General features: G+C 34.9%; 5 protein-coding genes and 1 pseudogene across 12 annotated transcripts in view; 4 read left to right on the top strand and 2 right to left on the bottom strand.

Moving 5' to 3' along the window:
• The window catches only part of LOC126972571 (synaptosomal-associated protein 25-like), a 24,988-nt gene extending 15,844 nt beyond the window's left edge, over positions 1-9,144 (top strand). For 2 of the 6 annotated variants that reach the window (XR_007731155.1, XR_007731154.1), the window contains exons 5-9: positions 162-279; positions 544-672; positions 1,999-2,143; positions 4,705-6,243; positions 7,716-9,144. Coding sequence is in view for 4 of the 6 variants with exons in the window: in XM_050819428.1 (XP_050675385.1) it covers positions 162-279; positions 544-672; positions 1,999-2,143; positions 7,716-7,781 (458 nt within the window). In the remaining 2 variants the exon portion in view is untranslated. The other 4 variants (XM_050819428.1, XM_050819427.1, XM_050819431.1 and 1 more) reach the window with 2 other exon arrangements.
• Positions 9,145-19,495: 10,351 nt separating this feature from the next.
• On the bottom strand, positions 19,496-39,068 carry LOC126972559 (zinc transporter ZIP1-like). The gene is made up of 5 exons (XM_050819410.1): positions 38,709-39,068; positions 25,667-26,039; positions 24,055-24,262; positions 21,547-21,682; positions 19,496-19,617 (listed from the first exon to the last, which is right to left on the bottom strand). Exons 1-5 carry the CDS (start codon positions 38,968-38,970, stop codon positions 19,610-19,612), a joined length of 987 nt encoding a protein of 328 aa, XP_050675367.1. The 5' UTR covers positions 38,971-39,068; the 3' UTR covers positions 19,496-19,609.
• Positions 39,069-48,183: 9,115 nt separating this feature from the next.
• On the top strand, positions 48,184-51,385 carry LOC126972556 (beta-1,3-galactosyltransferase 2-like). Of its 3 annotated transcripts, none has more exons than XM_050819406.1 (3): positions 48,184-48,248; positions 48,934-49,081; positions 49,858-51,385. In XM_050819406.1, exons 2-3 carry the CDS (start codon positions 49,008-49,010, stop codon positions 50,606-50,608), a joined length of 825 nt encoding a protein of 274 aa, XP_050675363.1. In that variant the 5' UTR covers positions 48,184-48,248; positions 48,934-49,007; the 3' UTR covers positions 50,609-51,385. The 3 variants fall into 3 exon arrangements, with proteins under 3 accessions (XP_050675363.1, XP_050675362.1, XP_050675360.1); XM_050819405.1 differs by having other exon boundaries at positions 48,210-48,285; XM_050819403.1 differs by lacking the exon at positions 48,184-48,248 and adding an exon at positions 48,301-48,770.
• On the bottom strand, positions 49,673-53,773 carry LOC126972565 (uncharacterized). Its single transcript, XM_050819419.1, has 4 exons — positions 53,647-53,773; positions 53,308-53,584; positions 52,679-52,857; positions 49,673-51,700 (listed from the first exon to the last, which is right to left on the bottom strand). The coding sequence occupies exons 2-4, from the start codon at positions 53,560-53,562 to the stop codon at positions 51,289-51,291; spliced, it is 846 nt and encodes a 281-aa protein (XP_050675376.1). The 5' UTR covers positions 53,563-53,584; positions 53,647-53,773; the 3' UTR covers positions 49,673-51,288.
• Positions 53,774-57,237: 3,464 nt separating this feature from the next.
• LOC126972536 (63 kDa chaperonin, mitochondrial-like) lies at positions 57,238-59,552 on the top strand. Its single transcript, XM_050819368.1, has one exon. It carries the CDS (start codon positions 57,284-57,286, stop codon positions 58,973-58,975), a length of 1,692 nt encoding a protein of 563 aa, XP_050675325.1. The 5' UTR covers positions 57,238-57,283; the 3' UTR covers positions 58,976-59,552.
• A 10,063-nt stretch (positions 59,553-69,615) lies between these two features.
• LOC126972577 (claspin-like) lies at positions 69,616-121,374 on the top strand (annotated as a pseudogene).
• Positions 121,375-133,723: the final 12,349 nt, after the last annotated feature.

Below are 133,723 nucleotides of genomic sequence, written 5' to 3' on the forward strand. Positions count from 1 at the left end.
TTAAGACGCGTCTCATGCTTGTCCTACACTTGATCAGTTTATTGTCGAGAGCGTTGAGAATTTACGAAATTAAGATGAATTTAAATGTGAACGCGATTGTTAGGCGCTTTGAATATTGTAGGACTTAATTGTAGATCTTAATTCAGATTGTGTATGAACAGAGCAATTGGATAGAATTGAAGAGGGGATGGATCAGATAAATGCTGATATGAGAGAGGCTGAGAAGAATCTGTCGGGGATGGAGAAGTGTTGCGGGATCTGTGTGCTGCCGTGCAACAAGTACGAAATGAGATTTATTTATTTTGAATCTGTATTAAAATAGTATTTATTGTCGTGACAACATTTCTCAGAGATTATAATGTAACAAGTCCAAACAAGCGCTAGAAATATATTGATATTTTATTTACATTCACTGTACAAAATCGAATGAAATTTAATTTATTTTCAATAATGGGTACATAGCTACTTGTCAAATAGCTGTGTTTTATTTTTGTTCATATTTTCCGATACTGTGAAGTAACTGGTGCGATGGCGAAATTTCAGAGGAGCGTCGTTCAAGGAAGATGACGGTACATGGAAGGGCAACGACGACGGCAAAGTGGTGAACAACCAGCCCCAGCGAGTGATGGACGAACGCAACGGCATCGGCCCGCAGGCCGGATATATTGGCAGGTCGTTATCACATTGATATAATATTACGGACCTATCAAATACCTGAGAATAAACCAAGAATATGAAAAATCTTGAGTATATCGCTGTAAAACCAGTGTTTTGACATTGACATATTGACAGTTCAATACAATGCTAATTCTGATGTTTTCCGAATGTCAGGCAGCCTTGCAAATAAACGCGGGAAACGTTATGAGCCAATCATAGGCAAAATGTCTATTTGTAAACATTTTGCATATTCTTGGTTTGTTCTCAGGTATCATTTTATACGTAGTTTATTTGTAAGGCCATATGGGTTTGTTTTACAATGCGGCTCACACAGCGACGCGTTTCCCCAACACCGCGACCGTGAGGTATATTTACTCAAGATATATTTTTTTCAATATATCTAATTATATTTGAAGACGGTATTTGTTTTCTGAAAAGGTTTTTTTCTGAGAATATTAATCAATATATACTTAGTCCGTAAATGAGTCTTAATACGTAATAGGTACATGATCAAGCCCCTTTTATGCGCAGTTATGAAGTGACGAGCAATATGCCACGAAAATGGACCGTAGTGTTTTAATTTATCAAAGCAGCCGCTGTTAGTACGGAATGTGAAAGGTATCACTGTGAAATGCTTGAGAAGTACATGTACTCTCCCTTTCTATGGAATTTTGTTCCAAGGTTCTTTCTTCTGGACTCAGAAGAAGGTACCAACCTCACGAACCTCAAGGGACAAAGAAACACCTAAATTCAGTGCATTATGGGCTTAATTTTTAGTCGTTAGTAGAATTATGTGATGCAATGAACCTCTAAAAAAGGTGTACGCACGCAAGAAGTTATTCGTCTTTGGACAAAAACCCTTTAAAAATTATTTCTCGTGCTATTTTACGTTTGTAGAAATATTTTTTCTACGTATGTTGTAATAAAGACGGTATTAAAAAATACAACCAATGAAATTATTATTATGCCACATAATTTAGTTAAATAACGTGTAATAAAATATTATTGAATTATTTTTATACAATTACAGAAAGATTATTTTTTTATTGTAAAACTTGTATATAAATTGAAATTAAATATTGTAATTTATTTAATTCTCGTCCATTCGTTCAGTATACATGTGAGTTACAAGAGGCTTGGTAGCTGAAGTACTAATATTATAGTATACTAATGGTATAGTTGACAAGCTAACGTCAGGGTGTCGGTGTGCGCGCGCATTGTAAAAGTTCACTCTGATAATGTTTCCCTAACGCGCCATAAAAGTGTAACTCAAACAAGATGGCGGCTTGTCACAATGAGCGATGCGCTGTGACACTAATATGATCCCGCGACGTGTTGCAGGATAACAAACGACGCCCGTGAGGACGAGATGGAAGAGAACATGGGCCAGGTGAACACGATGATAGGTAACCTGCGCAACATGGCCATCGACATGGGCTCTGAACTAGAGAACCAGAACCGACAGATCGACCGCATCAACCGCAAGGTAAAAACACCTCATATCCATTCGCTCATTGTTTTGTTTCTAATGTATAGGCAAAGGTTACAAGCGAAACAGCTTAAAATCGTGGCATAATAGAAATTGGCCATTAACACAATAATATTTTGACAGAATTGTTCTGATACCACTTGGACTTTGCCAAAGCATAGAATAATTTAGAAGTTTTTTAAAATGGTACTTTGAATCAACAGATAATGTAATTTAATCTTTATCGGATCGATTTAAAATAAAGAATTTTAAAGTTACAAGTAATTTTTGAAATTGTATTTTTAATAATGTCGAATATTCTATATATAGTGTATTTTTTATACCTGTGTGATATTGTAAATAATGGTTATGTTATACGTTGTTCGATTCAAATTGATTTATTGGCTTTCTTGTGGTTTTTCATTTCACGGAGTTTTACTCATTCAAATGATCATACAGAAATAATAGTTTATTTTAAATTAATTCAAATATATCATAAAGAAAATCTAAGGCAAAAAATATATAAGATTCAAACCTATAAAAGTGAATGCAAATAAATGGATCTATTCGACTTAAGTTCACGCATCGCTTGAATATATTTTGTGTTAAAATTTAAATATGACGAAATGAAAACCTTGAACTCAAGCCACATTCATTGTATAACTAATTGCGTGCACTCAGTTATTAAAAGGGAACCATTTAAGCATTAATTATTCGGCTCCGTGAAATGAAATCTATAAAAAAATATATTTTGTAGTTTGTTTATAAATATATGTGTTGTCTAAAATCAAATAATAGTTGGCGAGCATGTACAATGTGTGTCCATTGCATGTCAGAATTGGTGTTTTGTAGTGTTAGATCGTTCCGCAGTACCGTTACATGAAGGAAGACTATTACAGTAAACATTTTGAAAGACATCCAGTAGATTCAACAGTAAAAACTAACTCATTCAGTTAAACTAACTCTTTATTAACACTATCGTATTTTGTGTAACTAATACTTGTACATGATGTAACACAGGGCCGGCTTTTGAGCGGTAAATATATTTAACCGTCAAAACACATAAATTCTAATTATTCTCCCATTTACTACTTTGACTTATAAGTAAACGTAATAATTATTAAAGAATGTACAAAGTTTTGTCATATTAACGCCAGTGTCGCTAATAATTAAAACTTTTCAAAAGATTTAAACGCGTGCTGCCGTATGCGTTTTGATGAAGTAAAAAAAGGGCTTTATCTAAAGTACGTATAAGCCGCCCTGAGTTACTTTATTAATGAGTTGTTTTATTAACAAAACAAGACAAATACTATTGTGTGTCGTAGGGTGAATCGAATGAAACAAGGATAAAGGTCGCCAACGACCGTGCTCACCAGCTACTCAAGTAGACGACGGCAGCATCACAGACATACACACACAACTATCTCTTGGTTGCACACAAATATAATATATTGTTCATATATTTACAATAATCGAGGAACAAGAATTTAGTCTAACAATCATAAATATTTAATTGAAGATGCAAATACAAGCCTAATATTAAAAAGCAGCATTTTAAAGATGTGATAATGCTTATAAAAGCTTTTTTTAAATTACTAATTTCACTTTTTATGTTAAACAAAATGTGAATATTGTCTACGATGCGAGTTGAGCAATATCAGGTACTATCCGACGTAAAATATTATGAAGTAAGTGGTTGATCTTTTATTTGCACTGACTTACGTAAACCATTATTTATTCACACATTTCTTTAGTTTTTTATTATAAAGGGATAATAATGTTGAATATTTATTTATTACATAAGAGAGGACAAACGAATTAGTTGTTTGTTGAAATACTGTTGATAATATTCAAACATCAACACTAATACTAGTAATTTTCAATATTCATTGTCATTTAAGCTAAAAAAATTCAAACCTTGACATCTTAACACATATGAAAAACAATTTGCGTAGATAATATATTTTATGTTCTCATAAAATGTATTAATTCCTTAGCTGGCTTCATTAACAACAATAGTTTTGTAGTTGTCTGTAAATGATGTGTACGTGCTATCTGGATTTATTATTGTTTCTGAGCTTGCCCGGTGTCATTTATTTTAATCGCATGAAGTAATTGGTGTCGCTGTTGTGTAGTTTGTTTCGCAGTAACTTTTATTATGAAAGTATACCATTACAGTAAACATAATGAAAGACATCCAGTAGATCCAACAGTAACCTACCGCCTTCATACAGTTAAAACAACTCATTATTTACACTTTCATACTTTTGTCATACTTGTACATGAATTTACACAGGGCCGGCTTTAGCTGTGAGTTGTAATGCTATCCTCATTATTTTATTGTTTATATTATTTGTATGTTTTTAGTAGTATTAATTACTTTGTCTTATTAATTTATTTTTGTGTATATTTTTTTAATGATGACGATTTTATAAGAACGAGTAATTTGTATGATATAAATCAGTTATATATTTTTGGTGACCAATTGTTTTTTCGAGTTAATTTTTTCGCTGGAAGCCGGCCCTGTAGTCTATTGTTTTGTATTGACAATACCAGACAAACACTGTTCTGTATCATAGGGTGAATCGAACGAAACGAGGATAAAGGTTGCCAACGAGCGTGCACACGAGCTCCTCAAGTAAACGTCGGCGGCTCCACACAACAACACACAACCACACACAACTGTTATTTCTCCGTTTTAATATTTTTTTACGCAGCAGATAGAAAATATCGGACATTGACCTTATGCTACCTGTCCTTGTCGCTCGGATAAGTCTTTGTAATTGTGTCTAAAGTACCTACGTAATATATATAATATGTAATCGTATCTAGTGGCTTATCTAGTAACGTTATATAATCAATGAATTCTAATGTTTGCAACCAGTACATTGCTTAAACAGTATTTTAGTTAACTTTGCTCATAACATTTATTCGCATATAATATAATAAATATATAAAATTCAACTTATTATAACGAGGAGATTACGAAGTTTAATATAAAGTTGTTTACTTGGTATTTAAAAAAATCTAAAATTATATTATCATAATAATATTTATAGTACTAGTATAGTTAGTTAGTGTAAACTATTTTGAAAATAAACCCTTTTTGTGTTTTGTCTTACAATTTAACACGAAATCGCAAATTTTCTTATTTTGGGAGTATTATGTTAATGTACTGATTTTTTCATATATTTTTATATCAAATGAGATTATATTTGATCAGAATAGTGTTATTTTTGAATTTAAGGGTAAGTTATTTCATGAAAATATGACGTAAGGATCGTTTGATATGTGATAGTAGATCGAGAGCTAGTTGTAAGAGCAGCATAACAAGTGTTTCTAGGTTTATACACTTCAACGAATTTCATAGAAGCACTTATGTTTAAATAGTCTGCTTTCAATAAATTATATAAAAGGTTTCTGGGAAAAAAATCGCATCACATTCACCATTTTTAATCAATAAGTATTAATGGAAAATGTGACTTCTTAGAAATTACATATCGCATAAACATATCTGCTTCTATGGAATTGTAAGATTTTCTACTTAAAAGTAAAGAGCATTTCATTACTTTTTTCTTGTGTGAAATTGCTTGCGTTCAAGAAATTTCATTTGTAAAACACTGTTGTGGACGGTAAAGTAGTTTATGAACATACTTTGAGTAATAAACTTACAAATTTTTCTTAAGTTAGGTGACGAATTTAAACATAAATATTGTTTGTTTTTGCAAATAGTAACTAAAAAGTTAAATATAAAATAAATGTTATTTCAGTTGTTGAAAGGTTATTCGTCGAGATTTTGTTAAAAGTATAACAAAATAACCGATTTGCATCCCTATTATCGAAGTAATCGGCGGGCGTGCTGCGCTTGACAACAGCTGAATCCCCCATACCATAAAACTCAGTGGTCATTTTGTTAAGGGATGTCCATTAAAGATTGCGATAGCAAATCGACAGTTGCTATACGTGTAAAATTTATCAAGTCTTGACGAACAATCTAAAGTTTATAATCACCGCTAATTTTAAACTTATAGCGATCAATGTACACAAAATATGTTCACAAGACACTACAGACACTAAACACACACACACAAACATCACGAGGACAGCACACAGACATTGTAAGTATTATTTTTATTATTATTTTTACTGTGAAATAAACGCTTGTGCATCGCACATTCAAATATTACAGACGACGTAAGTACCCGACTCCAAGAATGGCTAACAAGCTTACTTTAAGATATATTTTTTGATAATATTATTACCACAATTCTGCTTTTGTTAACAATGTGTTCTAGCATGAGAAAGTCCATGCCAGTGGACTTTTTTTTAGATTCAATCATTTTATTTAACCGTGAACTAGGGGGATGCTGACGTATTTGAGGTTAGAAATAGCACAATAGACATTTTAACTCACAAGTGTTTGCACCTTGCACCAAAATATTGACATAGACTTATATTTCCATGTGTTTTTTATTAGTTCCTATAAATTTTTGGCAAAACAGTATTGCAAATTGGTCAATCTGAAATTTTATGTCCGTCTGTCTTCTGGCTGTATCCAAAACACCGCAGAAGTTAGAATACTTAAATTTTAGCAGATATATATTGCCGCTATAAATACAAATAATAAAAAACAAAATGGCATATTCCAAAAAGCAAATATCTTTTGGGATGCTACGGTACTGTTCTTGTGCGAGTTACACTCGCGCCTGACTGCACATGACTCGTTTTTTTTATAGAAGGTGCAAAAATGATCGTGCAGAGAACATGATGGTAAGCGATCAGCGCTTTATTTGTTGTAGAAGCTTCCTTTAACCCTTAAAACGACCGACTCATACTGAGTTATTAAGGAACACAAAGTGCAGCCTTGTGATAAGATCTACAATACTCCTTACATATACAATACAAGCCGTCAAAATTGACCATATAATGATGCAATTTTATAGTGAAGTAAAGGCTCATATAAACTTCTATTTGCAAAAATACCACCTATTTATAGCCCATTATTTGGAAAACTGGTAATCCCTTCCGTTGTCGCCACCAAAACTCTTTATGCTAAGTATAATTTTGTTAAGTTCAATCTGTCGTTACAGTTTGAAGTTGTTATAAGTGGATTTTACTGTACCTATTATTTACCATATTAGGCCCTGGCACTAATCTTGAGGGGGAGTGCCATTGAACCGTGCATATACAATCGCGCCACGAGCATTTTTTATACACGCTAAATGCAGAGGCGGACCGCAAGTGGGGCCTTGGGCGTAGTAAAATATGGCAATAACCACTTTTTGTTAATGTGTGCTGGGTATTTAGGTAAAGAAAAAAGAAAACAATAATTATTTGATTTATTTACTGGCATGGCACGCAAACAGCAATTCTTAGATATTATTGCAAAAAGTTATTCATTAAGATTCATTGGGTGCTAAGGGCTCAATATATCCACGGAGTTCTGGGCTTTTGCTCAATAACCCTTTATAGATCCGTCCCTGGATCTATAAAGCAATGTGCCGTCAATGATACTCAAGATTCGTAATATGGCCTTAAACCGATCTAGTTTTTTTAAATGTTGAATAACATTTTGAATTGAAATTTTTAGGGTGAGAGCAACGAGACGCGCATAGCAGTCGCGAACCAGCGTGCGAATAAGCTGTTAAAATCCTAAACACCTATATATATATGTAATACCCACTCGTATAAATTTACAAATCACATGTCAATCCTTAACGGGGCAAAAATAACAGTAGTAGAGCATTTTAAATTTTTATTTGCACATCAGTACGGCCCTGGATTTGTACAGAAAAAGTGATGTATAATTATTGTGTCAAAAATTCTGTTCATATATCATGTAAATATGTGGCAACCAAATGGCAATATTTTAATATGAAAAAGTTTGTATTAGTACACAGTCTGTATATTTTGTAATGTTTTTAATTTTACGGACCAATATAATATGAAAGTGGTGTTTCATCAATGCGGAAGTTTCTTAACATTTATGACATATCAATGTGAATTCCTAATTATGTATTAATGGCAATATTGAAATGATTGAGTTGAAAACAAATTTAATATTTTTGCCATAATATAATTAATTTATAACGATATTATAAATTAAATGGCCATGTAAATTGACAACTTTAAAAGCTATTGATGTAGGTATGATAAATTGAATTGAAAATTTATAGTTATGGCAAAATAAAAAGCTATTGATATTAGGTATGCTAAGTTGAATTTAAAATATAAAGTAATGGTAGTAGCGCCATCTTTGAATCAAATCGTTAACATCTCGACCAGAGATTTAACGAGGCCAGTAATAGATAGTATTGTAAGGTGGGCACGCCGATTAAATAGTTTAATATGAAAACAATAATAAAAGGAATTAAATTAGCTTTAATCTATTTCAAATTCTATAGTTATGCAGTTACAGTTGATATTGTGATTTCGTACCAAATTGTAATGCACGTTCGCTATAACCTCACGTCATAGGTACGAGTAGTTTCAAGAAAATACTGGCAGGTCTAATAACTAAAAAGGTACGGAGCTGGGAAGCTGGTATTACATTTTGTAACCACAGACATGCACGGACTATAAATGCATGGAGAGCGCGTCGGCTGATTTTTGTATTTGCACAAACTTACCAATCAGCGGCGGCGGAACTGCGTTGTTCGCTTCGGGGTTAGCTTCGCTGGCTGCAATTGGCCGACGCGTGGCTGACGCAGTGACAAATGATTCACTATTGGCGCGTTGGCGTGTAATCTGTGACCTAATCTTGTTCTTGCATGTTTGGTGAGATAATTTAAAGTGTAATTTTTTTTTTTTTTTCTTTGATTAATTGGCTAATATAACAGTAGATGACTTGTTACTCGGTCACAGATATAACAATTTACATCTCCTGCAATAAGTTTAAAAACATTATTAATTTGGTATTTATATTCTTTATTTTTGTGTGTATCAAAGTGCTCTATAAATTAGGATAGGATTAGTCCCATCCTAATATGATTAGGTATCAATGAGTGATTGATGTTCCAAATAAATAAATTATAGACCTGAGCTGTCAATAAACGTGTATTACTTAGAAGTTTTGTTGTATTCGACTGTGTAAATACCGAACATAGACTTGTTACTTAGTTTAAATTGATTACTACTACACTATCTTGCGGATTACTTGCAGCAAGACTGGTTCGGGTACGCCGTATTAGGCGTAGTATTGTTACCGCGTTTACCTGACCTATCAGTAAACTAATTTCCCAAAGTAGTCTGGAATTGTTTTTGCAGTCGTATAGATGAGCGCACTTCTTATAATGTGCCAAAACTGTTAGACCATGTACATACTTTGGTGATTATGTTTCCGAAAGTTTCTAAACATTAGTGACCCAAATTGTTATACAGCGTGTCACTACAGTGGCGACATTAAATAAACACACGGGGAAAATTACTTAACTGTAATTATAAAAACTATTCAAAATTCATAGTTTAAATAAATTTTCCATAACATCATTTGGAAACAACGTGTAAGAAATCTAGTAGCCGCGCGCTAGCATTGTCACTGACACCTACTTCGTGCTGTCTTATGGGAACACATGAGGATTGTTAAAATTTTGTTTCCTAAAAATATTATTTAGCCATGGGGCTGTGACATGGACACTAAAGACGGCCGACAGAGATCGGATTGATGCCTTTGAGATGTGGTGCTGGAGGAAGATGCTTCAATTCCCTTGGACAGCATTCCGCACCAACCAATCCATCCTTCACACTCTAGGTGTAAAAACCAGACTCTCATCCATCTGCCTCCGTAGAATCTTAGGGTTCTTTGGACATATCGCCAGAAAAGTTGGCTAAAACCTCGAACAACTGATGGTTACTGGGAAAAGGTAGACGGACGTCGCCGCAGAGGTCGCTGCCCTATAAGATGGTCTGAACAAATCCGCACATCTCTGGATACCGGACTATTGTTAAAAAGATGAATCCTCAGAGAAATCACGACGCTCAGCAATGAGGAATACGACGCGAGGAGGGGGAGGAAATATATATAATTTAAGTGTTTGAAAATTTAAAAACTTTAATTATTTTCTTAAAATTTTAGAATATTTTTTTACGATTAAAGTTAGATATCTCTCTCTACCCGTGTGTTAATTTAATATTAAGCTAGCCAGCTGTATAATTACCTTATTTTTGACATAATAAAATAAATTAATAATTGTTAGGTTAAGCGGTTGGTGCGTCGCCCAGTCTTGAGAATAATCTTTCATCTTCTTCCTGTCTTAGCATATTGTAGAATAATTTCCATGTTATTTTCTTAAGTTATGCTAAAAGCGGTCTGAGCATACGGACTGAATTAATTTAAATAGTTATTATTAAAACGTGATTACTTATCAATGCAATAGTCTATCGAATAGTTGAGCATTTAGAACTTTATTACTTAAAGTATAAAGTATGTTATTGTATGTGCCGGCCTTAGAGTAAAGTAGGTAAACGGAAGATAACTAAGCCGAGAGTGTAATGATGAATTTTAAATCTTATGTTATTTCTATTGCAGTTCAATTCACATTGCAAAATATACTTAGTGATTCCTCAACGCTAGTTGTAAGTGATTTTTCGAAATTTTCTCTATATTTCTCAATCTTATTAGTTTAAGAGTTACATTTATCTATTTAAATTGTTATCTTTCCTAGAAATGTGTTTTTGAAATCAATAGATGTGTATATTATCAGCCTGCGCAAAATATATTCGTTAAAATAATTATAATCAGCCTAATATAGTATATATGACATAGATAATTTATTTTCATTAAGAGTTATAGAAAATTATCGTTAGTGTAAAATGTTAATTTCTAATAATTAAATTATTTATTTGTTAATATTACCTCTAACCTTCGTATTATTTCATTACCCTCACAATTATAATCTAATTCCTACCCCAGCTCACAGATATTGATATTTTTATCACTCCAAACTACTTATTGTACCAGGATACCAGGATGTGTCGCAATGTATTCATTGACGTTTAAATTATTATAATATTAGAAGTAGTACAACACGAGACAATAACATTTTGTTTTAGCAATTGAAATGTTATTATTTAACAAAGTGATTAAAAACATCAAGTTTATTACACAATTTTGGTAAATTAAAGGGGCACTTACCTGAAATATGACACTTCATCCTTTTTAAGTTTGGATATGATATATAAATAATAATTTATAAAGTTTTTCATTGAACACTATGTCATTGCGTGGCATTGTAATCAAAGCGCGGTCGAAACAGCTGAACGAAAACTCTGCCTATAGACGCGTAGGCAATGTTTTGCTTCAGATAATTTTTGAGCATGATTTTGGGTCTAGGTGTTTATTGTACCTGAATTAAATACTAACATTATAGAAAAAGGTATTATGTTGTCAATTCTTGCAAGAATTTTAAGTTAAAAAGACACATAATTTTAAGTATTCTTGCACTTGATCTCTTTTCAAAGCCACGCCTGTATTGTCTCAACTTGTTCTGAACGTATGTTTCATGTGTAGACTCGGGTCGCGATACAATCGTACTAATAATTTTGACTAGCAGGTTTGATTAGCAGACTTTACAATATACAAGCGTATATAAAAAACAAAGCGTGCGACAGAGAAGTACATCTCTAACGGAGATACAGTGAGATAGAAAAGGTAAGCGAACCTATTGTTACTGTACTCGTTGTTTATTAGGTAGTCGTTAACAGTCAGCCACTCTTGGCATTAACGCTTTAATTGACAAATTGGTCACATTTGCTTGATATCTCTGTCGGAAGGATTGAGGACGGAGACGTCAGAGAAGCTATAAATATATCTTGTTAACACCTACAGGGGTCCGCCCGCAACCTTAGCATCAGCCAAAAGTACGACAACAGGGATGCATTCTAAATTTGAATGATAGCGGAAGTGTAAACTTCAAAATGGTGGCCCAAATGTTGACGTTCCATGACTCCGAGGCGGTGCGGCACCACAGAAAATTGACACGCGACCTCTCGCGTTTCGCAAGGTACTATGTCGTAACAATTCAGTGAAGTTTCAGCGCTAAAATATGTTTAATTAAATGGCTAAAAGTTTCTTTTCATTGATGAAGTTCTCTCCAATTGAATGATTTGATCAGATGATGGATACCACATATCATGTAGTGACTATATATTAGAGGAAAACCACTTTGTGCTTGAGTTATTTACACATAGAAAAATTAAGATTAGGTATATAAAAAGTTAATGAAATCCTAGTATTTATACTATATTAGACTAATGATGAACATTAATTATAATATGATTGATGGTGAGACAATTGAACAAGTTGAAGAGTTTGTATAGTTGGGAAGTTTGTTAACGAGAAGTGGTATATTCGCAATGAAAACGTTGCGGTAAGGAAACGCAGGGAAACTAATGCATTACTCATTACTTGTTATGGTGATAACATCGTTATTAATCGATACTAGCTATTGAGGATCTCTGTCAGAGCCATGGCGAATAGAGACCTACCCTTCCGCAATATCTGTATAGGATCAACAATAGTTATTAGGTAATTACAAAAAAAACGGGATATCTAAAAGTATAGACATAATATTGATAAATATATAATCAGAACCTTACCAAACTATCTTTGAAGTATATCCTTTCCATAAAAAAAGAATCATCGAAATCGGTTGGCGCGATATTGAGTTATTCGTAAATTTATCATCCACTTTCCTATACGTGTGTATAGCAAATTTAAGACTTTTATGGTTTTCTCATGGATGCTATTGTCAGATGTGGACTAAATTCACCCAGAGACCCAGTCGAAAGTTTTAAGGTAACAAAACATACCGATGAATTGAGAACCTCCTCCTTTTGAAGTCGATTAAAAAGACTACTCTTTTATGTCAATAAGGGACGAGACAAGCAGGACTTTTAGCATGGTAATTGAAACGCCCTGCCCATTACAATGCAGTGCCGTCCAGGATTCTTGAAAAACCCAAATATTCTAAGCGGCACTATATTTGCGTTCGTCACCTCAAGAATAATATATCTATACTTTGAGACATAAGATGTTAAGTCTCATTTGCCCAGTAATTTCACTAGCTACGGCGCGCTTCTGGCCGAAACACGATAATGCTAACACATAACTGCTTCACGGCAAAAAAAGGCGCCATTGTGGTACCCAAAATCTAGGCAGCTTCCAGTGCAACGGATCTTCCACTGGTAAATTTTGTAATTGGGTCTTCCCTATTCTTTTTATACCCCGGGGAAGCACAAGGCAAACTGACTACGTGCTGTTTTACTAAAGCAAGATGACTTGTCACTATTACGAATTTGTTCAGTGTTGGTAACTGATACCTAAATTAGTAGTATTAATTATTTTTGGTTAATTTATTGTAACGGTTTATGTATGGAGTCTTTATAAGAAATGTTGAAAAAATTAAACAAAAAGTCGCAGAACCCGCCGCTGACATTAAATAAATATGCGGATGATAGGGAGCCGTTGAATGAAACATTATCTGTGTCCGATAAACGTTACTTGCACATCAGCACGTTCGTGTTTGAATTACACATCAAGATAACACCAAGTATTGAGTGCTATTTATTAGATAAATTTCATCAAAGAAAAACTGGAGTCTTAGAGCGGCCAACCCGACACAGTTTTCATACAAACACTCGTGGTTAGGGCTTTTAACACTAATAGGTAAGTACGTACTGTAGCGCGTGAGTCCTCCCTCACACGTGATGGTTGGATGGTTGCAGAATGAAACAATCTAATGCTTGGTACTTGATAACTCTGGTACTTGATATTCTTATACTTTCACTTTCTATGAAACATTTTTATGAATATTAAATATTAGACTGAAGGCCGACCGTTCTTACTTTACTTCATTCTCTAATCTCTTATTCGATTATATTCTTCTTCGCGTCACTTGAATCTCTTTTAAATTATATTTTTAATGTTTATGGTCAACCACATAACATTGAGTTATTATGTGCGGATAAGAACTCCTTGTTACAGTACCTTTCTATAGAATTGCATATATTTAGAGAAACTTAATATATTTAGAGAAACAAATGCAGTATAAGCCTCCAAAAATGTGCTATACTGCACAAATTGTACCTGAACTTAAACCGTCTGAACTCTGAAAGATTCAAAATGATAAATATTTAGTTCACATACTTGTGTACGCAAAACACTATTTTTTGATAAAATTCCCGCACACTATGTTTTGTTATTCCCAGTGAGCGGTGGAAGTTACCAAATGCAACCGAACGTTCACGCATTACTTCTCTCTACTAGTGTTTTCCCTCTTGTCTCTTTTTCAGACATTGCGCTGGACGATCGAAGATGATCGCGTTGATGATTGTCGGTCTGTGCAGGGCCAATTTACGACTAACAAGTTTCCATGACAATTTCATTTCCTTTTATTTTCTGGTGGTGTGGCGGTCCTCCACGGTGCGTTTTTCAGGAGCTTTCTTCCACGTAAAGTAAAGCTGTTGAATGAGCTTCCTTGTGCGGTCTTTCCGGGACGATACGACAGGGGTGTAATCCTGTAGGTAACAGGAAGGGATGAGCACGGGGCTTGGGAACGGGCCGGGGGTGCGAGGTCAAGTTAGCACCGCGACTTATGAATAAGACGAGCGCACACATTATCAATCATGGAAGTTTGTCTTTGATTTGATATTTTCGTGGAGTTTCTTTGACATCGTTTTTGAAGTGAAAACTTATTTAGCCGCGTTGGGGAATTTGTGTTAGGGGAAAGACGCTCATGACTGGCTCACGCGATAAACAAATGATAAAAAAATATATATAATTATATGTAAGTTAGACACTTTTTGGATGGGTGAAATTTCGTAAGTTCGCATCACCGAAGTGCTTATATAGAAGTATATATATATATATATCTGTAGCTATACAGCTGACGTATTGTGCACCATTAGTGCTGTGTATATCTTATAAGTGAAATTGAATAGATTAGATAAGTGAAAAGTACAATATATATATATATATATATATATATTCTGTGAATTTTCGAAATAGTGTTTTTGTTTGATTAATATATTATTGAAAATAAGTTTTAGTAACTAATATATTGAAATAAATAAAATATTGTAAATTATTTACCTAAGCATTATGAAATTTCAAATTTTAATTCTAACAGAAAATCACTTCAGATGTGATATATTAAGTTTTGTGTTGTGGACAGCATGCAGAATCTTAAAGGCTCCACGCTCCTGTGGTTGATCTGGTGTTGCAAGAGAATGTGGGCGGCGGTGATCACATCAATAAATAGTGGAATCAAATAATAGTAGAACGATCTTCCTTGTGCTGTGTTAACAGGACGATAGAACATGGCTGCACCTTCAAAAAAAGCGCGTATCTACACCTTTTTAAAAGGCCGGCAACGCATTTATGATTCCTCCGGTTTTGCAAGAGGGTATGGGCGCTGACCATCAGGTGATAAAAATGTAAGTATGTACGTAGTTACAAATATATCTAAAGCCCCAGAAGAAGGACAATAAACAGAAGGAATAAAATTATTACACCAGGCTCTCCTTATAACAAAATAAAACACAATCTTCATTTTTAAGATTTAGAAGATTCGCGATTACTAATTTAATCCGGAGTTAGGCTGAGATCTATTCAGCGTACTTAGACTTTGCTCAAACTTTACGTGAAACTTTACTGAGTATGATAAAATTTAAATGACCAATAAACACGCAATATAGCTGTGTAGATTTAGAGTACGTTCCCAAAATAAGGCAATAAATTGAAAGTCAAGAGCAACAGAGATTTTGACTGATCACAGTACAGTCGATAGTGTTTTCATGCCTCGAATTTATCTAATTCCTAATTTCCTAATAAAATAATTACAAGGACAAATCTCATTTCATTGAAGTCGTTTTGAGTGTAAGTTGCTTTTCGTGCTGTTATACATTTCGCAAATAACTTTTATGCGCACATTTCTGAAAATTAGACTTTTACTTTGAAATAGGTACTCAGAATTGTTATTGGAAATTATAGAGGAACACTCTTGTTTGCGGCTTCATACAAGCATGGATCCAATATCTACAACATGATCAATAAACACAGAGAATGAATTATATTAAAGCTTCTTTGACAAACAAGGCTTATTGTACAGTAGATTACATTATAGGGAATAACAATGCATGGTTCTTGTCTGGTTCTGAGCAGGCCACCTAACATTGTATGTATAAAATTGGTACAACACATGTTGTACCAATTTTATTATTATGATTTAAAAGATGGGTTGGAAGGCTGGGAGTTTCTTATGTCATAGCCCTTTTACGAACTGATGTAGTTTCATGACGTTTACCAAATGTTGTTGCGATATGTTGTTATTATCACTCCATAAGGTCAATAAATATCAATATATCTACTCTATTCTAGCAACACGTTAACAATGGTGTAAATTGTCATACGTACTAACAAACAAAGGCATGTTTTGCTTTATCTTATATTAACTCGCAGTGATAGGAAGACTTATATTGTTTAATTCATCTTTTATACCTACCTGTAATGTAAATAACGATCTGTTTATTAGAAAACGTGACGAGATAAGAATGTCATTTACCTGATCGTAAGTGGAAGGGTAGCTACACCCTACCCATTACTATGCAGTACCGCTCACTCACTCAGTATTCTTGATTGAACCTGAATATTTTAAGTCTTATTTGCCCAATAACTTCACTAGCTACGGCTAGCCCTTCAAACTGAAACACAATAATGTTTGCGCAATACGGCTTCATCCTATGCACCTAGCCGGCAGTGCAAAGGAGCCTCCCGTTGTTGAAAAAACAATTAAATAAAATAAGAAAAAAACGATGCAAATTAATGTTCTGTCCAAGCGGAAGAAACTATTATATGCGATGAACCTAGTGACCATATCGTGCAAGCAGTATATTGTTGATATTATAAGATTATCTCATTCACCTGAACTTAACTGATTTCAAAAATAGGCCACTTAACGATCACTTCAAAGAAAGTATGATAAAGTGTAGAGATTGTGTGTACGTGCTGATAACAACAGCATCATTACACTATGATATGTTCACGGCTTTGTGTTAGGTAGTTGTTACTACTGGATGATAACAATTTGAGTATGTATTATTTAGGGCCATTGCGCCATTTTTCATATGCTTTCCATTGATTGCCTTGTATGTGTAAAGGCTATCTCCAGTACTAGCAGCATAACAATACCCAATCTTGAATTCTACTTCAAGCGACGTCACCATGTGAATCTGGTGCGATTCCGGTTGAGTCTGAGTCGTAGGGCAATCAAATCATGGCAGTTTAAACCTCTAACTCTTGAAGGATCTACACCAACATAAACCAGCTGTTCTCAAGAGAAGTAGCTTTAAGTATTAAACAATCAAAAAAGATGAAAATTCCATACAGTCTAAACTCCAAACGAATTGCGATCCATAATGGAAGATTGCATTGCCAGGTTAATAAGGTGCTGCTAATATACCTAATTGTAATTTAAATGCTAAATAATAGCTCTATATTGCTTATTGGATTGGCTTTGAATTGCACATTCTTATTATTAGAGTTAGGTAAAAGACTTCGTTCTGGTGACATCAGCAAACCGCAAACAAAATGCTACTACATTGGCAAGTGTAGTGAGTGGCGTGAACGATGGCATGGCTGGTCCACACGTCAAACTGTGAACGGGTCCTGCCTGTGGTGCCAGGCAACCTGTCATAGTTTATAAATCATTGTATTTGTTGGATGCTATTACTAATTATGACAGTAATCACGACCATCATGTTCACGAAGCATCCTTACACAAACAATGAATTCAAGCTCTAAAGGTTGATGTATCCAATATACGGTCTACGATAATTTATAGATATTTATATAGTTTATTCTTTATTACTTTTTATTTTTATTTATATTTTAACTTTGAACCTGATTCATATATTGGATGCAGCATTTTTCAAACTATTAAGTTTTTAACCGACTTCAAAAAAGGAGGAGGTTCTCAATTTGTCGGCATGTTCTTTTTTTTATATTTGTTATCTCAAAACTTACGACTGGGTGGACCGAATTTGATAATTCGTTTTTTTATTGAAAGCTGGGCTGCCCGTGTGGTCCCATTGTAATTTGGTCCTGATCTGACAATAGCATCCATGAGAAAACCATAAAAGTCTTAAATTTGCTATACCTACATATAGCAAAGTGGATGATAAATTTACTAATACGAGTAACTCAATATCGTGCCACCCGATTTCGATGATTCTTTTTTTATTGGAGTTTGGTTAGGTTCTGATTACGGAATCCATGACAAAGTAACGGAACTCTTCAATTGTTAGGAGCAAATTAACGATACTCGGCCGAATCTTTTTTATGGTATCCGGATATTTAAGTCATTAACTATAATATAGTTATGGCTAAGTTATTGTTGTAGTCGAATATGATGATCAATTATCCTCCTTAACGAATTACAGTAAGGGTGCGATCTGTGGAAGAATTTCTTACTCTCTGTAATCTTACGTTCATTACTGCATCACAGTGGTCTGTAAACGGCTGGATCAATTGGCGTTGCGTAGAGATGTCGCTTCATTGTGTTTCTTCTACCGCATTTATCACGGGGAGTGTTCCGAAGAGCTGTTTAACCTGATTCCTGCCGCCGAATTCCTCCTTCGCACGACACGCAACATCATCCCCACCATCTGGATGTATGGCGGTCCTCCACAGTGCGGTTTTCAAGGAGCTTTCTTCCACGTACTACAAAGCTGTGGAATGAACTTCCTTGTGCGGTGTTTCCGGGACGATACTACATGGAAACTTTCAAAAAAAGCGCGTACACCTTCTTTTAAGGCCGGCTCTTTAGTAAATAATTTTGGAGTAAAGAAATTCTAAGAAAATATTTTCCAAGTACTTACACCATATGTACTTACAAGTGACCCCAGGCAATAGCAAGAACTGCTATGGACAAATTGAAAAATATATGGAAGAACAGAAACATAACAAAAGTTACCAAAATCCGGCTCGTCCAAACATTTGTTTTGCCCATTTTTGTATGCAGAGACGTGGACCCGGCGCGAGAATGAATCCATTGAGCGCCTTGTCGTGCAGGGCAAAGGAGAGGGCACCAGAGGGCGAAGAAGGTCGCCCATGCGATGGATCGACCAAATTAAGTTTGCTTAATTGCTTAATTAAGGGAAAAATGGTGAATGCTCGTAAGGCGAATCACATCTGCCCCAAAAAATGTCACTTCGTGATGACCACGACCGCTCTGCCAAAAGAGTGTAACGAAGAAGACATATTCTGTATGTGACAATCGGTCATATGAATAATATTTTCATTTTGCCTTTAAATCGGTAACTTTAAAGTTGCTAGCCAATGATAAGAGTTTAGGTTATGAAAATAAAAACATATTTAATAAATTAAACTTTATTTACAAATATTTATCACACCACTTAATTAATAAACATAGTACCTATTTACAAATCACAATAACTGCTTTTCAAACTCCTCGCACGCTGATGACGTCAAACAACTGAAAATACAAACAAAGAGTAAGGATTATATATTATCACACACAATATAAATTTAACAGTTAACTTATCAAAAAACAATACTACTTTCAATCATAAAGATATTTTCACATAACTTGATTTTTATGAGGAAAAGGAGGAAAAACATGCGTACGTGACACTGCCTGATGTTAAGTGATCACCGCCGCCCACATCCTCTTGCAATACCAGAGGAATCACAGGAGCATTGCCGGCCTTTAAGGAGGGTGTACGAGCTTTTTTTGAAGGTACCCATGTCCCACAAACACAGCGCAAGGAAGCTCATTCCACAGCTTAGTTGTACGTGGAAGAAAGTTTCTAGATATCTTTATTATTTTAACGAGCTGGTAGGTACAGTTTCTTATGCTTATCAAATTATAATCGATCAATAGAGTGTTATCTTGGATCATCATTGGAATATTATCTGCAGCGGTTGTTTCACGCATCCAATTTTTTACTTTGGATTGACGGAAGTCTTCGGTCATAATATGAGGCTGAAAATAAAAGTAGGGGCAGGATTATATCTAGTTACAAAACACGGCCCCATATTTAACTTTTATTGTGGCGGTGACATGCATGCGCTTGACTACAGCTAGCACCTCCTAGTAGAAAACGATGTTCGCGCTACGATCAACGATGGCGAAACGTTGCTATTATAATCTACTTGATAACTTCTGTATATATAACAGAATATAATTCATACAGTTTATTATGCATAAACATCATCTCTATTCTTACAATATTAATTGTTTACAGTAAGCATAAACTCACAATAAATTAGCTTATTATTTTGTTGGGGAAAAAGACTTACTCTCATGCCTCAAGTTTTAATAAATCGTAGTCAAATCAATTATATGAAATAAATATGTATAATGGTGTATCTAGGATAGTTACATATCGGTGTTAGCTACATCGTAATAATCAAATAAAAATTTATAAATATTTCCATAGCTTCCAGATCGTTCGGGCAATAAGTAGGTACCAAGTAGGGTTGCTAGTTTATCTATAAGATGTAAATAATGTCCGATTTCAGAGAGGGTACCTATATAGATTTTTAAACTGAAACTTTTATTACATCGTCTCAAACTTTTTCGTCTGTGTGTTGCATGTCGCGTGACGGTTTGGCGGCGCCTATAGTTCGCAGCAGCTGACCGTGTAGTTTATAGACTATTGAATGAAACCCTTATAAAATATTGTTTTCGGATTTTTAAAATGTGTATATAATCTAAATAATTGTTAAGTAATATGTATGTCGTACTCTCCCTGATTAAAAATATTGATTGAAAAGTATTGGGAATCAGTCACCCCATGTAAACTGTATATCTATATATACATGAAAAAGAATTGAAAGTATTCAATTTCATCAATTTTCCAAGTATAAAACTAAGATTGATAAAGCGATTTTGATACCCTTAATGGAATATTATTCCAAATTTTTTTGGTGAAATGTGAAAAATGAATGAAAAAAAATGTGAAAAAAAGTTTCACTTTTACCGTGGTTTCATAAAACCACACAACCCTTTTTTTCATTATTAAATCATTAAATAGAGAGAGAGGGTATAACGAGAACAGATTAATAAAGAGTAGGATTATTTATTTACATTTTCTAAACATCTTTAGTTACCTCCAACGTCTTGTACACATTGACATTATATTTATATGCGACTGATTGTGAAGGCATTCAGAAACGCTCTAATTTTATGTCTTTACGTGCCCAACAGTATATCTAGTTTAATAAATTGGGTATTGTTCGTGTTATTTTAATGTGCAATTTTTGGTTTTCACTCGCCATAAGTCAGCTTTATGTAAAAATAATACCTAACTCTGTTTTAGAGAAGGTACGGTTAGCAACCCTACCTTCAACGGATACTCCGCTGTGGAATATTTGCAATGATTTGTGAGTCAATACATACACGATTGGGCTACAGCTTCTAATGCAACCATTAGTGAAAACCCGAAGATCGAGCAGACGAACTGCGACAGTCCAGTACGGTCTTGTCTCCATACCTCGAAGAATACCACGTACACGAGAGTGCCGCACGCCAAACCCTGACAATTTAAATTACACACATCAAAAAAGACTAAGCAACACCTTTTGAACTTTAAATATACTTAGGCTAGGTTGCAACAACTAACTTTAACAATGACAAACATGTAAAAGTACCGGTTAAGCAGAAGTGTGTTGTACCATAGCGTACTATTATTTTTGATAGATATCATTCCGCAGTGTGTTATGTTAAAGTGAGCGTTACCGTTAACCTTCACTTAAATATTAACTATAACATCTAATATGTTGTAACCCAGCCTTTTGTAGATTTTTCTGTTAGTTCTATCAGTCATTTTATATTTTAATAAAATCATTATTCTGTATTGTTTTTAGTTAAAGTTATAAAAACGGTTTTTCGGTTTTTCTCTATTCCAGCCTTTACAGTCGAGCCGCTGTATACCTACCTGGACTTCCTGGATACATCTCAAACGTTCCGTTTCGTGAGTACATACAGCCTCACTATTCTTGTATCACGCTTGAAACTGAATCGACATTCTTCGATCGATAAGGTCGATTAAACATGCAGTCTGTTTCACATAGTTCGGGAATTTGTTCCCAACAGCAAGACAATCGGCATTGTGTAGTCTTAATACGGTCTCTTGGGCAGCTTTGGTTCAGGTCTTTCACTACTTACTTGATGACCAGTTCTACGTGATCTACCTGGGCCACAATACAAGTAATACAACTGTACCCTAACTCAGCAGTATCCTTGAAATTTATACCTATGTGTGGGCGGAGCGCTAGGGTTGGTACATACAAAAGATTGACAACGCGCTGGGCACGGCGCAGATAATTTAACTCGAACAGCGAGTAGTCTCGACGGCCGGCGTACGGCGTAGCACTAAACAGTTTTGTCTCCCCAAGATTGGTTAGCGGCCGTGTAAATAGTGTGTATGTGTGCATGCGTCAATTCGGGCGCTCTAGTATGAAGTTAAAGTACTGTTCTATTACTGAACTGTGCCCGGGTGCTGTTTAAACCTGCATCAAAATACTGCTTCTAGAGTCGACAAATTACCCTTTTATGGGCGCCGACATGCCGGGCGATTATTGGCTGTTAGTGGATTATTACTGGCTTTATTAGTGTTTTCCAATTCGAGCATTCCTATAGCTTTTTGCGTCTCTTCAATGATATGAAAACGATGTTCTAATACTACAGTAAAAACTTGTGGGGTTTTTCACAGAACATAACTCGTGATTACTGCGGTTTGCAAAAATCATTGGTGACGCAATAGGCAGAACCGTTGACTCACTCGATGGTCCCCCCAGTTTGATCCTCGATCACCACGTGTCAATGTGCTTGCGATTGCCAAATTCATATTATATACATTTGTTTATTCAACGCTCTTGAGATTCCTCTGGTGTTACAAGATATATGGGCCGCAGTTATCACTTCCCATCAGGTGACCCAATTAGGTTCTCAAACTCGTTTGTCATCGTCCTCCATAAAAACAGTTTTAATCAAAAAATAAGATTATCACAATATGTAGACAATGATGTTGAATTCGAACATAAATTCAAGCTAGCGAAACTCTCTAAGAAAAAAACGATTCCCTCGATTGTATGAAACGTGCATTCATTGATAGATTGATTATATCTGCAAATGCAATATTTTATTAAGGAGATAATTGATGATAACGCCAATTTATTTGCCAATAGAATAATACAAGGGATTATAGATAATCTCAACAATAAAACGAAAATTTATCAAGTTACTGCGCAGACAATTCATTTAGACGCTGGCAAATATCTTGGAAGCGAAACTTATATTTTTTTACGACAACAAGACGAGCAGCACGTTCAGCTGATGGTAATTGAAACGCTCTGCCTATTACAATGCAGTGCCGCTCAGGATTCTTGAAAAACCCAAAAATTCTGAGTGACACTACAATTGTGCTCGTCACCTTGAGACATGTTGACTTGTTAAGTCTCATTTGCCTGTTAATTTTACTGGCTACGGCTCACGGCAGAAAAAGGTGCCGTTGTGGTACCCTTAATCTAGCCGACATCCTGTACAAAAAAGCCTCCCACTCGTAAATGCCCTTAATCGTCTCTTACGACACTATTGGGCCTGAAACTTCTCTATTATTTTTATGCCCCGGGGAAGCACAGGGCAATTAGTGGCTCTGAGCACAAGGCTGATAGAAGTTGGAAGAGGCCTTCGCAGATTTCCCCAGTATATATTTGTACAATTTTGTCTTTTAGAATGTAGTTTTTGGATGTAACGTCTGAGACAACGAAATAAATAACGTTAAAAAATATTATAAATGAGTGGGTAGTAAATGATTTGCAACGGAACCCATTGAATGGTTTCAACATTAAATCGTCGTAGAACCCTGAAAGGCAACAATACGTATGGTCACAGAACAATTCATACCTGCAACACAACAGAGTATAGACCAGCTGCGGCCGCGCCCGATCCTCCTACAAGCAGGATCCCAACTCCAATCCCGAGAGCAGATACAAAGGAGAAAGTGAATATGTAGACCACAGAAAGCCAGCGCTTTGTGCCAGCCGCCAGAAGCTCCACGCCGATACAAAATGCGATTATGTATTTGTGAGCAGACACGGCACCGAACATATACCTGAAACATTGGGATTTTGAGAGCAGGCTGTCTTTCTTAGTAATACTAGGTATACATATAAAAAAAAATTATTTTTACAGTCATAATCAAATTAATAAAATTAACCCAAACCTGCAACCGCTCTTGTTCCATCCGAGCGCTCTTCCAACTGAGTCAACCGTTTGAGTTATGTATGGTTCGTAAATCTTTGGCATGTCTTGTTCAACTCGCAGGTTGTAGCTCCATCTACAGGATCTACTTAACAGTCGCTCAACCCCAATAATTACATATAAGACATACCAAGATTGACGAACCATACGTCACTCAAATGGTTAGCTCAGTTGGAACAGCGCTCGGACGGAACCCAGAGAGGTCGTGTGTTCAGGTCCCCCATCTTTCATAAATTGTGGTTACTAATTTAATATTATATAAGTCAATTAAAACGGTAAGTTTAAAGGCTTAACGTAACGTAACGTAAAATTAACATATTTTTATTAAATAGGTAAGATATAACTTTTCAGTGATATGTTTAATAGTCCATACGTACCTAAGTACCTACGACCAAGATGTTTCCGCTACACAAATGTTAAATAGATTTATATTCATTCAAGTGGCAGGCTACCCACGTAATACATTATATCATTGACTTTATTTAGAGGCCCCTATCACGGTCAATGTTCATGAAGATAATAATATTAACGATGCAAAATATGTCGTAGCCCGTCAATAAAATTTTATACGACGATGAAGGTACCTAAGCAAAAGTGCTATTGAAATTGTTTTGGAGGCTCTTACCCGTTGCCCCCTCACATATATAAAAAAAAAATAGAAACTAAAAATTATTTGTGTTAGTTCGTAGGTAGGTACCGATCACCACTGTGACTCTTATAATGCGCCTTAGGGTAGTTTCATTCATAGTAATTTAATATTTTGTGAAATTATTGGTTAGTTAATTTGGTTTATCAGTGGTAATTAAATTGTAATTTTAATTTTAATTGTATTTTCTATGGGTCATGCCTGAAATAAATGATTATTATTATTATTATAGTATGGGAGCTGATGATGATGTGTGATTGCGAAACTGAAGTGGCAGTGGGCAGGGCTATAGTTCGACGGACAGATGGCCGTTGGAGCAGTAAAGTCTCGAATGGCGACCAAGTACCGGAAGACGCAGTGTTGGTAAACCCCCCGCAATATGGACCGACGAGCTGGTCAAGATCGCCGGAATACATTGGATGAGGGCAGCGCAGGACCGAACGTCGTGGAAATCTTTGGAGGAGGCTTTTGTCCAACAGTGGACGTCTTCCGGCTGATGATGATGATGATGATGAGAGTGATATCCATCCCTACTCTGCACTAATAATATGTGTATAATAAATTTATAATAATAAATAATCTACAGATTAGTAAATCAAAAAAAGTTACCAAACACTTCTGGATGAAGATTCCAAGCCTACAGCCAAGCCTTCGAATAGTTCATGTATTGATAACGCCAATACAATAAGTAGTCCTCTTAACGCCGCTACTATTGTATCATCCGGTTGCACTGCAAGATGACTGTGTCCATGATTAGGTGGAACCACCACTTCTTTGATAACTTGGACCTCAGAACCACCTTCAGCGTCGGTATTATTTCTTCGTATACTGAGAACTCTTGTGAAGCTTGTATTTGCGGTCTTGTTTTCTCTGCTGTTGATATACACATGGACTAATTCCTCTACGAGATACATCATAAAAAATCCGCTGCACATGATTAGTGCTGCTAGGTAAATGGGCAATTCAGGCAACAGACCTTGTTCTGAAATTTTGAAACTAAATATAAAAATCAATAAATTAAAAATAAGCAAACTTTGACATACACTAAAATAGACACACAAATCACGCTCGAAAATTGTCTAAAGCAAAACTCTTAACTAAGGCAGAGTTTTCGCTCAGTTGTGTTTCGACCGCGCTTTGAATACAACGCCACGGAACGCAACGTTGTATTTTGTTCATCATTCTCTATGTGTAGTGTGCTCCATGACGAACTGTCCAAATAACAGCATATTCAAACTTAAGAAGGATGGATTGGAGAGGATCTCACTACAGATAACGCACTCCTTTTAATTAAAATAGTGTCATTAGCTTGACTAATTTGATTAAATAATTATAATTCAATTTCTAAAACAAAATGTTATTGCCTCGTGTTCACGTCCGAGCTTCTTATGGGCGTATACAGCGTAGAAAAGGCAAAAATTTTGAAATATATTAAAAACGTCACTTATTTATCAAAAGAAAATTGAACCTTTAAGTTTATTACAAACGCACTCAACATAGTTGACATGTGCCAATTTCGTTATTATTATTTTTTTGGTAATATTGGTAAGTGTCTGGCAGAAAAAGTCCAGGATTCACAGCAATTCCATACAAGCACAACCTTCCCCCATTACACAACCCTTACATCCTTCGTGTTGCTAGATACTGACGACACCAAAGTGGAAAGAATAATCATGAGTTTGAAAAACGAGTGCGCTGTTGGATGGGATAGTATATCAAATACAATTGTTAAGCAACTCAGGCACATTCCAATACCACCATTAACACATATTTTCAAGAGATTTTTACGCACAGGATATTTTCCTGAATGTGTGAAAAAAGCTGTTATCGTGCCTGTTTATAAAACTGGTAATAAAAATTTAGTGAATAACTACAGACCTATTTCTTTGCTGCCATCTTTTTCAAAAATACTAGAAAAAATTATAAACAAAAGGTTAATTAAATATTTAGAGGACAAATCTATATTGTCTAAGTCGCAGTTTGGCTTTAGGTCAAAAGTATCAACTGTTGATGCAGTACATCATCTAACTGACTATATATCAAAGAATCTTGATAAAGGTCACCAAACCTTGGGAATCTTCTTGGATCTTGCCAAAGCATTTGATTCAGTTTCTGTCCCTATTCTATTGCGCAAGCTTGAAACTTTAGGTATAAGAGGTACTCAGTTAAAACTATTTAAAAGCTATCTAGAAGAGCGTACCCAATGTGTGAGGATAGGCGATGTCATAAGTGAGGATCAGAATAATTCCTCTTTTGGACTTCCTCAAGGAAGTATCTTGGGCCCTACCCTGTTTTTAATTTACATAAATGATCTCTGTAATTTTAATCTAGATCAAGGCGTAATTATATCATACGCCGATGACACTGTTCTTCTTTTTTCGGCCGATGCTGAAAACAGATTTTTATAAATATGCACAAAACGGATTCAGTGTCGTTAATAAATGGCTTCGGCTTAATTTACTTACACTCAATGCAGATAAGACAAATTATATGAAATTGCGCGATGACGATGCGCAATCTATCATCAATCCAATCTAACCCAATAATGTATGCCCATTATTGTAGCACTGATAAGCCACCAGATAGCCAGATAGATGTCCACTGATAAGCAATGCACGTGTTCCGCTATTAATATTGTGAGGAAAATTAAATATCTGGGTATCACATTAGATGAAACTCTAACGTTCAAATATCACATCGAAGCTTTGTGCAGGAGAATTCGTAAGTTGATTTATGTCTTAGTCAAGTTTACTTTGCTCTGTGTCAATCAATTATTATGACATTGTTATTAAGCTATTATTAAGTTGTCTACTAACCGCCCTTTCCTTTTTCCTACCAACATCCTCTATAAATCATGCAAAAACAAACTGTTCGACAGTTATTTATAATGAGCATAATACTGAAACAGCACCAAGGCCTTCCCTACAGCACTGCACTTATTGATAAGAGACGCAAAGAAATTGTTTGTCGTCAAAAAACAAAAACAAACTTTATTTTTACTTCAAAGTTTTATGTATTCCTGGGACCGTATCTTTACAATAAACTGAACGCAAACATCTATCCCTAAATTATATTCATTGTAAGAAGGCTCTTCATGAAGCACTTCAAAATATGTCCTACGAAGATACAGAAAAATTACTAATAGTGTTAAAATAAACATTATATTTTATTTGTATTAGTTAATAGTCATTACTTTGAAGACATTGTTTGCTTATATACTTAACATGTAGATTAAGTTATACCTTTTAACTTTATTAAGCTTCTCTTTTTTGTGATTTTTTAGTTTTAATATAAGCTCTTTACGCCTGAAACACAGGTTTACCTAATTCAGGCACAGTGTTAACTAGCTTTTAAGTAAAATTTGTATTATTATTGTTATTTTGTATTTTAATAATCTCTTAATAAATAAATTGAAATTGAAATATACGACTTTGAACATTACTGCCACGAAATAAGTTCTTAACGAATGAATGCTTTAATGTTATCTGTATAAGTTAATGTAACGCCCCTCGGACATTTTTGACGACCTTTTAATAGGCGATTTGGAGTCTAGATGTTAACTGTGCGTCAATATTAATAACACAGAGAGTTCTCATTATTGTCTCCGTGTGAACGTGAAGCTTGCCTATTTCATCTTTAGATACTTCACAGGTACAATTTTATATATAGGTATATATAAAATTGTATAAATATATATAAAATTGTCTGCATGTCTGTTAATGTACTGGCTGCTGTACAACCGAACTGTTATGGCTTAGGGAATAGGGATCAGATTTCTTGTCCCATTTCGAAGGCCGGCAACATATCTCTTTAATTCGTGTACAGCTGATGTCTGATAATTTTTACTAAAATAGGCATAAACTAAGCGCTTTTCAATCGTCATTATAAATTTATATAAATTACGTGATACGTTGTTTGTCCGCGATGGACTCCTAAACTAATGAACAGATTTAAATGGGGATTACTTCATGGAGTGCAGTTTCGTCCAACTTGAGAGATAGGATAGTTTTTATTTCGATTTCGGACCCATAATTATTTTTATTTCCAATATTTGTTTTGTATGGATATATTTTCTATGAGAGAATTATTTGACGCACGGTTTTACAGTTCTGCTGTGAAACAATTTCATTATAACAACATGGAGCATACGTTACGAAATAATTCTTGATGTTTTGAAATATTATTGGCAAATTCCTATAAAACAGTATTTTTTTTATCTACAGCACAACGTCTGTTGGGTCAGCTAGTAGATATATATAATGCGGATTTAAATTATTTAAAGTGACATGTATTAAGAAAAAGTAGAGCTCGAGAGAAGAACATACAAGAAACTCAACGGCCACTCTTTTAAATCATTGAGTAGTTTACAATAACATGTATGATTCAAATGTTATATCTGTGTTATATGTATACGTAACAAATTAATTTATAAAGTGCTGCGTCCAATATATTATTAGGAATCATGTGTTTCAAGTTAAAAAGCGTTTTAAATATACATAGTTATTAAAAGTGTAATAAAAAAATAAACTGATTAAATAATAACTCTCGTCATTATTGGCTGCATTAGGTATATTTTAGAACTTGAATTCATTGTTTACATATGAATGCTTCGTAAACGTGATGGTCGCGATTACTGTCACAATTAGTAATCGCATCCAACAAATATGTACAATAATTTAATAATATTAATAGATCAAACAGGCAGAACCTGCACTCATTCACGAGTTGATGCGTGGACCAGCCATTGTTCCCGTCGCACATATTTGAGGGATTAGAAATCGCCACTAGCAATGCCATTTCAGTGATCATCACGAACCATGTTATAGCATACGCAATCTACTAGGCTCCGTAAAATTGCTAAATCTTTTAAAGTGGATTGTGTTATATTTTATAATAAACTCCCAAATGAAATTAAAATATTACCTATTAAAAAATTTAAATGTATCGTAAAAAATAAATTAACATCTAAGGCCTATTATAATGTGAAAGATTATTTGAATGATAAGGATAGTTGGAATTAATTTTCTAAATTTTGTTAATGAATATTGTTATACTCATTTGAATGCTATTGTAACTTTTGTACTTCATCCTGACTTGCACTACTTAACTTATAAAGTTTTACTGTGAATAAAGATTTCTTTGACTTTGACTTTAACAAGCTATAGATAAAATTATCTCTGCACCTTCTGCCCCATTTATGACGGGGAGTGCTCAGAAGAATTGTTCACGATGATCACCAGCGGCCGAACTCCTCACCGTACATATCGCATCATGCTTTTTTATGCCTATTAAGGTATATCTTGACCCCTGGTGTTGGAGTGTCCATAGGCAGTTGTCTCACCATTTTTATAAATAGATACAGTTAATAATTGGTTGGTTATTTAACACTTGTTGCTAGTTTAATAGTATATACGTGAGAATATTGTTTAAATAGTAAATGAGATAATAGGTTGTTCAATGATAACGATAAATTGTTTAACTTGTAAACTTTAAAGCATTGTACTTAAATATTTATAAGGTACTAGCTGACCCGGTAGACTTCGTACTGCCCTAATAGATAAACAAAAGACCTAAAATTTTGTATAAAATAAACTTGAAACAAACAAAAGGAATCCTCTTTTTATTAAAACAAATAAAAAAATTCTCGGTATGAATGAAATTAATTAATTAATTAAAATTACGAGTATCTTCGATTAATTACACATGATGTTGCTTACTTATAAAACAGAGTTTTTCTGTAATACTGGGTATTTACTATTTATGAGGTTTCAATTTAATGTTGACAGACACACACAGTTATGATATAGTCTGTTAAACAATTTAAAGCTTTCTGATACCTATACTATATTTTTTGTTTTGTTTTGTGGTGCGTTAGGTTCAGTATTTTTTGACAAAACTTAACGACATAACTTCTGAACGACGGGGGCCCCACACATCGAAGGAAAATCAAAATCTTTGTTTTTATTTACTTCCGAGCATTTTTCACACATTTTCATATTTATTCACCTTTTAAACCTTCTCTGGACTTCCACAAATAATTCAAGACCAAAATTTGCCAAATCGGTCCAGCCGTTCTCAAGTTTTAGCGAGACTAACGAACAGCAATTTATTTTTATATATTTAAAGGTCCACCGTCCTACATTTTTAACATATTTCATAGAAGAGTTAAAATTCAGGATTGAAATATAAGTTATTATCTATATATTAAGATTTATTTGTCTGTTGGTAATAACGGAATTTATTACCCCATGCTGCTGGAAATTATCTAATTGAAACCGAATTGGAACGCAGACATCATTCTGAACTCAGTCAATATCAGACATCCCGCTGGAAATTGGTAATTTACATTATGTAAGTACCTACCTACTATCAAAAATTGGATTTTAAATCACTTATTGAACGTCAGTTAATGGGGCGTCAGGTTATCCCATCGTTATCCCGGAGGGTAGCCCTTTTTTCTTTGTCTGGGCGCAAAAAATATATAAAGTAGATGTAGATTCTTACTACATTCCATCTAATTCAAAACTATATATAGACAAGTTAGAGAGCCAGACAAAAGAAAAGTCGAGTTGTCGAAAAGATCAATGTTTGATATATCCCTATTCTGCTAGGCAGGTCTGCATCAGTTATTTGCAGAAACGTTGCGTAATAATTTATATATATTTAATAATTTAAAACTAGACACTGCTTAACAAATAAATATAATGAAAAATAAATTAATTGACATTGAACGATGGGTTCCATATTTGAAATGTATGCTGGCGACGTTTCCAATTCGACTGTGTCTGTGTCATAGTTGTTTGTTGATATATGTAGATAATTGTATATTTCCTAAAACTTTTTCACAACATGCGTCACTCCTTCAAAATTAGAAAAAAATTATAAGGAATAGGCTGATAAAAAAATCTAACACTTATTATAAAATATTTTGCCTATTATCGTGCGCAAAGTACGATTTAGCACATGCATTCGCGTTAGCAAAGTACCACTTTCCCACACGTTGACAAAAGCGTGCGGGAATGTAGCTGAGCGTGCGGGAAAGTGGTGAGCGTGGAATGTTTGAAAATAATTATAGTGGTCAAACTTTGCGCAACTTAAGGCGAGGTTTTCCCAACACTTTAGGTAAAAATTGCGCGAACGTTAGATTCGATAGGTACGCATGGACACGGGCGTCGGGCATGGCTACGAACGAACCGAGCGATGCGGGTCAACGACCGCCGACCCAGAAAGACCGCGTATTAATTTTTAAAACTTACAGTTGTGCTAGAGTACGGAATTACTGTGATAATATTTTTTATGCATTTTGAAGTAAATCTATTTTATCGACGTATGAGAGAAATGTTATATTACGCGCAAAATTATGATTTCAACATTATGGATATCGTATCCGAGATTCTCGAAGGTGCAGAGAACGATTTTGTGATCATTTTTGAAATCCAAGATGGCCGCCGCACAAAATTATGATTTCAACAATATGGATATCGTGTCCGAGGTTCTCGAGGGTGCAGAGAACGATTTTGTGATCATTTTTGAAATCCAAGATGGCCGCCGCACAAAATTATGATTTCAGCAATATGGATATCGTGTCCCAGGTTCTCGAGGGTGCAGAGAACGATTGTGTGATATTATTTGAAATCCAAGATGGCCGCCGCACAAAATTATGATTTCAGCAATATGGATATCGTGTCCGAGGCTCTCGAGAGTGCAGAGAACGATTTTGTGGTTGTATACAACCATGTATCATTTTGGTACTTATATATAACATATAAAGCGTATAAAATCCATTTCATTCTTTTTTTAACTATATATTCTTTTATTCTTTCGCATTGTTCTGCTCTATCCTGCTCCCTAAAATGTCATTGCTTGCCGGGTCGCCCTTTTCTCTCATACGTGCGACTAGGCGATGGCTAGACAATGGACCAACTCATTTAACAAACATGTTAGTGCTTGGTGACATGTTATTTGTCGCGTACAGTGAATAAATCGTTGTTTCTTTTATGTTATTACTAATTTTGTCTGTAAGCATGACAATCATGTTTACAAAGCATCTTTATACAAACAGTGAAACTCATAAGGTTTAATATGCTGCCTGTATGTTGTGCGTACAGACAGACGGACAGACAGGTCTATAACTCGTCCTAAAGCACGCAACGGATTCTGACGCTGTTCTCACCATCACATAGATACATTTTTACGACATGTTGTAATAATAATAATAATAAAATTCTTTATTGGTTTTAAAAAAAAATCTCCATAATAAATAGTGGGAAGAACCTCCTTTTAAGCATGTAAAGAATGCTTGTGCCAGGAGGCTCCGCTCTTTTTTATCCTTAAAATAACATACTTAGAGAACATAATAATATTATACAACGTGTGAGCGTGTGTGTGTGTGTGTCGTAAGAGCAACTCAGTATCATCATAATTTTGTGGTAGTATCCAGACGATAAATGCAATTTTTCATTCATGGGCGTTTCTATTATATATATGTAACTGTTTTATTATAAAGAAATGCCGCACGACATTTACTGCATGCTAGAGAAGTCCGTCCTAAATGATGTAACAAAGGCAACTTTGTCTTTCCTTCGTTTGTGTTCAATATTAGGATCGTATGTTTGGAACACATTGTATAATATATAACTTTCTGACAGTTAATAGGTTACAAAGATGATACAAGGGTTCTGTAGAAAAACGTTGTCGCTTAAAGTGCTCTTTGGGCTCTTTCCACTTCTAGTAGTCTTGATTTAATAGCACCCCATACTGCGATACTACATACAGTAACAGACTGAACTAGAGCTATATATATGTCATGCAGTAAAATATCGGAGGGCCCTAATTTTTTAGTGAATACTTGGAAGCTCTTAGGTACATAAGAGACTTAATATCCAGAAAAAAATTCTAATCTAACATATTCAATTTGAGGAAACCAGGAAAGGCGCTGGTCGACCATAACACCCAGGTATTTCGTGTCATGCACTTTGCTAATCTTGACACAGTTACAGTTTGTACTAGCAGTGTCTGCACAATTGTGTATTTTAATTTCAAAATCATTTGTGGGTTCACTGTTTTTGTAGATGGTATGGCAAATGTAGTTTGTTTTAGTTGTATTAATTGTAAGTAAATTGTATTTCAACCAATCGGCAACTAGTGCCATCCCTTGTTCAGCGGCGCATATTGTTTCTTGATTTTAGCGTTGTTAATTTGTAAATTACAGAGATCATTGATGTAAATTAAAAATAAAGTAGGACCTAACGCTTCCTTGTGGTAAGCCACATGATACGTTGACATCCTAACTTGAACACTGGCCCAGTTTAACCTTCCACCTTCGCACGACACGCCACAAGCTAGGATATCATCCCCACCATCTGGATGTGTGGCGGTCCTCCACAGTACGGTTTTCAAGGAGCTTTCTTCCTCGTACTACGAAGCTGTGGAATGAGCTTCCTTGTGCTGTGTTTCCGGGACAATACGACATGGGTACCTTCAAAAAAAGCGCGTTCACCTTCCTCAAAGGCCGGCAACGCTCTTGTGATTCCTCTGGTGTTGCAAGAGAATGTGGGCGGCGGTGATCACTTAACACCAGGTGACCCGTACGCTTGTTTGTCACCGCACAAGGAAGCTATATCAAGACCTAATTAAGTTTTTATGAAAGTAGAAAAAAAACAATACTTATTTTGTAAGAATACGTATAAAGCTTAGTTAATAGATATTTATGTCGTATTATGGCTTCAAACAAATTTTTTGATACCTAGGTACCTACTGTAGAATACGTTTTGTTTAAAAAGAGTGGTCAGTGAGTTTCTTGTATGTCCAACGTGGTTCTATTCTTTTTCAAATATAACATAGTGGAATTAGTAAGGTTGTTAAAAAATATTTCAAATTCGCCCCTATTTCAACAAATAGGTAGGTTGGTAGATATACTTACTAATGGTACGTATCGTATTGAATTGTGTGATTATTTTATTTGTCTTATTTTTTTTATTTTATGAGTCCTTAGCTACAGATGGAGATGTACGAATATATTAGAAAGTTTAAATTGGAAAGAACGACATAATTACATATTGTGACGTTTTGAAATCTTTTGTTGTTAAATTCAATTGAAATATTTCCGAAGTTAACTCGATAATTACAATGACGCATCACAGACACAATATATTAACACATACATTTATAGCAAGCAAATGATAAATAATTTGTCTGTGATGTTGTGTTTGTTTGAACATTAAGTAGCAAAAACGGTTTATGGATATGATTAAAATGAGTTTGTGTTTGCTTGTAAGTTTTTCAGCACATAATGAACGCACACCATTAGCAAGGTCATTATCAACTATGTACCTACCATTGAAAGAATATTTACTGCACGTCAACTTTTATAATTTATTACAAATTAACATCATGTTTGAATAATCAATTATTAATAAGTATATTCAAAATATTGTATATTCTATCCAATTATACTATTGTATTAGTAGAAACGTTGAATAAACATACAACATAGTATTCCGTGCAACACAATGATATGATATTATAACACTAGAAATAAGGGATTGCTTGTGACTAATTCTAGTAGGCTTCATAAGATACATAATAGCTTTAAGGGTAAATGTATACACTTCTATAATAAAGTCCCAGCCACTGTTCAGGCATTATCTATAAATAAATTTAAATGTTTTACAAAAAAAATGGCTCTGTCGTAAATCCTATTACACCACTGCTGAATATCTAAATGATCGGACAGCCTGGGACTAGATTGTGATTATTTTATGGCGATAGAAATGACTGTACAATTTTGTATATTTTTATTGAAATGGGCGCAAAAAAAGAATCCTGGGAGAGTTTCTTGTGCCGCTTCTTCTCTCTCAGAGCGCCATTTGTTTCCGAAGCGGTAGCAGTATCTAGTAGTTATTAGAAATGACATCTAAAGGAATCAATTTTGAGAAAATAAATGCCTTTTATAATAAGTAGAACGTAAACAAACAATAAAAAAAATAAGATAGCGAGTGTTTGTCACGTGTGCTTAAATATAAAGAAATATTACTGTCAAAATACCTAAAAAATGTCTATTATACTATGCTCGTGTATGTTATATGAATGTTGAATATTATGTAGATGTATACGGTACAACTAACTGTGCCCCGTGGCTTCACCTGTCTATAATAATTTTTATTTTAAAATACATCCTATCAGCATCACCATCAAGTCACCCGGAAGACGTCCACTGCTGGACAAAGGCCTCCCCCAAAGATTTCCACTATAATCAGTCCTGCGCTGCCCTCATCCAACGTATTCTGGCGATCTTGACCAGATCATCGGTCCATGTTGTGGGGGCCAACATAGAACAAGACACAGTTTTCCGGTATGTGGTCGCCATTTGAGGACTTTACTCTCCCAACGGCCAACTGGCCGTCGAACATTTCTGATTTGCCCTCCGAGCGACCATGAGCTTCCTCATAAGGCCCATAGTTAGCGAACACGACTACGTAAACAAAATAAAAAATACCTATATTATGTCTTAAACAAGAATATGAAATAAGCGTATGGAATTTTCTATAATGTACTGAGGAGCGCGCGAGAACAGAGTAATTTTATTTGAAGGTATGCTCTAACAAATATCAATTAATCAATCAAGTAATTCGTTTTTGACTTCAGTGACTTAGCGAAAGCCTTTAATCTGGTGCGGCACAAAGAGTGAAGATGAATCCTATGGGCTATTAAAATGGTCACTAACTTTTTGGCAGTCAACGCACAAACCTAGGTCATAGCATAGTCTCGATTTTAGAGAACTTAATTACGAATTTTTTTTTTTATATTAACTGGCTCCGTCGACTGAATGTCGACGATTCGGCTAACGTCAAGGTGGAGAGATTTTTTATTTTAATTTAGCTGATTGAAGTATTTAAAGAGCTGATTTAAAAGGAAATGATCGGTTGATATAGATGTGGTTTATTTGTGAACTGAAGAATAGGCAACAAGAGTTAGCACGGTTAGTAATAAACACCCATAGTATTAACTACCTTGTTAGTATCTAATCTAAGTTTAAGGGAGAAATGTGTGAATTACGAAGTTAGTCGACGCTATCGCAAGAGAAGTTGACAACACAGACTATTTAAATACGTAAAAAATGAGGAGCGAATATAAGCTTGTCGTAAGACTAGTTATAAAAATAATATCTCTTAGTGCTACTTCACAATATTATATTTTATGGAACTGAAATACGAAGATAAATAATAAGAAAAGAATGTGGGCGAAAAAATATAATCATTGTCTAAGCCGTGCTCATTCTAATAAAACGTCAAAACCAGGTATTATGTGCCTTTTATTTATAGAACACATTATTTACCCTGTTTGTCTAGAAGCTTATTAACAACTCTTTATAATATTTTAAATACGATAACGTTAATTAAATGGACTTTGTTTAAAACCAAACAAAGTCTTAAAACTATATCTGAATAATATAATCTTATAACTATATTTACAATACTACGATTACATTAAAATAAAACTATCATTACAGGGAAGCGTACCAAGAATACTGGCAGCATTTCCGCGTTGGATAGCTACTCTGATCCGTTGACTGAAATAGCTGCCAGTGTTTGGGTGTCCAGTAGCCCTATTGAGGCGCAGAGATAGTACTTTGCTGATTTATCCTCAGCATCTCTAGGCCCCACGGTTCAGATGTCTCAACACCAAACGGCACAAAGATGTAAGGCTTATGAGAACGACATATTTGCTTGCTGTCTTCGGCAGTCGAAGCAGCAGCCCCAGCACCAACTGACGTAACTTTGTTTTTAATATGGTATTTGAAGAATGAAGTAACAAGCCGAATAAGAATGTTAGTCACTCGAAAGTTATATTATACCATGCCCACCAATAAGGTGCCTGTCAGAGATTCTGAAATCCTAAATTTTGGGCTGCACCGCACGTGAGCTTGTGTCATGAGATCTCATATCTAAAAGTAATAAAACTAGCTCGGGCATTAGACATAAATGTTTAGACCCTTATTCCAGGCTTTTTCATGTAATCTGTTATTCTCGTTGTTCCTCGGCTGATTTAACGCGCGACTTGACCGATTCTTTGAGTGGGTCTTCAAACAGAAAATAAGAGCATACCCTACGTCAAATTGCTTTGCCAGATCTTGAACTGTTTCAATAGTTCTATACCACACCAATCACGTTGAAAATAATATTTATTTCAACGTGTTAAAATTGATGATTACACCTAGAGTCTATCTTGTACATCATTTTTTTCAGTTTCTTTATAATAAGTTCCTAGTTGTTATACATTTTAGGAGAGCTAAGAAAACTCATAATTTTAAAACAATCTGCAAGCAAACTTTCGTAAGCCTTTTTATTTTTCAGGCATTTAGGTGAAGAAAAAAATATTGAAATAATATCGTTTTTAGTCGCGAATATTTAAATTTGGACCGATAATAATTCTTTTAATATTGAGTGAGAGTAGAGAGCAGATATATGTACATAACTAAAATATTGAAAATATAACCTAATCATACCTGCATTCATGTTATTTTAATTAGGTTATTCAGTATTTATGCGGATAAAAAATGTATTTTAATTACAACTATATGTATATTGTAATATATTATATTATATGTAAGTAATGATACCTAAATATTACGAACACTAGAATAACTTACCTTGTAATAATTTAATATTATGGTCAACTTCCGGCAACAGATGCATAAACGTAGTCGCAAAAAGAACTCCACCACCAAATGCCAATAACCCCATCACAAACTGATTAGAAGTCCTCATATTCGATCCATTAGAAGGAGTGAACCACTTGAATTTCATGGATATCAACATCGGCAAGCAACCCACTACCATTGATATACTAAAAAGGCTGGACATTGTGATAATTTTCGCTCGAAGCACGTTTTGTTCCATGGTTGCGTTCATTTTGACGTTTGCGCTCACGCGTGTGTTCCGTGTCGGAATTCTAGCACAACTGATCCTGCAGAGTGAACCCCTGCCTGTTTGTATTCTCAACACTGCATGCAGCGGTTGATAACGTTATTATTATTAATAATAGATAAGTATGACAATAACCGTTTGTTCGCGGGCGACTCCGCAACCGAAGTGGCCGTCTCATTTAGGTACCTACGTCCTACGTCTCCGCTAACAGAATAATTTGTACCTTGAAGCGATATTATATCCACTTACAGGTACTATTGAAATGAATGAAATGAAATGAAAATGAATGACATGAAAATGAATTTATTTTGGAAGAAAAACTAACACATTCACACAAAAATGTTTATGAGATAAAATATATGCTTAATCTAATACTTAACTTACTTAATACAAAAGAAACAAAAGCAAAACTTGATGTAGCAGTGGTCTTCCAAAACTCGAGTCCACTCAGTTATAGTTGTGTCCATACATTATGAGCACAACACTGATTTTCAGTGACCCCATTGTGTGAAGTTTTGAGCTGAACTGACATATTTTTAAAGCAAAATATAATTAATTGTGGCACTAAAATAATTATTATAAAAAAAAAATAACAAAAAATGTTACTAAAAATAAATAATGACACTACCAAAAATAATAAAAAACGTATGTGTGTAAATATATAAGGAAGAAAAAATAATAATAAATACGAGTAGCTATTTTATATAATACAATGGAATCTAAACAGTGCTCACCAAGGCAGGAGATGTAGGGAGGTATTGGTAATTAATATGTATTTTTTGTATTTTTTTCTAAAATTCGAGACTGTATATAAACCCCGTAGCGGCGGTGGTAAATTATTCCAGCACTTGGTGGCATTGTACTTGAAACTTCCCCTGAAAGCCGCAGTGTGATGCTTGGGAGGACAAAGGACAAAGCTATTAATAATATTGCTTTTAATTTTTTTTTGTTTTCACCGTCAAAGTTACTAACTAGTAGAAGGATGCTGTTACTTACCTTATTACAGCTATAACCTCAATATTTATTTTTACGTAGATACAAAGAGAGTTCTTATTCAGATGAATAGGGATTCTTTTTGGAAATAAATTTTATGTGTTCTGACAATAGGATTTCTACAATTGAATTAATTTTACCCCATTCTGCGGCATTTACAAGAGAGGTCTCAATAGGCACGATGATTCTTCTCACGGGATGTAGGTACCTACTTTTTTCGAATATAGTATTATGTTAGATTCCATAAAGTAGGTAATCGAAAAGTGTATCATTCTTACTACATCATGCTCATAACATCAAACATGATAATATATTTTATGAAACACTTTCTCGACATGTGCCTTAGTATGGTTTGACAATCGGGCTGAATTAGGGTCATATACTTATTACTTACAAATATACAGTCGGGAAATTTGTAAAATCAGAGTAGGTACTAACGACACTAATATACTTACAAAAATATTATGCTGCGTCCATATAAGGAGTCACTTAGGATAATATACTTCATCACTTAGAATACGTACGCTTTACAAACTTGGCAATCCTGACACAGCATAATATATAGGTACCTACTACATAACAATTTCGAGAGTTACCAAAAAACATTTAATCATTATTATAATTTGAAGTGAACGATATCTGTTCTGTTTGTTTCGATTCTTCTCGTGGGTTATCTGGTTAAAATATTTAATTGAATGATAGACATAAGTAATTTCTACATAAATAAATTTTTCTTTCGTTCTTTCTTTCGTTCGGGGTTCCTTTTGTATGGTACGGAGAATTGTTATGTCATAAGGGGTTGCGAACCGTATGAAAACTGTGCTCAAAAGCTGATTTACTTAGAGGTTAATTCTATAATTAAATTTCACATACAATTTAAATGTAATTAGAATGAATATAAAATGTCACATTCGCACCTTCGCACAGAATGCCGGCTAGATTATGGGTACCACATGGGCACCTTTTTCTGCCGTGCAGCACGGGTCTGAAGGGCGCCATAGCTAAATTACTTAATGACTCAGAGTTTTTGGGTTTTTCAAGAATCCTGAGCGGTATCCATTGAAATGGGCAGGGCGTACCAATTACCATCAGCTGAACGGACAGCTCGTCTTGTCCCTCGATGTCATACGTCAAATACCTTATGATAAAACATAAATAATTATCCCTACTTAATATTATAAATGTGAATGTAAATTTCTGTGCTACACTTTCATGCCTAAAACACTGAACCAATTTTGATGAAATTTAGTACAGAGATAGACTAGTGCTGTGATAAGGACATAGGCTACCTTTAATTGCGAAAAAAATAATGGAAGGGTTTAAATAGGGTATGGAAGATTGTATAAAAGTTTATCATTATCGAAGATGACACCATAAAATTTGTATTTAGGCATATGATAGGAAATAAATAAATATTGATATCGTATCATTATATCATCGTTTTTAAAATATCGAGCTGTGTAGGGATGAAATAGGGGATGAAAATTCGTATGGAGGTCCAAACAACGTCACGCTTTATTTCTGGTACATAAACGATTTTATATGGTATAAAAATTGACGAGACCTTGGGAAAGGACATAAGATGGACTTTTTCCTCTACCGACGCAATTTCTATCTGCAAACAAATGGTGTAGGAATGGGTTCGCCTATTGCACCAGTCGTTGCCCACATATTTATAGAGCATTTCGAAGAAGAAGCGTTGGAGAGTGCGGCATTAAGACCAAGACACTAGTGGAGATACTTAGACGATGTGTTTGCGTAGTTAGCCGAGTAGAAAAAGAGTAAAGAACTAATCAACCACCTGAACAAAATACATCCGAATATAGTCTTCAATATAGAGAAAGACAAAGATGGAACCCTCCCTGGAGCTCTCCTTTGGTGTATTGATGAAGTACGAACCTAATGGTAGCCTGGTGCATATGGTATTTAGAAAACCCACACATACCGATCAGTACCTTAAAGCTAATACCATCACCATCAGTCGCACCTCAGAGTCCGAATTGACACAAGTGCGGCAAGTCTTAGAGGGCAATAGCTATAACTTGGGACAAAACAACCGCCTGGCGAATACAACCAGCAAATAGCGACCCCAGTATGTCATATCCACCATAGTATATGGGTGGGGAAACGGATCAAATCGGATAACTGTTATGCGTAGATACATCATCAGGATCAATTTACCGCCCCCTGATGCAGATTGGTAGTCGCCTACGATCACCTAAGTTTCAAGATCCTCTGGAGAAACCTGGTGTCTATGAAATTCCCTGCGAGTGCGGCAAAAGCTATATTGAAGAAACCGGGCGCAACAAAAATACTAGACTCACCGAGCACAACCGAAGTGTATTCAAAATGGAAAGCAACACCTTGGCGGTATCAGAGCAGCGGTGTCCCTCAACTCTAACTCCTCACATTATACAAGATTCTATAAGGTGAAAATATTGGCCCGCGATAAGATCTTTACTTCCCGCAAGTCTTTCGAATCAATTGAAATTGACCGGCGTTCTAATTTTATTAGAGACAAAGGGTGCTCTCTGGCATCTAAGACCCATAGCACATGAGTACTTAAATAAACGAACGTAACAAACTTTTTGTTATTTTTTTAAAGTGATTACCCTCACTTCTGGGAATAATTATTATTAAAATTAAATTTGTAAACAAACTTTAAGAACGATACGGGACTCGAAGCCACGATCTCTCACGTTCCGTGCGGGCGCTGTTTCACTAGATTTCGCTGTTACACGAGTAAGTCAAAAAATGAAAAAAATAGTACAATGCAGTAGATGCATCAATCCACACAACCCTAAATAAAATAAAGGCATTATGCGGCATTTTATTAGCTATTATATATATATAAAAAAAATATAATAACTGTAATTAAAAAAAATTAAGAACATAAAATAATAACAAAAAACTTGAAGCAGATTTCCCGGTGAGATGATGATCCAGCCACCACAAGTAGCACCTGATCACGAGCATGACGCATGGAACAGCCATCGCCTCCCTCGACCATATTTTAGGAAAGGGAACGACCCGCACCATGACACCGCCACAAGCAGTGCGAGCATGACGATGCCTATCACAAGAACTCTACCAAATAACAAAAGATAATGTTCTACATATAGCAACAGGTACTCACCAAAATGCCTTTACTTCCAATTTGACCATTTTGTTTAAATTAAACTACATGAAAGTTATTTCATGTAGTTAATTTAACTTGAGTTATCATAGTTATTATTACTATTATATTTAATTAAAACCTCATACCCTTTAGGCTTTCTTATCATTTGAAATATCCAACTATAATTACAGCTCAGTCACAAGGGTTATTTATATCCAGATATTCTGATATTTACCCCTTTTGTTCTGTATGTCAACAGGGACCTTATCAAGGAGAATATAAACACTACGTTCAAGAGACGGGAGTGCCATACAAAATGATGAGAAATGTCGCTTGTATGAAAAGCGTACTAAATCTCAGATCAGAGCTGCCAATATAATAAACATATATAGGGTTAGAAGCAGTCCATAATTTTAGGTTTAACTTTTGGTTTAAACTACATTTTAGTTCTCTCAGAAAATAAAACAATTTACATAATTAATATTTTTATGATCCCAAATTCGTTCTCCGCACCCTCGAGAACCTCGTATACGATACCCATATTGTTGAAATCATTATTTTGCGCGGTGGCCAACTTGGATTTCAAAAATGATCCCAAATTCGTTCGCTGCACCCTCGAGAACCTCAGATACGATACCCATATTGTTGAAATCATAATTTTGCGCGGTGGCCATCTTGGATTTTAAAAATGATCCAAATTCGTTCTCTTCACCCTCGAGAATCTCGGATAAGATACCTATATTATTGAAATGAAAATTTGCGCGGCGGCCATCTTGGAGTTCAAAAATGATCCCAAATTCGTTTTCTACACCCTTGATAATTTCAGATACGATACCCATATTGTTGAAATCATTAATTTGCGCGGCGGCCATCTTGGTTTTCAAAAATTATCCCAAATTCGTTCTCTGCACCCTCGAGAACCTCGGATACGATACCCATATTGTTTAAAGCATAAATTTGTGCGGCGGCCATCTTGGATTTCTAACTTCCATAAAGAAGAACATACATACAACCACAGAAGAGAAAAACTAGTAGAAGTGCCATGATGTCATTTTACTATGTGCCATTTTTATATGTCGCCAAACTCACACAATTTACCTTTTAAATATGTAATACACACACTATCAAATACTCATGTTGAAAATGAGTGGTAATAACATTATCTTTACAAAGTTTAATTAAATCGTCATATTATACTCTGGCTATTAGGAGATGAGAGCGCTAACATGATGTTATAGGCGGGACTTTGGTTTTGGACTGAACCTCGATTTCAATCAAATTTACAGATTTGTTCTTTGTGTATTCACAGATATCTTTGAAGGCTTATTCTTTTTGAAGGTGGCAATTCTAATTTATGTCTGGGTCCTAGTTGAGAGGTTAAGCTATTTACGATGACTGCATGAACACTGTCAACTGGCATGTACTGTCAAGATTATTGCATTTCTGTAAAGTCGAGTGTATCGAAATCAAAGGTGGCACCTGTCAAGACTGTGACTATCGCTCGCCTAAAGCTATGCTCGATACTTTTGATGTCGAAGCTTTTACGCGTGGTTTACAACGTCTATATAGTAGCCGATCCTGGTGGTCAAGAAAGCAAGAGACTGCTCACTATGGAAAAGTTTGGGGGAGGCCTATGCCGAAAGGCAAGACCATCCAATAATTACCGATGTAAATAGTAATTACCTACGAATGAAAGTAAAAATAAATACAAAAAGAATTTTTAATATATGGGTGAGGTTAGATTGGTTAAGTAAGGAAACATTGTACATAATTAAGGATTGTAAAGAAACGCTTTTATTATTATTATTATAAGAGTGGCAGATGACTTTAGAGCCTACCACCTTACTATCGGAGAGAATGCTGATTTCTGACCATGTATCATCGACAAAATTGTTTCATGACCCACTTTGTTGATAATTCTTTTAAAATCATAAAAACAGGTTAATATTTGCACGAAAAATATTGTATGACAATTGGTGGACTGTTAGTGTCTAATAAAATGATAACAGTTACTCAGGAAATGTATGTTTAAGCGAATTTCAACCTACCTGTTAATTATGACTGTAGGAAAATAATCATAAATGGTGGATCACGATTCAATTTTGTCGATAGTTCTTTCCTTCTTAGTACTGCATTAGCAGCTTACTTGATGGCAACACACTCACATTGGAGGGTGGAGCTGTGTGTGCCCAAGTGCATTGGTGTGTGTATGTTAAGTTCTTGTGAGAAAATGCCAGCAGCAAATCCAGCAGCTATTTTGGAGCCATCTGTGTAAATTCTTAATTCATTTATATTAATATTAAATAAAGTATTATTTCCTGACTGGTCTGCTTCCTCTTCGAACAGTTCTTTGTGGTCATTCTTTTGAAAGATCATAATATATCTTTTTATATCCTTTTTTCTATACAAATACCTTATCGTTTTAGGTATCCTATCGCAGAGTGTCTTCTTACTTTGATACAGAGATTTGCTGTAAGGCAGTCTTCCATACACCCAATACCTTTAGGCACAGAACCACCATTGTTGCTTCATGTTGAATGTGTATGTCAAACGTTGTTAGCCCCAGGATGGTTTCAAGGGCGGACGGTTGCGTAATGCGCACGCATCCTGTTATGGCTGTGTGGTCAACCGCTGGAATCACTACAGCTTTATTTGTACGGTCACGTGCTGGGGTACCAAACTATCGCTCCGTAGAAGCTAATTGGTTTTATGACCGCTGATTGAAAATATGATATTAAATGAAAATATGAACAAGTAATAATTTTAAAATTGCAAAACATGCAAGGATTATTAGGTAAATAACTTGATCTGGAGTTATTTATGAATCATAAAGATATACAAATTTTATTTTTAACAGAGCACTGGTTCAGAAAATATGAGCTTATGTTTAACTTCAGTGGTCATCAGGTGGCAAGTGCGTTTAGCAGAGAAAAAGCTACACGTGGCGGCTCACTTATTCTTGTACGTGAATTATTTAAATTCAAAGAACGAGAAGATATTGTGGGCCTCTCTGTTGAACGTACAATTGAAATAGCCTGTGCAGATCTCGAGTGCGTCATTGTTGTTGGTATATACAGACCCCCAGATGCAGTATATGAATTATTTGAAAGTGTATTGGAGAAGGTTTTATTAAAATTATCTGAGTCTAAGAAGTATATCATGATATGTGGTGATTTTAATTTATTAGAAAAATCCACGACCAGTATTAGATTCAGATCTTTATTGAAATCATATGATTTAACCAATATTTTCTTAGAGCCTACTAGAGTAACTGGCATCTCCAAAAGCTGTATTGATAACATATTTACCAATTATAAACCCATTTCTCAGGCAATATTTAACAAACAGAGTTCAGACCACTTTGGTCAGCTAGCCTCTTTTAATATTGAGGTCAACAAATGTACTAAAATTAAAACGTTTACGTTTGTTCCTGTGAATAACAGGCGAATGGAGAAATATAGAGGCAATGTGTCAGGCAATGTCTTAGTAAAATTTTTGAAAAAATAATTTTAAGCCAAATGCTTACTTACTTTAACTCTCATAAGTTACTTCATTTAAAACGTTCAACAACGGATGCAGGTGTTGAGCTTATCAAGAATATTTTTGATACCTGGGAGGTCTCGCAGAATGTACTTGGCATCTTCTGTGATTTATCTAAGGCTTTTGATTGTGTTCAACATTCAACGCTGGTCAGGAAGCTATATCACTATGGCATAAAGGGAACTGCGCTCGATCTTCTGATCATATCTAAACAATAGAATTCAGAAGGTCTACGTGAATGGCAGGAGATCTCCTGGGATATAATAACACAAGGGTCTATTCTCGGACCGTTCCTCTTCCTTATCTATATAAATGATCTTCCTAATCTTATAGAGATAAAACATAAGGTACTATTGTTTGCAGACGACACTTCACTGATTTTCAAAGTGAAAAGAAACCAAGCTTTGTATGACGAAGTGAACGATATTCTATCTGACATCGTGTACTGATTTAGCGCTACCTATTGTTAAATAGCAAGAAAGTAAAATATATAAAATTTACCGTACCAAATGTCAAAAATGTTGATGCAAGTGTTTTGTTAAACGGAGAGGTGATAAAACCGGTGGAATCTGCTAAATTACTTGACATTACTCTGGATTCCAAATTACAATTGGGCCCCCATATTTAAGGATTGGCGAACAGACTTAGTTCTGAGACAATTAACTGACATAGATACGGCGCTACTTGTATACTTTAGTTACTCCCATAGTAATATGTTATATTGCTGTGGGGCAGCGCTGCCGATTATAATACAATATTTGTGCTGCAGAAGAGGGCTATTCGCGCTATTTATAACCTAGGCCCTAAGGAATCATTGAGAGCAAAATTCAAAGAAATCTTGACTGTTGCTTCTCGAACTATTCGATACTTCGAAGAAACTGTCATAACCATAATGTTAACACTAGGAACAGACATAAGCTTATAATGCCTACTCCTAGGCTAAGTCGAGTTAACACGTCTTTTATGGGGAGATGTTTATGCTTTTACAACAGGATCCCAGAAAATGTTCAAAACAAAAGTATTACGTTATTCAAAAGAATTGTTAAAAAACGTTTGTGTGGTAAAGGTTACTATAAAATAAATGACTTTCTTAATGATACCACAGATTGGGAATGGAGCGACCGCCCTCAGGCTATTAAATAATAAGTTTAATTGTACAATGTTACTTTAATTGTAAAACATATTTTTGATGAAAAAAAAGCCCGCTGAGTTTGTTGCGCCCATTCTTCTCAAGCCTAGGCATTCATTTTGGAATGGGTGGTAGTTTTTTGACTTTTAATAGTGATGTCACATCCTATTTTGAATAAAAATATTTGAATTTGAATTTATACACGCTTTTTCCAGCTTGTTTTCAATCTTCTTGTTCCAAAGCATCTTACTGTCCATTATAACCCCCCAGATATTTAATTTCTTTAGTAAGGCTTAACTCGGTATTGAACAGCAAAGTCTCTAAAGTCTTCATCAGAAACGAAGACGATGTGAGGCTAAAAACCTCGTATTCGTACCTATTATGTTGGCATCTCAAGTTTCTCAACTCAAAAGCCAAAAAGTAAAATATGTAAACCAGAGATGTAAACATTAAACAAATATTATACAAAGTACAATTAGAACAGTAGGTACAAACTACACTGAATAGATATTAAAAACTTGTTAAGTATATTTATTAAGATATAATACGTCTCACCCAAATAATATATTTGGTCTCATGGCTCACCCCTGCGTAATCAAACCAATTAAGTTTTAACCAAAAAACATTATTTTTTACGGAAAAAAAACATCAACCGTTGCTCGCAGGTTTTTTAGATTTATCTTTATTCATTTTTAGCATTTTATATTTAAATATCCAAGCACTTATTATTATTTGAACTTTTTGAAATGTAGCTTTAATGTACATAGTTAATCATACTTGATTTTTAATACATGACCGTGAATAGTACTTATCAAGTTTAAAGGACATTTTACTTTAAAATGCCCCGAAAAGTTCTCGCAGCTCTATTGCTCTTAGGTATCACTCTTCTTATTTGGATTTATCAAACTTCAAATGCCGAATTTGATAACACTGTGTCACTACTCAAGGAAAATCAAGTATATTTCTATAAACCTATAATTTCACCTCCAAGTAATATTTGTGAATGTAAGTATAATTGGTTATTTCTGTAACTCCAAAGACAATTCTTTTACTATATACTTTATTGCACCTGTGGGCTGTGATTAACAACAATTAATATTTCTAATTAAAGGCATTTTTCTTCCTTCAAATAAAATTGAGTAATTTTATTTTTCTTTCTTGATTACAGCATCACCATTGGCAATAATTCTAGTCACTTCATATGTTGGTCATGTTGAACTTAGAAGTGCTCACAGAAGAGCAATGACCTCAGATTACTTAAAGTCAAAGAATACCAGTAGAATATTCTTATTAGCAGGAGTGCCATCAAAAGAGAAGTAAATATTGGTCACTACATTTTTTTTTCATTTATTGTTACTAGCTTACACACATAATAAGTTTGTTAATTATATGTATTGTTATAAATTGTACATACCTATATAATAAGTTATAATTGGATGTAGTTTCTGAGAAACATTTCCCAAGCCACAAAGATCACATTTTAAAGAATTTGTGTTTAATGTTTTATAAACCGACATGTATGGAATACACTAATATTTGTGGTTTAAGTCATTTATTGTTCCATAAAAGAATTTCCACTTAAATGGAACTTACAGGATATTTTATAAAAAGTGGGCAACAAAATTGCTTCTTAAAGTGTACAGTAAATATAAAGTAATTAAAATAGTCTAATTAGGTAAGTATAGCTTATATACATTTCTAATACAAATATTAAATAAAAATTATAATACAAATATTTTATAAAAATTATAATACTAGTGGGTAGTTTTAAAATTTATGTGTATTAAACTTTAAACACTAATTCCTTAAAAATGTCTGTTTGTGGCTTGGAATGTTTTTCAGGAACTAAGTCCAATTATTGCTCTACATAGTAGAGAGGAAAATTAATACTTACCCATACAATAATATTTTCTTTGATTAAAGTATCATTTATTTAAATAAAAGATATATAGAAATATATAAGAATAGAAGTTTATAACTGAGTATTTACATAAATTATAAGGTAATAAAATACTCGGTTAATAATAAATTACACTAGTTACATGATACAGCAGATATCCGGTGGTTTCTTTACAAAATATTCTCTTTTTAGATCAATAACTCAGTCTGCAATTAATGATGAAAGTGATGCCTTCCATGATATTTTACAAGGATCTTTTTATGAGAATTATAGAAATCTCACATACAAACACCTGATGGGATTACAATGGGCTTCATCAAATTGTAGAACCACATCTTTTATTATAAAAGTGGATGACGATACTGTTTTTAATTTTGACAAGACTTACAGCTTTTTATCACATATTCCTATAAAGGAAAGAGATGATTTGATAATAGGATATACATTAAAAAACACATCACCACGACGAAATAAACAAAACAAATGGTATGTTACTTGGGATGAATATTCAAGACAAATGTATCCGCCATATTTGTCAGGATGGTACTACATAATAAGTCCAAAGTTAGCTGCAATGATCTGCTCTGAAGCACCATACCACCCTTATTTTTGGATAGATGACATTTTTGTAACTGGGATTCTCACAGATTATATTGGTATAAAATTAAAACAGTTGCCAGACAATTTCTGGTTGGAATACTATGAATTATTAGACTGCTGTCTTAGAGATATGCTAAATAAAGGAATTGAATGTGAATATGTTGTTGGGCCTAATGGTGGCCGAAATGAATTGTTAGTGGAATTCAATGATTCATTTAAAATATGCAAGAATAATTGTACTAGTCGAGATATTAATAAAAAACTAAAGGACACATGTGTTATGCCAGGAGATCGGACTTTATTTAGCAACGGACAAGCACAAGTTCATGACACACTGTTATAAGATGTGAAAAAAATATTATGTTTTATTACCTTAAATGTAAGTAGGTTAATTTAAATTGTAATAAGAGAAACAAAACTGAATAATAATGTGATAACTTTATTAAATCTTACTTCTGTTGAACAATTATTAATTCTTGATATTGTTGCGAATTATACTTAGGTGAAATTGCTTAATTCAATCAAAACCAATTGATTGTATAATATATAATAATGATTGTAAATGTATTTGACTATAAAAAGCATGATGACTTTAACACATTATAAAATAGAATAAGTACTTACAGATACATAAACATTGTGACTGTAACTTAGTGTAATATTATTATTTAATATTGTAAACATAATATCAGTCTTAGACTTGAGCTTACAAATGAGATAATTTATTTAAAGTAAGAATAAATTTGTCTAAAATATTTATGCTAAGTTGAATTGAAGACATGATAATTGATTGTTATTGGCACTACAATAAGGACGAGATCTATAGACTTTACTCATCTAAAATATTGCTGAGTTTACACTCATAGCATAATCTTTGATTTCGTTTTTTTTGTCATTTCACATTTATATCGAGCTTAAGCTAAAACAGCCCAATGCAGAAGTCAATTTCTTGTTTTATTACACTCAGCAAAGATTTATGTAGTCTAAATACACTCTATAGATCTCCGCCTAAGAGTGAATTTACTATGAGGACTGAAACCAAGAATTAGTAATAGAACTACCATTTACAATGCAGTCTTTGAATCCTTTCATCACATACATTGACTGAAACCATTTAACATTCTCTGTTGTTTCAATTTCATCTAAGGCATCACTGTCCTCACCTTCTATGCTAACTTGACTCAAACTATTACTTATTTGATCACTAAATACCTCAAACTCATTACAACATGTCATATTTGTATTTGAAGTCCTAAAGTTTATAATTACCACTTTACAACTTTTTGGAATTTTGTACCCATTGACAATAACAAAACTATCATGGCAAATTACATCTTGCTGTTTCTGACTCAATATCTTTAAAAATATATACATTTTGGTGGGTGGAAGTGGCTCATAGAATATTTTACTAAGCTGTTCTGATGTCACTAGGTTTCTGAAATAATATACAAATATTAATTCTAAATGATTGTATGTGTGATAAGGGTGACCATGTATTCATTTTAAACATGACACACAAAAAATAAGTGTATGGGTACCATGATCATATATGACCTCCCCCACTCGTAGGTACACTCTTGCAACACAAAAAGATCACAAGAATTGCCAGTAATGAAGGTGGGTGTACACAAATATTTTTAAGGTACCCATGTCATATCTACACAGTGACAAAACAAGGGACCTCATTCCAGTTTATATTGCAGTTGCATGTGGGAGGTCATTCAAACCCATAATGTAGAGAAATGCCACACATGGTGACAGGAAAGTGGTTTAGCAGCTCTTTATAACCCATATTAGATATGCTAGAAGACACTAAATAAAACCATATCTTAAGGCAATATCAAATAATTTAGTTTTTCACAGTAATCAATCCCTAACAATTCAGACAATTCAATGCAAATTGGCTATATAGGTCTTATAGCAGCACTAGAATTCTCTTACTCTATGATGATCACCCCCATTTCATATTGACAAATCAAAAAATTTGTATTCTCATTATTGCCCAATAACACCTGACCTGTCAGGTTGTCTATATGTTAGTATATTCTAAGTATATTACACTAGTGCCAAAACATTTATTGCAAAATGAATGTGGTATGCCATGATCAAGGTGCTGATGAAATTATACATTTTAACATGCTGCATGTTAATGGAATTCTGCTATTAAAACATACTTTGGCGGTAAACAAAAGAATATATTATTCAGTTCATTTGTTTGACCAATTTAACTTGACAAGATGGGACATAACTGCAAACTCTACACCCACTATCATGAAGGACCTCCAAATGGTCAAAACTATAAGTACCAGCACTAATAAACCATAAGTAAAGCCAATTCAAATAGAGTTAATAATGTCTCACAACAGTTTTAATAATTCAATTTGAGTTTTGTAATAATGTGGTTGATACTTACCTAAAAACATTTTTCTGAATTTTTTGATCTGTTGCTATATTATTTGAATGGCATTGAGGTTTGTGACAAACTGATGGCAACAAAATCCGATAAATCTCTTTACATGAGATAGGTGTGGCACCGAAAGCAATACAGATTTCATCAGGTAGAGATACACCACCAACTTCTTTGATAATACTCTAAAATAACACATCAATTCATAAATATACTTAAATGTTAAATTCTGTGTGCTTTAATTTAACAAGAACAGCAGACTGAATGGTTAACTGAATTATTCATCAGGCAACCGATTATTGAAGGAAGAATGGCTCAATTTCTACATATTACTCTTGAATCTTACTTGAGTTGAGCGACCTAGTGTTTTTTTCTGTCATATAAATAGAACAATGTTGTCATAAATTAAATAGTTGGATAGTGTGTTTTTGATTGAACTGGTGGCCTAATTTCCAAAATGTTAGAAGGAAATAATAATTAAGAGAGACATTATTTATAATCAGAGAAATTGCACCATTATCTGTAAATAGAATTTTTTTATATTATTCACAAATTTACTGATGAGATCTAGTTTGCTTTTGGAAATAAGTGATTTTTAGAGGTTATTAACCTCTAAAAATTAAAACAGGGCCTACCTTTATTACATAGTCCAAATTATCAAGAGCACTAGAGGCCACATGAAAATATCTTTCAGATTGATAACTGTCCTTTACGACTTTAGCTTCCTTCTTTTTTGTTACTAATTGTTTCAACCATTGATATGTATATGGAATTTGCAGTCTTTGATAAGCAATAAACTTAATTAACTCTGCTACAATGTGACCAAGAGAGATTGATGTTAATTGATCACCAATATCTGAATCTATATTAATCTTCTCGGTTTGCAACATTTTTTAATTTTGTTTTTTGAAGCTAAAAGAAAATTTACAAATTTAATCCAAAAATTCAAAGCAGATACACAACGGTCAAACCACAGAACACTTACTCTAAAGAACGTCAACTTCAAACGTAAAGATAATAGTAGTGTTTTTAGTCAAACGATTCCACCACAGGGCAGTGCACACTGCACAGCAAGAGCTTAGAAATAGAATACAATTGGACACCACAGAACACTATAGACCTCTCGTTAGAGTTAGTACAAGGTGTCTGCCGACATATTTTATACTTAAAAAAATAAAATCAATTTAACCATGAACCATTGGTGGTAACCAAAGTCGTTTATTTATTATCTTACACAAGAATAACGCGGATTCCATTTTTTTAAATACTTAAATGGTGGCCTTCTAGCTGCCAAAATTCTTGCAAAGCAAAGGAAACTACGCTAATCGGCCTTTAAAGGATGTTTATTACGAAACAATAATTAAAACAAAATATGAGCAAGGATCGTAGGTGTTATGGTTAGTTGATCTAGCTCGTTTTCGTAGTCCGGTGCTCCCCTGACGATGAAGACGCCGGTGATGCAGCTTTTAATAAGCTGAAGGAATGTTTGGTTTCCGCTCCTGTTCCTTAACTAGAGCCCTTCGCCATATAAATGAACTCCACAACAAAGTGGACATTTTTAAGTGTACGTGGAGTGAACTCACAAGGGTATTGTTATATGTAGTGTGTTATGGTAAATAGTAGTATGTTTAAGTTTTTTCTATTTCTGGTGTGATATATTATATTTTGTAATGTAGGTAATGTTTGATTGTATGATTAGTTTTAGTTTGATTTGATTGTTGTTTGCTGTGTTTGTTATTCTTGTTTGTTTGTAACTGTCGCATTAGGTAATACCTGTAATGATAGATGCTATGTGTGTGAAATAAATAAATAAATAAGTTCTTTCCTGTCCTGACTACAATAAGCCATTTGAGGTGCATACCGATGCCAGTAACTATGGTGTGTGAGCTATGCTAACACAAACCATAGACGGTAAGGGGCACCCCATAGCTTATATGAGCAAGTCGTTGTCAGTGGCAGAGAATAATTACAGAATTACAGAGCGTGAAACTTTTACTGTATTAGTTGCTCTTGAACACTGGGGATGTTATTTAGAGAACGTTAGACTGTTCACTGTCTATACAGACCACAGCGCCTTAAAATGGTTCCTGTCTATAAATAACCCTACGGGTAGGCTAGCTCGCTGGGGTGTTCGACTGTCCGCGTTTAACTTTGAACTTAAGCATCGTCGAGGCGTCGACAATGTCATCCCAGATGCCCTTCAAGAGCTGATCCTGTCAATGCTATAAACACTTCAGGATCCTATTCCACAACCAAAGATTCTTGGTACAAAAATATTTATAATAATTGCATTAATAAACCTCAAAATTTCCCTAATTTTTTTATTAAAAATAATAGTTTATTTCGGCTTACTAAAGATAAAATTTCGAGTGAGTTGAGAGAACAGGTAATCAACGAAAACCACTCTGACCCAAAGGACATCTTGGTATCTTCAAAACGTATCGTCGACTTGCGTTACGCTATTCCTGTACTAAGTGCCTCCGGTACAAAACTCAGAACCATTTAACATTAGGAGAAATGTCGCCCTAAGCAATGTAACGAACCATTTCAAATGATTTCTATTGACCTAATGGACCTTCTGCCTGTCAGTAGAAAACAACATAGTTCTAATTTAGAAGTCACGTGTTGATTTTCAAAATTTTGTTTAATCTTCCCTTTAAGGGCTGCAACTTCTACTGCTGTCACTAAGATTCTAGAAGACTTAGTTATTTTAGTTCACGGAGTCTGTCAAACCATCTTCTTGGATAATGGTAGTCAGTTTATTAGTAAATCACCGAATCCCTTTTTAAGCAATATAACATTCCAAATATATTTTATACCCCTAAATACACACCTCAAGTGAATAGTGTCGAACGTTACAACTGGACAATTATAACTTGTATTTCCACCTTTGTGGAGGATGACCATCGCACTTGGGACACTTTTATTCCCAAGTTACAGTTCGCTTTTAACAATTCGGTGAATGAAGCAACTGGTTTTACCCCTTCATTTTTAGTATTCGGAAGAGAGTTAGTCACCTGTGGTACACACTACGTTGATAACGACCTGGGAGACGAAGTTTTATTGTTACCCAGAGATTTGTATGCTGACAATTTGGGTTGCCTTTCCAACTTATTTAGAATCGTTCAGGCAAAACTCTGGCATGCACACCTCAAAACCTCGTCTCATTATAATCTTCGTAGAAAACCATCTGAATTTAACTTATGGGATATCGTTATGAAACGAACTTACGTTTTAAGTGATAAGGAGAAATATTTATAGTAAAAAGTTAGCACCAAAATTGATTGAATGTCGAAAAGTTTTTGAAAAAAAAATCTCCCTTAGTATATGTTTTAGCAGATATGTCAGGAAAGAATTTAGGCACCTGGCATATCAAAGATTTAAAATTAATAGGATTAAATAAGTAATTTAGTACTTTTTGCTTCAGAGGATTTTATTTTTTTTAAATAATAAAATCATTTCGAAACGAAGGGGGTATTGTAACGTTGTATCTACATACACGTTATTTTACATAAAATAATCAATAAAAAAAAACGTATAACATAAAATAATAAAAAGTACTAATTTATTTCGTTAGCACTTTTGTGCGCAAGTGTAGCTGACGACGGCGAATTTTTTTGCTATTCATAAAAAATGCATGGTTCGCTCGTATCACCCGTCGCCCGGCTATCGCACCATGGCTGCGCTCGATAATAGCAACACGCTATGTGAAGTGACTTATCACGTTTGCGGTACTATATACATTAAATTATTTTGATTAGTTGTCGTCTTAACTGTGGACAACATTCACAGGGTTCCAGGATAAGATTTTTGGACTTTGCAGGATATAATTCCACCAAGTTTCGGTGATTAGTTACCCAGACACTGAGCATCGGATATCCCTGTGACACGTCGAGTCCTAGCCTACAACTGAAGGGTCTGCACCGGCGTCTTCAACGTCAGGGGAGTACCGGACTACGAAGGCGAGATCAACCAACCATAAAACCTACGACCCTTGCTCATATTTTATTTTAATTGTTGTTTAGTAATAAACATCCTTCAAAGGCCGGTACGGGTAGTAGTAGTACGGGTAGTTTCCTTTAAACCCCCCGTAACCGTAGCATCAGTGTCGGATATTTGCTTGTAGGCCCTTTATAGTTGATGGTGAATTATTGTATACGCGAGACTTTAAATATCCCCATAGGAAAAAGTCACAAGGACTTAGATGTGGTGATGGGCCAGGCTATGTCGCCAAAGCGACCAATTAATTTTCCGGGAAAAAGCTCTCTCACTTTTCTAATTGAGTCTCTTGCAGTATGTGCCGTGGCCCCATCCTGCTCAAAATGGGTCTTGTTGTTGTTACTAACATGACGATGCAGCTCCGGTATAAAAAAATTATTTTCTTGATGTTTTGTTAACGCAACTTTCTCGAGAACTGAAAATGAATTGACTTTATAAACATCCTATGTCATTTTAAATGCGCATTAACTATGCCTACAATTCTTCTTGAAGGCTTTAATAAATTTGCAGATTATGTTCTTATTTTGAATTACGTACATGTGCATAATGTTTGCATCAATTGATATTGACAACTTGTCAATAATTTTTTATTTGGATCTTATATAGTTTACAATGTTTCGTTTAGGTAAAAGTTACTATCAAAATTTTATAAAAAAATATTTGCAGGCAAGATTTTATGCGAAGGATGTTCGATTTGGCCCGGACGTTAGATCGATGATGTTACAAGGAGTTGATATACTCACCGATGCTGTTGCATTAACAATGGGACCAAAAGGCCGAACGGTAATATTAGAGCAAAATTTTGGGCCACCCAAAATAACTAAGGATGGAGTAACTGTTGCCAGGTGTATAGAACTTAAAAATAAATTCCAAAATGTTGGAGCAAAATTAGTTCAAAACGTAGCAAACAAAACAAACGAAGAGGCTGGAGATGGAACAACAACTGCAACTGTTTTAGCACGAACGATAGCAAAAGAAGGCTTTGAAAGCATTTCTAAAGGTGCCAATCCAATCGAAATCAGAAAAGGAGTAATGCTAGCAGTTCAAGCTGTGACAAATCATTTAAAAAAAATAAGTAAGCCAGTAAATACACCAGAAGAGATTGAACAAGTAGCAACAATATCCGCAAATGGAGATCGAGTTATTGGAAAATTAATTGCCGATGCCATGAATAGGGTCGGGAAAGATGGCGTTATCACTGTCAAAGATGGTAAAAAATTGGACAATGAAATAGAAATTATCGAAGGAATGAGGATCGAAAGGGGATTCGTATCTCCTTACTTTATTAACTCATTAAAAGGTCCTAAAGTAGAATATAATGACTCTTTAATTTTATATTCAGAGAAAAAGATATTTAGTGCAAATCAAGTTGTCCCTGCACTTGAAATTGCTAATGCTCAAAAAAAGCCGTTAATAATAATTGCTGAAGATTTCGAAGGAGAACCTTTGTCTGTTTTAGTAGTAAATAAGCTTAAAATTGGACTACAAGTTGCAGCCGTTAAGGCCCCTGGATTTGGAGAATACAGAAAAAATACATTTATGGATATGGCTATCGCTACAGGGGGCGTTGTTTTTGAAGATAATGAAAATTTACTAAGACTAGAAGATTGCACTTTGGAAAGTCTTGGGAGAGTTGGAGAAGTATTAATAACAAAAGACTATACATTATTACTAAGAGGAGAAGGTGATAAAAATGAAATCCAACAGAGAATTGAACAAATTCAAACAGAGATAGATGAATGCACTAGTGATTGTGATAAGCGAAAGCTTATAGAACGATTATGTAGGCTAAAAAATGGGGTTGCCGTTTTGAGGATAGGCGGTTGTAGTGAAGTGGATGTTAATGAAAAAAAAGACCGTGTAAATGATGCTTTGAACGCCACACGAGCTGCTGTATCTGAAGGAATTGTTGCAGGAGGAGGTATAGCTCTCTTAAGATGCATACCAATATTAAATTCCATCAAGGCAGCAAATTCAGATCAGGCAAAAGGAATTGAAATTGTTAAGAAATCTTTGAGAACTCCATGTCAAACTATAGCAAATAACGCTGGTTATGATGGTGCAGTAATAGTATCAAAATTAGAAAATATGGATATTAATTATGGATATGATGCCCTAAATAACGAATATGTTGACATGATTGCTAAGGGCATCATCGATCCTTCTAAGGTGGTAATAAGAGCTTTGATAGATGCTAGTGGTGTTGCGTCGTTGTTGACTACAGCTGAGGCTGTTATTTGTGATTTGCCTTTTCAAATAGAAAAAAGCGACGAACCCGTTTCAAAGGGAGTGGCTATTTATTGATTTTGACAAAAATGATCTACTACTATATAGGAAATCTATTGTTGTTATAAAAATGTCACGAACAACGATATAAAGCTATAGCTTAAATCGTTTTGTAATGTAAATAAAATTAATAATGAATGTATATAGAAGATGAACAATAGATGCGTCACTTAAATAACAATAATAATGTGACAGAGACACAATTAGATTGGTATTGAGAGTAAGCGAGATATACTATATATATGCTATCCTTTTCGCGTACATGGGATTTTTTTGGACCCAGTTCATAGGCTCCCAACAAACGATGGCTGCCTTGTTGCAATAATAATTGCAATTTAAATTCTGATTGAATAAATTCTGATTGTTTATACGGAATTGATTGATTTGATTTGAATTCTGTCATTATTAAAGTATGGGACGTTGTTGTCTGTAACGGTTTACAAATCAACTAGAACGAAAACATGAAAACGTAACACACGTCACAGCCTATCGCTATCTTATTTACCAACGCTGACAGCGAATTTAGTGTTCATCTTCTATCCATGGCATAAATTAACTTGTGTTGGTTTCATTTAAAATAAAAGTCAAAAATTCATATGATTTATTTATATTTCCGTTTTATATAATGGTGTCATCTAATGTAATAGGTACGTATCATATGTGTATTATCCGAGTATTCATATTATATGAGCTAATCACGGACGAGTAAAAAAAAAGCTGATATGGAGTTATTTATTAAAAAAAACCCTTAAAAAGTGAAATAAGAATAATGCTTATTTTATTTTTTATTATATAAACAGAAAACTTATTGAAAGATATGGTTGGATATTGAATGAAACGCTAACAATGCTTTTGGTTCTCAGTCCAACAAACTATTTACCTTGTGCTCCAGACTATTCTGCAAGATTTCCATAATATTATGTAGGATTTGATTTAGATACCTACTTGCAGTAATATGGCCGCCTCTTTCTAATGGTTTCAATCACACATCAAAACACAACAGCAAGACAACACAACACGACATCAAAAAAAAAAGATAAAGACTTACAAGAATATAACTATTTGTTTTTTTTTTAAATGTGATATCCCTCACTTCTGGTTTTCTTTAGATTTTAAAGAGTGACATGTCAAGTCAATTTCCTACTCGGGCTACTATGCAGTTATTGGGGTTAGCAGGTTATCAACTGTAAAGTAGATCCTGTAGATGGAGCCAAAACTTTGCATGTCTTGTTCAACGATCCATGTGAATGGTTGGTTCAGTTGGTATGAGGACTCGGACGTCACGCGAGAGGTTACGGGTTCGAGTCCCTTATCGTTTAAAAATTTTAGTTACAAATTTAAGTTATATAATTAATCTCAAAAGTGAGGGATATCATATTAAAAAAATAAAAAATTATTTAGATATGAAAGAGCGATATCCGCCAATTTCATAATATTTCATTATTGGGGTGGAGCTTTGAGCAGGTAAGCAAATGTAAGGTAATTCCTGTGCCTAAATCTGAGAGTTGAACAAAACATGTCACGATTTACAATACATGCGTCACTCGAATGGTTGGCTCAGTAAGTATGGAACTCGAGAGGTCGCGGGTTCGAATTCCATTCATAAAAGTTTTATTCAAATGAAATTTCTAACCAAAATATAATTTGTATAAACATGCTTACCTTAAACAAAGTGCCAGTCTTTCTTTTGTTGAAATAACCACATAGAAATAGTAGAACATCTTCCCTACTAGCATTGTATCGTGGAGTTTTACCGCTCGGCCACAAGTAAATAGTATATCTTCCCTAATAGCGTTGTATCCTACTCGCGGCCGCGCGCTAGCGTGCACGAAGTTTTACATTATGTAGAACGTATTAATTACAAGAAATAATCATTTAAAAAAAAATACAAAAAGAAATCACAGGGTGCTAGGTCAGGGCTATGTGCAGGATGGTAGACGAGTTGTACTTTTTCGGAAGCTAAAAATGACTTAGTTTTGCTGGCCGTGTGTGAAGAAGCGTTTGCATGATGTACGAGAACGCGGCTTTTTGATCGTCTTTCGCGAACTTTTTTTTAACATCCGGGGTAATCAAATAGGAGAATACTACTCGGCATTAACACTCTTTTGATCTTCATGTGTGAAGTAGAATTGTGCAGATGGGACCCGTAGCTAGGAAAAAAATGCGATAATTTTTTTACCAACGTTTCTCGCCTGCCTCAATTTTGTTGGCCTGTTCTTAATTTCAAACACCCATTCACAAGATTGCTGTTTTATTTCGGGTTCAAAACAATATATCCACGTTTCGTCAACTGTGACAATGTCATAAACAACATTAGAATGTCCATGGTCGTACTTCATTAGCATCTGTGAGCACCAGCCCGCTTCTTCTCCGCTGTCAGTTCATGAGGGAAGTTTTTAACGGGTTTACTTCGATAAGCCGCTTAACAGTAATTAGCCATTTTATTTTCGTAGACAGCAGTTGAAGGCCACCCTTCACGAAATTCGTCATGTAAAGAAACCCGATCTCTGTCAAATTCACCAAACCATCACCTCACGGTGCTCAAGCAAGGTGCTTCTCTCCCAAAAGCATTTTGAAGACGAGTGGCACGCTCTTGCGTAGAGAGAGAACGTTTACAATCTTAAAAAATCATCGCTCTAAAATCTTTTCGACTTAATTCCATTTTCGTTCCATATGTAGAACTTTGATGTGTGATAAAAAAACAATTGACAATTGTTTCTAGACCATTTCTGAACCCGGAAGTTTTAATTGTAGCACTGCTATGAATCGAGAGTGATTCGACTGCTAGATTCTTAGTTATTGAATTTGCAAACTATGTGACCAAATAAGGCGCTAAATCCTCAAACTTAAGTATAAAGTAAATTCCCAAAGATTTTTTGATTTGTTGATTGATTTTCAAAACAAAACTAATCCAATTAGTTTTGTTTTGTTTTTGTACACATACTTAGTTTACCTCGCTTCGCTCAAATATACGCCGCAGCGAAGCATAATATGTCTACTGTGGCGAAGCGGTACGACGAGCGATTGCGGCATTCTAGTTACTAAGAAGGTTGCAACGTTTCAAAAAATATACTATCATTATTCTTATCTGTGTGCGTATTTTTTTCTTGTTATAGTGTGGTTCAAGAAGTTTGTGTAAAAGTACAAAAGTTTCTGGCTTCATTCTGAAATTAGTATAAAAATGATCATCATGTGGTTGAACTTCTAAGCATAGTTTATTTTCTCCAAGTTTCCTTCGTTTCTGGGTTATTTCATGCATCCAGATTCTACGCTTTCTCTTTAATACAGACGCCAGCAAAAACAATTCATCCTCTTAAAAATCTGAAAGCGATGTCTGCCAGGATGGCATCGCAGTCCACGAAAATTACAATTACATGCAAAAAACTGCAGTATACTAAAGCTCCGCAGATATTTCACAACACACTGCCGCATGTCGGTATAGTGTGTACTTACTACTTAGGCGAAGAGAATATAATCACTACGTTCTAGGCTAAGGGTGTAACAAAGAGGGGTGTAACATCAAAACCAAATCAAATTCAAAATGTTTATTTTTGCAGTAGGCCACAAAATAACACCTTTATATGTCTTACATTAAGATGTAACTTAGTTAAATAATTCAAAAAACTAACAATATTGTTATTCACACGATGTATTTTTCAATTATATATTTACTACCCAACTTATTTTATGCTAGCTGAACTTACGAACTTAATAAAAGGCATAAAGGCCTTAAATAAATTAACTCCACCGTTGTCGGTCCCAAGCCCGAATGAGAAAGGAGGAGGGTTGGTGTGGAGGAGACCTACCCATGCTGTAAAACAGTCAACACCGAGTATCGGGCGGTGGTAGCTAACCCGACATTCCTGTGTGGACATTGAGCCTATGGGGCGTTAACCAGTGACCGTGAGGATTTAAATACCCTCTAAAAGACTGACGCGGAAGGATGTGAACTCACCGCGCTTATTTTCCCATGAAAACCCCCGTTATGGAATCAGAAACAGAAAAAGTGAGTATGTTTGGCGACCCGACTAACCATCGGCGCCACCCAGTACCCGGGCTGGATGGTGTTAAATTGACGACCGAAGCTTCCCCTGGGGTGAGTCGACAGGCTTCAGAGGGATGCTGAAATGCTACTGTCGGTGTCAAAACATCTAATATCGAGAAGACCTCAATTCGAACCCATCGTCGCAATGGCACTTGTAACGGCCTAGGTCTGCTAATGGCGGGCAAACTGGCCATCGTGGAAAAGGAAATGGAATCACTTAACATCTCCATACTGGGCGTTGCTGAAACTCACATGCGTGGCCACTAGTACACTACGGCGGGGAACACCATGTACTTCTCGGGCTGTGAAGATTCGAATAGGAACAGGGTCGGAATCATATTGCCGCCACACATGAATAAGTATGTCCTCGGTTATAACCCGGTGTCTAATAGAATCCTGACAATGAAGCTGAACACCAAACCGTGTGTGCTGAATATTTTACAAATATACGCGCTGACGTCACAAGCTCAAGATGAGGTAATTGACGACTTTTATGGGAAACTGGAGGAAAGCTGAATTCAATTCCTGGTCGGGAAATTAAAATGATCCTTGGTGACTGGAATGCCAAAGTCGGTAGTACACTTGTGGATGACCATATCAGAAGCACAGTTGGAAAATTTGGACTTGGCATTAGAAATGAACGGGGTGATAAACTGATCAAATTCTGTACAGTATTATGAACACGTATTTTCAACATCATCCAAGTTTATACACATGGAGATCGCCAGGCAATAGGCACAGAAATCAAATCGACTATATCATTCTAGATACCCGCTGGAGATCCTCAGTTTCGAATGTGAAGACCTATCCCGGCGCAGAGTGCGGCTCTGACCATAACCTACTCGTAACCAATTTCTCGCTCCGATTAAAGGTGCCTAGACGCCAATCGCCAAAACCCAGAAGCCTGCATCCTTCTGAGCGACCTTTCTTCCGGGAGGCGTTAGAGGCCAAACTAAGGGATGACCCAGCGCATGAACACGCTAACGCTGATACTCAGTGGAAACATTTGAAAGGTCATATCATACAATGCAATGGACCATATCTCAAAGCGGAAAATGCCGGAGCGGAGGCGAGGATGCTGGATCTCCGATTATTTATGGGAGCTCATTCAACGCAGGAAACACTTAAAAACCAGGGGGTCTACAAGAACATGACGTAATGACCGAATATTCCGGGCTTAGTAGAGCTATCCAAGCCAGCGCCGCGACAAGAACAACTTCATTGAGGGCATCTGCAGCGACATTGAGAAACATTCGAACAAGATACAAACTGCAGACCTTTTCAGGAAGGTAAGAGTCCTTTCCAAGCAGTTCAAAGCTAAATTGTGTATTATAGAAGATGCCGACGGCACTGTACTACATGAGCTCGACACACACATTGCTGAAAGATGGTGTACCTACTGTGAGCAGTTATACACAGATCCCCACTTAACGCCCGAAGTTACCCCGGTTTGGAGGGACCTAGCACTGGAGCCCATGATTCGATGAGATATCTAATGCTCTACAGTCTCTCAAAAATAGGAAGGCATCAGGAAGCAACCAAATAACAGCAGAAGTGCTTAAAGCTATGGGTGACCTGGGTGAAGAGACACTGACAAGAGTCTGGCAAAACAGTGATTGGCCGCGGGACTGGTTGGAATCCGTAATTCTTCCGCTGCATAAGAAAGGGTCAACCAAGAGCTACGGCAATTATAGAATCTTATCCCTCATCTCGCATGCCAGCAAAATTTTGCTTCATATTCTTAATAATCGCATCCACTACTATCTGGATTGGCAAATTACGCAGGAGCAAGCTGGTTTTGTGAAGGGCAAGGGCACTCGGGAGCAGATTCAAATGTTGAGAAGGCATACGAGTTTGATACGCCAGTGCTCATGTGCTTCGTCGAATACAGTAAGGCTTTCGACTGTGTCAATTGGAGTTGCTTATGGAGGGTTCTGCAAGAGCTTGGTGTACCAAATCATTTCATCGCTTTGCTTCGCACCCTGTATGGCTCAAGCCAGGAAGTTGTAAGAGTCGATAAAACAACCTCGAATCCCTTTTCGAATGTATGAAAGTATGAACACAAGGAGTGCACCAGGGATGCATTTTGTCGCCCATTCTCTTCAATGCCTATGGAGAGCGCATTATGAGACGTACCTGCGAGAACTGGGGGGGAGGCATCACAATTGGTGGCGTGAAAATCACCAACTTGCGCTACGCCGATGACACTACTATTCTTGCAGCAAATGAGTCAGAAATGGCTGCACTTCTTGAACGTATGGAGCGGATTAGTGGAGAGATGGGACTTCCCATAAATAGGTCCAAGACCAAAGTCATGGTGGTGGGAAGTTGGAACTAACTGGTGCGCTGGGCCTAGAAATGGTGGACAACTTTATCTACCTGGGTTCTAACATAAGTAACGATGGTTCGTGCGAGAGGGAAGTACGCAGGAGAATTGGCATGGCTAAGAGCGCTATGTCTCAGCTTGGAAGAATCTGGAGAGATCGCAACATTTCCGAAAAAAGTAAGACCAAACTGGTACGGACCTAGTCTTCTCGATATTTTTGTACGGCGCTGAGACTTGGACACTGAAAGCTGCAGACCGCAAACGCATTGACGCCTTTAAAAGGCATAAAAGGCATTTATTTTCTCAAAATTGATTCCTTTAGAATTCTTTTTGATGTCATTCCTTATACTACTAGATACTACTACCACTTCGGAAACAAATGGTGCTCTGAGAGGGAAGAAGCGGCGCAAGAAACTCTCCCAGCATTCTTTTTTTTTGCGCTCCTTTCAATAAAAATATACAATGTACAGTCATTTCTATCGCTATAAAATAATCATAATCTAGTCCCAGGCTGTCCGATCATTTAGATATTCAGCAGTGGAGTAATAGGATTTACGACAGAGAGTCTTTAACCAAGCTGATATATTGCACGAATAGCTCTCTTTTGCAGAGCAATCACTATGTCAATGTCAGCAGCATGTCCCCACAGTAAAATACTGTACGTCATGATGCTGTGAAAATAACTGAAGTACACTAATCTAGCGGTCGCAACATTAGTGTACTCTCTAATCTTTCTAACAGCATATGCCGCAGAGCTGAGTCTATCTGCTAGTAATATGTGGACCCCACTGAAGCTTTTTATCTAACGTGGTACCCAAGAAAACCGTAGTGTCCACAAGTTCCAATTTCTAGTTATTTATAAGTACGTTGGTTTGTACCTCCGCTGTCTTTGGTGTAATGAATCGTAAACACTCTGTTTTTAAACTGTTTAAGTGCAGATTATTCGTCTCAAACCAACGTAACTTTGAGAGTGCATTGTTTACCTCGTCATCAATATCTGCACTTCGTTTCACTTTAAAAATAAGTGAAGTATCATCAGCAAACAATACATACAAACGGTAGAATAGGAAATAGGAAAAGAAAAATGAACGAGAGAGTAAATCCAAGCGGAAGAAGAAAGGAAAAATATAAATAAAGAAACAATAATTATTTTCTTTTTTTAAATTTAAGAATCACGTTAATTTTTGTAGGTATTTATAATAAAACGTATTTCTTAGATTTTATTTATTTTCCAAGCATTGTGTATGTATATAAATATGCGTGAATTAAATTCCATAGATAATCATTTGAAAACCACAAATCACTTCATAATATAATATAGGTCAAAAATCTCAAATGTTAATGTTATCTAAACTGCAAAATACCGCGTTGAGCAATTTGCGACATGCTATATAACGACCTCGCTGTCCCAAACAACTTATTGAGTGTGTTAAAACACACGAGTGTCTAGACCATTTTGTAAACGCAACAGATGTGTAAATAACGCCCCAAACTGAATGTCGATAAACCACAGTTGTTGTGTTTTAGCACTTAATGAGTTAATATATATAACAAACAAGAAAGGACCTAGAATAGAACCCTGAACCTGGAACACCTATTCCCACAGGTTTACCCGAAGACCGTTTGCCATTTACATCGACTATCTGAACTCTTTCGTTTAAATATGATTTTAACAGATTAATGGCTCTATTTTTTACTCCATAACTCTTTGGACAGGTGGAGGCAGTCAAATGCTTTGGACAAATCACAAAAAATGCCCAATGCATCCTGTGACTCTTCCCATGCGCCAAAGATGTGCTCAAAGAGTCTTATACCCGCATTAATTGCTGATAACCCCCTAGTGAAACCAAATGGATTTTTGTTCAATAATTTAAAAAAATGAATTTGTATCTGCTGAAGGAAAAGTTTTTCAAAAATTTTACTAAAAACAGGCAGAACTGAAATAGGCCTGAAATTAGCAGGGTCAAAAGAACTGCCCGATTTAAACAAAGGTATAACTTTGCTGTATTTCATGAGGTCAGGGAATACACCCTCATCTATGCATTCGTTGAATATTATTGCTAATTCAGGTGCTATAATGTCAAGTGTGTGGCCCCATAGGTCCTTTGTATTTTTAGGTTAATTAATTTGTATATCGCTTAGGTATATATATACCTTCAACATACTTAAATTGCAAATCAATGGAAGATACTGGTACCTGTAATTTAAGCATATCATGTGCTGCTTTTGGTGAAGAGCTTAGGTCTTTGGTCGTGATAATTGGGATATCGGAGAAATATTTATCAAATTTATTTTCAATTTCTATTTCCAAATTTATGACGCTATTCGTAATATTTAAACACATAGAGGTGATACGCCACTTCGATGTTCCAGTTTCATTGTTAATTACATTACAAGTTGCTTTTACTTTATTATTACTGTTTTATCTGCAATGAAACGTGTCTTCTCTTCATGACAAACTAATTTAAAAAGCTTAGAGTATTTTCTTACATATATTTTAAATTCTTCACTATTATTGTAATGCTTAATTAATAATAAAGGTCATATAAGCGTTTACGACTTTTGTGGATACCCATTGTTGCCCAATCATTAAAACAATGTTTATTGTTTACTGGTACCGTTACTGGAGTAAAAATCCTGTCAAATTCCTCACAGAAGGGATTGAAGACTAAGTTATGGTAAAAATTAGCAGTTTCACAATAGTGTAAAAATGGTATGGTATTTACCAAATTATTTCTAAGCCTCTCAAGACGGCTACCAGTAACTGGTATAATTTTCACATTTTTTGGTCTGAAATTATCCAATCTTGTATTTACTTTTATAAGTTGCCCACAATGGTCGGACTGAAGATTATTAATTATAAGTTTACTAGTAATAGTAACATTTGTAAAAATATTATCTAAGCAGGTTGCTGTAGAAGTGATTCTAGTATGTTCCCAAAATATATTGAAAAAACTTTGAAATAAATTTTTAAGGCTTGTACAATTGACAGAATGATCAAGCAAGTTTATATTAAAATCTCCACACACTATAATTGACTTGCTGGTTTTGCTAAATTTTGATAGTACCTCCTCCATTCTATGTTGATATTGTTCATATGATGCAGTGAAGGGGGGGCGGTATCACTTGCAATAATAAATTGCTCTAGTTATATAGAGAGGTTGACAATATCTCTTCTATTTTTACATTTTAATCTGTTAGTAATAATATAGGGAACCTCCATGTATTGCCCTACTTCTACAAAACGAACTGACTACTTATGTTCTCTAAAACTAAACTGGAGCTGATGACTCTTACGCCAATGTTCTGTAATACATAATATATCTATATTACAGCAGCTCAAAAACAGTTCAATTTCTAATTTCCTACTTGAGATACCTTGAATATATATTAATATGTTTTAATAGCTTTGATCCCAAAGCCCAATCCCTGTTTGTCATCCGAATAATAGTACCACACTGATTATTATTAATGAAACTTAAATATGATCAGCTAACCGGTATATGATGGGATGCACCTTCTTTTTCCTTGCGTCTTATTTATAACGCCCTTATCCGTAGCTTACTAGATTATGCCACTATTATTCTAGAGACCTATAGTGTAGTTGGTCTAAGCAAATTAGATTGCATGCAGATGAATGCTTTATGGATCATCCTTGGAGCTATGAAATCTAGCCTTATGAATGCTATGCAAATAGACTATATTGAACCATCTATCACCATCTATCATAATATGATAAAATTTACTTCTTTATCATATTATGACGTAAAGATGTAAATTTTATCTAATGCAATTATAACAATGCCCATGATTTGTGTGCATTGACAAATATTCCCTACAGGACTCTTAGAGAGTGGCGTGGTCGATTTCTAGCAAGTTAAAGAGTGCAGTTACGCATTTGCTCGATTTCAAAACTGTATTTCGTCAAAGCCATGGTTCTCAGATTTGATGTGGGGAAAGGGACGTGTATGTCCTCTGATGAACCTTGTTACGTAAATTTATTTAATCGTTTATCCTATGAAATAATGTTAAGCTGTAAATATTTTCTATAAGTACTATTCTATATTATTTTCTATCAATTCCTGATCCCTTTCAAAAGTTACCTATTTCAAAATTATTATTATCTTGAGTAAATAAGTATTCTCGCTTTTAAAAAAAACAATGCACAGCGCGCGGAGCCAATAAACCGAACTGAATAAACCGAAAGAACCAACACACTGAACAATACGTCAATACCACTGAACTCTTTTACTCTAAACAAGGTCAATACTCAACACTCAACGTCAACAGCAAGAGTGCTTAGCGCGCGAAATAAATGTGGAGCACTTGAGAGTTGGGAATTAAAAGTAGACGTGATTTTTACGCATTTATTATTCACTTCCTAACATTATAAAATGTGTTTATTATAAAATAATATGTATTAATAAAACATTCAGTATGTCGGTCTATAAGGAAAATCAAGATAACATTGTTTCTTGTGCTGATACCAATATTTCACCCACAAATATTAATGAAGACGATGATGAAGTTGTGAAAAATAAAGTAAAAAAGCGAATAAAACCATTCTCAGACAGTGAAAGTGATGACGAACCTCTAAATAATAGTAACATATATTCGAATAATAGCCAACACACTGATGTTGTGTCTAACATAATAATTCCAAAAACCAAATCTTTAACAAATGAATCTTCCAGTGAATCTGAAGAAGATAATACTATCAGAAGAATAAATAAGAAGAGTAATCTATCAAGAATAGAAAACAAAAAGAAAATTTTACATACTAAATTAAAGAAACTGCATAGAAGAGGAAAAGAAGAAAAAGTCAATAAGAAGGATAATAGTAATTCTCATTCTAGTAGTGATATATCTGATAATGAAGGGTCTCATAGGTTTGAACAGGTAAATCCTAGATGTTATTAGAACTTCTATGATATAAATATATAATACTTTAAGGGATAAAACCCTTTTTAAACTTGAGGAAAATATTACAGTATTTTTAAACATGTTTCAGCAAACAGATTATGAACTTCACTCAATAGTACTATGTTCAAAATATTCTTTATCTTATTGGTCTGGTAAGACCTCATAAAAATGGAAAAATCCATAGTAAGGTCATCTTAGGTAGTATAATGGGATTTGGTGGATCCACATTCCATTACAAATTATATTCTTCTACTGTGGCTTCTGTGGACATAGAATAACAACTGTTAAATTAAATTAATGTTGTGCTAAACATTAAGTGGCTATTGTTAAAATTAGTAATAGATTATGTACTGATTTTTTAAATTATTATTTGAAACAGGGAGATGAATTTGCTAACTAATTACAAATCTATGAAATTCAGAGCAACACCAAAAGAATTACAATAATACTACCAGCCTATTTTCATTCTATATATAAAGGTTTATATGATTACAAAAGGTATTATGGTATTATTATTATACAAGTTTAAAATTTACAACTATTTTAAGCATATCCTTAATGAAGAAACAAGTGCTACAAATTATACATCCATCTGTGATCCAGATATATCTGATGAAGAGGACAATACCATTGATATTAGGAAAATTAAAATGAAATCCAAATCAACACCAGCTGAATGCAAGCCATCGAGAGTAAGTACAGAATATGATTTCTTATTTTAAATACTGGTATTTTACTGACTCAACTTCTGGAGGTTTCTAGTATTTAAATATCTCTAATGGTCACATAATAGCCAACTTTATTGCAATCACAAAGGGCTGTGTGCTAATATCTGTCATCACTACATATCATAAAACAAAGTCGTCCATGTTGTCTGTCTGTCTGTTTCGAGATAAACTCAAAAGTACTGCATCAATTTCCATGCTGATTTCACCAATGGATAGAGTGGAAGTCTCTAAGAAGGTTTAAGTGTATAATTTGTTAAGTTTTTGTATACATTAACAATATTTGTTGGAGATATCTGAAAAAAATAAGGCTCGTAAGAGCTTTCAACAAAAACACTGTGTATCTTACACAGGTCTACAGAAAGTTCCGTGATGGCATATGTCGTTTGTTATGGATAACATACTATATCTGTTTTAATACTTTAAAAGATTGGCAATTATAAAGCAGTATGTAAAAGCTGTTTACACAAATACAATATTAATCCTAATCATTTCATTACTCTTATATAACTATAAAATCATTCAGTAATATGTTTTAGTGTTATTTTTAACTCATTAACTTTGATTTCACATTTCCCATGGCTTACAGACTGCATTATTCCCTACTGACGACTGCATAATACCTACATAATTTTTTTCTATTGATAGTATGTGTCAGGACTCAGACTCTATATAAAAAATATACACATAATAATTGAATTTACCTATATTAATTTTATTTTTGTTTCATAATGTTTGTTATTTCCGAATTACGTCAAAATAAGTAGTATTCAAACTTATTTCAGATGTCAGCAAAACAAGCAATGGAAAATATGCAAAAAATTAAGAGTGAATCAAATAGGATGCTGAGAGAGAAAGATGTTACATTGCCATATCACAGACCAAAGGCTCTATCTCTAAAGGATATTATGAGCAGGAGAAAACCTGCAGTGACATCTGATGGAAAATCTTTACCAATCAAGATGAACAATGAACAATTAAAACACTATGTGTATGTATTTAATATTTCTATTTCAATTACTTCCAAAATACTACGTGATCAAAAATTTCCTTCTTCACTTATACTAAGAATTGGATATCTAATGGAAGTAGATAAGTTGTATTGTGCTGGATATACTTCACAAGGAAGCTTGTTCCATAGCTTGGTTGTACATAGAAGAAGGATGATACTGTAATTTATGTGTTGTGCTAAGGCGGAATTTGGAGGCAGGAATCAGGTCAAACAGCTCTACAGAATACTCCCCGTAATAATAATTGAGGTAGAAGACACACAATGAAGCGACATCTCTATGCAACTCAGGGTAATTGAGCCTTGCACAGAGCAATAGACCATTCACTGTGTCAAACATGGTCAAATGATTCGGGCTGATGATTCTAGCAGGTGCGCTAGACCTGAGATGACGGCAATAGTCCAAAAAAGGCCAGACCTGCGCATTGTAGAGCACTAGAATGTGGGCAGCAAACTAATATAGTTCATTTAATTCTTATTCTTAGAATAATTAATAGAAAACTGATACTTTCTGATAATATATTATTATTCATGATAGTATTTTGTTTGTAGATTTATTGTGTTTTATGTAATTCATGCATTTTTATTTCTAGTACATTATTAGAGCAAAGGCAGAAAGAAATGATTGAACTTTGCAAAAGTGATACAGAGGATGAAGATGATGAGAAGAAAGATTTAGATGATAAAGGAACAGAAAATAGTAAAGAATTACAAGATAATATTGAAAAGAAAAATGAGAGTGTAGAATCTCTATCAAATGCAAATGATATGAGCTTTGATGAAATAGTCTCTGAAGTAATTAAGGAGACACATACTACTTTAGAAAATGATAGTAAACAAGAACAATTAGTTGAAATAAGTCAAGAGCAATCAAATAAAGAACCTTCTAATGAAAAAGTTATGTTAGATGAAGGAGTGGCAGGTACTACTATAAGAGAACAATCAGTATCATTTGAAGAACACACAAATAAAGAATCTTTTGTTGAAAAAGATGTGCTAGCAGTATCACTTGCTGCTTCTCAAACAAAACTATCAGTTTCTTTTGAAGAGAATGTAAATAAAGCACCAGCTGTTGAAGAAAATATTCTAACTGAAGCAGATATTTCTAATGAAAAAATTATGCCAGAGAATAAAACAATGCCAGAAGACAGTCAATTGATTTCATTGTACTATGGCTCAGAACAACCAATGAATGAGAATCAGACAAAAGATCAAATTAATGAGAATAATCTGACAAAAGATCAAAGTGCAGAAAAAATCATGGCAATAAATACTGAGCAAAAATCATCTGATGAATTTTCAGATAGCGAAATAAATTATTATGATATTGATGCAATGATTGAAAGTGCTGCAATTTTGAATGGTATATTAAATTTACATAACTTCACGCCTATTAATAAAATGTTCATATCTATTAATTATTAAAAATTTGTTTTTTTTTTTCAGACTCAAAATCTCTTCCTGAAGCAGTTAATCCCCCCAATTCGTCAAATACAAATCCCAAATTAACTGGAACTCCAGGAATGATCATAAGCTTAGATGGTGATGACCAAGAAAATGTCAATAAAACTGGTGTTGAATTGTTAAAGGAACGGTTTACATATTTTTCTAAGTTACAGAACCAAGAAGACATGAGAAAGGACAGAGAGAAACAGTAAGGATATTTTATTTATATAATGATAAAAAATATTTATAGATATTTTATTATACTTAATATTATGTAAATAGGCAAAGACAACAGCTCAGAATGTTTTAAAGCATACAGTGTCTATGCATGAGTGTGTGATATGGCATAGCTAAATTTGATATTTAGAAGAACACTAGAATGATAAAAGCTAAATATATTTTGTAATAATAAATAATAAAATAGCCTAGACCATTATTTGTCTTGACTAATAATTACAAAAGTGAATTCTTACTTTTCAATTTAATTTTAACTTCCAAGCTTTGACCAGTATTGCTTCCAAGCTTTGCCTGTTCTATTTACAATTTCTTTTGTCATGAGTTCTTCAATTGATATCAGTTGGATAAGTTAGATATACAGCCGTTATCTATCCTTAGTTTATCTTACTAGAGGTAGAGAAATCTATCCTTTTATGATTACTTTACATTTCAATAACCTATCGACATAAAGCATTGGACTATGTTATATTGGACATAAAGCATTGGACTATAACTATAATGGACATAACTATGGATAAATAAGATCTTATCATTAACGGCCATTCCCAATATACTATCTACAGATAGAGATAAATTACTACCTTCTACTGTCTGTATTTAGCTGTCAATAATCTGAAGCTGTCCCAATATACGTATATATATATATATATATATAAGTCATTCTTATCGCCTTATATTGGGACGCGTGAATTGAAATTTCCATACAATACCTTTTATCGCTGGTAAGCTATACGTCGACCCATTGACAGACAGCGTGTACAGATAAGGTGAGCTACCGTCGATTGCTTTATTAGGACAGAAAAGTCAGTTAAATTTTTTATCTCAAGTAAGAGATAGACTGAATACTGGGAACGGCCGTAAATGGTGACAGCAATATATCCGTAACTAGAGATATGTTATTGAAAACGGCTGTTACTCAGTTACATAATTAAGGTTGTTGTTGACTACAGTGGATATGATTTATAATACAAATACTTAAAAAAGTCGCTAAATGAGTTTGAAATAGGAGATCACGAACTTTAATATGGAACCACTACAAACTCGAAAAACATTCTATTTAAAATTTTGGTGAAGTACAAGTAATAAGTAATAGAAGCTGGGAGAGTTTCTTGCGCCGATTCTTCTCTCTCACAGCGCCATTTGTTTCTGAAGCGGTAATAGTGTCTAGTATATTAGAAATTACATCAAAGAGAATTTGAGATAATAAATGCCATTTATGCCTTTATAAGGTGATCCCCTTGCCCATTTTTTCAATACCAATATAATTTCTATTCTTCGTATTCTGGTTTCTGTGAAAGACACACCACAAATTTTCCAGTATCACATTAAAGTAGACTACCAAGCTGTGAGTATTTATTATTATCAAAATAATAATCTTTAACCTTAAAATATAAATTTTAGATACAAACCAGGCACTCAACACATAAAATTAAAACAAGAATTAGAAGAACAAATAGCTGAACAAAGATCACTAGAATGGGAAAAACGACTTAAAGAAGAAAAACAAATGAATACAGAAACAAAAGAAGCTTTAAGTGATGAGGAATCTATTTTAGATAAAATTGAATCACAGTTGGAAGCAGATAATGAAAACGCTGAAGAAATAGATCATGAAAGTGGCGAAGAAAATGATGAATACCTTGTTGAAGATGATATTGATATGAGTGAGAAACCCAAGAAACGTAATACAATGATAGATGATGAAGCGGAAGTTTCTGATAACGAAAGTGAACTAGGAAATGGAAATGATGAGGAAAATGCAAATATTGAAGATGCAGAAATTGATGAAGAGCTAAAATCTGGTGATGAATCAGGTATAACAATATATATAGTTAATTAATTTTATAATTCTTAACTGAATAATTTGAAGATAAATTCAAATATTTTTATTTGATGTTCAGTCTTTGTATCACTTCTTAATAAAAGTCAGATTCTACCAATCTTTCGAATATATATATATATATATATATATATATATATATATATATATAATATATATGAATTCGTCTTGAGAAGATTAGGCACAAGAAACTCAGTAGGCCTACTTTTAATATGCCATTAGCAGTGAGCCCTTAGTATCAATCAGAATGGTTTGAGCAAGAATCACCAACTTCTATTGGTGAACTTACATATTATCTCTGTTTGTTAATTGATAGAATTACAATTTTATTGCAATTCCATGAGATGAAGCGTTCCAACAAATTTGAGTAATGAGTATGTTATAAATAAGCATTCTTAAAATAATGTAAACTATTTTTGATTCGATATATAGATGGTGAAAGTAGTGACGAAAGTTCTTGCGAATCGGAAGAGGAAGACGATAATAAACCAAGGAAAGGGAGGATACTGAAGGCTTTTGAGGACTCTGATGATGAAAAAGACGAAAATGTGTCAAATAATGATCTGAGTAATGATTTGATTGAAAAGGATCCATATATCAATGATAATTTATCACAAGGTATATTTTTATTAACCACATCTAAATTTTGAATTTTATGAACAAAGATCCATATGGTATTTAACATTCCTGAAAGAAACTGTACCTTTCTTTTGTACTATCTTTCTATCTACATTTTACATGAAACAGAAAATTACTTTGTTGTCACATTTATTTTTAAAGATATTGTGTATGTCTTTTCTAACTCTTTTTTTATAATTTTTAAGCTATTCTTTGTTAACAGGTACTAAAATAGTTCTTTAATCTCTAGTGATTTAAAGTGATTTAGATTTGGATATTGTTTTGGTGTTATGCAATATTAAAAATATTAATTTATTTTCAGAGGACGAGCTCATTCAGTTAGCTCAAGCAAATAAATCAATATCTGAAGACATATTTTCCACTCAAGATTCTACTTGCACAGTTGTTGGTCTTAGTAAGAATAATAAAGAGACTATTAGTGCTGAGTTGGGCACATTTTCTATATTAAATGTAGTACCAACATGTATTGAGGATATGGAGTATGCAAGGCTGCCTGATAGTATGAATATCATTTCAGAAACACAGCCTAGTGATGTAAGTATTTATATAAATCTATAATTGGATATCCAGTTGTTGTTACAATATGACATATTATAAGATATAGGTACATATAAATTTATAACAATAATGTTACAATTAATTGATATTCTAGTTTTGATTTGTCCTGGCTGAGCTCATATAAAACTAAAATGCACCAAAAATTAAGGGAAAATAATTAAACACTCTTCAGTCTAAGCAACTTTGTATTTCATATTGCTGCCTAATTTGTATGTAATAGCGGGCCTGCCCAAAAAATTAAAAACGATCAAGAATTAACTGGAAAAATGAATAAATTGCTTTCACTCTCATTTGTGTATTTCATATTGCAGACTAATTTAGACGCAATAGCAGGCCTGTGTTCTGGAAATTTCACAGATGATTTAGCACCAACACAAATTGAAAACTCCCAGCTCACTCCATCATTAGAAATAGGCGACGATATTGCGGCCTTGTGCACTGGAAAATTTTATGATAACCCTTTTGTATCGCAAGTTGACTTGAGCGAAAATGGTGAGAGCGCTCCAAAAACTGACGAAGTGAATACTGAAGCTATTTCCGAATTAAGCTTAGATAAAGATCTTAAATGTGATAAGAATGATAAAGCAAATTACATATTAAAGGGTATATTAGATGAATTAGATGGACCTGATTTTGATACAACAAAACAGAATAAATATTTTCCAGTTGAAAGTAAGAACGAAACAGTTAGGAAGAAATTTGTTATAGAATCAGATGATGAAACAAACGACCCCGGACCAGCTGATGGCAAAGTTAAGAGAAAGATAAGGAAACGAAAATTAGAGGAGCGGGCTTTGCAAATTTCAGGTAAAGTTAAGACTTAACATTTACATTTTTCTCATTAAAAATAAACAGTTTAATGGATAAGTAAAACGTAGTATATAGGAAGAGGTTCCGTATTTAGATATGCTGGAGTACACCATTATTCGCGTTGTTCCGCCTGTTTGATTACTACTAAATCGTTACTTACTAGCTGGTGGAGTTAGTTACCTGTGAAGTGACTGACATATATAGCGCGGCAATGTCACTTTTAGTGCCTTCTTATTTAGATTTCTATGGGATCAGATCCTGACTTGCACTTAATAACTTATAAAGTTTTACAGTGAATAAAGATTTTTTTGACTATGATAATAGCTGACTTGAGATGTGAGATTTGGTCGAGCCATAGCATACTGTCGCATAAACGCGCTCCTTGATTAGGTAGCATTGTCTCCTGAACTTACCGTTAAGGTTTTTGGTAGAAATTGCATTAACAGCGGTTTATTATATTAATGCGGACACTTTCGACTGTAACTTTTTATGGAGTTTGCTTTTTTGCTTTTGCATATAGCTATACTTCAACTTCACCTTCAGATATTCTTTCGTCTTCTTCAGTCTTCATTCTGTCATCGTACGAGTTTTAAGGTAGCTTTAGCGGTAGCGGTAATTGATACGCCCATTACAATGCTCAGTATTCTAGACAATACCAAAAATTCTAAGCGGCACTACAATTGCGCTCGTCACTTTGAGACGTAAGATCTTAGTCTCATTTGCACATTAATTTCACTAGCTACGGCGGCCTTTAGACCGCAACACAATAATGCTTACACATTACTGCTATACGGTTGGAAAAGGCGCATAAGGTAAAGGCATGTAAAGTGCACCTGCTGTCTCTTCGCGCGCCTGAGTACTGAGTAGGTATCCAATAAGTAGGTATGACTAGTGTGCGTAAAATAATTTTCAATGTATTTTCCACCGCATATGCGAACTGAGTTCGACTTAAATTGTTTCTTATATTTGGGCAGCTAAAATAGCTATTTCTTTAAATGGAGTTACTAGATGAATCTTCTGTATTACTACTGTACGAACTACTACTAATTATAGTGGGGTTTTGATCACTAGAAAAAATGGGAACTTCATGTCAACGATCATTAATACATTCTATTGACTGAGCTGTAAAGTGTACTTTTGTTTGCCGTTCGTTTTCGTTAACTTCACAACACAATCTCAAAAGAGTATTTTACAAAACTTGAATATCATGGGTATTTAGGAATAATATTGAAACTGGATAAGTCCAGCTCTCTTATATAAAATGTTATTTACTTAAATCGAGGTTCAATAAAACTATGGAGTTGAAAACTCATTTTTCAGATGATGAAGAATCTGGTGATGAATATGAGTCGGATATAGAAGACGAAGCAGATACGGATAATAAGGTGTACGAATATGATTCAGAGGAAAATGAAGTATGTATAATACATTTATGAGAATATTTTTTTTTAATTCCCGGGCAATGGTGAGTCGTCCAAGAGTGGACGGACACCTGGTAGCATATAGTTCTTACAAAACTTAATAGACACTCTGACCGAAGGCACATAACAACTACAATGACAGTAAGAGACTAGTTATTGGATTAATATTATGAATTTTAGTATTATTATGTATAAAAAATATTGAAGATTATAAGAATTTAATGTTTGTTTATTTAGTTTTTTATTAAGGCAAGTAACAAATTATAAGTTACCACTACATTCATAATTTCAACTACGTTGTTATTAAAGTGTTAAGTATGGAGAATGTATATAGCGATGCGTACAAATTGGTGAAACGTAACATAAAATGCTTTATGAAATGTAACTACACACTTTGTAACAAATTCTCATAGTTGAGACGTCTTGTGCGCGCATAACGACCATTTCCCGCGCACGGTAGTAGTCATTAAACGGCTTAAGATATCATCCCCACCATCTGGATGTGTGGCGGTCCTCCACAGTGCGGTTTTCAAGGAGCTCTCTTTCACGTACTACAAAGCTGTGGAATGAGCTTCCTTGTGCGGTGTTTCCGGGACGATACGACATGGGTACCTTCAAAAAAAGCGCGTACACCTTCCTTAAAGGCCGGCAACGCTCTTGTGATTCCTCTGGTGTTCCAAGAGAATGTGGGCGGCGGTGAGCGCTCGTTTGTGCTAAAAAAAAAGGTATGATATGAGCGCGCTATGCGTGCACGGTTGCAGCGAACATGCAATGAAAGGTGGAATGACACATTTCATGTTTCGTTTCGCCAGACTTTACGCACATTTACCATTAAAAATATTGTGTAAAAAAATAAAAGACCTAACACTATACTTCTATGCGCCAATGGAATCACACCGTAATATTTTAGCCTTCTTTGGTAGCTGTTGTTATGTTATTAGTAAGTCACTGAGTATTGTCCACCCAACTGTATCATGTACAACTTTTATGCTCGGAGATTATTTTGTCGAGGACTGTATTTCCAATTCCGTGTACAATAAGGGTTTGATGGGCTAAAACTTCTTTCCGACTATTGTTCAATATAAGGCACGTTCTTCCTAACACGTGGTTTTTTTTTTATAATAAATCAAAATCTTTCCACCCGATGATCTCTCGGAGGAGATCCAAATCGTATTTATTAAACTGTAGTTCTTTTAAAGAAGAGAACTACTTCTCGTATTTTAAAACAACAATACAACGGCAAGAAAATTAATAGAATCACTATTTTGCGGACATCTATTGCTTTTTAAAATGTTTAAAATTAGATCGTTAGTGTTCACTTTACTTTTCACAAAATCTTACATCTTAAGGAGTTGCTGACTCGCCAAATACCGAAAAGAGAGTTCTCTCTCTCGTATGTTAAGTGTTAAGTAAACTAAGGAAAAGTAACTTAAGGATATTAACAATAAAGTTCATCATTTATTACATAGGACAAAGTGCCATGTATGAAGAGGAGTTCAAAAAAAAAGAATATAGATTCCCATACAGCATATTATGCTAATGCAAAATTATGGGATGATGTAATGTTAATTGTATTCTTGTCTTGCCTTCCAAAAACTCATGAGAGATGCAAGAACTGGCTTTCCAGCAATTACATCACACACTAATCTCCCTCTAATCTCTTTCAGGTAGAAGTGAAACAAGTACCAGCTAAAAAGAAGAAGATGGGAGAATTCTTTGAAAATGAAGCAGAGTTAACATCAGAAGATGAATGGGTGGGTTCAGGAGATGAGGATGAAGCTGGCCTCGATAGAATGGAGCGCGAAGAAGGAGACGACGAGATTTTCCATCAGGGGAAACTGCAGAGGGAGTTAGGGGAGATACATATGTAAGTATGTTTTGTATAAAGGCTGTAATTGACTGCTTAAACTTTTAAGTGTTTGTATGAGGAGAAATTATTAGACAAGAAATACCAAGATTTACGAACCATACGTCACTCGAACAATTGGCTCAGTTGGTAAGAGCGCTTGGTCGAAACCAGAGAGGTCGCGGATTCGACTCCCGCATCATTTATATTTTATGGTTACAAATTTAATTCAAGTTTGTTTGCTTAAAAGTCAAGTCCGGCAAACAAGCGCCACGGCCGTACCATTATTTTCTCGAAGCAGTTCAGGCCATTTTCGACCCCCTATAACTTCATAGTGAATAAAACTAGAAGTCGGAATATAAATATAAGAAGAAATAATAGAGAGCCAAGTTAATCTATTTATTTATGCCATGCCCATGCTTTAAATCCTCTATTAAAGATTCTGAAACAGTTAGCTTATTGCCAACATTAAAACGCCCAATGTTCTAATAACCATTACATCACCCAAAAGAGTGTTGTAATGTTGTATTTCATAACAACACTCCTATGTTTTTTTTTATCCCTTCATGCGCAAAGAGTTTCAACATACAGCCACATTCTTATTGCTTGATGCGTGGTATCTGTATGAATTTCAAAAAAAGAACATTTTCGTTTACGCGCGCTCCACACTCCCAGAACGTCGCGCGCCGTAAAAAAAAAGTAGGTTATTCGAATCCCCGCCATTTTTCTTAAATTTTTTATTGTTTTGTTTACAAATAATGAGCGATTCATTTTAAACGCTGCAAAAGAACATTATATTCGAGTGAATTTTAATTATTGCATTATACAAAATGTAAATTACTACTAAAATAAATAATTGTTTCATTAATACTTAGTTTATTTGTATATAATCACACTCGGCTTCGCCTCGTGAGATAAATCCACATTCGTGTTTTAATACCCCTTATTACACAACAGTTGCATAAATAACTATTAAAACATAAAGTATTTTTAATATTGATATGGTCACTATAAGATGTTGCTATGTTAGATGATGACGTAATAACTTAAGACAGAAGGACCCTTCAGTAGGGACTGAATAAATTGACTGCCTTGTTATTACATGGATCTCACAACTTTCTACCGTAGAAACACTGAGCTGCGAGACTTGAGTTCTTTTAGAGGATATAGGTTTTTCATCGCATTTCATTTTACAATAAACTTTATTTTAAGCCTAGAAGTAATTTTTATTTGTTTTGTATGTATTTACCGTTTATCCTTTCCTACGTAACATTTATAATGATTACTAAATAAGAAATATATTTTTAGGAGAGAGGTATTAGATAAAGACAAGCGAGAAGTCCGGTTGATACAAGAACTGCTCTTTGAAGACGCTGACCTAGGAGACGGCCACAGGCAGCGAAGATTTAAATGGCGAAATATAGGTGAGTAATGTATGGGGAAAGGCTTTTGTTTTTATTGATGTTAAAAAGATTAATTTTCCAGCTAGTGCGTCTTATAAAATTACCATGTGATAGGTAAATATAATAGGAGTAGATAGTATAGTTATTTTTAATACACTATGACTTAATAATCTTAATGTGTTATGTGCGAGGACTACAGGGTTTGAAAACACCGGTGTAGATCCACAAGTAATTTCTTCTTACTAAGTACCAATAACTCATTTCACACTTACTAATATTGCTTCTTATGTAGTACTGATTGTTCACTTCGAAAGCTCTGATGATAATGAATCAAAAAGTACGCCTTGCTTCTTATTTATACCTTCAGACAAATACAAGTAGTTCTACTTCACACAAGTAAATAATGTAATTATTATATTGTCATATCCAATGACGAACGAGCGTACGGGTCACCTGGTGTTAAGTGATCACCGCCGCCCACGTTCTCTTGCAACACCAGAGGAATCACAGGAGCGTTGTCGGCCTTTAAGGCAGGGGGAAGCGCTTTTTTTTAAGGTACCCATGTCGTATCGTCCCGGAAACACCGCACAGGGAAGCTCATTCCACAGCTTTGTAGTACGTGGAAGAAAGCTCCTTGAAAACCGCACTGTGGAGGACCGCCACACATCCAGATGGTGGGGATGATATCCTAACTTGTGGCGTGTTGTGCGAAGTTGGAATGTGGATTATTCTCGAAAGATATCGAACATTTAGTACACTGTCATGATAAGAAACAAGAATGGAATAAACAAGTAAATGAGTTGTTTACGTAACAACTAGTTATTTCATAATCGACCTTAACAGTGGTTTGCTTAGGTTTTTTATTATAATAATAATTAAATTATAATGAGTGTATGTGTTTATGTATTGTAACTTTCAAATTGATGCCCTATTTTAGTTGAGATTCAAAGTGTGCGTTAATTATTCTAATGTACATTTAATGTAAATTTAGATAATTTCTAATTATTAAATACATACATACATTTAATGTGCTTAGTTTAAAATGACACATGTTTGCGTTTTAACCTTTGCAAAAGGTATAGCGTGTGTAGTTGAGTCTCACAGTGTTATCGTTGGGATGTTTACGTAATCAAACCGTCATCCGAGACTTAAATAATTCTAGATAGAATTATTCGTTTCTCCTTTGTATTAAAAAATAATGCTTTTGAATAAATTATTTTTAAAGGATTATAACGCGTGTAATTGTAACTGTATAAGTTAAATTTTCATTATTATTTTATTAAAGTCTCACAGCCTCCCTGGAATAAGTACCATTTGTAACTGTCTGGTACTTCACAGAACGCAGTCAATTAGATACTTAGGTATTATAATTGATGAAAACCTTAAGTTCAAACACCACATTGAAGCCCTAACAACAAGAGTGCGAAAACTCATACACGTATTTAAAAACCTAAGACATGCAGCAAACAGAACTCTGTTAAAATCAGTATATCTCACAAAGATTCTTTTGTTTTTCTAGGCACATTTCTTTAATATAATAAATTAAATTATTTTCTTAGCATATGAAAAGCTTCGATTGTCGACACACAGTCAAAAAGTGATTGCAAGAAAAACCATATGATGAGACAGAAAAAATATTAGAAGTCATAAGTTAGAACCAATATAATAGGATAAATAAATAAAAGATTATTATCAATATGTAACGGTTAGAATTGTTGTTTATAAAATATAAGTATTATGTAGATTTGCATTTGTAATCTCTAAAATTAAATAATTTGATGTTTAAGACACATGTAGTCTACTTACGACATCACTAAAGCACATATTATCATCACGTAATATATATAAATGTAACATACTATTTAATTGATCTAAATGAGCTCATTATGAATTTACAACATTAGTAATATAAAATTTTTCTTAACTTTTCTATAAGATGGGCATCTTCGTAATAACACAATATTTGTACAACAGAATAAGTTTTAATGGATAAATAAAGATTTATTATTATTACGTTTCGTGACCTTTTCATGGGACTGCAGCTGGCAGCTAAAAACTTTGCCTTTAAAACAGAAAAAATTACACGCGTTTTAATTCTTAAATAAGTATTTTCTTCAAATTTTTAACATTTGTGTTAATCAAAGAAAATACAAAATAATTCTTTGTTTTAATTCATTGCTATAATAGCCTTCTGTCTAATTAGCCTGTCTTAAATCTTTTACTATACACTCTGGATCATAGTTGGTTGTGACTCTGCAAGACTGCGGCAACACCAGGGGTCAATAGATGCGTTGCGGCCTTTTAGTTGGGAGTATGATATAAACTGGAACTTTCCTAAGTCTTATCGGTTTGGAAAAATTGCAGTCGGTAATTGATTCCACAAAGTAGCTGTGTGAGTCAAGAAGAATTGCGAATCGCGCGGTTGTAGCATGCCAGAGGGCAACTACAACCTTTCTCTTTTTGGCATGAAGTCCGGTGGTGGGATTCGGCTGCTGGTATCAAATTCAAATATTTTTATTCAAAATAGGATTTAAAATCACTTATTGGACGTCAAAAACTACCACCCATGCAAAAGAGACTGCCTCAGACCTGAGAAGAATGGGCGCAAGAAACTCAGCGGGCTTTTTTTTAAATATAAAATATGGATTACAACCTGAACAATCCATAACTTAACACATATCATACAATTTGAGGTGTGTATAGATATTTATGTAACTTATCAGATGGCGAAGAAGATACAGGCGCAATCGTAGACGAGTTTGGTGATTCGCAAGAGGATGAGTTTGAGTCCGAGGAGCAGTGGCGGAAGCAACGACACGAGAGAGAGATGTTCCTCAGGAAGTTGGTGAGATTTACTTATTCTTTATGTTAGCCGTGTGTGAACCCCTTTATCATCATCATTCGCTTGGTACATAAACCAGGGACTTTACTCTGAAGTCCGCAGTGAAGTTCCTAGTCGCGTAGACCTAATTGAAAAGATGTCATGATAATCATAGTGAAGAAAAAGTGTCTAGAAGAGTCCTTAAAGGAAATACAGACCGACCGACCCTGCACAACATTCGACAGCGCGGAGTTCGAGACTGGATGAGATAGACACAAGGAAACCACAAAATTAATTTTAATTTATTAATCAAACATAAAAAACGTCAGGAAATATTCTTTAATAAAACAAAAAAAAACATTTATTCACATCAAGTCAAAGAATGTTACTTATTATGTTTTACCAGGTACCTGTAGTTAATAAGTGACAAGAAACTCAGTACCACTCGCACTAGCCACTGCAATTGAATGTTAAATTGATATATTTTGTCATCGATTTCTTGACTGTATATTTGATCATATGAATTAATTTTCTTGGTTCATCCCATAAGTTTCTATTTGAAACACGATTAATGTACAATTACTTATTTCAAGCAGAATAAACATTTTTTGTCAACATTCAGATTGTACTCATTTTACAATTCGATTATGTATCCTATATTAACACAATCGACTCGAATCTGCAGCCGACTTTGCTGTGACTTTAGTTTTTTTCTTAAAATTTGAGTTTTATTGTTAGTTTATTTATTGGTTTTCATTGAGTGTAATTACTCTCTGTAATAATGGATATTAAAACATCTGAAGTTGCTGAAGTCATAGCTTTGATCGAGTCTGGCATTTCAGCGTATCGTGGGTAGACGTTTTTATTTGAGTCGATCAGCAGTAATCGTTTCACTGTATCAACGTCCTTAAGAAATCGAAATCTCACTGTTGTTTAAGTAGGTACTTAGATTTGGTCATGTAGGTAATGTCACAGAAAGTGAACCGACAGTATGAAGATGACAAGTTGTCCTATACAACAATCTATTGCATGAGCTTAAAGAGCCGGAACTTACCTACAGGAAGTAGAAGTGGCTTTTAAGAGGAGTTATACCTGAAGAATTCATTAAAACATTAAAAACCGCATACAACGAAGAGCGCCTCGATTCATTGATCATCAAGTCATCTCCGATCGGCTTGATTCTTTAGAGTTGCGTAGAGATGTGGGTTCTCCCGCATCTAAAGGCCGAATTACGTCAAAATTCAAAATACCACCCGCATCGCGTTGACGTAGGCATTCCACAACCGCGCGTTTTGCAAGAAATTTCTTGCCTCGCACAGCAACTTTGTGGAATCAATTATTATACGACTTAGGGACCTTCAAGAAAAGAGCATACTCCCTTAAAGACCGTTAATGCATCTCTTGATACATGATGTTGCGGATGTCCATAGGCGGTTGCCTCTCTTCTTTCCATCCCGTGAGCCTCTTGCCCGCATGCCCCCTCTTATATAAGGGCATATATGGAACAATAGGTACAACATTACGGTCTAATTTAACTTTATTTTTGTATTAATAACATTTTTCCATACAAGTGTATATTGTAAATACTGAATCTAACAATACTCTTAATATTTTTCCAGCATGAAAACGACGACAAAGACGACGAACTAACGAATGCTATAAACAGGACAGCAATCATAAAAGCGAACCTTTCATCGCGAACAATGTCCAATCTCATCTCGGAGCCAAAACCCACCGAGGCTGCCGGAAAAGAGAATTCTAATGTTCCAGAGAAAAAACCTGCTAAGGACATTCCCAGTCCTCAAAAGCCATTTACTTTACTAAAGGTAATTTTAGTTTTATAGATGTGATGAGTAAGGAAATGTTGTGGTTGTTTGGTCATGCAGAGGGGTTACAGGAAAGTAATTTGATTGCACATATTTATTTATAGGGTGAATGTTGATGGAAGGGCTGAGAAAGGTCTATTTGGACGTACGTACCTCCTAGATCCAGTCCTCTGAGACGGCACTTTTACTTTTGGGCTAGAAAGCGATATATCCCAAAACACTTGTTAGGCGCCGGTCCCACTGTAACCTACGTGGGCCTTTTAATAGAATCCTACACGCAGCGACCGCGACGGTCAAAGTGAACGCACGTTCTTTCCGATTTCTATTTCAGTCGAAACTTCAAGCACGTGGTCCAACGATATGGAACATTATATCAAGTTAATGAGAGATGAACCTTTCGTTTATGGTTTGAGCGACGAGGACTATAAAAATCGTCAAAAAAGGCAGATGCTTGGCCGGAAATTGCCCAAGAAATGGGTACTAGAACAGTACTAGTGGTTCAGCATGTGTCGCGTCACTTAATCAGTGGCAAATATAATTTACTGAAATGTGGAATGGGGTAAATTAAACCTTGTCCAATATATCCCCCAGAAGACTCAAGTTTGCGCGTTTACCACTAAAAAGCCCCATTTGTCGTATTACCGCTCTTCGACAACACTTCCCTTACAGCCTCCACTAGTATCGGAATTCTGGGTTTCGATATATCGAGCGATTGCCAACTGGCAATCGCTCGCGCGCGAAACTTCGCGGCCATCTGGAAAGCAAAGCCAAATTGGCTTCGAAGAAACTGGGCGTCATAAATAGAGCACGGGAATACTTCAAGACGGCCCACATTCTAGTGCTCTACAAAGCGCAGGTCCGGCCACAAATGGAGTATTGCTGTCATCTCTGTTCTGGCGCACCCCAGTATCAGCGGTCAAATGGATTGATCGCGTAAAACGCAGAGCAGGTCGAATTGTCGGGGACCCAGGGCTCTGTGAACGGCTGGATCAATTGGCGTTGCGTAGAGACATCGCATTATTGTGTGTCCTCTACCGCATTTATCATGGGGAGTGTTCCGAAGAGCTGTTTCACCTGATTCCTGCCGCCGAATTCCATCTTCGCACGACACGCCACAAGTTAGGATATCAACCCCACCATCTGGATATGTGGCGGTCCTCCACAGTGCGGTTTTCAAGGAGCTTTCTTCCACGTACTACAAAGCTGTGGAATGAACTTCCTTGTGCGGTGTTTTCGGGACGATACGACATGGGTACCTTCAAAAAAAGCTCCTCTGGTGTTGCAAGAGAATGTGGGCGGCGGTGATCACTTAACACCAGGTACGCTGGTTTGTCCTCCTTTTCCATAAAAATAAAAAAAATTGACTGAACCGCTCGCAGTGTGCGCAAGTGTGACAGTGGAACACAGAATTCTGAACTCTGACAGTTAAAACGCGCGTGATGGGGTCTGTGCGAAAAATCGAGGCTTAAAACCCTCGCCAAACTTCTAGGTTACTCCGACGTTGATGCGGTAACAAAAAATAGGGACAAGAAGTTGCGGCATGTATGTGCCCAGACAGGTCCACATGGCTACTAAAAGTTTGGTGAGGGGTATAGGTATATCCTGTGGAGAAATTTAAGCTTAAATCATTATGATGAGATAAATTTTATGTCTTCATCATCATATATCACACCCGAAGACTGTCAGGCTTATCGTTTTGCATGGAAGTCAAACTATACCATTGTGTCTACCATTCTGTGTAATGGTTTGAAGAGCGCTCGTAAGGAACCCGAGAGGTCGCGGGTTCATCGTTCATAAATTTTGGTTACAAATATAATTTGTATAATTAATCCCAGAAGTTAGGGTTATCACGTTAAAAATAACAAATAGTTTAAATGTTTGAATGTTATTTCAGCAAAACTACCACGGGTCGTTGCTGACCAGAGGGCGGGGAGCGCTAGCTCGTCTGGCAGCTCTAGCCACACCCCTGGCCGGAGACGACGACGGTCCCAAGATGAGTGCATCAGCCACAGGAAACTTCGTGTTCACCACCAGTAGCCAACCAAAGGTAAATAATTACAAGTCTGACTGCGATAATAAGCTCCTTTATTACGCTATGCAACTTCTAATATACTAATTTGAGAGATGAGTGTGTGCATATGTGTATAAAAGTAATACATACACTACATAAAAAACCGACTTCAAAACTGAAAAGTATCAAATAACTAAAAATTTAATTTAATACACCTCTTATGCAAACCTTTAATATTAATAAAATACTATTATTTATATGTGCTATATATTGGTAGGTTTTAAGTCGGTGCCCAAGCCCTAAACAAAATAAAACTTAATATTATAAACAGCTTACTTACTGTAATCATTAAGGTTGTCTGGCCACGCGTGTCTGTCCGCTTGGGTTGTTTTGTTTTAGAACAAAACAACCCAAGCGGACAGACACGCGTGGCCAGACAACCTTAATGATTACAGTAAGAACAACAAACAAGAACAAATCAATTAGCGGGATAGCTTCGTCTAGAATTGGAATAAAAAAAATACCGATCGAATTGAGAACCTCATTCTTTTTGAAGTCGGTTAAAAAGGTCTTCCTGTTAATTCTGATGCTATGTTATGTCGCAAAAAATAAACCTTTTGATGAAGCCTTTCTATCAGTATGATAAAGCTAAAGGGTATTTTTTTCGTGTAGCGGTTTCGATTCCCGGTTCAATCAAAATTAAAAATCTATGAATCATGTTGCATCTACAATATTTAATGTACTTCCCCTCCATGTGGCGCGCCTCTATTATGTAATTATATGGCGTACCCAACTTTGACACACACCTATTGACGTATTTCATTTTATGTCTTGATATTTTATTGTCATTACAGGTGCAGAAACGAAAAGCTGATCCGAGTGAAAGTTCGCCACAAGTAATCAAGAAAATTAAGACTAGCAATAAATATACCCTGTTCGATAGACTACTTAAAGAAATATAATACCATGTGTTATAGTGAGAAAATAAATTGTAAAATTTGTTAAAACTATTTAGGTACAATCTTGGAATAATGGTATTGTCAAACGTAAATGCGAACGGAACCGAACTGAAAGCATGGAGAGTGCGAGCCGAAGCGGAGACAACTAAGTAAACCGTACCGGGCCGCCCGCGAAAATAAACACAACCTTCGCGTCTCTCACTCTCTGTTTAACGTCGTGCGTACAAAGCCAGCTAATCACTGACCTGTATACACACTGTGTAATACCACTGGACAGGCTGTCCCATATCCTTGACAGCATATTTTTGTGCATATTTGAAGCGCCACTCGCGAGCGTTCAGAGAACTAATTTTGACGTATAATACAAATGCCTGCGAAGGAAGGAAGTATTTTTACATTTTGAATTAATTTCGTTCGTATTCCGTGTTATTTATACTTCAAGAATCAACCCTATAAAGTTCACAATTTTTTTTTTTGTAAATAGTTTCCCACTATCTATGTTGTATACTAGGTGGTCATCGCTAGTTTTAGTACCGCAGACTCCCGCTACATGGCCAACAGCGCCAAAATAGCGATTATCAAACAGGCACAAAAGCACTTTGACATGCGCCAGTCCAGTGGTAAAAGGTAGAGGTCAGTGCAGCTAATACAACTATCTCGCTCTCGCCTCGCTTCGCGTTGCTTTGTCCCGGCGTGACACGTCTTTCGGTTCGACAGTATTCGGTTTGCTTTCGCTTTTCTATGTGACTAGATTCAAACGATACCATACATAACAAAATGTAAACACTTGGCCATACTTTCGGTTCGCTGTCTGTTTGACAATAGCTCAATATTGTACAAATTTTAAAACATGACCTGTATAGTTTGAGTGATTATGATTTTAAATTGTGACTGATGAAAAATAAACTTATTTTTAATTTAATGTGACGTGCGTAGAGGGGCAAATCTGAAATTATGTAAAATAGCGACAAGTACTCAAAGGGTTTTGATTAAAACTAAAACTCCAATTTGTAATAATTGAAAGTTCTAAGATATTTGTATAAAGTGCTTTTGAAGGATGAAAATGTCTCAGCAAAGGTCACCAAACGTGGCGAATACGTTATGTAAATAACACGATACACGCATTTTGATCAATTACACGGAACAATTACACGCATTTTCATCCTTTGAAAAGAATTTTATTTAAACGTGTAAAACTCGCATCAATCAAATTAAATACTTTCCTCTAAAAATATCAAAGATATTCAATGTCAATTCAGTTCACATTCTAATATTGTTTCCATTTTTGCTTTTACTGTGGCATAAAAATTCAATGTAATTAGAACGTAATGTTGTGAGGACTGTTCTGCTGGTGTTTGCGGTAATGTAGATAATATGAATTTAAAACAAAAATTAAATAATCTTTAAGTCAGTATATTAAAGTCCAAAATTTTCCTAATGCCTTATGTGTATTATTTGGGTTTTTTTTTAATCAGCTGGTTTGGATAGGAAATCAGGTTTTTACAAAAATCCAAATACATATGCAGTTTTATAATTTTGAGGTTGGTACTTGTCGATGTTCTTCATACATTCAGATTTGCAACTCCACGCCCATTTGAAACATTCTAACCTTAACCTTAGATCATTTATTCGTTTAGAAAGACTATGACAGCTGTGAAATCAATTGAAAATTGAATTGGAAAAAGATTGAGGTTGACAGATAACTTCTATTTCGAGCAATGCACACACACTAATACAAAGTGACATAAAAAACGCGAGTGTAAGACATAGCTTGTTGTTGTGTAGCCGCACGCTAAAATAATAAACCTGGCCTGTTTTCATCGGTTGTCTTGCAGCCAGAAGCTCTATCTAGATGTATAAATTATCTAAAATTCAAACTGTAAAATTTAATTACTAAGCCATTGTTCGGACACTGCTGGCAACACCCAGGAGGGCATGTAGTAAAACGTAACAGGCAACTTTACCATTTTAGAAATTAACTTTGTTATATATTACATTGTCTGATCATTAATCACTTGGTCCATAATATCATATACATAAATTTAAGTTGGTGTTAGTAATATTGTAGTATTTTTAACCGACTTCAAAAAAGAAGGAGGTTTGTTACCAGAACTTTCTACTGGATGTACCGACTTTGATAATTCTTTATTTTTTATTTGAAAGCTGGTGCTTCCCGTGTGGTCCCATTGCAATTTGGTCCAGATCTGATTATGGCATGCATGAGAAAACCATAAAAGTCTTACATTTGCTATTAGTATGTGCGTGACAAATTTACGAATAACTCATATCGCGCCAACCTATTTCGATGATTATTATTTTATTGGAAAGGATATACTTCAAATCTAGTTTGGTGAGAGTTTGGTTGGGTTCTATTATGGAATCCATGTCAAAGTAACGGAACTCTTCAATTCTTAGAAGCAGATTAACGATACTCGGCCGAATCTTTTTTATGCTATCTGGACATTTGAGTCACCTAAAGTAACATTATGGTCAAGTTATTGTTGTAGTCAAATATGATGTTCAATGGAACTCCTTAACATCTTACAGTAAGGGTGCAATCTGTGGCAGAATTTCTGTCTGTAATCAAATTGCAATGTGCTTACGTTTATTGTTGCATTGCAAATTTTAGTAGATCTACACATATTTAGACAAATTAATAGTTCTTGTACAGATTCACTAAAAATCAAAAAATAAAAGAACTGACTCCAAAAATAACAATATTCGTAACTATGTAGAATTAGATTAACTTATCTTAATATATATAAATCTCGTGTCACAATGTTTGTCCTCAATGGACTCCTAAACTAATGAACGGATTTTAATGGTGATTACTTCATGGAGTGCCGTTTAGTCCAACTTGAGAGATAGGGTAGTTTTTATTTCGATTTGGGACCCATAAATATTTTTATTTTCAATATTTGTTTTGTATGGACATATTTTCTATGAGAGAATTTAGTGACGCACAATTTGACAGTTCCGCTGTGAAACAATTTCATTCTAAAAACAGGGAGCATATTTACGAAATAATTTTTGATGTTTTGAAATATAAAACAGTTGTTTTTTTACTATCTACAGAACAACGTCTGTCGGGGCAGCTAGTTATATTGTATAAAACTCGCGTCATATATAGTGCGACTTTCTTATGCTTCGAAGTGACGAGCGCAGTTGCTGCTCAGGATTTATTTTTTTGAAAAAGAGGACACACTTCTTTTACACCAGAGGAATCACAGGAGCGTTGCTGGCCTTTATGGAAGGTGTACGCGGATTTGTTATAAATAATAAGGACCGTGTAAATATTACTCTTAGACTATACTAATATTAGTAAAACCTAAATATTTTTATCAACTTCTAGAATTAATTTGGTATAATAAACTATTTACAACAATTTTTTGTATTTTTATTTAAAAAAGTACCTAAATATATGCAATCATAGGTAAGTGGGAGTAAAAAGCCATAAGTTGTTCAACCTCTCCCTCTAAAACCTTTGAATGAGGGATAGAAATCTCTAAGATTTCTTTTTACTGGTGGGTCTCTTGTGATAGAGAGAGACTAATAAAACTTCTTCTTCGTAGAACTTCGTTCATTATTGGAGATTGATGTAAAAATGTCAGACACCTTAAGTTAATACGTAAGTATCCATCTCTACTCTGTGCTTTTAGACTAAAGTAATTTTGTTTTTAAAAATCTTTTATAACTAGCCAAATATGCGTGCACACTGGCCTACTTAGTTCTCAAAATTATTAACGCGCCATTTTTGTCGCCATAACTATCGTAACTCATGGAATTACTAAGATTTTAAGATTAATAAAAGGGATACTGAGATCTTACGTCTAAAGGTGTTTTCAATGATTCTCATTGCTCGTCTTACAACATTATCAAAAAAAAAGGTCCTCGCTTTTTGAAATGAAACATTATTTAGCGGCGTTGAGCACTTTTCTTGGTATGTGTATAAAATTTTAAACTCGCGTCAGGACATGTGACCTGATCGAAAATTCGTAAGACAGTCTGAAATTATTTTAATACAGTTTTTTATTATAGGCGATCATAGATGAAGAAGAGATTGTCTTATGTATGACGCGTGTATACCTTAGTATATTCTGTGGCAAGGCACAATGTCGTCGCAATAATATCCTTGACACATATTATAGGAAACAATATTACAATAATGATTACAAGCATTACTACAAGTAATATAATACTTCATATAGGTACATTTGAGAACAAAAATTTCACAAATAAACACGACCAAGGCTTAAAAACCAAGGGTGGCTAAATTCCGCCACTAGCCAAAGTAAATTTCTTAGAAGGACAAACAATCACTTGATTTAAGTAAACTACCTCAAAACCTAATAAATTTGTGTCCGGTACGGTATCCAGAGCTACATTACCTCTAATTATTCTAAATTTAATATGAATCACGTAAAATTTACAAGTCACCACGAAAGAATTTCAAAAAGAATGTTAAGGTAAAATACATTTATTAAATGATTAAACTCGTTCATAAATATTTAAATTAACGTTTACTAAATATTATAACAGTATTTAGATATGGCAACTATTTTTTAATGTTGGTCAAATTGTAAGTATCAATTCTAGGTATCCTTCCGTTTTGTGTCCCTTACTATCTCTGGCCTTATTGATATTTTGTTCTCTTTCATTAATTCTAGAATCCGCTCGCGTTTATTCGGCATTCCCGGTCTGCGCTTTCTCAATCAATGCCGTTTTTCGTGAGGTAGTGTAGTGCAGGAGAAATCGTTTCGAAATAAAATAAGTATAATTACTTAAAACACCTGATCTGCTTTGTTATACTTTATAATGGCGAATACCTTAAAAGATATCGGCGAAATAGTTAAGAAGTGCAAAATTCTGCTACTGGACATCGAAGGAACGACGACTTCAATCAGCTTTGTTAAGGTAGGTCGACAGTTGACCGGCCGGTGTTTTTGTTTTAACATGTGATTTAACTGTTTATGACATTTGAATACATGCAGCGCGTGTCAATAAATCTACTTTCTTAATTATGCATTTCTTTCTAAAAAACGCTGAATAGGTTTGCAGACTAGCACGTTTTTGCATTCGCAACATGGAGGACAAATTCAAAATGGTACCCTTGTCTCCAGACTCCCATCTCGTAAATGCTTAGTTATGCCATGGATATAATTTTACGTTTGGTAAAGTTAAATACATCACCCTAAATAGAGTTAAGACTATAATTATATTGAAAAAATTAATATTTTTTTTTATAAAGAATTGAAGTAAAAACTATAGAGTGCATAATGAAATTTATGAACTAATTTCCTAATTAAATCTAGCTATGTAGGTATACTTCACTGAAATTGTCGAACCGGCTTTTTACAGCTGTTCAACGCAGCTGTTTCATAAAAAATGTGCACCGGTATTCATTGAAGAGTGAAGCCGTCAAAGGTTAGTTGTCTCTGTCTCGCACACTATACTATCGGCTTTAGAAAGTAGGAGATAACATACACTTAATAAAAATGGAAAGCAATTTCAAGATTGTCGTAATTACAAGTTTTTGAATTGTAGACACTTGATGTACTAAACACGTAGTATAAAAAATCCTTTTAGTATTATGAAATCTTGTCTTACAAAACTGAATTTATTATAAATATAAAACATTGAAATGTAAAAATTATTAATTGAATAACTTGGGTAATTAAATCGTTTACTAAATTATAAATATAATATGGACAAATAGATCTATTATTTCATTATTTTAATTTCAAGTTTAGTGTAAAAGCATGTTTTATGGGACAATTTTTATCAAATTTTTATAACAGGTATAACTAACTCTGAAAACAGCTACAATTATCATTGCCTGTTTTCACCTCATTCGGCAAGTAAATGGCACATCTTGGCCTGTTTGCATCATTGCCTGTTCTTTGTCTGCTATTAATATGTAACCTGGAGCATAACAGAATTCTTTGATAATTTCTATAATGCAACCAATTGAAAATAATATCATCATTCACTCTCTGTTATAATGTACAACAATTTATATATTTTATTTTAAGCTTTATTACTTAAAGCTAAAATTATTGAAATAATATAAAAATGTTACAATGTTTGTAATTAGTGATTTTGTTAGTCTCTAAGTGAATACTGTTAAAGTTTGGATCCTTTGTATTCTTTGCTGTGGTCATCCAGTTCTTGCCGTTTACTAAAACTACCAATCTTATTTGGGTCTAGCTATCTACCTCTATCCAAGTGGTCCAGTCCATTTACAGTTTGCACTGTCCATCTTCTGATTTTCATAGTTTATTTAAGAGCATCACTCAATTTAGTTTGTTGATTTACCTATATCTTTGCTTTTTGTAATTTCATTCAAATTCAAATATTTTTATTCAAAATAGGATGTGACATCACTTATTGAAAGTCAAAAAGCTACCACCCAATTCCAAAATGAATGCCTCAGACCTGAGAAGAATGGGCGCAACAAACTCAGTGGGCTTTTTTTTTCTCATCGAATAAATATGTTTACAAAGTAATATTGTACAATTAAACTTATTATTTAATAGCCTGAGGGCGGTCACTCCATTCCCAATCTGTGCTAACATTAAGAAAGTCATTTATGTTATAATAACCTTTACCACACAAACGTTTTTAACAATTCTTTTGAATAACATAATACTTTTGTTTTGAACATTTTCTGGGATCTTGTTGTAAAAGCATATACATCGCCCCACAAAAGACTTACTAACTCGACTTAGCCGAGTAGTAGGCATCATCAGTTTATGTCTGTTCCTGGTGTTAACATTATGGTTATGACAGTTTTTGGCAAATTCACATATGTGCCTATGTACATTATAATAATAATCACTGTATATTAGATTGTTTTGACTTTATAATATTCTTATTATCAATCTTTACCACCAATCACTACTATTAAAATTATAAAACAAATAGTCTAAGCTTGGTGTCTACTTTAACATGACTTTGGCTAACTTGTGGTATACTTTCCACAGAAGCCACAGTAAGATGAATAGAATAGCTAATTAAAATCATAACCATGTTCATAAATGTGTCTTATAATAATTTGCCAAGGGGTCTCTTCTTGTGGATAGAACATGTTGATTGATGCTCCAAAGTGACAGCGGGAGTTAAAATGTGGAAGGTGTACTCAAAAGATTTGCAGCAATCCCTGACGAAGCTACTGCTATTGCTATTTTAGCTGTCTGTCTTATCTTAACAAGAATCAAATTAGTGAGAAATGTTTTTCCTGATTTTGAGACATTGTCATTGACAAATGCTGTTAATTCATTATGTACATGCTATATAGTATTATTGTTTGAACGAACTGAAAGAGGTAATCAAACAGCACTTAAACTTTTGTCATTTCATCATAACAGTTTATTTTCTTTTTCTATTAAACCTTTATTATAAATGTCTTCACTAAAAGTTAAGTAAAATTTTAGTTAGTGTAATATCTTCACAAAAATCATCTTTAAAATTATCGTACAACTTTAATGGTTGTTTTGTTTTGTTACCCATCGGAGGATGAGAAAATGAAAGAATAATTTTTTTTTACACTCTGAAAGCGAAAACTAGTCCCAATGGTCATCATTTTCAAGTAAACTTAAATCGGCGCAAGCTGCCTGAAACATCTCCTTGACCATACCATTACAGTCTTTAGATTTTCAAAAGAAATTAGGAGATAAAATAAACACTCCGATTGAGATGCATGTGCCCCGTAAACGGAGGCTTTGGGCCACTTGTTAAGCTGATCCTGATGTAAAATAGACCAATGGATGACTAAATACACTACAGTATGATACCCATTTTCTTTAGATTGACATTTTCAAATTCATTATATTTTTTAATAAAATGTCCGATTTTAATACTTTAAAAAGTATTTTACAGGTCTTGAAACAGTCTTTAATAAAATATTAATGAAATATTAAAATAATAATAATAATTAAGCTTTTTTATTTCCATCTTTCTAATTAAGTAGGTGTATAAAACAAACTTCATGTGGTTATTTTTTGTTAGTCGTTTTAGTAAATAGATTTTTAAAAAAAAGTTAGTGGTAGTTTGTTTGTGTGTTAGTCTTTGATGGATCCCAAAGTCTGGGTGAAAGCCTCCTCCATTTCCTTCCACTTTTTCCTATTTTGGGCAGCATACATCCAATCTCTTCCAGCCACTTCTATAATGTCTTGAGACCACCGTTTCTTGGGCCTGCCCACTTTCCGCTTGCCGTGTGGTCCTGTCCATTTCGTCACTGTTTCCGTCCACCTTCCATCTCTGCACCTAGATATATGTCCAGCCCATTGCCACTTTAGTTTTAAGGCATGTTCCAGGGCATCAGTCAGTTTCGTCTTTTTTCTGATGTCTGTATTTCTAACCTTCTGAATTTTTCTTAGTTTTAGGATATTCCTTTCCATGGCGCGTTGGTATGTTGTTATCTTGTTTTTTGTTTTTTTTGGTAAATATCCATGTTTGGCACCCATATGTGAGACTTGGCAGGATACAAGTGTCCATAATTGTTTTTTTCAGGTGCAGTTCATACTCCCCTTTTAGAATTTCTTTCTGAGACCAAAATTTGTTCCATGAGATTTAAATTCTTCTATCTACTTCTTTTTCATTATTATTTACGTTAAATGATATTTTCTTACCGAGATATATGTAATCCTTCACATATTCAATTTTGTTTCCTTCTACAGAGATAGGGGTTTCAGATCCGTTTGTCATGAATTTGGTTTTGGTAGTATTCATTTGCAGTCCTACCTTTCTACTCTCTATGTCTAACTCTCGGATCATCTTCTCCAGTTCCTGTGCAGTTTTGGCAAAAAGGATTATGTCATCTGCAAATCTTAGATGATTCAGACTCTGGTTTCTTATAGGAAGGCCTTTGTTCTTCCAATCTACATTTTGAAATATTTCGTTTAGTACAGCTATAAATAGTTTGGGTGACAAAGGGTCTCCTTGTCTCACCCCTTTTTCTATAAATTATATCTATTAAAATATTAATTGTAATAGGATAAGGATTAATGCAGAGGTATGAATAATATGGTTTGATTATTGTCAGAACTTATATGAACTTTTAAAATGTAAAAAAGTAGTTTTAGTGGTACAACTACAGTAGTTGCACATATGGTATCGCGGATGGTTTTTTGTAGATATTGATACGGTTTATATATTGTTTTGATTTATCATCCATAGTTTCCGCAGGGTACGATGACCGATTTTTTGACAAATTTTTTCATACCTTGGGTTATATTATTGCATTTTAGTAGGGATCCCTTTTTAATGTAATATAGCCTATGATGATGCAGCTTTCTAATGGTGAAATAATTTTTGAAATCGGTTCAGTAGTTTTTGTGTGAAAACATTACAAAAATACATACCGTGCCCTGTACTTTCCCCGGGGCGTAAAAAGAAAAGGGGAGTCCCAGGCCCATGGGAGTCGTAAGAGGAGACTAAGGGCTTTTTAGAAGTGGGAGAGTCACGCTGCCGTCTTTTGACGTCAGCACAATCGGGCCAGACTCGTCCGGGTTAATTACCACACTCGCACAGAATACCGGCGTGAAGTAGCGGCCTAGTGCCGATATGTTTCGCATAGGTTAGTGTCGAGGACCGGTGGCCATTCAATTCTTAAAGGCCGGCAACGCTCCTGTAATTCCTCTGGTGTTGCAAGAGAATGTGGGCGACGGTGATCACTTAACAACAGGTGACCCGTACGGTCGTTTGTCCTCCTATTCCATAAAAAAAAAACATACAGAAACACAAATGTTTCCTAATTATAATATTAGTTTAGATAGGTATAACTTTAAGGAGGAAGAGACCTTTGACAGGTTGCAACACAGTAGATAGTGTTTTATAACCTCAAGTTTATCTAATTCCTACATTTACGTACAATAAACAACTAGAGCCCCAATCGCATATTAAAAGTCGTCAAAAAATGTCCGAACGGCGTTACAAATACGTATACATTAACTTATACAGATAACAATAAAACATTCATTCAAATTAATACCTAATTTCGTGGCAGTAATGTTCAAAGTCTATCGTATACGCTCATTACAAGAAGTAACACTACGTCACGCGCGAGACAGACGCGGACTCGAGACGAGAATATTTTGTTTTAATTTTTTTTTTTGTATTTAGTAAAATGATTAAAAACGTCAAGTTACACAGCCTTATAATTTAAATGGGCACTTAGATAAAATCTGACACTACATACTTTTTAGGTTTGGATATGCTGTTGTTTGTTTTTCAATGAAAGCTTTGTCATTGCATGGTGATTTATATTATTTATTTTATTAAGAACTTCAACAGAATACATATTAATACATTTACAAATATCAACTAAACATTATTTACAATTCTAATATGCACACCTATAACATAAATGTACAGCATTGACTGATAATAATTTAAAGTGTTTTATAACTAAGTACAAATGAAAGTAAATGTGAAAAATATTTTAAGTTACAAGGTTGACAGTTAAATGCTAAAAATGCTGTTAAATGAACAAAAATACTCAAATGTCAAAAACTGAAAGGCTTACACGAGTAAGTCAAAAAAGAAAAAATAGTAAATTAATACTTATAAACACAAGAGTTATTGAGTATAGTAGATCCATCAATCCATACACGCCGTAAATAAATAGAGGCATTATGTGAGCATTTCATAAAATAAAATATATAATAACTTTAACATCAGATGTTAAGTCTCATTTGCCCAGTAATTACACTAGCTACGGTGCCCTTCAGACCGAAACACAGTAATGCTTAGAAATTATTGCTTCACGGCAGAAATAGGCGCCGTTGTTAATTATTAATGATTATGTGGTACCCACATCCTGTGCAAGGATACTCCCTGGTAAAGCACATGTTTTATCGTGCTCTTATAACTATACCATATTGCTTAAATAACCTGTATGCGTTGAACTTCTGCTTTTAAATTCTGATAATTGTCGTTGGGCATTAATATAGGTACACTATCATTAGTTGCGGCTTCACATACGCAGCTCATTATTATATATATCTAAACTATATCCTGCCCAATTAACGAACACTACACAAACATTGGTGTTCATTCTCAAACGGACACACAAAGCCATGTTCCGTTTAATCTAATACGCTGTGATCGATGTAAGTCGACGCTGACTAATGACTAAGCACAGCTAGTAAAAATATAGCGGATGTAACCAGACTATCTCCGAATACGGACGGGTTCCGTAGCTCCCTGTAACTGAATCATAGCTATTGGCATTATAGCAAGAAAGTTATGTAGTTGCAGAAAAAGATTCAATTATTTTTGTAGACTTTTTAGCCAGCATTGTATTGCAATGTACAGTAGCTAGTAACGGCCTCACATGGAGTACTGTTCTCACCTCTGGGCGGGTGCTCCCCAGTAGCAGCTTCTTCCATTTGACCGCATACAACGAAGAGCGGCTCGAATCATCGACGAACTAGTCATCTCCGATCGGCTTGATTCTCTAGCATTGCGCACAGATGTGGGTTCTCTCTGCATCTTCTACCGCATTTATCACGGGGAGTGCTCAGAGGAGTTGTTCGGGTTAATTCCAGCTGCCGAATTCCACCACCGGACATTACTTGCAAAGTACCATCCGCATCAGGTAGACGTCTGGCATTCCACAACCGCGCGTTTTGTTCGAAATTTCTTGCCTCGCACAGCCATTTTGTGGAATCAACTACCGGCAGCCGTCTTCCCGAACAGATACGACTTAGAGACCTTCAAGAAAAAAGCATACTCCCACCTTAAAGGCCGGCAACGCATTTCTTGACACACCTGTTGTTGCGGATGTCCATGGGCGGTTGCCTCACCTCTGAGCTGGGGGGCCTCTTGCCCGTTTGCCCCCTCTCATATAAAAAAATATGGGTCAATGACACTTGTGTCATGTTTCTTATGTTGTCAGCTGTTGTGGCTGAAAATAATCCGCACCACAATTTTTTTTATTTTGGAAATTTTCATTGCGTATATATTCAGAATCATGGTCCAATTGCAACCCCTCATTTTTAAGATGTAGTTGTTTTACATCCTGTATAATTTATAAAACTACTATGTTTTTATTACTAAAATAATTTCCCACGAATTTTTGTTGGTTTCACTCTCCAGTACGTATAAGAAAAATATCAATATCCGAACTTCGTTTTGTAGTGTGCATCGACGACGCGGACGCTAGACTTTAAGATACCATTACAAACATAGATCTTATTTATTATAAATCCACATAAGACAGTATAATTATTGTTTTTGATGGTTTGTGATTGACCTTGTTAGGTACTTGCCAAATTTTATGATCCAAGTGAAATTATTTTCTTTTTTAAACATGTTTTTTTTTAAGGGATTGGGATTAATTATGTACGATGCGGGACTCGAATGCGCGACCTCTCGCGTTCCGTGTGAGCGCTCTTTCCAACTGAGCGAAACGTTTGAGTGACGTATCGTTGATAAAATCTTGTATGTGGAGCAGTAATATGTAAGCTTTAATGTGTCTCGGTCTGAAATAGTGAAATTACTGGGCAAATGAGACTAGCGCAATTATAGTGCTTTGTAATTTTTGGGTTTTTCAAGAATCCTGAGCGGCACTGCATTGTCCCTTAAAGTCATAAAAAAGGGAAGTCTCACAAACCACATAATAACCCAATTGTCATATACGGTTGAAAAATGGTAAAATATAGTCATCATCATCATAGCAGTCGGAAGACGTCCACTGCTGGACAAAGGCCTCCCCCAAAGATCGCCATGACGATCGCTCCTGCACTGCCCTCATCCAACGTATTCCGGCGATCTTGACCACATCGTCCGTCCATCTTTTTGGGCGAAAACCAACACTACGTCTTCCGGTACGTGGTCTTGGTAGAATCTAGGTGTTTTAGGAAAATACAGTAGGATCAGTGAATTAAATTATAAATGTATGCTACTTATGTGTAGCCTATTTCAATACAAATGATTTGAAATTGATGTTATTAGATTACCTACTATAGCAGGTCTGGGTCTTGTTGAAAGTAGAATAGTCAGTTTTGTGGGGATTGTGTGTTGGTATTTATAGAATAGGCTACAGCCAGCCGCGGCCGGTTTCGATAGCGCTCTAGGGCAGTTCGTTCACCCAACAAAATTATTAGTTTGTCTGTCTGGTATCACATAGCGTCGCCATTCACAGATGTGTCTTCATCTATATATGCATATATATAATGAAAATTGTCTTTGTTTGAGGCTTTTTCACGCCTAAACCACTTTTATTGTATTTGTAATAAGATGAATAAAATTTATTTCCTTTTAAAATTCGCCCAGTGGAGCGGCCGGGAACAGCTAGTTCTAATAAAATAATAATAATAATATTCATACACTTTTACACAAATTATCTTGCTCCAAATTAAGCATAGCCTGTGTTATGGATTGCAAGACAACGATATATTTGAAACAATATACTTACATAATAAAATAAATAAATATAGCCTTTATTGCTGCTTTTCCTTACTATTAGTAAATACATGCCTACTTACTAAACACTTAAGATTTAATCTATTATTTGAACTATCTCTAAAGATTTCCACATATTCTTGTCTCTCGCTAAATGGGTCCATACCAGACCAGCTTCTTTCTTGAGGTCATCTTACATAAACATACATAACTTGGAAACAAACATCCATATTCATCATATAAATGCTTGCACCTACCGGGATTCGAACCCGGGACCTCTAGCTTAGTAGGTAGGGTCGCTAACCACTCGGCTATATAGGTCTAATATAAATAAATACTTTAAGATACTTCTTCTCATTAGCTCAACCCTTGACGAAGTAGCGGTAGATTCAATAAGATTTTTTTTTTGTCATAAGTGTCATTTCCGTGACCTACGTGAATAAACTGATTTTGATTTGATTTGATAAGATGCATTAAACTTATTTATTTATTAGGCATGAAGGAACGCTCAAGACTCGTAAATATGTTGTAGTCCAGTCATTTAAGCTTAAATTAGGTAAGAATCTCGAAATTCGAGATACCCAGCTGTAAGTCTGTAAATACTGTATTGAAACTCTAAAAGTTGTCTCGAAACCTACATATTATACGGTGTACGCAACTTCAAGGTCACAAAAATCGGTTTTTGCGCTTTTTTTTTTTGTAAATATCTCATTTCCTATGGGTTTTTTGCTATTTGTATTTAGTATCAATATTGTAGAATACAAAATTCTTTACAAATTTTGTTAAAGTAAAATTTTTATACGGTGAACCGTTTTCGAGATAGAGGGCGGAGAGCGCGCGGTCACAGCATCACTTCAGGTCAACCGGTGCCTCCGGTCGAAAACGCGCCATAAATAGTTGATGAACTATCATTAAATCAATGATTATAAATATTTGTCAATTTTATTAACTATTATACTATATATTATATTTTATCATTTTTTTCCTAACCTATCCACTTTTTATTCAGTATTAATTTATTTATACCTACCATATGTAGGTTTTGAGACAACTTTTGGGGTGTCAATATACAAGTATTTACAGACTTACAAGCTGGGTATCTCGAATTCCGAGGTGAACTTGCTATAATGACTGGACTATTGTCTTGTGATGGAATACCATTATGAATTTGTCTAACGCTTTCCGCAACCAATTTCGATAGTGTGGTTTTCTTTTAGTAAATTATTTAATAATTTAATTTATTAGATCTTAAAATACAATTGTTTTTGCAACAACCAAAATTTTTAACTCTTAACAAGAAATACCAATTGACCGTATGAGACAATTATCTTTGCTATAATGGCCACAGACGTTTTTTTATAGATAGGAAAATTATAAAAGTGCAATAGTTTCCAATTTTGTGTATTTTTGTTACAGGATAAGTTATTTCCCTACGCTGAAGAGAATGTCAAGCAGTTCCTCGATAGCCAGTGGGATAATGATGATGTGAAAGATGTAATCAGCGCACTCCGAAAGCTTGCACTTGAAGATAAAGAGAACGGCGTTGAAGGAGTTGTTGCCATCCCAGGAGAGGTAACATAAATTTATGTTTTTCTTAGGGCTATATTTCACTGGGACACCACAGCGGCCAGTCGGTTGCGCAACCAATTTGGTGGCGCGACCAGCTCATGACTCTGGTGTCTGTATAGTGTTTAGTATGGTGGCTCCCAGACACCACGATGGCGCGAATGGTTAAGCCACCGTGAAATATAGCCCTTACTCAGGGTGTCAGGGCCAGTCTGCTGTCATGAGCCACTTCGCGCTTTAGGTACGAAAATGTACCTACCGTGAATCGTAATGAAATATAAATTAAGACTCCCGCGGGGCGCTCAAGAGCGGGAGACGGACCGAAGTCGTTCGTTGATTAGCGTTCGCTGCGCCGCACACCTCTAGTATGTACTCGAATATTTGAACGATGCACTTTTAGGAATAACTAGCTGACCCAGCAAACGTTGTATTGCCATATAAAGTAATTGAAAAAAATAAAGAATTATAATTTTTGGCGTATAAAAAATAGATGCAACCGATTCTCAGATCTACCAATATATCACAGGTATATATATAGATATATCTGAGAGATATAGGTGTTTTGTGAATGGAACAGAATAATATAAAAATCGCGATACACTAATAGTTGTAGATCGTATATGGGTGAAAATTTAAAGTTGTATGTATTTTTCAATGCTGAATCATAATAAAATAAAATTAAAAAATATATTTAGGGTTGGGTCACCCTAATCATTAGGGGATTCTCAGACCCACCTGATATGCATACAAAGTTTCATACAAATCGGTTCAGCCGTTTCGGAGGAGTTTGGTAAAAAACACCGGGATACGAGAATTTTATATTCGTTTGTTTTCACTATTAACTTTAGAATAAGAACTATAATATATTATTTTTACTTGCCTACCCTGCAGATTGTAAGCACTTTTAATTATAATGTAACACCAATGTACCCACTCAATCTATACTAATAAATGACTTGATTTCAACCTAATCCATACATAAAGTCTTAGGTAATAACTTATGGTAACTTAGTGTTTGTCTGCATTTTTTTAATAACACTAGGCAATCTGATATTGTACAGTTAACGGCGAATGAATAGTTCGTCTCGTTCGCTTTAATCACTTAATAGTCCACATCATCTTCATCAAGCCTTCTATTTCATGTATGTATGTATGTATGTATGTGTAATTCTGGAACATATCCCGGAACAACTCCAGGTAGTAAAATGGCTGAAAATCCTGCAGTGGGAGAATGCTGGAAATAGTTTGTTGGATGTTCTCTATGACGAAATAATTCCTAGAATACAGAAGAAATGTTATCCTTGGACCTTATTAAAAGTCATTCAACTGTGTGAGGGCTATATGATCGTTCCGCCACGAGCACGCTAGCCGAACGAATTTTCTCACTCAGTCGCTAGACTAACCATTACGCAGAGGTCACGGCTAAGTGCTATATCAGTAGATAAAATTATTTTACATGTGATAATTATGACATGTGTAACAAACAAACACAAAGTTAAATATTGGCATTATTCTTATGTAATTTTATTTCATTCCTGTGATTTCATTATTGCCATAGGGTTATTTTTGTTGTAATTTATTAAGATTTACAATTTATGTAATTTGGAAAAATACGTTTGGATTGAGGTCACTTTATTTACTTTCAACTCTTAAAAATAATCGTCATATGCTATCTATCACCAGTCAAATAAGTATCGGCACACATGACGTATTCTAGGTAATTTGGCAAAAATTAAATTCGTCTCTTTGCGAGTTGTAATTAACTTATATTATGGTGTTTTCAGTTAGGAAAAATCTACATGTTAAAAAAAGTAGTTTAATAAAACTAAAAAACACGCTTTGGTTGAAAAGATAATTGTTGAAATTTAACATCAATTCCTGTCTTATCGACGATAGATGAAAAAATTATATAAATTTAAAAAAAACTTATTTTGCACATTGAAAAATGGAATAACTGTATCAAATTAATGTAAATTCATCGGTCTTCGATGAATTTAGTTAATTTATTTAGGAATTATGTGTATCTATATCTAATATATAAAATTCTCATGTCGCGGTGTTTGTAGTTAAACTCCTTCGAAACGGCTTGACCGATTCTCATGAAATTTTGAGTGCATATTGGGTAGGCCGTAGTTCTGAGAATCGGACAACATCTATTTTCATCCCCCTAAATGTTAAGGGTGGTCCACGCCAAATTTAATTTTTTAATTTTTTTGACACTTTTTTAAAATTTGTCAACTACGATCAACAGTTACTTTTGTATCGCGATTTTAATATCGGCAATGCAACGTTTGTTGTGTCAGCTAGTCTATATATATAAAAATGAATTGCTGTACGTTAGTCTCGCTAAAACTCGAGAACGGCTGGACCGATTTGGCAAATTTTGGTCTTGAATTATTTGTGGAAGTCCAGAGAAGGTTTAAAAGGTGAATAAATATTAAAATGCTCGGAATTAAATAAAAACAACAATTGTGTAATTTTTTTTTTCCTCTGATGTGTCTTTCAGAAATCAAATTGAAATAATAGTTTATAATGAATAACAATTTAGAATTATTATATCTTTTCTCAGAAGGTAAAATTAAACTTAATTTTAGCTTACTATAGTTGGTAGATTAATTACAGTTGTTAACTATCTATCAGATTATTTTTATGTAGATTGATAAATCATAAGTTAAGCCACAAATTAAATTTCTGAACTTAACAACAATGACGTTCTATACATATAGACAATGCACCTCATATAAAACCAAATCCGAAATATGGCACATGCCACAAATGAAAATAGGCAGGAATGTAACTATTTCAGCTTCAGCTGCGTATTTTGAATTTAGAACCCGATTTGGACATTGACATCAGTGGAGTAGCAATTAGGTATTTTTTTTAACACAGACGAAAAAGAGGGTTTTACGTTCGTCTCTATTTTCCGATCAAGATCTCTTCAGTCGGAGGTTTTTTACGTTTTTAATCAAAAATCACACTCACATTATAAAGGGGAAAGGTAGGTATGTTGATTTATATTATTCTGTTCCATCCACAGAAATAGGGTTGCAAGATGGCAATCGAATATAATAATTATTATAGTACAATACATTTTATGTCCGATATATTTGGTAGGTCTGAGAATCGGTCGTTATTTATTTTTTATACCCCAAAAATTTTAATTATTGGTTTTTTCTTATTACGATTATGGCAATACAACGTTTGCCGGGTCAGCTAGTCTACATTAAAAATTGAAATTCAAGAAAAGCGGTATTATCCAATACATTGCTTACCGGAGGACATACTTGATTGAATATAGGCTTAACTAAAAAATTAATTATTAATTGAATTAACTTAGGCTTCGTCTGATTGGTCCTCAACCACCTTACTTAAAGCTACAAGTACTTGTACTATTATACATTCTTTGCCAAAAGTAAATGTGCTGCAATATTTTGTACGTGCCTCATCCCTAAGTAGGTAGCTAATAACATAATGTGCGTAAAATATTAAAATGTAATATTGTGATCCTACCGTAGCTTTAGTTACGAGCTGAGTTCTTTTTGTATTCTGTATCAGGGCTTGATTCATGATGCGTTAAGATAGTTTTACTTTAAATATGTTACTTAAAAATTAAGTAAATTACAGTAATACATTATACTTATAATATGGGGAGACGGTTTTTTTCATTGGTTATACTACGAAAACTACTGAACCGATCGGAATAATACTTACACTATAAGATGCAACTTGTTTCGAAGGTATATGATATTATGTTAGTGATTACTTATCCAGAACCTATATTTTTTGACTTAAAAATACCTAAATAATTCAGTCTTTATCATTTCATTACTTATGACAATTCATACAATGAGCGGGCGCGGGGTACTTAATTTATATGGCAAAACAACATTTGCCCGGTCAGCACTTGTAGTATAATTAAAGGCACATCTGTTCTTTGCTCTGTAAATTATAATACATATTTATTTTTCTCTTTAAGGTGTTATTTTCATACGAACTTAAACAATAATTACAGTTACTAATTAGCATCAGTTCTTTTTGTTCTTATTTTATTTATTGGGATAATGTTATACATATATCTTCTTAAAAGACTATATATTTATGCACCTGTGTATTATAGCAACTTTTACAGCTATTAACAAGTAAAGAATGAGAATGAAGACTTCTTTGATAATGTAATAATATAATATAGAACATTTTTTTCATAATGCTCTGCTGGATGAAGTCTTGACAAGATGAGGTCCATTCATTATTTAAAGTTTTTCTATATATTATTAATTTGGCCCCTTTGTCTGTTTGAATATATTTTTATATCCTTGCGTCACTCGAACGGTTGGTTCAGTTGGTAAGAGCGCTCAGACGGGACCCGAGAGGTCGCGGGTTCGAATTCCGTATGTTTCATAAATTTTATTAATCCCAGAAGTGAAGGAACTTTAAAAGTAACAAGTTGTGTATGTATAGATTTTAGAGATTTAAATTATTATTTTCAGGACACAACTAAAGAGGAACAAATCGAAGGTGTTGTAAATAATGTGAAGTGGCAAATGTCGTTGGATCGTAAGGTGGGAGCGCTCAAACAGTTGCAGGGATTGGTCTGGCAGCAAGGATATGACAAGGGTGACATCAAAGGCCAGTAAGTGTGCCAAATATATCTTTTATATACATACTCAAATATTATAAACCATCCATATTGCATTCTAGAACCGCACATTATTACATAAAAATAGACTGCTTTGTTAGAACTAAGAAATGTCGATTTGCAAAAAAAAAATTGGTAAATCTTGCACGTAAGTAAGATATCGAACGATGGGATAGTTGGGGCCGACTCTAGTTTGTCTCTGAATTGAAAAGAACTATGACAGCTGCCAGTAATATATTCATTAAGGCCGTTACCGTACCGTTATTCTCACTCCATACTTTTTACATGTACTGTGTTTGTGTATTATTGTGCTCTGTTAAGGGTAAGGTAGTGTTGTTACGACATACAGAATGTGTGTGTTTCTGATAATATAAAGAACTCCTTATATGTGAACTCCCTGTTAGTTTGAATTTTATTAGAAATGGCAACAATAGGTAGCTACTATATTGTACAGAATTTGCAAAAATTAACTAAAATATATTTCTTTTAGAATAAACTGTAATACACATTTACTTATGATTTTTTCTGACATGGTTCATGTTTATAATATAAGCAAGTTCGGTTTACCAACACTTAGTATTGAACATTCATTTTATAGTTATTGTGTTAAATCATTAATATTTTTAAATCATTTCTAGTGTCTATGATGATGTACTGCCAGCACTTGAACAGTGGAAAGCTGTTGATGGCCAGAAGGTTTACATATATTCCTCAGGCTCTGTGCAAGCACAAAAGCTTCTGTTCGGTCATTCCTTGGCTGGAGACTTGCTGAAATTCATAGAAGGACACTTCGATACAGCAGTTGGTCCAAAACAGGGCATGGAGAGTTATAAAGCAATTGTTGAGCAGATTGGATGTTCGGCAGAAGATGTACTGTTTTTGACTGATATTGAGAAAGGTCTGTATTAAAAGTCTGGCAATTCAAATATTTTTATAATAGGATTTTCTATTTTAATGTACCTACTAATCGATTTAATAAAGTGTTCCATGCAATACATAATGAAAAAAAGGATAAAAGAAAGGTCCTAGAAATTCAGTGGACCTAATTTTTAATTAAAGTTGTGTTACAATTACATTTATTCACTAACTAGCTGACCCGGCAAACGTTGTTTTGCCATATAAAGTATAATTCACGCGATAGTTTTATAAGTAATAAAATATTGCCTATATTATAGCCTGTACATCATTTTGTTTTATTGTCAATAGTTTTTGCACCGCACGCAAAAATAGGTTTTCGATTTTACATCTTGTGTTACAAAATAGCAATTTTACTACGGATCCCTAATTTTGAAAAAAAAAAACATAGCCTATAGCCTTCCTCGATAAATGGACTACGCAACACTGAAAGAATCATTAAAATCGGACCAGTAGTACCAGAGATTAGCGCGTTCAAACAAACACTGCAGCTTTATAATATTAGTATAGATTAGCCTCAGTGGTGGTTGCTCTCCAGTCTTAAGCTGTAAGGCTTAGATAATTTATACATCTTGATAGAGCAAGAGCTGCTAGACCAATGAAAACAAGCCAGGCTTATTACTTTTATTGTGTGTGACAAGCTATGACTTCACCCTAATATCTATATATATATATATATATAAATGAATTGCTGTTCGTTAGTCTCGCTAAAACTCGAGAACGGCTGGACCGATTTGGCTAATTTTGGTCTTGAATTATTTGTGGAAGTCCAGAGGTTTAAAAGGTGAATAAATAGGAAAATGCTGCTAAATTAAATAAAAACAACAAATTTGTTTTTCCTTTGATGTGTCCATACATAATTTCTATGAGAGAATTTATTGACGCACGGTTTGACAGTTCTGCTGTGAAACAATTTCATTACGACAGCAGGATGCATATTTTACGAAATAATTTTTGATGTTATGATATATTATTGACAAATTCATATAAAAACATTATTTTATTTATTATATACAGAACAACGTCTGTCGGGTCAGCTAGTCTTCAATATTATACTCTTTTTTAGCTACATTGACGATTTGTATGTCATTTTGTGTTAGTTTGCATACATTGCTTAAAATAGAGGATCATCCATGGTGAGATAATATCTTTGAGCTGATCCTTTAAATGCCAAATTTTATCAAGTATAATTAATTATTGTCTTTGGATATATTTTACACATTTAACTTTTGTGTAACCTTACAGAAGCGGAAGCTGCCCGGAGTGCTGGTCTCCAAGTGGCTCTCGTTAGCCGTGATGGCAATGCTGAACTCACAGAAGAAGCCACCGGCACCTACCCAGTCATCAAATCATTCACCCAACTTGCCACCAACAACAAACGCAAGACTGACCCAGAGGTGCCAAACTGATTAATAACTTAACTGAATGCTTTTCACATATATTGAGTTGTAGTAGTAGCTATGTAGTAGTCTTTTAAACACGCTTGTAAAGTGGGCATTTTTACATCTTATATTAGTTGTTAGGGCCATAAAGTAAATAATATTACACACTAGTGCATAATAGAGTTATCTGTAAAAAATTATGTTAGTGCCAATAAAATGAGTGTAAACAGAGCATTTTTAATTTAAGGGGGTAATACAGTTTTTTTTGTAACACCAAAGAGGTTTTATGGCTCTTAATATCCAATTACATTATCGAATTATTTATAATTCACAATAATTTTGTCAATATATATGTATAAATGTAAAAAATTTGCATTTTATTATCACTACCTTACAATTGGCGCGTGCAAAAAAAATAAACTTGCCCGCCATTTCCCAAAATCTTCATGTCTGTTTCGCATTTGTCCCTGTGTAGTAAATAATTGTTAATAGGTATACTTATTAAGTTTTAGTACAGAAGATGAACAATTGATAGATGTAACCCCGCCAGAAATACTAAATGCAGTCCAAATTGTAAACAAAAGCCTAAACTGCAAAATCTAGAGACAAGTACTAGTTTAGAAATGTATGCAATAATCTTTTGTTTCTCGTATGAAACCCGTGAGCAACTTGCTCTCTAGACACTCGGCTGATTTACGCCCTCGCATACGGCTCGGGCTGTAACCCTCGTAGATAATGAGCAACTCTTCTATCATAATATACTATTACATTCGCAGCTATACTGGAAGAGATTGTAAGAATCTCTCCATAGCTTTTATAGTTACTTGACTTAAATTCATATTAATGAACACAAATATTTTTGTTAACCGAGTGAATATCAGTTGCTTTCTGGAGCATACTTTATGGTTAATAATGTTCTTACTGCTCTTTCTATTAATTAGATATAAATAGAAATTACAAGTTAACAAGTGAGAGGCTTCCACTGTGGAGCAGTAATGTACAAGAATTATTGTATTCGTTTGCAGTGCCGTAGCGAAACTATTTTCTCTGACACGTACATCAGATGTGACGAATGCAATTGCGATTCGATACTGCTCATAATTTTTTGTTTCGTCATATATCCTGATCGGCACTGCATTGTAGTGGGAGAGCCTATAATTTTTTTTATTAGGTTCACTAAACGGGATACAATTAATATTCAATAAAACAGCGAAATACGTTAACATGTACGGGCGAGTGCCTCCTTCAAGAAGTGAACACAGCATGCTTTTAAATGTGTTCTAGATTTTATATAAAACTGAAAACAATAAGCTATAGATGAACACAATTCAACCCAAGCCAATAAACTGCTTTTTCTAGCAGACATCTTCTGAACCTAGGGACTGACGGATTGAATAAGTCTACCTTCTGACAGTCTTCATCTTCGCGTTTGTTCTCTAACAAACGCGAAGAAAGTTGACCAGAATATAATCGCTTTTACTCATAAAAAAAATTTATGGTGCATAGCATTCATCTTAATCTTTCAGAGAGCTTGCAAATATTACTCTACACAATGTTTATCTTTTTGGTGTTTATGGTGAAGCAATAAGTTTACTGTTTTAGCGTACCAGTGCGCAGTATTGTTAATTATAAGAATATTGTTGTAGCTATAGTATACTTCTAGCTTGATCCCTACTTAATCACAATTTATGTAGTAGTGGCTCATTTAAAGGCATTAAAGGCTTTTTTTGTCAAAATTAATTTGATTACGATTCTTTTTGATGTAATTTCTAATATACTAGGTACTACTACCACTTCGGAAACAAATGGCGCTCTGAGAGATGAGAAGCGGCGCAAGAAAATTCCCCAGCTTTCTGTTAATTGCGCTCTTTTTAATAAAAATGTATAATATTGACTGTGATTGCTATTGCTATAGAATAATCATAATCTTAGTCCCAGGTTGTCCGATCACTTCTGCTGTGGAGTAGTAGGATTGACGACAGAGCCATTTTTTTAATAAAACATTTTAATTTATTTTTAGATATTACCTGAACAGTGGCTGGAACTTTATTATAAAAGTGTATACATTTACCCTTAAAGCTATTCTGTATCTTAACATCATTAGCAGTATTTCGAGTATTCTTAAAACTAAAATATTTTGGATAATACTTAATATTAGTAAAATTTTATTATTCTGTTTTAATAACATGGAATCCCTTAATATTTGGTACTAAAAACTTTGTTTACTTGCAATGGTAGGGAATTTTTATGTCACCATTTATATCTAACTCCCTCAAAATGTTTACTTCAGTACCTAAATAAATTTTTTATTATATTTCAGAATGAACCACCAGTAAAGTTACCTAAAACTTGTATAAATGATGATTTCAAATCATTGGGCGAAGCAGATTCAGCAGAAGTACCAGAAAAAGAAGAACCATGTGAAAAAATGGAGGTAGATGATACTCAAACAAATGAAACACCTGCTGTAAACAACGAAAAGCCTGATAAACAAGTTGAGACTGTTGTTGTGAAAGAAACTGAAAAAGCAAGTTGTGCCGATAAAGATAAGGCTGGGGAAGTAAATTCTAAATCTGAAATAGAAGTGATCAAGGCACCTGAAATTGAAACAGTTGAAAATAAAGATACCAATGTTGATGAAAAAAAAATTGAAGCAATGGAACCTGTTATTGAGGAGCCAGAAATATTAGAACCTGTGCCTGTGGAATCTCTTGTCGAGAAAAACGACACCGAAACTGTAACAAACAAAACATCACCTCCAACAATCACGGAAATAGATGATATTACGAATGAAAACCTGGCAGATGTAATAGAAAACACTGAACCAGTTGTTGAAGAGCCACCTGAGATTTCGGATATGGAGGTGCTTCAAAACGTTGGTGAAGAACTTGAGAAATGTGATGAGATTTTGACCAAGGTACAGAATGTAATAAACTCTGAGAACATATCATTAAAACCCGTATTAAATACAATTACAGAAGAACCAATGGAGGTAGAAAATGATACAGTTGATAAAATAACTGAGACTGAATCCACACTTAAATCTACATTAGAAAGCACCCAGGTTAAGTCTGATTCTGTTGAAAATAAAGAAGTGGTTGTTGGAAGTAAAGATGGTGAAAATATTGAACATGAAAGTTGCAAAAGTAGGGACAGTACTGAAGTAAACGGTGATACTAAAAAATCTGAAACAAGTTCATCAAAAGTTGACAACAAAATTGAAGTAGTTGAAACCAAACATACCGAGGAAGATAAACCAGTTGAGAATCCGATTACAGAAGAGTCTTCACAAAAGGTTGATGCAGTGAAAAAGTCAATTGAAAATGATACCCCAGTGAAGGATTCCGAACAAAAAACCGAAACAGCGAAAAGTATAACCGAAAACGATACCACAACGAAAGATACCACCCAAAAGGTCGAACCAGTGAAAAATTCAACAGAAAATGATACCACCATAAAAGAGACAGAGGTCGCCATTGATACTAAAGAATCAAGTGAATCTAAAGACGAGAAAGTCACCGAATCTGTGAGCGAGCCTAAGGAAGTCCTTACAAATGGTGATAAGAATGGTGAAAAGGAATTGAAAGAGAATGGAATTAGTAATGATGATGTGAGCTCTAGATTATCAGTGGAAAATGGGAAAGAGGTTAACGGAGCTAATGGCGCTACAAATGGAGATCAGAAAGAAGAAGAGAAAGAAGACTGTAAAGTGCTTACAGAGGTGCCAGAGATCAAAGTGAAGTCCCTCCCTGCTGAGGAACCATGCACCGATCCGGTGGAGCAGCCGTCAGTAGCGTAAAATGTTACGTAAGTATAAGTACCATTATTAATATTTTGCTCAGTTTCATCAATCGACACCCATATAATTTACGATTATATACATTTTCGATTTGTTGTAAAAACGACGAAATTGAATAGGTTATTTATAAAAACACCCAAGACATTTTTGATGAGAGCCACAAATTCTGGGAAGATAATTATGCAAGGAGTTTTGTTTAATCAGTAATTATGGAATCCTTGCATGAAGTATCAGGTAAATGTGTTCAAAATAATGAATCACATCTACTTGAGGTATGTGGCTGTATATACACTGCTTAGAGTTGGACCTTCTATATTATAATACACTATAACATCATGATTATAGTATTATTTACAGTGCTTAATGTCTCTGGGCAAACTTTGTGCCTCATCAATTGTGGGATCTCTATTAGTTGCTAATATATATAAACTAATAAATTTTACTTATTTATAATATATTTATTGATTTTTATTAAATTAAATCTTTATTATTATAAAGAAAATTTGATAAACCGCATGTACAGCAGATAATTTTAACGTATTTTACATTAATAACCAGATACATATCATGTTTCATACCTATATGTTTGCGAATGCACAGCATGGTAAGGCAAGTTGTAGAAAAATCACCGAAAATACGAATAACGTAATAATAAAACGCAAACACGAGAGAGGACTCGATAGAAGACACAAGTTTCTCCCGGCACTGGTCGACGTTTTCCCGAGAGAGACTTGCATGGCCCGTGTATACGGCATCACCAGTGCTGTATGCATTGGTGCATATCATTGATATGCAGAAGAAACAGCGTGGGAGATAGCACACAGCCTTGGGGCACTCCAGCGTTCACGGGCTTGGGATTCGAGCAAAAACCGTCGACAACGACTTGTATGCTACGCCCAATGAGGAAGCTGGAGGTGCACTTGCATAAGCTCTCGGGAAACCCAAATGATGGAAGTTTTGAGAGGAGCGCCTTGTGCCATACACGATCGAAGGCCTTCGCTATATCCAGGCTAACTGTCAGGCCTTCCCCCTTGCTTTCAATAGCCTCCGCCCATCTATGTGATAGGTATACCAGAAGATCACCTGCCGACCGACCATGGCGAAAGCCGTATTGTCGGTCGTTGATCAACTGGTGACCCTCTAGGTATACTAAAAGCTGGCGGCTAATTATGCTCTCCATGATTTTGGAGAGCAGGGAGGTAATTGCTATAGACCTGTAGTTTGCCAGATCCGAACTGTCTCCTTTTTTTTGGATCGGATGGACAAGAGCTGACTTCCATGAGTCAGGGACTACGCCTTTGGAATAAGAGTGCCGGATTGAAATGTTAACAACATTGACATGTTAACAATTAAAGTCTCACCATAGACTAACTTATTACCTCTTCAGCAGTTTTATGTTATAGATTGCATGATTATCAAATTATAACAAATATATTTTTATCTGTAAATTTTATATTTTTATTATGAATTTGGTTCGTCATAAAATAAAGAATTATTTACGGTATATATTTTTTCGGTATCGTTTGGGTCCAAAAATGGTAGCTATAATTTGTTTATTTATAGCTACCATTGCAATAAATAATAGTTTTCAGAAATTTTCTAACATTTGCGACATTCGCTAATTTGTTTTTGGTTTCTTCGCACATCATTAGGACAGGCAAAGGGTTTGAGCTCATACAGCCATATTTGTTAATATTCAATAACAACATCATGTTAATGTGCTAATAATAATTTAATATTAAATTTCTTACTATCAATTATTTTATTTAATGAGTGGAAATTATAAAATGTGCGAATAGAAGTATTAAATTATAAATAGAATATGAAATAAAAACAATAATCTGCCAAATAAAATGGCGGAATCCCAGGAACATTTTACTCTTTCATCATTAAGAATAAAAGAGAAAATCAAGAACCTGATAATGACTTGACCTGTAAAGCAAGTGTTTTTTTTTCTGACGAATAATAATATTAAATTATAACATTATAGCATTCTTTGTAAAATATATAAAATCTCACTTGATAAAATAATATTAATATATATTAGTAAAGGCATTTTTTTATTTTAGGTAGAGAAAATGCCAACTTTGCTCAAAGATATATATCGTCAGCGTTTCCTAGAAAAAAAAATCTAACAATGCTCCTAGCTCTTTAGTAATATGTGGGTGCTTAGTTGGTAACACGGCTTCATTTAATCTATATATAGTTTAATATATTTATGTATCTGTTAATTATTATAAAGTTTTACTTCAACCGCGCGTAAAGGTTACACACACATACTTATTTTTTTGTTCGGATTAGTTAGTGGACTTAAGCGCGAGCTAAGCTTAAGCTTAGCGCGCACTCACAACGATGTTTATAAATACGGACTTCTAATCATTTCGCTTGATAAGTCATAAAAGCATAGTCTTAAGTTCGCTCTATATTTGTCAGCCGTAGAGGTTCAAACAATAAAATGTACTTTGTGTGTTGTTGACAGGGGCGGGGCGTGGTTTGCGATCGCTGCGCGGCGTTGATTGGCTCACATCACACGATTGACACAAGACTGATGCTACTTCCATGATGTTACTCGATGTATCGCGTAATTGTTACTGTTTCTACCACTGTAACTGATATCACACTTGTGGCAATAAAGGTGTACTGTTCTTTGTATACTACACAATTCAACAAGGCTGATCTTTTTTGATTTTCACTTTGCTTGCACAGTGAGTAGAATGGCAAGTTTCATATTCATTGTTCTCACTGCGGACGAACCAGCCTCCGCGGCCCATATTTTCGAAGATGACTATACAAATTACTATAATGTATTAGTGTCTAGTGTATATCGGCCATAAAAAAACAAAAGTATTCAAGAACAATACTGAAAAAATTTCACTTCGCTTCAATAGTGACTTACAAGTTACAACATACCTACCGTGATGTTTCGGCACTGATGCAGGCGTCATGATCGCGGATTGACGATGAATGACGGTAGATCGAGATTTAAATTATCTAGAGCAAACAAATTTGTTATTCTCGTGTTTTTATTTATATATACCATTGCAATTCAATAGGAATAGGAATTACTACCGTGATCATAGCAAAAGACATTTGAGAGGGGCAAATACATTTGTTTTAAATAATTAAAAACAATCTTCTGGTATCGCAAGTCACACCGCTATCATATCGCTTGTAATAGTGACAGAATATCGGCAGCTCATGGATTATGTATTCATAATGGAGGACATCCAACACTATTTATTTTAATCGTTTTTTATCTCCGGAGTAAAGAAGGACCAGAGAAATATAGCTTATTATTCTTCATCATTAAATATTATGTTAAAATATCTGGACAGTTTTTGTATGCAAGCACATTTTTAATGGCGCCGTTCCTAGACTCAGTGACTCTGGTAGCAAACAATAACAATTTCATGGTAGATGTACAGTTTTTATATGGATTGTGACGCGCAGTGATCATATTGTACATTGCCGGCTTTGGACACTCACGACCTAGCGTCGGGATTAAGTCTCAACTATGTGCCAACAGGGAATGAAGTGTCTATCTCATACTTCGTGTACCGTGAGCGTCGACACCTTGTACTCGTTTGGTCCTGTCTCTCTAATTTATAACGCCGTATCTAGTATTAGATTTTGTCTTCGTTATACGATTAAGGATATCTTTTGTGTAAGTGTATTTTTACAACTAATCACAATAATGTCGGAACTATAAGTTTTTGTAGGTTAAGTTATCGTAGTCAATATTGTAAGTGACCATAAGTCTCAAGCGACTATGAATTTTTAATTATTGTTTTCGATGCTATTTCGTATAATGCAGTTGTTTTGAATGAAGTCTAAAAGAAATTAGTTGGTTCAAAATTTTACTCAAATTTATAAATGGGGGCGTCCATATATTATTACGTGAAACTATTTTTGGCGATTCTTTCCTCTCCCTCTCCTCCTAATCAGGTATATTTGTGATATTTTTGTTTGACCCGTCTCCAATCTCGCTGGAGATTTTATATTTAGTGTTAATAATGCGTATGTTTAGTGATAATTAGTATATACACCTGCTGTTTTTTACTTAATTTAAAGCAATTCTATCGCAAGTTCACAACAAAAAGCCGAAAAAATTCCCCCTACTACCCCAGGTAAGTTATTGGGTGAGATTCGGCTTGACCCCTCGCTCCACCACGCCTTATAGAAAGACCATAGAAATCTTTGATGCCCCCTTTCGTAGCCCCCTATCCTGATAATACTCCTTTTAGGCGTGGTCCATATTCAACGAGTGACGATGAAAAAAAGCTACGGAACGAAATAGAAAAGAGATCTTTATCTGACTTAGTTCGTCGTCGTTCTTTGTATGTAGACAAGACCTTTGGCGTGAAGAATATGTTGGTTGTACACATTTCTGTTGAAATATCCTTGTTGTTCTTATACAAGCTGTACTCTGGCCGATTTGAACTTTATTTGATTGATCTGTTAGAATCATAATGTCGACAATGGTCTGCAATAATGTAATGTAATGCTCAAATCTAACATTACATTACAGGCTGATACACCCGGTAAGGGAGATTTTTAAAGGCAGGATTTTTATTAGTAAATTGACAATGTCGCGTCGTTATTGAAATGTGTATGAACAGTATCTCAAATACATACGTACAACTGACAAGTTTTGATTGCTTTGGGGTTGCATGCAACAGCAACTTGCACTACAAAAAATAACCACATTACAATATATTCGCTGATTATTCTATAATCCGACTTACACAATTTAAGTTAAGAACAATGTATTACTATAGATTATAAGTTATCTATTTTATGAATTAATTATTACAACTGCTAACACAAGTACAATGTAAAATTATTCCAGGATCATTAAATTGTTTCGGTTACCGGGGTAGTGTACATAATATATGACTGCTACTTAAATACTTTTGTACAATAATAATAATTATATATGTGCCAGGGTTTTGGTAATCACTCTGCCAAAAAATGCTACCTTTCATGCGATGTCAGCTTACAACATTTATTGTGATAATATTTAGAAACAAGACTGCATTTATGTATGTGATGGAAAATGGGCTGTGTGAATTGAATTTGGTTGCTAAAAACGGCGGAGAATACTCAATATGTATTCAATAATTCCTACTTTCGAATCTATTGAGTATGTACTTTTAATTGAATAATATGTATTAATTAATTTGATGCCGAAACATAAGCTAAGATATTTGTTAATATTGATATATAGTTATTGATTACAGGAAAATATTGTTTCTGTATGATTTATGACCAAACTGAAAGAACCACGTGTTTCTTGTTAAATCATATTTTCATGTTGTGCCACTAGATGGCGCTATTACAGTATTTAGTTGAGAGATGGCCATAGATTGTTGTTGTTTGTATCAAAAACATTTTTTTTGAGGGTAGTAATGAGATGAAGACTGATTGAACTTTGGAAGTTGCCAGAAACTAGTCAAGCGCGTTCCGAATCTCAATGGATCTGGTGTGTGAGCTGTGAGCCTCTGTGGGGGGAGTGTCAGATGCCGCGGTACTACTTTCGTATTTCATTTTGTATTATTTTTTATAAGTCTAAAATTTATGTTCCTCTTTAGTTGTAAGGTTGAGTCAACTCGTTGTAATCTGACATCAAATGAAACACCAAATTCTCTAGACTGATTTTTGAACTGTGTTTTCTTACCGCCAATACTTCGTGGTCAATTTAATTATATAAGACAATATTTTCTATGCTTTGATATTATATACTAAAAATAATATTAAATGATTTCTTTAGATTTGTATGTAAGTACATGATGATTCACATTTCAATGTAAGGAAAGTTTTTTAATTATCCCACTGATGATAATAAATATAATGGATGTAGAATTAAAGATTTTTGTTTCTCTTTAAACCTTTCTTATCGTATGTTGGTCATGGATCATCATCAGCCGGAAGACGTCCACTGCTGGACAAAGGTCTCCCCCAAAGATTTCCACGACGATCGGTCCTGCGCTGCCCTCATCCAACGTATTCCAGGATCTTGACCAACACTGCGTCCTCCGGTACGTGGTCGCCATGGTTATGGATGGTAAGTCTTAATTTCCACCGCCGCGAAATGGTAGGGAAGCGTCAATTTCGCCTCATGACGGGAGAAGGCGCAGTGCAATCATTGCCATGGTATAACTCTTGCTATTGTTACCGTCGCCATGACAGAACGACTATCGGGTGAGCTAGTATATTAGAGTAAGAGTAGTAATACCAGAATAATTAATATAATAATAGTCGGCCTTTTTGAGGAGGGTACGCGGTTTTGAAAGCAACCGCTGTCGTATTGACCTGGAACCACAACACGATCGACCATTGAGAAAGCTGTACTGTCGGTCGTTGATCAACTGGTGACCCTCTAGGTATACCAAAAGCTGGCGGTTAATTATGCTCTCCATGATTTTGGAGAGCAGGGAGGTAATAGCTATAGTCCTGTAGTTTGCCGGATCCGAACTGTCAAATATTGGGGTTGAGCAGGCTATCAATTGTAAAGTAGATCCTGTAGATGAAGCCACAACCTGAGAAGCATACAAGATTTATCAACAATACCTCACTCGAACGGTTGGCTGAGTGGAAGAGTCGCAAGTTCGAGTCACGCATAGTTCATAAATGTTGTTTTCAAATTTAATTTGTGTAATTAATCCTAGAAGTGAGGGCTATCACTTTAAGAAATAACAAATTGTTGGCATTAACTTACCAGAATCTACCGAGAAATTTCTTGAGAAAGACATTGCCACTATCCAAAAATATTACTGCAAAACCTACGCTTCGGCTCTGCTATAGCTAGAGAAGCGCTAACTCCCACCACGGCGTCCTCATTTCGATACTGATCCGCCACGTACCAATTTTTTCGGTTTTCGAATAATTCGAATTATTCATCATTGTACCCTACGTTTATATACCTACGTTCGACGGACATAATAAAACACGGACGCGGACCAATTGGAAGTGTGAATGCTCAAACCCCAAAATTATTCTTCGACGAATAGGTTTGATGGAATCAGATTTTTGTTGTTGTTAAAGAGCAGTTCAGTCTACTGGAGATTAACAGGAACACAATTCATTTTACCCCAATCAGTGCCTTGTAAGACCTGCATGGCCTGTGTATACGGATGCTCGACTATTATGATCGGTAGGTAATAAAAATTTATTGTTGGAAGCCATGGGGAACACCAGTGTTCAGTGGCTTAAATTCCACTATGATGCGCCCAAAGAGGAACTTGGTGATTGGTGACTACTTGAAAAACTTGAAGATCGGATGCATGTTTTCTGCGAAGCGCTGTCACACTCAGTCAAAGGACTGTGCTTTATCCAGACTAGCTGTCAAGCCTTCTCTTTTGCTAGTACGATACTAGAAGATTGCCAGCCAGTCGACTGAGGCCATATTGTATGTCGTTGAGCAACTGGCCAATGGCCATGCGCTAATATGCCAAGAGGTTGCGGTTCATAATGCTTTCCATGACAGCCGATTACATGGATCTGAGCTCTTAGCTGTCGCCTTTTTTGAGAATAGGATGGTTAAGGACTGACCAAGGCTATAAAATATTTAGATATAGTAGCTATTTCTTTTGTCATATATTATACTTACTTACATGCCTTACCAGCATTTCTATCTTCAGTTCATAGTTCGCAGCCTTCGGTTACTAGAATTGTAAATCATGTAACTCAGAGATTGCGTATTTGAACGAAGGTAACAATGCTTGGCTAAATATTGCAAATATTTAAAAAAATCCAGACGATTTAAAGTGTCAAAAAGCATGGGACGCACTTCTTTGTAAGTCAGCCGTTGATGATCTTTTGATCTCATCTACTGACAGAACAGAGCGTGCTCGTCTTTTGGCCGTGATACAAAATGAGTCGGGCTTTGGTTACAAACTTTGCCTTCTGCGCTGATTGGAACGCTACTTGACAATATGACATTGTCAATAGGCATATCACTCTGGCTAGGTATAAAACTGAATGAACCACCTGAATGTAGATGTGGCGTTGAAAGTAGATGCTCTTGGGCGTCACGGGTTATCCTAAAATCGGCAGGCCGTATCAGTCGTCACGCCAACATTAATGAGTCATCCGTAGGGCATTTGCCGCTCTTAATATACGTTGTAGAGTTTAGCGCTGTTTTAGAGCCAAATGATATTACCCTCCGCTATGGCAAGCGTCCTGATGGAATGACGCTGGTGGCTTAGGCACGGGGAAGGGCGCTGGTGAGGGACGCTACTTGCTAGATACGTCAGTTGGTGCTGGGGCTGCTGCTTCGACTGCCGAAGACAGCAAGCGTCGCAAATATTATGTTGGTCTCGGTGAGTCATACATCTTTGTGCCTTTTGGTGTCGAGACACTTGGCCCGTGGGGCCCAGAGGCGCGGAGAATGTTCAAAATATTATCTTCGCGCCTCAATAAGGCTACTGGAAACCCAAGCGCTGGCAGCTATTTCGGGCTACGGGTCAGGCTAGCTATCCAGCGCGGAAATGCTGCCAGTATTCTTGGTACGCTTCCACGTAATGATAGTTTTAATTTATGTAGTCATATCATTATATATTTTGTTACATAGATGCACACTAAGTTTATACGTCTTAATAGTATTCTTGATATTAGATCAGCTCAAACGTTTGATAGTTTGTAGTACCTTGCGCCATACAATTACAGACGCCGTAAACTTTACGTTCTACTTCAAGTTTATAGCAATAAATAAATAAATATCGTGTAAGTATTGTAGATGGCTAATGATTTCCACAAATCACACACTCCGGACGTTCGCTGACGTCAGGAATGGTTGCGCACGCTCACCGCTGTTTGTGATTCATACGACACCTCCCCCCACCCCGCCGCCCTCCGCCCGTCCTCACAACACCTATTATTCATATAATAAGTTCCCAGAAGGAACTGTTCACTGTTGCTTACACCGACACCAACTAACAGTTCTAATGAAGTGCTTGAAGGCTATTGTTATTATATTGTAGGTAGGTATAAGTACTGAAAGATATTACGCCTTAAAAGTACCAACTAGGTTGGTTAGTAAGAATGTGTGAAAGCTGACTGAAGGAATTATGGTGCGAATGCAGATGAATGCCAAGTCGATCGGAGATTTAATGGAGACAGCGAGGAGTATTAAGATATAAGAAGAGTTTAAAATAATTGAATGGAGTGGAGTAAAGGAAGTAGTCGCAGACCGTCATTGTGTAACAACGTGTTTGAATTTTAAAACTTTCTTAATACACGCTTGTGTGGTAAAGTTTAAGCACAGCAATACTTCAAGCCGGCCCACATTCTAATGCTGTCATCTTTGATGAGACACATCCCAGTATTAGTTCAAACCACTTCACCGCGTGCAACACAGAGCTGCTCGAATTGACGGGGATCAAGTGTTCTGTGATAGGCTCGATCACCTAGGCGTTGCGTAGAGACTTCGCTTCAATGTGTATCTTCTACCGCATTTATCACGGGGAGTGTTCCGAAGAGCTGTTTCACCTGATTTTTGCCGCCGAATTCCACCTTCGCACGAAACGCCACATGTTAGAATATAACACCACAATCACTGGACGAGAATCTTAATAATAAAAGCAATATAAAGTTACTCCAAGTTTAAAATTACTTCTCCCTGTCAAGTAATTCTGTTGTGACAAAGGTAAGATAAATTCTTACAGCCGTACAAATAAACTTGGTATGAAGGTATACCTTAGAATAAATCAAGAATAATATGCAAAATGTTGAGTAGGTATATCACTGACAACACTGTCAATACAATTCTATGTCAATGTCAGGCAGCATTACAAACCAATATATTTGTAAGGCCAAAAAAGTTTTAAAATTGGAATAACTCTACTTAGCGTTTATTATTAACACAGAATATGTATAAGTTGTAAAATGAAAAAAGAACTCTAATAATTGTATCAAAGTAAATTAAATGAATAAACTTTATTTAACTAATTTATTCGGTATAATAATATTTTCAGTGGTTGTATTTCATACATTCTTTATTACAATATTGTTCTTTCTACAAACGTTAAGTTTTTTAAGTCAAGTTAAAAAAGTCTACTTGCATGCGTACTTAGATCATTTAACGTCTAGATAAACTATGGCAGCTGTGAAAACGTTGTAAAAAATTGAGTTTAGAACTAACCTCTATTTTGGGCAATGCACGAAAACTATCACAAAGTGACATACAAAACGCAAGTGTAAGACGTAGCGTGGCACGCACACTAACGTATTAAACCTGGCCTGTTTTTATCGGTTGTCTAATAGCAAAAGACTATCTAAACGTAGATATAAATGATTTAAGCATGCGTACATACGTAAAACACACAATCTTTGTTATTTTTTAAAAACTTATATAATTATATAATACAAGTTAGTAATGAGCGATAGGTACAGTTGTATTTAAACTGGCGTTGTTGAAGCTAGACGGAGACTGGAGTGTGTACTGTGTAGTAACAGCGCCTCGTTCACAGCTCGCCCGGTATTTTTATGTAACTCGTTCCTCGAGCGCGTTGCGCCATTACAACTGAGAAATAACGCAGACAGTTGCTGTAATATAGAATCCAGCTATAGAATAATAACGGATACTTATCTAAGAAGAATATAATATAAGAATATGAAGCGTTGGTGTCGCTATAGTTTGAGCCGATGACTCTCACCAGGGATCCGCAGTTCGATCCTCACCCGCCACGTATCAATGTTGTTTTTTATGAAAATAAGAGATGAGGCGAGCAGGACGTTCAGCTGATGGTAATTGATACGTCCTGCCCACTACAAGGCAGTGCCGCTCAGGATTCTTGAAAAATCCCCAAAAATTCTGAGCGTCACTACAACTGCGCTAGTCACCTTGAGACATTAGTTTGTTTGTTTACCCATAATCCAGCTGGCATCCTGTGCATAGGAGCCTCCCACTGGTATAAATTCATATTATGTAAGTTTAATCGACGCCTTAAATGGTCGGCCACGCTCTTATGAATCCCCTGGTGTCACAATGGAGTATGGGCTGAGGTGATCGCTTACCACCAAGTGACTCGTATTCTCGTTTTTTTTTATTTGAATAAACATGTTAGATTGATGTTACATAAATATTATAAAGTACATGTTTGCCACATTTATGACGTGCAAAATACATTTTTAAATCATTAGTTATAATAATATCAATTTAACATAAGATTAGTAGCAGTATTATATAGTATATAGTCAAGTTGTTAATTGAAAATATTCGTCTAATGTATATAAGCAGTTTTTACTAAGGTATATTTGCAATTTAGATGAGAAATTCCTATTTGACGATACCTTCGTTTGTCCTCCTCTTCATGTTTGTTGAAGTTGATCGAAACATCAGGGTCAATAGAATCTAAGAAATATAATAGAGTTTACTTATATCCATCTACGATAAATTCCGCATCTAAATATTGGTGTGAGTTCCGTACCGTTCGATTGTTTGTGCGTGATCGCAATTTTTTTTACAAATGTTTTAACATTTAAAAAAAAATCGCATACATATTCTGGGTTTCCACGGAAGACCAGCGTTGTGGATTCTTTCGAAACCACAACTATGCTGAGTTGGGGGCCCATTGGCGTCATTAGATCATAATTAGATTAGTATAACTTTAAGAACTATTATCAGAATGTATAATGACGTTCGACATTCTTTCATACATTAATCTTGGAATAATAAAGTCATAACCGAATAAGATGTTTTGAATAAGTAGGTATTTCTGTTTTACGGGTAGTTGGGCCATTATACTGAACTGTGTCAGTAAATAAACCTGTCTGTCTCAGCAACTACTTATGTCACGTATATTTAGAGATTCACAAAAATATAATAATATGTTTATATAATAATTGACACAAATATTCTAGTTCCATACAAGGCTTAGGTAACTAACCTTACCTACTTATAGGTGCCAGATAAAGGTGTAAAAATAAATGTTCAGGAATTTTAACTAAGTATAAAATATATTTTATAATCAATAAATAACGTTTCCTTATATTGTCATAATAATATACATAAAATTTAAGTAATAAGTAATAAATAACCTAAGCTTTTCTCAAGTTAAACAATTTTACTATTAAATATGTCAACTTAGATTAGTTTAAGTTATCACGTGTGTCGGGTCTCCCGAGACGCAAACGTTTTTTTTTCCATCAGGGATAGTCCTATTTAAATATAATAATTGAAGTCATTGTTCTAATAAGTACCTACATAATAATTATTACAATGATGTGAACGTGCGCCTAAGTTAAAACTTAAAAACATAATAAATATCTTTATCAAAATTATTCCAAGAGTACTTAATATTAAATTACCTCTGTTATAATATTTCCTTATAATATTTAGTTCATTATAAGTTATAACCACAAGATATTAAATCAATTATTTTACGAAAATTTGACACAAGTCGGAATACTATTCATGTAAAGTGTTTTTCTATAATTAAATTATCTAAATGTAAGCAAGCCTTTATCGCAATATCACCTTTGGGACACTCCTTTGCACAGGATGCCGTCTAGATTGCCGTGAAGCAATAATGTGTAAACATTGAAAGTGGCTATAATTTGCCTAATCAATGTTATGTTGTCCTTACAACAACTGCCCTCTGTTACCAATTCTTCTGGTGCATAGGTCTAATCGCCGTTTTACGTTAATTGTTTAACCCAACGAGAAAGAAGTTTTCACTTCGACAACTACGTTCTATTAGCGGCCGTTTTCAATAACCTATCTATCCTTAGTTTAACTTACTAGAGGTAGATAAATCTATCTATTTACGCTTACTTACATTTCAATAACCTACCGACAGATAGCGAGAGACAGATAGATATGGTCTAATACCATAAATATATTGGACAAAACTATGGACAGATAAGATCATGTCATGAAACGGTGACAGCAATGTATCCGTAAGTTAAACTAAGGATAGATAGGTTATTGAAAACGGCCGTAAAGAGTTAATAGATGCCAGTGACCTTGGTCACAGGGCAGGGGGGGTGAGCAGGGCGTATGAGGCGGATTCACAGGTTATATAATTATGTGAATATGGAACGAGACGAGCAGGACGATCAAATGATGGTAACTGATACGCCCTGCCCATTACAATGCAGTGCCGCTCAGGATTCTTGAAAAATCAAAAAATTCTGAGCGGCACTAAAATTGCTCTCGTCACCTTAAGACAATGTTAAGTCTCATTTGCCCAGTAATTGCACTAGCTACGGCGCCCTTCAGACCGAAACACAATAAATCTTACACATTACTGCTTCAAGGCATGAAAGGGCGCCGATGTGGTACCCATAATCTAGCTGGCATCCTGTGCAAAGGAGCCTCCCACTGGTAAATTGGCACTGGGCTATATAATAATTGATGAATAAAAAAAATCAACCACTCGATTTAATTTATTTCCGAATTTTAGAAACAAAAATTATGTTATTTGGAGAAATATTAAAAAAACTTTTAGGTTTAAACTAAATATTTCGAGGTCAATTTATGATTTTTTTAATTACGATATGTGATTTGAAAAAATAAAAAGTACAACAAGCGTGCGACGTATTATATCATACGCTAAATATTTTTATAATTGCTAGTTATATTAATTTAGAGTAAAAACGGTTAAAAACTAGAGTGAATTTTCGGTATTCAAAGTCAAATCAATCCTTATGCAATAAGTAGAACGTGCAGTACGAAGGGTCCTTGGTTCACGTCTACCCTTGTGGCGAGTCCTTCGGCCGGGTCGCGCCTGACCCTTTGTCCTTACACCCTCTACAAAGCTGCCCTCGGCTACACACTCAGTAACTGGCATTGTACGAATGTGTCGATGTTATATTGTGATGGACGGCATTTGAACTTAGAAAAGTTGAAATGATACCTAGCATATATTTATAAACTGATTGGATCACAAATACAATAAACTTCCCTCGGCGGCGTGTCCATATCGAGATGACAAGTATCTTTTAGTAAAGTCTTCCTTAAAAGCCAGCAATGGTCTTGTAATTCTTCTGTTGTTGCAAGGAAGCGACTATACATCTTCAACTCTGTTAGCACCCCTTTTTTTACTTGCAGAGGTGGCTATTTGTCTAGTTCTGACGAGTCCTAATAACACCGCGTCTACAATTGAACTATCGTGTTCGCCACTCATACTTATATCAGCCGCAGTATCTTCTTGACGAGAGTATTTATGAAAATTTAATATACGTTCACAAAAATTGTCACCTTTTTGCTCTTAATAGTGATTTTCATTATTATAACACTAGAAATAAGAGATTGCTTGTAACTAATTCTAGTAGGCTTCATAAGATACATAATAGCTTTAAGGGTAAATGTATGCACTTCTATAATAAAGTCCCAGCCACTGTTCAGGCATTATCTATAAATAAATTTAAATGTTTTATAAAAAAATGGCTCTGTCGTCAATCCTATTACTCCACTGCTAAATATCTAAATGATCGGATAGCCTGGGACTAGATTGTGATTATTTTATAGCGATAGAAATGATTGTACAATATTGTATATTTTTATTGAAAAGAGTGCAAAAAAAGAATACTGGGAGAGATTTTTGCGCCGCTTCTTCTCTCTCAGAATGCCATTTGTTTCCGAAGCGGTAGTAGTATCTAGTAGTTATTAGAAATGACATCAAAAATAATTCTAAAGGAATAAATTTTGAGAAAATAAATGCCTTTTATTACAAACACCATCTGGGAGCAGGGTGTAGTCAGCAAGGCTGGTGTTACGCTTATGCATTAGTTGGCCGCAATCGCAGAAGAAATGAAGAGGCGTTTCATCAGCCCCAAGGCAAAATCTGCACGTTAGGACTTCTTTACCATAAAAGTAAATATCACCTGAAAGTTATACATAATTGCCGCATAACGGCGCGAGTGCAATCAATATCCTCCAGGACAATAAATCATTCCGTGAAAGCGCGGTTTTCGTAGCCGAGCCTCATTTTGTAAATCCACCAAAATTATTATAAATTCGAAAGAGTGTTTGTGGTTGTAGTTTGTTGTTATGTTGTCGGCTTCAAAATTCTGGTATATGTGATACATATTTTTGTAAATATACAGTGGCACTTACCTGAAATAAACACAGCTGACTGCATCCTTTTTAAGTTTGTTTGCCTTTGCCTAAACTCTTTTTCTTGTAAACTCTGCCTAATAGACACGTAGGCAGAGTTTTGCTTCAGACAATTTTTGAGCGTGGTTGTGAGCCTACTTGTTTATTATACGTCAATGGACACGAAGAAGATATTATACAATCTTTATTTATATATATTTCTTGCGTGCGTGTGTATGTCACTGAACTCCTCCTAGACGGCTGGACCGATTTGGATGAAATTTTTTGTGTGAGTTCAAGGGGATTCAAGGATGGTTTAGTTAGACAATTGAACTACCTCCTAAACGGCTGGACCGATTTTGATGATATTTTGTGTGTTCCAGTGAATTTGAGATTGGTGTGTGTCTTCAGGTGGATTCGAGAATGGTTTAGATTCACAATTAAACTACCTCCTAAACGGCTGGACCGATTTTGATGATTTTTTTTTTGTTTCAGTGAATTTAGATTGGTTTAGATTCTCAATTCCGTCCATATAATATAATTCTCCTGCTCATGTGTATGTTACTGAACTCCTCCTAACGGCTGGACAGATTTTGCAAATTTAAGACGTGTGTACAAGACAACGTCCGTTGGGTCCACTAGTAACTATATAAATGCATCCATAGGTACTGTATACTAAATAGTTGCAACTTCCAACATGCTATGTAAATATAAAATAACTGTGACACTAGCGCCATCTACATTTCTCCAACAACAACATTATGTAAGCAACGGTTTCTGTTAAATTCCCACGACTTTCTACAGTATGTCTTCATGTTGACCTTATTAAAAATGACCACAGCGTTGCAGTCGTGATTTTCAAACTTAGATCTTCTATATTTTAATTGGACTCTCTATAATATATGAGGTGCTCAAAATATATTTAACATATTTCCTAATTACTTATTTATGTAATTTTCTTATTTCGACAACGAGTTTGAAATCAAAGAAGTTTATTATTACCTCTATTGGACTTAGAAATAATCTAGCTTGTATTTTACTGGGAATATTATATGGTTGATACAGGTAATCGGTGCAATTAAAATAAATCTACCTTCTGACAAACAGACGGGCAGATGGATTGCAGAGTTGTAGCAGTACGGTTCTGATGATGGAACGTGGTGTTAAAGAAAATTGAATTGCAGTGATTGTCTTGCACAAACATCTGGCAAATAACACAAAAGATAGGGGTGGCCGCGTGCATTAGAACTAATAGGGCTTTTAAAGCCAATACTCGCCGAAATAAGGAGATAATAAAAAAACGTGTGCTTTAGACCACACGACTGAAATAAAACAAAATATTAATTTTTAAATTGTTCAAGTACGAAATGAAATTACGAAATAATCAATAAATCACAGTTCGCGTAACACTAGCGTTCGTTCGTAACGCTCTCGTCACTCATTCACCAGCTAACTCCTCAAATCATATTTGTACCACGTATGCTGCTGAAATGAGCATTTCAATCCTTCAATATTCCTCATTTTAATTTAGAATCCAGAGTAATGCCAAGAATTATAACAGATTACCAACGGTTTTAAGTCATCCCAAGCAAACATGTCGCATCGGCCAGCAATCGCTGTAATCCTTAATCTTGGGCCTTGTCCACATATAATGAAGGATGGCAAAGCTATGAAAATAAACAGAAATAGTACGTAAAGCGAGGTTAATGAAATACAAGTCGTTCTTTGTATGTAGACAAGGCCTCAGGGAAAGGAGCGACCCGCCTCACGACACTGCCACAAGTATCTTGCTACGTGAACACAGCCAATAAAACGAAACACGCCAGTATAGATCCAGTTAATCCTAGTAGTTAGTATCACAACAAGGCTATAACTTCGCATCTCACCTTGACACACACACAATATCATTAGCCCAAAATTTGCCACTTGAGTCAAGGTCTTGCATCTATTTTATCTGAGTAAATGATTCGGCACTGTTGTTGCTTTCAATATACACTCCAAACTTTGGCGTGCCGCATTATTTAGTTAAATAACGTTTGTTTTTGAGAAACGACTTTTTGACATTTTGACATTTATTTAATTCTCGTCCATTGGTAGTGGTTCAGTCGACATAATATTATGAGTTGCAAGAGGCTTATGGTAGCTGGAGTTTGATACAAATGACTCTAGTTGACCAGCTAACGTCAGGGTATCGTAATTGGGTGACGGTGTTCGGACAATTAAAATGAATAGTATATTTAAAAATTAATTATGATATTTTTTCTTAACGCGCCAAAAGAATTATAACTTCAAAAACTCTTCAAACTTTTATAATAAAATAGTATGTACCGGAACCAGAAGCCCGCACTGCCTGCTCTTGGCGAAAACTACATTTTTATAGATGGCAACAACAGATCTGTTTTTGTGGAAGGATTTAGGCTTGAGTTGTGATATTTAGAATTATGATTGCTCAACTTGAAGTGCCGATTTCTAAATTATTGCATGTACAGCCAACAAATTCAAATATTTTTATTCAAAATCACTTATTGAATGTCAAAAACTACCACCCATTCAAAATAGACTGCCTCAGACCTGAGAAGAACGGACGCAAGAATTGGGTTTTTTTAAATAAAAATATGGATTAAAATGTAATATTGTACCCATTTACATCACCATGGTATCATTAAGATAATCGTTTTAAACAATTCTTTTAAATTTTGTGACGCATTTGTTTTGCGCATTTTCTAGGATCATATTGTAAAAGCATATACATCGCCCAATAAAAGACTTACTAACTCGAACTTAACGGAGTAGTAGGCATAACAAGATTATGTTTGTTCCTCGTGTTGACATTTTGATTGTTACAGTTTCTAGAAAATTCCGCAATGTGCTAATGAACATTTAGTTAGAACATTATCAAGAATAAATTGAGAAGCAACGGTCATTATGTATAGATATTTCCTTAAATTTTTCTCTTAATGATTATTTAGGGCCTAGGTTATAAATAGCGCAAATAGCCCTCTTCTGCAGCACAAAGATGGTATTAATATCGGCTGCACTGTCCCAAAACAATATACCATCAGAAAACCAAACTATGTCATTACTGTGTAGTGGGAACGTATTCCGAAAAAATACCATTAGATGTATAGAAATTCTTCTCGCCAGCATGTGCACACAAATACCAGCTTTGATTTCAG

The sequence above is a fragment of the Leptidea sinapis genome, chromosome 26 (assembly GCF_905404315.1).
Source record: "Leptidea sinapis chromosome 26, ilLepSina1.1, whole genome shotgun sequence".
Lineage (NCBI taxonomy): Eukaryota > Metazoa > Arthropoda > Insecta > Lepidoptera > Pieridae > Leptidea > Leptidea sinapis.

Bases quoted from the DNA above. Each gene is read 5' to 3' on its own strand.
- LOC126972556 (XM_050819403.1), top strand. From the start codon at position 48,605: ATGCCCCGAAAAGTTCTCGCAGCTCTATTGCTCTTAGGTATCACTCTT. The intron at 48,771-48,933 runs GTAAGTATAATT...TCTTGATTACAG, and splicing joins TCCAAGTAATATTTGTGAAT to CATCACCATTGGCAATAATT. The intron at 49,082-49,857 runs GTAAATATTGGT...TTCTCTTTTTAG, and splicing joins GGAGTGCCATCAAAAGAGAA to ATCAATAACTCAGTCTGCAA.
- LOC126972559 (XM_050819410.1), bottom strand. From the start codon at position 38,970: ATGAACGCAACCATGGAACAAAACGTGCTTCGAGCGAAAATTATCACA. The intron at 26,040-38,708 runs GTAAGTTATTCT...TCAAAATTTCAG, and splicing joins TAATATTAAATTATTACAAG to AACAAGGTCTGTTGCCTGAA. The intron at 21,683-24,054 runs GTATGAATTGTT...TTAAATTGTCAG, and splicing joins TATACTCTGTTGTGTTGCAG to GGTTTGGCGTGCGGCACTCT.
- LOC126972536 (XM_050819368.1), top strand. From the start codon at position 57,284: ATGTTTCGTTTAGGTAAAAGTTACTATCAAAATTTTATAAAAAAATAT.
- LOC126972565 (XM_050819419.1), bottom strand. From the start codon at position 53,562: ATGTTGCAAACCGAGAAGATTAATATAGATTCAGATATTGGTGATCAA. The intron at 52,858-53,307 runs GTAGGCCCTGTT...GTGTTATTTTAG, and splicing joins ATTTGGACTATGTAATAAAG to AGTATTATCAAAGAAGTTGG. The intron at 51,701-52,678 runs GTAAGTATCAAC...ATATTATTTCAG, and splicing joins ATTCAGAAAAATGTTTTTAG to AAACCTAGTGACATCAGAAC.